The 123,075-nt window shown below is 36.1% G+C and overlaps 1 protein-coding gene across 2 annotated transcripts; it reads right to left on the bottom strand.

Annotated features, from left to right (window-relative positions):
- Positions 1-23,002: 23,002 nt before the first annotated feature.
- PDX2 (pyridoxine biosynthesis 2) lies at positions 23,003-111,243 on the bottom strand. 2 transcript variants are annotated; one of them, XM_089792527.1, is made up of 7 exons: positions 110,921-111,243; positions 110,688-110,815; positions 41,097-41,184; positions 40,923-40,996; positions 40,535-40,723; positions 23,654-23,748; positions 23,003-23,503 (listed from the first exon to the last, which is right to left on the bottom strand). In XM_089792527.1, the coding sequence occupies exons 1-7, from the start codon at positions 110,970-110,972 to the stop codon at positions 23,377-23,379; spliced, it is 753 nt and encodes a 250-aa protein (XP_089648653.1). In that variant the 5' UTR covers positions 110,973-111,243; the 3' UTR covers positions 23,003-23,376. The 2 variants fall into 2 exon arrangements, with proteins under 2 accessions (XP_089648653.1, XP_089648654.1); XM_089792528.1 differs by lacking the exon at positions 23,654-23,748.
- Positions 111,244-123,075: the final 11,832 nt, after the last annotated feature.

Below are 123,075 nucleotides of genomic sequence, written 5' to 3' on the forward strand. Positions count from 1 at the left end.
GCCGGTGAAGGATTTCATTATTTTGTGAAATAGAGTTTATTTGTTTAAAGTAATATTTGTAGCCGCCTGGTGTATGGTTTATTGGTAAATGTAACTTATGAATGAGCCGACTTGATAGTCTAAATGGTATATATAAGAAGTCAAGTTGCAAATTCTAAGTGTAAGTGATGGATTTGATGTAATGTTAATGAGAAGGAAGACTGATTCTTGTGAAAGCGAATTTTGAAGCATGATCAGCGATCATTGAGGAGCAACAAAGATATATTTGATTGAAAAAGGTCTAATAGTGCATAATAGAGATCTATAATCAGCAAATTCAGTTGCATCTTATACAGATCAATTCGTTGTTACTTTCTAACCATTGTAGCAGTGATTTCAAAATATCTTAAAAGAGTTGGTTTAATAGTTTTGTAAATCCTCTAACAAGGTGACAGTTCAGTTGAATTGTTCTAAAGACCTCTAGCAAGGCCACTCCTAACAGGGTGATTAAATCCTCTAACAGGGTCACACCTAATAGTGTGTATTGTAACCTTTAACAGAGTTGGCTCCTAACAGGGCTCACTTCAGAAGAGTGAAAATTGGTAGCTAGTTACTTGGTGGTTTTTCCCATATTGGGTTTTCACATTAAATCTGGTGTCTCTCGTGTTCATTTTATTTACTTTTGCATGCATGAATACTTGAAGATCAATAACAAGTTAATTTACCAAGTTACAGCATTTTTTTTGTGTTTATCGAGTATTAGCAATAACTAGTTATTTAAGATATCTAAGGGATCTATTGATTTGTTTTGTAGTAACTGACCCCCCCCCCCCCTCTTAGTTACTCCATCTATAATCCCAAAAAAATGATCTTGTACTCTAACACTCTCAAACACATAATGCAAAAAATAAAACAAAAATGATACATTGTAAATAAATTTTATTATTATGGCCAAAAATAGTGATAAAGAGGCCAATCAATGGCTTGAACACCTAGAAAGCATGAGAAGGAAAAAGGTAATTATTATCCAAGTTTTCAATAAGACAACAACCACCTTTTTTGACAATGAAGCTATGTGTTCTACCCTTCATTGGAATCACAAAAAATAAATCTTTCTTTTATGTGGGTACGATCGAGCCAAAGGCAGACCTTCACATAATTACAGAAATCTAGCTTTCCATGTGAGGAGAGGGATGAGTGAGCTTTAACTCCTTCAATAACTAGCCAGTCATCCATAGCATTAATTCCCCTATAACCATGGGAATTATGAGTGCATTCAAAAGTTTTTATAATTTCTCTAGAGGAGGAAATTAAATTGTTAATGGTCGACAAGGATATACTTTTGCCTTTAAGATATCTAATGATGTTGTTAGAGTCTCCCTCAATCCAAACCATTGAGCAATTAAATCTTTTCGCCAAGGTTAGAGTATGGTAAGCTCTCATCACCTCAACAAGGTGGTTAATCTAGATACCTAAGAGAATTGCCACCACTACTAAACATGGACCCTTATCATCTCTTCTAATTCCCCTATACCTAGTACCAAGGTTATCCTTAGTGACCCTATCAAAGTTGATTTTAACTCATCCTATTTTTATGCAAGGACAAAGAATATTGCTCTCCAAAATTACTTAATTAGAGAATAATTTAAATATAATCAATTTTTTTGAACCACAACAGCAAAGGTAAACTTCTGAAGAGGGGGGTGGAGGCAGGGGGGTGAATTAATAGTTTAAACTTGGACCCATAAAAATTTTACCACACATCCATCTCATACATTCAATGAGTAAACTAGAATAACATGTAAAGCATGTACATCTAAAACATGTAAAAATATAAGCAATCACACACATATGACACCAGATATCATTACCTAGAAAGCCTCCAAGTGAGAAGGAAAAATTGGGGTGGGGATGACACCCAGAAATCTTCACTACTGTAGTAATAAAGTGTATCCAATGAAGGTTACAATGTTTTGATTATGAGACATGATCTACCCTGTGAAAGGTCTAACCTGTTAAATGCTTACAAAGACTGTTAGGTCTCACCTTGTTAGAGGATTTCAACACCCTACCTTGCTAAAGGACTTTAACTCACAACTAACTAAGCACCCTATTAAAGGATTTCATATAGCCTATTAGTACTACTCTGTTAAGATTTTTTGACTAAAATCACCTGTTAGAATGTCTCAGCTTTGATCATGCAGTTAGCACTTGATTGCTTGATAACAGATCACCTCTAAACAATGCCTTCTTGATTCTTCTTGATCAAATGTCTCTTTGTTGTATCCTTTTCTTTATCCTTTCTTCTGCTCTAACTAATTCTGCAATGTAGTTTTACTTCATAACTTCTAAGCCACCATGAATGCTCTATTTGTGCATGCAAACTATTCTCTTTGCTCCTTCTACACCTTACACACTCGCTAAAGAGTTTAGGGTCTATCCTCCTTATGAATACTTAGGTGACTTAGGGTTAGGTATGAATCTACGGCTGAGATTCATCCATTTTTTTGCTTAATCCTTACCATTTTCTAATTGGTTGCATGTAATTGCATAGGGAATCCAACTTGAGATTTGTCCTTATCTCCAAAATATTGAAATTCAATCTTAAGTCAGCTCAAAGAAGCTTTAGATAGTTGTTTGTGCCTTTACAAACAAATATGTCAAAATTGTCTTACTCAGCATCTAAAGTCTCTGATGCTTGGCATACACTAATATTTATACTGTGACTCGGCACCTGTATTGCTTGGCATCCACTATTCACTCGGCCCTTGTGTCACTCGGCATATACTATATGCTCGGCTCTTGAGTAACTCAGCACATGAGTGGCTCGGCACCCACTATGACTCGGCATGGTCCAATATATACATGTTGTGCTCGACATGTACTACTTGTTTGACATGAACTAAGTAAATAGCTTAAGTGTGTTGACACTCACTTGTCAAAACCAAACTGAGATCAACACAATTGACTCTTGTATATTGAAAGGGGGAAGAGCAAGTAGCTAATATTTTGACAAAGCCTCTTCTAAATAAATTTAAATTTCATTGTAAAATTTTGAGGTTGCAACCCATTAATGTAATATCCACAAGTAAATTTTATTTAATTTTTTGTGGGGTGGAGGAGGGGTGAGGCTTCCTAGAAAAATAATCTTTCCTTGGTTATCTAATATGGGATATTCTAAAAATCCCTACAACTACTTTGTCATTTTGTCGAAGTATGAGTACATGTCATATTGTTTTCCTCTTATACATGAGTAAATTTTATTTTTGTAATTTCTTTAAATAAGAAATTTAGTTTTTCCAACTTAAGAGGATATTGATACTTTACACACTTATTATGAATGGTGGAATTCATATATTTGTGAGTTACTTTTGTAACTTCTCTCCTAATCTCCATTTAAGAGATGCTCCTCTCTCATTCCTCTACATGTATTGATGTTATTGTAAATCTCTCTCTCTCTCTCTCTCTCTCTCTCTCTCTCTCTCTCTCTCTCTCTCTCTCTCTCTCTCTCTCTCTCCACACACACACACACTTAGGCTTTACCTCATACATAATAATTCACAAGGGTTTTTTAATTTATTTTTGATGTAGTGAGGCTCCGAGGCTACCCATACTAGAGGTAATATAGATCCCTGCTAATAACCACATAGTGGAAACACAAGAACAATGCAAGATCTAATACCAATCTATAAGACTTTATTCAAAAAATAAATGTTTACATGCAATATTCCTAACTATAAGGCCTTTCAGGTTAGGGCCAAATACAATAGCAATTTCAAAACAATTATGCAAGATCCCTCAAAATCCAACTCAACACTAGCTACTCCAAATCCACGCTTTGGTAGAAATCTCCAACGAAGATCTCAACTTGTGTGCGTAAGCCTACTAAAAAATCTCCTTGTTACCTAAGCCTTAGCTTCTATCCCTTCTCAAAATTTTCTCTTTTTTCATATCCTCTTCTCCAAGCTAAATGATAATCTACCTTAAGACTCCACAAGATATCCCTACTTATACCCAACTAAGCCACAAGTCATCCTAGCCCACTAAAAATTAAAATAGACCCTTACATTAAATGTCCATGCAAGCCACAAGTTAGCTACAACACTCATTAACTACTGACAAGCCAAATTAAATGCCAAAAGTTGGCTCATAGACAACTCGGTCAACACAAACACCAATACATGACTGAGTGTTAGAAACCACCACCGAGCATCAGCAACTCTCACAAGCTTAACCAATCCCTTCATCAATAGAGCCAACTCGGGAGACACTACTTCTGAGTTTCCAGTGTAAACTGAGCCATAGTATACACCAAGTTCCTCCTTTGGTGATCAAGTCCCTTCAATCATCAAGCTACTCAATGAACACTGCAACCAACATCACTGAGCTCCCAGTACATGTCGAGTTCCTTTGATAACCGAGTACCTCCTTTTTTTATCGAGTCACACATTTTTATTTGACTGAGTTCCTCAAATCCAAAGCCAGACCACACCATCCTACAGGATTGCTAGGAAGCCTAGGATACTCCTGCATTAGACACCCGAAGTTTGAAAAGATGTTCTTAATAACTGGAAGAACATCTTCAAGGATTCAGTACATAAATCCCAAATTGGTTCTTCACATACATATCCTCCAATTCCTCAACTTCTACACTCTTTCTCTTGATCTTCTTCTTCTTCACATCCATCCTCGGTTTTCCATAGGTTTTCCTTCTACACTGATCTCTAACCATCTTAGAATCCTTCAACTCAACTCGAGTGCTAATACTAAGGTTCCCCTACCAGACTCTTCATTCTAAAAAGGAATCATGGAATGCTTCCTACAACCTTACACAATTGTAAACACATTCTTGACACAATCATGCACATCCCTGCAATCATATTGCCAAGGTCTACCAAGAAAAAAATGACAATTGTTCATGTCCACAATATCACACAATACTTGATCCTTATACTACCCAATCTAGAAATCAACAAGGCACTGCTCCCTCACTTCCAAAGCATGCTCACCTTGCAACCATCCAATCCTATAAGGACAAGGATATCTCATTCTTTTCAAACCAAGTTTTTGAACCATCTCCTCAACAACAAGGTTATATGTACTACCACTATCCACAATCACATTGCAGACTTTACCACCATACTTACAAGAAGTACTGAAAAAACTAATCCTCTGAAAAGATTCGAGTGTCCTCTAACCAATCAGTACTCATCGAACTAAAAAACTCTCTCCTTATTCAGGTTCACTGCTAGGGTCTTCAGCCTCATTCACAATAGCAACTCTTCTATTACCAACGTTAGGACATTCATAAGATTTGTGTCCTACTTCACCACATTTGTAGCAAGTACCCTTAAAATCACCTCCACCTGTCCTTCTCTTCTTATCAACCGGTTTTGGTTCATCTTCAACACTCGGTTTAACTTTTTTTGAGCTATCATGCTTCTCCTTCCCTCTAGAATTACCTTGACTTTTCCTCTTCAACTTATCTTCTTCCTTCATGGCATATTGATAAGCATCCTCAACCAAATCAATCTTTAACATGCCAACCTCATATTGGATACTAAATCACAAACCATTAATGTACCGAGCTACCTTCTTTCACAATTCTCTATCCCTAGACCAAATAGTCAACATGTAGAACTCCTCGATATAATCTTTCACAGTCATATCTTTCTATTTCAAATTCTACAACCTTTTGAACAACTCAAATTCATAATTAGAAGGAATGAACTTAGCCTTCAACTTAGTTACCATCAACCTCCATCTAATGATCTTCATTTCACCTTCCTCCTATGTCTCTTTGCAGTTCTTTCCACCAAGGAGCAACATCTCCTTTTAGCTTAATTTGTATCAACCTTTCTTTGAGTGGATCCTAAATATCCTCAAGCTCAAAGTAGTCTTCCAATTCACCAATCCAATCAATTAGGTCTTCAAGATTCAAAGTACCTGAGAAATTAGAAACCTCCATCTTATGCTTCAACTTCAACTGAGATAAAGGTCTAGCAAATTGACCAGCCCTATTTCCCATAGGCCTCTTCACACGATCAATTATGTCCTCGCCACTTGATCAAACAACTTCAAATTCTTTAGCAACTTCCTCATAACCATCTTCAGTACCCACATGTTGCGGTATACCACCTATAGCACTTATGATCTCAGCTATCATATCACTCTTCATCAATATCATCTTCTCTAAGAGCCTTGCTTCCACAAAATCACAGAGATCATCAATTTCCCTAGGGTCCAATCCACTTGGAGGCATCTTCCAAGATTCTTACTAGCCCAAAGCAATAAATCCACAAATCCAAAAGATCAATCAGCTCCAAAAAAGATCAATCAACTCCACAAGATCAGCCTTCTCTTCCAACCTTCACCCAAGTCCTGGTGCAAACTGCTTTGACCTCGGTACTCCTTCTACACACTCAGAAACAATTGTGCTCTGATACCACCTATTACAAAAATGCAAGATGTGAGATCAATTCACAAGACTTTATTCATAAAATAATTATTTACGTGCAATATGCCCAACTGTAAGGCCTTCTAGGTTAGGGCCAACTACAATAGAAATTTCAAAATAGTTCTACGAGATCCCTCAAGATCCAACTCAATACTAGTTATTCTAGATCCACACTTTCGTAGAAACCTCCAAGGAAGATCTCAACATGTGCTCACAAGCATTGTAAGAAATCTCCTTGTTTCCTAAGCCTCAGTTGCCCCTTCTCAAAATTCTCTCTTCTGCCACATCCTTTTCTCAAGTTGGATGATAATATATCTTAAGACTCCACAAGACACCCCTACTTATACACAACTAAGCCACAAGTCAACATATCCCATTGCAAATTAAAATAAACCCTTACATTAAATTCCCATGCAAGCCACAAGTTGGTTGCAACACTCATTAACTACTTACAACCTAGATTAAATGCCAAAAGTAGGCTTATAGACAACTCGAGCAACACAGACACCAAGACACGACCGAGTGTTAGAAACCACCACCGAGCATCATCAACTCTCATGAGCATAATCAACCCCTTCATCGACCAATCCAACTCAAGAAACACTATTGTTGAGTTTCTGATGTAAATTGAGCCACAGTATACACCAAGTTCCTCCTTTGGTGACTGAGCTCCTTCAATGATCAAGCTACTCAATCAACACTACAATGATCATCATCGAGCTACCACTACATACCAAGTGTCTTCACTAACAAAGTACCTACTCCTTTGACCAAGTCACACATCTTTCTTTGACCAAGTTCCTCAACTCCAAAGCCAAACCACACCATCCTATAGGATTGCCAACAAGCTTAGGATGCTTTTGCATCATTTTTCCCCTTTCAAAATCTCTTGTCTCCTTGTCAATTTGGGTGATTTATTCAAGTTATTTTCAATTCTCTTGGTAATATTTCTTCATCATATAACTTTGTTAGATCTTAGTTATTTTCTTTCTCTTTTTATTTTCCTCTTGCAATCTCCAAATTTTAAAATAGCCTAGTCTCTCAAATCATGTTATTTAATCTTTCCTTCTAAGAAACTTTCTTACCAAACTACAAAGATATTAAATTTGAAATTGTTGTTGTTGATTCTAAGTGTATTTATAATAATTTTTATTTATCTAGAATATTATTCCAACCACGTGTAGGATTTTCTCTTTTCCACATTGACAAATGTGGATGAATTTTAGACTTGATGAATATAATAGTATTGTAACTTAATGTAAACTTGAAATTCCCTAATATTGTATATTACTCATGGAATTATGATATTTTTGGTGTATTACAAGGTATTTTATATTATAAATATCATTCAATTAATGTATGTCAATACATAAATCATTATTCTTCACAGTTTAAATTTATTTAATTCTTATAAATTGCCACTTTATTTCTCAATAAAAAGACATCAATTCTAAGTAATAGTCACTCAATCATGTTAACATAAATGAACAAATTATTAATCATAATGTACAAATTGGTCTTAGGGTTTGTATAGGTTATGTTCCTATAATGTGAATCGTAAAATAAAATTAGCTTTAATATGCAAATAGTATCCTTGCCTCTACATCATGTATTCTCATGAAGATTAATGATGACAATACCAATCATGTAAGAGATCTTTTCCATAATTGATTAGTCTTTCATAAAATGACAAGTTTTAAGGCTAAGCCTATTGTTGACACAAAAGTATACACTCATGCTTGAGGTATGACCCTCAAGCGACCTTGCATAACATGGAAACAATCTCAAAAGAGTGAGACTTTGCAATCAGAGATTGAATCTCCGAAGAAGGCCAACTTCCTCATAATTTGGGGTGCATCTAACTAGGGCTTAGAAGGAATAAGGAGAGAGATTACATAAAGTAAAATTTTGAAGGTAAAGGGGGTGATGAACCAAGATTGAAATGTCGTTACAACTTTACCTAAAATGCAAAAGACGTGAATGCAAAGCCCAAATACACAGATCTCAACTCTATCTATCTCTCAAAACTCACACACAGGTCAGGATTGATGAGATGATACAAGGAAAATGACTTTAACAATGTAGCATCCATGAGAAAGTTGACACAACATGTAAACTAGGAAGACAAAAGGAGAGAATTCAACATAAGGTAAGATATTTGAACATACAAATGAATATGAGGAGGTGAATAGAAACTTCTATTCATGAAAGGAAAAAAAAGATTACAAATAACAAGGTAGAAGGCTACTATCATGAATCAGAGAAGACAAAGAAGAACCCCGATAAACATGTTTGCAAATGCCTTTTAAAGAGTTCAAGCATGACTCTGATCTAACCATGGAGTTCAGATCCCAACCATGTGGAGTTGAGTTGTAGAAGAGAGAAACAATTGAGAATCTTAAAGAAATATGATCATGGAGTGCACTACTATTGAAGTGACAGGAAGAACAAAAAAAAATTGATGCATCCAGCCATAAGAGGTCAAATCCCCAAAGATTTGATTGTTTCATGCATTAAAGAGGCATAGAGTGCAATGGTATTGTGCAAAGAAGGCCCAAGAAGTCGCTTAACCATAAAGAATTGGCCTTGATAGCGTGAAATGGCCGCAAGAAGCTAATTCGTGCTGCAGGCAGAAAAAACTGAGGGAAGGGATAACACAACGTGTTATCCACCCGCAAAATGTAGGGTTGACCGTGGGGGGAATTTGATTTCCTCGAAAATGAATGATGGTTATTGATGTAGATCTTCCCTTTGAAATGGATGGCCCAGATGACGAGGAAATCTCCGCAACAAGAGATTAAGACACCAATGTCGATCTAGATCCTCCCTTCAAAATGGATGTCTAAGATCATGGAAAATGGGACCCTCCACCACATGGCACAATTCGTGGTTCTAGAGCATCAAGGAAACACTGCAGTATGAAGAAACTCTAGAATGGAGATGTCTGGCAGCATCTCACACTTTCAGGAGGATGGATAGATAGCACACAGAAACATGAGTCGTTGATCTAGCAATCTAAGCAAAGAAGGAAGCAGATAGCACGAAATGTGGGACCCCCACCACGCGATGCAATTCTAGGCTCTTGAGCATCAAGGAAACACTACAGCATGAAGAAACGCCAAAATGGAGACGTGTGGCAGCATCTGATGTTTTCACAAGCCTGAGCTGGTACTCCATGAAAACATGGGAGTCATCGATGTGTTTTGCTATTTGATAGAATGGACGATGATCTTTTAATCTTTAGTTGAATCTTTCTTGTCCATTATGCATGTGCATATTGGGTTGACTTAAGTGTTGGAGATGGGACACATGGTGACATCTCGCATCTTCATGAAACCACACTGAGCCAAACACGAAGACACGACAAGTGTTGATCTCGTCTGCAAGGAATCCATCCCACTAAAGATCTCTCAGATCAGATATCAGTGATGAGCTAAATGGAGGTGAAAAAGACAACACCTACTATGCATAAAATTATAAATTCTAACCATGCAATAGTTTCCAACTTTCAAACCCTACTTTGAATTCCTCTAGAAGCACCATGTTGGGACTAGCTAAGCCAACAGTGGAGGCTTAAATTTATCAACTCTAATTTAGTGGCACTAAAACTATTATAATTTATTGATGAAACATTACTTCGACCTCATAAATGACATTGTTGAAAAATGCTCTAAATATTGTAGGACCATGAACCTAAAAGTTTGGGACGTGACAAGCGAATTCCTTAATAGGAACAAATTAAAATAAATTACAAACATGTTTAACTTGTTCCCTAATATTATTTAGAAAGTTAGAACTACAAGTAGTCATAAAAGTCTAAAAATCTATATATATAATTATAAAAAGGTAGATATGATTTAGGTTACACTTTAGGGTGATGAAATGGACTCCCTCTTGACAAATGTTGGGTGATATGCTCTAAATATTACGTGGAAGGAAATTTCAACAAGTGACACAAAGCGTCAAAGTTCCTATTTTTAAGAATTGAGATTGGATTAAATAATTAAAAATTGGAAAAATAGAATATAGGTACAATACTTTTAGATTACAGAATTATAAAATTCTTGTGATATGGCTTTAAATAATAAGTGAAATGCAATGAATAGGTTATAAAAATGTTAATAATGTCAAGGTGCAAAAGAAACCAGAGAGAAAAAATTAATTGTGTTATAAAGATGTAACCACTAAATATTGAAACTACTGGTTGATATATCATTTATTCTAGTAATGAAATGGTTAGCATTAGGAAGCAGTGAAGTAGGAGTGACTTGGCCTATCATAGAAGTGCATTTAAATTCTAGAATATAGTTCAATTAATTCACCCAATCTAGTGTGTTATAAGAAAATACTTCTTATGAAATGTATTAATTGTTATTGTACAAATTAATATGCAGACACCAGAAAACCCTACATTATGTATATTTATAAGTGAAAGCTAAGGTTGGGTTTTTCACCTTTCAACATAATTTCACTTTAGAATATATATGAAAATGGATTGTTATTAAGTATTCTTTATCTTCTCTTTAATATTTATAATATAAGAAAGATCCTTGTCAAATGACCCTTAAAATGACAAATGAAGAAAATCATCTTAAAATGAAATAAAAGAAACACGAAATTTTTTGAAAGATTTATTTGAATTTACTTTATAACAATACCATCTTATAAAAAATATTTTGTCTAATTACTTGTATAAGTTTAGAATATAAGAAAGTTAGAAAGTATTCTTGACATTATAAAATTGAAGAGACATTCTCTAACTATTTATCCAATTTTTAAAATTGAATCGTTATGGGATCCTAGATATTATTTTTTACCTTGAATGATTTTGCCCTGTCAACTTAAGTGAGACTTTTCCATCTCATACATAAAAACTAATAATATATGGCAACTAGCTAGAAATAAGTAATTGTAGTGATATATTTGTTAGAATGAGGGAATACTAAGAGGGGGTTGAATCAATTTTCCACAAACTTTTTCCCAATTATGGATATTATTAACAATCTTTAAGCATGCATAAATGATCATACTGAAATGTAAACATAACCATAATATAATACAACTCATAGAACCATTATTTGTTAACTAAAGAATCTATGGCCAAGGGAAAACTCCAATTATGATGGTACCCACAAAATGATTTACTAATCAAAAGTATCTTGTGAAAGATACTAATCCTATTAGGAGTCTATTACATCTGTATAGTGTATATGTCCTATTAGGCCTTTTAGAAGCCTCAAACCTATTAGGATTTCGTATTATAATACAAAAGTATCAAGTTGAGCCCACTACTCAAACTTGCATATACAATAGTGCAATCTATATACAAAAGGTATAGATACAAAAACCTTTCTAACTGTGTTAATATCATCACTACTTGATATGTCCTTTGTAGCTCTTCACAAAATCGATCATGCATTAGTACAATATTGTACTATCATCAGGTTCGCATCAATACTAATAATACAAAGTGTACATTACAATCCCACACTTCTTTCAAACAAAAAGTTATTCCTTTATACCAAATTCATTCATCCTATCGGCCTTGTTGCTTGATACCTTGCTAAATCTTTTGAATTGACCTTTTCTAAGTGAGGGTTAACATATACAAAGTCATCCTGCAACCTTGTTAAGTCATTGTTTTGGTAACCAAAACAATTCCTTAGCCAAAATGCCTTTACTCTATTATTTTATTTGTTCTACCTGTATAACCTATACCTGTAAAACTTTCCATAACTTTGCTCGTACATCAAATATTATTAAGTGCTCTTAACCATGTGAATATCATATCATTTACTTCCTTCCCTTAATTGCACATATGCTCAACTGCTTCTAGTAAATTTTGCTAAAGAAAACACTTCGACTATTCACTATTTTCTTGATTTAAATTTAGACAATTTTCTAAGTCCAAGTATCCAAAACTTAGTATTGTGGTTTGCCTTCTTCACAGTAGGTGTATGTTTTCATAAATAACAACCCTATATCATCTTTACATATCCTCCTAGCCAAATTTCCAACAATCTCCCTCTTTGGCATTAATGGCAACATGTGGAAAATTGGCTAAGTTGCAAAATTCTTTGAAATTGTGGCCTTGTGAAAATTTCAAAATTTGTGGATCATCTTTAAAAATGTGTACCATCTTATACTCATATTTACTCCCCCTTTTGCTATACTTTATCCTACTTATAACTTCTTACATAACAGTTTTACATTTTTTTGTACAATTTCCTTAGTACTCTCCCCTTTGACATTAATGGCAAAGGTGAGTCAAAACTTATATACATATCAAAATTTTGTTACCTTTTCCTTCATCAAGCTTACTAATTTTTAATGAGTGTCATGCACTCTCCAAAGTTCCCCTTCAAGCTAGTGAATTATTTGTCTCATATATCCTTGACTGCTTATGATATGTCGATTAATGCACATAAGCCATAGGATGCTAACGCAATTGCGATAAGATCATAATAGAAAAATCTAGTAAAGGAGTCTTCTATATCTAGACACTCCTTAAGATGCCTTTGTAGATGATCAATCTTCAAAGCAAGGTGTTCCCTTAAAATTGAAAATTTCTTTATGGTCCTTTCCTTCCTCATCTCAAGTAATCTCATCTCATCATGTATATTGTTGATCCTTGATTCCAGATATGTTATCGGTGCATTTGGATTTGGTAAATCGTCCAAAATTCTCTTCATTTATGCATTCTTTTCCTTGATCTCCTTCTCAATATCTTTTTTCTACTCAAATAACGAAGTGCATTTACCATACAATTATTTACTGTATTGTAGGCATCTTCTAAATAATTTGATGCACGTGTCAAGAAGTGATAATTCACTAGTAATATTGTTGCAAATAGTGCTAAATAAGTAAGCATCATGAGTAGCTTAAGCCTTTTTTATTGCAACTTCTACCAATGTAGAGAATTTCTTATCAAACTATGTCATTGTCTTTTATGCTCTCTTCTCTATATTAGTCTCAACAATTTGTACTTGAGTAATATCCTGCATTTTCTTTATAATTTTGCCAAGTCTGCACAAAGCACTCTTACTCATCTTGCCTAATTCTTTTATAATCTTTCTAAGTGAAAATGTTGTTACTCGCAAATATTTTTTTAATTTCCATGTTAGCATCCAACATTTTGGTAACATATTGTAGAAAACTTGTAATTAGTGCTTCAATTTTTTCTCCAAGAAATGTTATCGACATCATTCTTGTAAAATCATCAAACAAAAGCATAAAGTATCATTTCACCATAGAATGCTTTGGTTCTTGTGGAACCACTCAAATATATATGCACAATCTCCAACTCTACTAATGTAGTAAATATCTTGCTTGGAAATGAAATCTTATTCTATTTTGCCATGACATGTTCCTTACAAACCATGTTAGAAGGTTTCACAATCTTAGGTAAATCTCTTACTACACGTCTAGTACTTATATTCACAATGTTATCAAAGTTAATGTGAAAAAATCTCATAACCAACTATCATCAACTTTTACAACTGAACACATCATCTCAATAGGATTTAATTGAAAACTATCACTTCTAGTTCTTGTACTTGTTCCAATTACTTTACCATTTTTTTTTCTTTGATCACGTAAGTCTTCTCTATGAAATTCAATTGTGACCTTTATCAACAAATTGTCCAACACTATGGGGTCTCTAAGCTCTAGTTTCAAGATCTTTCTCCCAAATTAGTGTCTTGCTTTCCCTTGTGATCATCTAATAATCAAGTCTGATGCATAGAAAATGAGTCTTTATTTTATCCTTCCAACTATCATAGTTCACTCCATCAAATTTCAAACTTTCCTTCTTGAATATAGCCATTGATCTCCTTAAGTTGTTAAACTTTTGCTTCAAGGACCTGATGCTCTAATACCAATTATTAGAAAGTAAAGTCCACCAATATAACTAAGAGGGGGTTGTGAATCAATTATGCAATTCAAATAATCTTTATCAAAACTTAAATAAATAAGCAATAGATACAACAATCAGAAGATGATAGTTGTGCACGATGATACAAGGTATGTTAACTAGGGAACCCTTGATCAGAGGAAAACCCCAATGTCAATGATGCCTAGAAGATGATGCACTAATATAGAAAGTTCTTTGTAAAAGGATAAGACTCTGTTAGGAGTCAATTGAATACAATCAATATGTGTAGTCCACATTAGGAGACTTTGAATCCCTACTAGAAGATTCCAACCTTGTTAGGAGCTAATAAGAAGTCAACTAAACCCATTGTCTAAATTGCTTCAAAATTGATATCACTAAACAATTAAAGATAACATATCCAAGAATGAGCTAACTAATGCAACAACTTATCTTGTCAATACAATTCATTTGAAGCTCTGAATACATCATTAATATCAACCTCTGCTCTAACCTCATCAAGTTTGCATCCAAAGCTTGCATAATACAATGCTCATACACATGATACTATGATCACACTTACAACCAAGGAAAATGCCTTTATTTATACCAAGTCTTAAAACAACTAATTGAGTCATCATTTGGGCTTCCCAGTTGTACAATGAGTAATATAGCACCATCATAAGATATTACAATTAGGTTCCACATGCTATAATATATATTGCATCAATTACATAACATAGTGGGCTTGATAGTGCACATACAACATGTTACACTTCAGAATCCTTTATAGGATGATCAACCATTATGTTACCTTGAACATATAACCACAAACATGTATCTGACCAAAATTCAAGCCCGTTGGACAAGCTTTAACCCCAACGAAAAGATATAATTCAAACATCAGCATACAATTTTATGTACATGGACCTACAACCAGTCTTCTAAAAAACTATTGTAACTAACTCAAATCCTCGTATTTCTTTCTGCACACATATTCAATTGTACTCTTCCAATCCCACTAAACATAACTCAACATCCATTGACCACACTGAACTAAACTCTCTCTACAACTCTAATTGCTCTTTTAGAAAGTCAATATATTGGCATCAATGACAAACCAAGTCATGAATGCAACACATAAGCACTCAATCATCTCTCCAAACATGGTAACAATGTCCCCTTTAAGGATATCATCAGAAGTCATGCTAACAAGCCACACAAATTGTAATGACAATACGCAAGATCATAATACAAATTTATAGAACTCTCGTTAGCAATTTTTAAGAGGAAAGGGTAAAATTAATAGATAATTCAACCCTTCATCTTTTGATGTCCATTTGCACAAGATGTGCAAAGGGGTGGTCTATTCAGAAATGTAAAGATAATGTTGAACTGCTTGCTTGGGATGTGTTTCTCAGACTGAATTGAAGTAAAATGATGTAGAGGATCCTGGGTGTAAGAGCAATCTTGCATCCCCCAAAAATATTTCCTTTTTGTTTCTTAATAACAGTTGTCTCAATGCATATTTGTTGTCTGTGAAGGCTTGCTACTTAGTAAGTCAATCATATGAGCTCAAAATGTACTAATTTCAAAGGTGGATGTCCATCTTGAATATGCCTACTAGTTGAGGCCCAGTGTCAAACAATGGGTATTCATGGATTTATTGCAGATCTTTGGTGTGTAATCTTGGTATAAAAACTTCAGACTCATCATTGAAGACCCTAGAGGCCTCGATGGGCTCCCAAATGGGGTCAACTAGAGCTTGCGCTAGTTAACCCTGTAGATCAAAAGCTAGAGATTTTGAAAAGTGGTTATAATAGCCAATGGAAGCAATGGTTTCGAAGTTATGGCCTTTCAAATTTGGGCCGACCAAAATTTCCAAAATAAGTGTCAAAGGTGTATCGGGCCAACTCTATATGTAATTTTATAGTTCATCAATCTCAAGGGTTAGGGTTTGATGTCTAGAAAAAAATTTGGCAGTGAAAAAATGCTTATTTAAGGACTGTTTGTACATTGTCTAAGACAGCTTTGGGTGATAGTTCACAACTTTGTGTTGCAAATTATAAGGAAGGTGCCCATGTGGGTTTGTATATAGTATTTCAAAATTCTATAATTTCGCATTTGCAGCGATAAAAAGTTCATATTTTGTTTTCACCAATTATTGTTATTTCTTTGTTTATGTTATGTGTTTGTGGCGTTAAGGAGAGCGCCCTAGATCATAAAAGGTCTCATGGAGTAATTAATGATAGTATAGATTATGCAATGGATGTCTATTACACATATGCTTTATGGGCTTCTTTTGTGTTGTAGACTCTATGGGATTGAAATCACCCACTTTCAAGTCAGATAAAAAAAATTGTATAATGGCTTCTAAATTATGGAATGTAAATGAACCACACATGCTAGTGAGATGAAATTTCCTTCTCTTTCCTTGATTATATTTTTTATCAGCTTTCAATCAAGAGTAGAGTCTAAAACAGAGCCATTTTACTAGCTTCACATATGCAAAGGCTAATTATATGGATATTATGATTTTTTGTGAATTCTAAAATTTTAATCAAGATAAATGGAATGAATGATATTTGTGTCTAATTATCTTGGTTTGTGCAACCTTCTCTAGCATCAATTTTAGCTCGCTTAAGAGTGGCAAGGGAAAGATTTCCTAATTACACTAGTTCCCAAATAAAGAAGAGTTTACTAATATTTTAGAATTCTCCCAAATAGCTTTGTAATTCTTCTTGAACACAATATCAAGGGGCGAGGAAACCTCTTTGATGATATGATTGGTTTACTCCTTCAAATGCCCTAGAGATGCTATGGTGAAATAAGGTTCGAGAGAGACCTCAAAGATTTGATGGAGGAGGGACAACACCATTGCCTGAATATATGAACATTTCAATATATTTGTAATACAAAAGAATTATATTTTGTAATTTCTTATATTGCCCCAAGAGTTGATATTTTGGTCTTGTGTAGGAAAAGACACAGTAAATCTACTAGAGGGTAGATGAATAACAAGATGGGATAGTGGTGTCTCAAAGCCTTCAAAGAACCTATTATAAATTGGTGTGAAGCACTCTATGACACGTAAAATCATGCCCTCCTTAGGGTTGATTTAAAGAGATAAGGATGCAGGACTTAAATATGCTAATTGCTAAATGTATCATGAATAATTTATTTTCTTAAATATAAAATAATAAACATAGTAATAAGCGTTTAAAGCTGAAAATTGAGAACCTCATAATTGGGGACATTGCATTGCTTTGCATGCAAGGCTATCAACATATTTTTAGTGTGGGGACTCATCTTAACTAAAGTGGTTATTCTTTTGAAGATTATTAAGAAATAGACTTTTTATAACATATAAACAAGTGCAATTGCTTTCACATGATTTTGAGGTTTAAATGTAGCACCTCAAAATCATAGATCATTAACAAAAGTGACTATTGTTTAATATTATACAAAAACTTATAAAAGTTAATTACACTTACTAAAATTAAGCCACTTCCAATAATTCAACTTTATTTGTCTTTGTACAATTCAAAAACCCTCTATAAATTTTTTCATGTTTCTAAACATGATACCAAATATTGTATGCAACTTCACAATTTAGTGCAAGACAACATCAATCTAGCTACTATCCAAATTCACGATATAAAAGAAAGTGCTACAAAGTTGGTTATGAAGCCAAATCAATACAAATTCATTTTTATCACATCTACTAACTTCATAATAGTTGATCTTCAAGCTAAACTGCTAAAGATTATCTAAATATGTTGGTGAATATCATTTATGACCGGACTTGAACCATTTTAAAATGTGACATCAACATGCATGTTAGATCTCTCTCTCTCTCTCTCTCTCTCTCTCTCTCTCTCTCTCTCTCTCTCTCTCTCTCTCCCCCCCCCCCCCTCCTAACAATCTACCCTATGATAATGAGCATGGACCACTCTATGTACTTGCTCATTTCAACGAGAACACCATTAATAATAATACTCTTGTTGATCTTGTTACTAAATGTTATATAAAAAAATACTTTTTATCAATAAATTTCATAATGATGGTAATGATTGCACTATGATACCATTATTAATCCCACTAGTCTTTTTTCCTTACTATAATTTCCATTACTCTAAAAGTTTAGATTGAATCCAAGTTTAGAGAAACTACATTTATCTTTTATCAAGTAAAAATAGGTTTTGAAGGGGACCTAAAACCCGAAACCCAATACATAGCAGGTTTTAGGAGGGACATGAAACCCACAACATAAGCATTAAGATCCATGATGAGATACAAGGTGAGAGAGGCAAGGAAAGGGGAGCAAGACTGAGAACTCCCCCCTACAATAACAAAGAACAACAATCTAGAAGGAATAGACAAACAAACAACCAACTGCCCAACTATAAACAACTAACCCAAATCAGGATTTCCCTAGATTTGAATATTTCAATGTGAAATCAGGCATTTTGTTGCTAATTTTCATTAGATTAGTTTCTTTTGCACTACACGTCTAAAGTTTCCTCATTATGATAACTATGCATACCATCCAAGGTACTAGCATAAACCACATGTGTCTTATGTGGTTCATTCTCTTGATCATTTATGGCCTACTCTAACACCTCTATAGCCCCACAACTTTTTATTATTCAAAGCATATTCTAAATTTGAAGCGAGTTGGCATCTTCTATTAGCCTTTCTCTTGATTATCTGCGGCCTACTCCTTTAACACCTCTACAACCCAACAAAGATTTGCTTCTTGGTAAGTGTCCAACATATGCTTTCAAGATTTGTGACATGGTCTTATAATCTCTTGTGAGATCCTTAACTCAGATGGTAGCAATTTCCTAGACATGAACATCTTTTGGGAAAAACAATCAACTCAACTCCCTTCAAGTGGTATCAGAGAGGAGTTGTACATTTAAATCCCCTAGGGTAATGTTGAGGGTGAGGTTTTGGTAAGTGTCCAAAATAACCCCTCTAGATTTGTGACATGGTATAACAACCTCCTATGAGATCCTTAAGTGGGATGGTAGTGATTTCTTGGATGGTTGCATCTTTTGAGAGGAATGTAAAGCTCAACTCCCTTCATTACTTTTTATATCAAATTTTATATTTAAAGTGACATGTTCACCATCCTTTTTAAGTCTACTTTGCATCCTTTCTTGTGATCACTTCACTTATAATAACCCAGTTGAAATTGTTTATTCCTACCTCCATGTCTTTCTCTTCAAAGGCTAAAGATAAGCATGCTCCATTGCGTAGACCATCTATTCCCCCAACTAGTTTGTAGCCCTCAATGATGTATGCATTCCTCCTATTGTTTCTACAATAGAAAGAGGAAAAACATCTATATTGTCTTAATCTTTTCCTCATGATGTTCACCCCCTAATAGTTATTATTGCTCCTAAACTTACTCCACTAGTAGGAAAAGAGAAGTGGACTACTAGAGCTTGTCTTTCTATGCACCGTCTATGCATCACCCTTCAATGGAAACTTCTAGTCCTCTAAAAACTCTTAAGAAACAAAAATGAAAGGTACTTGTAACACAAACTAGACCACATTCACCCTATGGTCTCTTGGTCACATTTATGGAACCTATTCTTTGTCCCCACTTCAAAAGTTGAGATGCCTTTGCAAATAGATTAGAGTTTGTTTGTTTTCCACCTCATTTTGTTGTCCCTAAATCTCATAGCTACAAAAATCAACTTGCATGTGAATGCAGCAAAGTAACAAGAATCGGAATCGGATCGAAATCGGCAAGGCCGAATCAAATCGTGAATCGGCCATGAATCGGAATCGAATCGGCCATGAATCGGAAAATTAAAAAAACCCTTGAAATTTAGTGAGTAACTTATTTCATAAACCCTTTATTGCTGATTCAATTCACCGATTCACAAAAAATCGTTTGGCTTGAATTGAATCGTCGAATCGCGTGAATCGCATGAATCGCCGTGATTCTTGGAACTATGGAATGCAGCATAAGCATACATTATCCAATGCATAAGTTTTTTTAGTTTTTTTCTAATCCAATGAGTTACTTTATAGATCCCAAAAAATACCTCTTGACTTAGTTATGGCTAAGTCTCCTCCTCCACCTCTAGTCTTTATTTTCTACACACCGCCTTTAGTTGCTCTTAGTGGTCATGATGAACCTCACCTCAAAAGGGTGCAAGTGTTCCTAGCTCCTTCAATACAACCAACCTCCCCTAGTCTTAGACCTTCCTAGCATTCCACCTTTTCTTGAGCCATCAACTAGGCCAAACACAAGGTTATATCCTGTATTACCTTGGTTATATATCCTCCATTACAATGCACCTAACATCATATCTCTCAAGATGTTCTTTGTCCCACTAACGAATCCCCCTGAGAGAGTTTGCACAAGGTCATGTTCCATCATTCTAAAGTAATAAAGAAAAAAGATGAAAGATAAACCCACCTTCATCATCTCCTTCAAACATTTATGCATCAAATTCTTTTAAAAATAACATCAATTTTCTGATGTTCTTGTCACTATTCCTACTTTGGAGATTAGAAGCTTTTTTTGCCCTTTTAACAACCCCATGTATACTCTATACTTCTCTTCTCAAGAGGGCCAACTTGAATCTTACATAATCTATTTTAGCAATTTATTTTTCAGATTTACAAACACATTCATAAGTTATTATTGTAGTTTAGTTTTACCTTATAATCAACATTCCTCTTCTTTCGGGTCACCACTTTAGTTCTACCTCCCACAATTCTCTATAAATTGAAGCCTTTGGATAGTAGTTTTAAGATGACTTCTTGCAAGTCATAGAGATTTTCTGGATTGACTAGACGATAGTAGTGAAGTGGATTACTGTACATCTCTTCGTTCAAGATTAATAATATATTGCTTCCTTGGGAGGAATTACTTTCCGAAGAGGTCTTGCCAAGTAAATTTGGTCTCTTATTATTTCTATTATGTATTCTGACAGTGATTGTGCAAAGCACAGTCCCATTTTGATTATCTAGTTTTCAGATTTGCAAACAAATTAAAAAGTTATTATAGCAAGGTTGATATCAACTATCCTAGCGTTTGGATTTATATTCATTCTCAAATGCCTCTGCATACCTTGGAAAGTGTTCCAAGAAAAATTTAAGGAACAACATTCAAATTCAGCTATCCATTATTCTGGGCATTAGTTTTTTTTGTTTTGTAATACCCCTTAAGCCACAATTTGCTATAAACTGGAGCCATTAGATAGTACTTAAATGATGGATTCTTGCAGGTAATAGGGTCTTGTCAAAGAGATCAGAGAATTACTTCACATCCCTTTATTAAAAATTAACAACATATTTTCCCTCTTCTTGTGTGGAATTCTCTCTTGAAAGGGTTTATACACGTAAATCTAGTTTCTTATGGTTTTGTTTATGGTGATGATGTGAGATTTATAGACTGATTTCCAGATTTGCAAGCACATAAATTATCATTGTAAGGTTACTGTCACCGTCGTTACATTTGCATTCTTATGGTGCTCTCAGGAGTCTTTGCAATCTATGCAGAGTGTTCTATGGGACACGAGAGATCACACTTCATATTTTTGCTGTCCAAGGCATGGGTTTTGCAACTGGTTCTTGTGTCTTGTTTTGGGTAACCAATATGACTGTACCTCTCACAATTAGCTATAAATTGAGCAACCTTAGTAGTTTTATGATGAGTTCTTGCAAATAGGGTGTTGTCCAATTCGTCTATCCCACCTAGGTTGGGTGGACTCGAGTTGTGGTTGTTTTGGATGCACTAAAATTGTGGTAAGCTATGAGCATCCTTGGGATCACCCAAGTATTGTCAAGGTTCTCTAGACGGAGGCGGCATAGTAAAAGGGACAACCCCGATTTTTTTTTTTGGCACATGAAACTCTCAGCATGAGCCATTTTTGCACTTGATCTCGAGTCCAGCTCTGTCCAAGTTCCATCTACTTCTGTTACAGTTCCCTCTAATTGTATATTTAATTGAGATTTCAAGCCTATATAAGCACCCTAATTTGAATTTCAAAAGTTACTTGATTGTTTACAGGAATCCTCCTAAAACGATTGTGACTTCCTTCTACAGTAGAATAGAAGGTCCATTTAGTTGATTCCAAGCTAAATTCTGAGTTTTCTTTGTAGTGTCCATGCTTTATACAATCTATAGGGTTAAAGTCAAAGCTTCAATGGTTCCATTAGAATAGCATAATTCCTAGCAATCTCTCCTAAAGTACTCATACTGATCCAAATCTAATTAACTGTAACACTAAAGCATGCAACATCTTTAGTCCACTGCAAAACGCATGCACAAGATTCTACATGTCTAGAAATAACCTTAACCTTACTGTATAATAGTATTTAAAATTTGAAAATTTAAATTTAAGCTAAAAACAGTTTTCCTTATATCCAGATCTGCGAAAAAGTATCCAATTTGTTTCTAAAACTAGGAACATTTTTCAATTTGAGAAAACAAAGAGCGATAACATTTTCCTACATTAAGACTACATACAACGTAGCTTACATGACCAATAATAAGAAATAATAAATTATCTTAGGCATGTGAACAGAACCATACCACGATAGAGGATGATAAGTAATCCAAGGAAGTGCCGGATGAGGCATAAATACCACTCCCACAGTTCACTTCAGTAGCAGGACTTTCAAAGGGAGCACACTAAACACCGTAATTCATACAAATGAGAGATATATCATTTTAAAATAGTTGAAATTATATATATGCAAGGTTTCAAGATATGCTGACACCGTGATTCATACAAATGACTTGCAAATAATGGCGATGCTCTCTTAGAATGCAACACATCATACCATGTATAGTATGCTCTCTTAGAATGTAACACATCATACCATGTATAATATGCAGGAGCATAATGCAATATCGTAAGTGATAACAACTACAAATTTCAACTGATCTAGATTAAAATACGTCTTTCCAACTTTTAAGAGAATGGAATATAACAGTTTGAAACAAATTGAAATAATTGTTAGAAACAAACAAGAACACCTGACATAAAAAAGAAAGCAATATTGATTCATTTTCACAGCTCAAAACTTTAATCCGTCTCTATTGGAAGATTGGGAGATCTCTCTGTTGAGGTAAAAATTGCAAGTTTTCTGGATCTTCCTTTGATCCTATGCATGCAGAAGTTTGATGTTCGCTATCACATACCATCTTTAGGAAATAACTGTGCCTGCAAAGTAAGGTATCAAAGATGATCTCAGAAAATACCATTATTTGGCCAAAAACAATATAACCAGGTAATGAAATAATTTCATGATTTGCAACCTCTGCTGCTATTTTTGCATTCAATATTTTTCATCTCATCAATTGAACCACATACCAACGAGTGTCTGATGTCAACTCTGGATGAAAAGCTGTTGCTAAAAGGTGCCCCTGCTTCACAGCTATAATGACTTTTTCTACTTGACTTTTGCACTGTCAAAATGTGCCCCAACAAGGATTACCTTTAGAAACATATTATAGACTAGAATATTTCCTTTTTTCGCTAGACTCCTGTTTAAAACTGGCAGAAATTTAAAGTGTCTTTTTATTTCCTGTATGAACTGCAAACCGTGTGCAGACATATAACTGATCGACCTGATAGATTTTAATTGTATATCTTAAGGAATGTGCTTTTGGAAAAAACAGGGTTGGCAAATTGCCCCCCTCATGAAGCAATTTTTGAATAAGAAGACACAATAAAGAAGTATCTATTCTATCAAATACTGTGAAGACTTGCACCTACCCTTGTCCATCAAGGTGTGCTGCACTTGGAATTGGATGTGATGTATTACTTATATTTACAGAAAAAATAGCATGGCATCCAGCTTTTGAACCTTGGGCTCCACCATTAAAGCCTCGTTTTGCTTTACTAGCTCATTTCATTGACTAATGGACTGCAGGTTTGAAGAAGGAAAGATATCTTAGGCCTTCAAAAGAGAACTGTGAAGATACAGAAAAGCTTTTGATTATAAATGCCTATCAGTTATATTGGAAAACCCTCTCTCATGATGCGAATCAAGGTAATGCATGTAACCTCAGTAAAACTACAGACTCCTGGATTGAGAAAGAATCACAAAACTAATTCGCTGTGGAACATTGACAAAGTTTTTGCATCATGTTTCCAATCAAAATGGTTCAATCTGTCAAAGTTGAAATGCATGAGCACTAATTATTTGTGCATGCAAGAACTCAAAATGGTAATCAAATGGTGTTAAGACTTTTATGCTTCCTCTCAGTCTTGGCCAAGGAGGTAGACCTTCCATGACTGGAAGGAGTCAAATTAACATGCAGATAAGGTCTTGCTTCAAGGGTCATGGCGCTACAGAAACAGTCATGTCACCAGACAGAATGAATTCTTATTTCTCTCCGTAAAATCCTGCCCATACAAACTAGTCTGGCTTCAGGTTGACAAATTACCTGATACAAAGGTATGTTTTTCCCATTATGCCCTGGTTCAGATATTCCAGTGTGAATTTGGCCACCTGACGAGTTTTGCACCAAAAAGATGCTGACAATCATTGGTTTTTCCTTTTCAGGAGATTAAGTTGCATACTCTAATCAGGAAAACTCACTAAATCATAGGGGCATTATTCAAAATAGATTTGCACAATAGGGATCTCATGGATCATATTTGTCTTGTTAATAGTGGTGAACTTTATGCAACAAACTGAGGCTGGCAAGAAGTCTCATTCAGGGGTTCCCATTGTTGAAGATAATACCTTCAGTCAGATTAATGATAATCAATACCCTGATCTATATATAAATATATTTATGGCTACACACGCACGCGCACACATAAGTATATGACTTAGAATAATATTGATCTCATTGAAATTGATCATTATAACACCTCTCGAATCCAAGTATATTATTGATCTGCACTTGCAGATTCTATCTCTGAAATTGTTATTTTATGTTCTTCACATTCTGATCAAGCAATGATCAAATGTTTGACTGAAAGTAATCAGATCGAAGTCTGATTACTCTTCATTTGGATCGGCGATATGGCATATATATTATATATATTGGTTAAGTGCAAACTCATGTTAATCCTGATTAGTGATCAGATTCTGTTTGGTAAACAAAAAGTTGTAAATGAAGAGGCATGTCATGAGTGGACATGCCTCCACTTTGTGGAGACACGTCCACTCATTGACATGACGCTCCATCAAATATATATACTCAAACTGATCGGGCACAAAGAGCATCGAACTCAACTAATGCACTGTCCTTTGGAGTTCAGTGGTTATACATACCAGACTCAGAATTGCAAATCTATCTTCAGTATTTATCAATATTAAAATATTGTTTGCAAACATGTTTCACAAAGACCTGTTGAGAATGTTAGCATTCTGTGTTGAAACACCTGCTGTTTTATAAGTGTTGATAGAATACTTATATATTTCACCTGTCAGTCTGATTGCAGGTTCGTCAATCTTCAGATTGAATAGAATAAGTTCAATGCCTCTCGTAAATCCCGATTGTATCGGGTGCATTTAATACATGTTATTAACACTGATGAGTATCGGGTTTCTGATATATATATATACACCCATCACCGTTTATGAAGGGATCTTCATTATTACTTCCGCCGATTGAATAATTGGGAATTTCCTTAAACAACCACCATTATCATTAATGAGATTACCATCGGGTGGATTAGTATATGTTAGAGATTACTTATGAACAGTTACAATTAATATTGTATATATTGAAGCATGATCACGTTGGGTCATGCCTCAACTTGATCATGATTCAATATATATATATATATATATATCTGGTTCAAATTCTCATCTGCAGATAAATATCAATTACAGTGGCATATCAATCTCAGACTGGAAATTTAAACAAGTATCAGATAACATCAAATTCAGAAATCAAGACTTCATTCTACATCCTTCAGGTCTGTCATACAAAGGAAATCAATCAGATATAAATTATTGAGTCTCCACCAAAGAAGATCTATTAAAACTTACATGGTATCAGAGCCTAATTAGTAGAGAGACTATTAAATCAAACATGTCAAATACCATAAGAGTAGAAAACAGACTTGAAGGTGTTGTAAACTTCTTTTCATGGAAAATTCGGATTACTACAATTCTTGAAGAACTAGAACTAGAATCTTTTATTGAATCTGATATTCAAATTCCTGAAGATGAAACTGAAAAAGCCACTTGGAAAAGGCATAACAATAAAGCCAAGAAAATCATAGTAGACTCTGTAAAAGATCACATTCTCCTTTCCATATCAGATCTGAAGAAAGCCTTTGAAGTATTCACCACAATAAAAAATGCATTTGAAATCAACAAGTCGAGCAATTTGATTACTCTGAAGAATCAACTGATCAATACTAAGATGAATAAGGGAGAAACAATCTCTTCGTATTTTGGAAGGATCTCTGAAATTAGAAATCATTTAAATTCTATTGGGAACAGGGTAGAAGTCCAAGAACTCTCAATATTAGCATTTAGAGGATTACCATTATCATGGGAAGCATTCATTCAAATCATTAGTAGACCCTCAATTCCATCATTTGATCAACTAAAGACTGATTGTATATCAGAAGAGTCAAGATAAATCTCTAGAGGTATTGTATCAAATCAAGAGGGAGAAAATCAAGCACTTTTCTCTGCTCCTAATCATTAAGGTAAGAAGAGGAAATTTAAAGGAAAGAAACATGACAATAAGAAAAAATAAAATAAATTTGACAAGACTGATTTCTCCAAAGTTAAATGTTATAAGTGTGAGAAATTTGGACATATCTTCAGTAAATGTCCTGAAAGGGAAAAACTCTTAGCCTCTTTAGCCGAAAGTAAGAAAGATGAAAATATGTTATTCTACTCTGCTTTATCAAGTGAAATAAACTCTAATGAAAGTGTGTGGAAAATAGATAGTGGTGCTTCTAGACATATAACTGGATTCAAAGAAAAATTTGAAACACTTGAAAATTACAAATCTGAAGTTGTTACTATTGGAGACAATTCCACTCATCCAATCAAAGGTATTGGGACCTGTTCCATTCAACTAAGGGCTGGAGCTACATCAAAACTGAAAGAGGTTCTATTTGTACCTGGAATAAAAAGAAATCTCATTTCAATCTCTGGATTAGCTGATGAAGGATTTCAAGTTACATTTAACGAAGACAGTTTTGTACTGGCCTCAAAACTCAAATCTAAAAAATGCTATCACCATAGGAACCAAAGATGAGACCTTATACAAACTATGCAACATTCAAAACAAAGCTCTTAACCATGAAATAACAAATTCAAATGAAATTTGGCATAGGAGACTTGGGTATATTGGTTTTAGTTCACTACCTAAGATAGAAAACATCGCCTTTGGTATACCAAATCTAAATTCTAAACACATGAGTATATGTAAAGGATGTGCTCTAAGAAAGAACATTAAAAGATGTGCTCTAGGAAAGAACATAAAAAAACCTTTCCCTCCGAGTGAACACAAGTCCAAATCAATTTTGGAACTAATTTACTCTGATCTATGGACCCATGCCAACTCTTTCTCTAGGAGGTTACTCATATTACATAACTTTCACCAATGATTACTCGAGAAAGACCTGGATTTATTTCCTAAAAGTAAAAGAATCAAATGAGCTGTTATCAAAATTCAAAGAATTGGTAGAAAGACAAGTGTCAAAGAAAATTAGAACTCTAAGATCTGACAATGGGGGAGAATACACTTCTGAACTTTTTAAAGTTTTTTGTGCATCCGTTGGGATTAAGAGGGAATATATTGTAACTTATAATCCTCAACAGAATGGGGCCGCAGGGAGGAAAAATAGAACTATTGTTGAAGCAGCAAAAGCTATGCTCCATGATCAAAACCTACACTACTCATTTTTGGCGAAAGCCACAAATACTGTTGTATACATACAAAACAGATGTCCTTACTCCATTTTAGAGAATACAACACTTGAAGAAGTCTTTACAAGAAATAAACCTGACTTAAGCCATCTCAAGATTTTTGGTTGTCCAATGCATATACATATAACTAAAGAAAGAAGAACTATATTAGAACCATCAAGAAATAAAGGAATATTTGTTGGGTATAGGGAAAACTCAAAAGGATACAAAGTTTATATTCCTGGACAAAAATCAGTGGAAGTTAGCAAAAATGTCATATTCGAGGAGAACACTACCTTAAAACTATCTACAAGTACAAATGATGAGCCTAATATAGACTTAGATGGAAGTCCTCCATCTGAAATTCAGAGGGAGAGTATATCAAAAGAAACTAGAACTGTACAAGATACAGAAAATAGTAACTTTCCTAATGTCAAGAAAAGACCTTTGTGGGCAAGAAAAATGCTCGAGGAAAATGACACTGAACTAGATGAAATTACTAAGGAAGTCAAGAAAACTAAAACCAAATCATGTTATATTGCACTAGTAACTGAGCTTACTAAATCTGAACCTACATCTGTTGAAGAAGCTCTAACTTGTCAAGCATGGAAAGATGTTATAGTTGAAGAATATCAATCAATACTACAAAATGATGTTTGGGATATCGTACCTAGACCTAAAGCCAAATCTGTTGTCTCTTCTAAATGGCTCTATAAAATCAAATATGTAGCAGATGGAAGCATTGAGAAACATAAAGTAAGGTTTGTTGCTTGAGGTTTTTCATAGAATGCAGGCATTGATTATGAAGAAACTTTTGCCCCAATTGCTCGTTTCACTTCAGTCAAAGCAATTCTTGCATTAGCAGCAGTGAAAGGATGGAAAGTGCATCAAATGGATGTGAAAACAGCATTCTTGAATGGGGTCAATAATGAAGAAGTTTATATTAAACAGCCTGAAGGTTTTGTAATAAAAAATGAAAAAAAAATTGTACGCAAACTAAAGAAAGCTTTGTATGGCCTTAAACAAGCACCTCAAGCGTGGTATGAAAGAATTGGCAGCTATCTCACCAAACTAGGATACTCTAAAAATGAAGCCAATCCTAACATTTATTTTGAACTTTCTAATGGAGATGTGATTATATTGGTTATTTATGTTGATGATCTCTTAATAACAAGTGAAGATCATCTTATTGTTAAATGTAAACAAGATCTTGCTGCTGAATTTGACATGAAAGACCTAGGGTTATTGCATTACTTTTTGGGGTCTAGAAGTATGTCAAAAGGAAGATTTCATATTCTTAAATCAAGTTAAATACACTTAGGATATTTTGAATAGATTTGGGATGATGGACAGTAAGTCACTTGCTATACCAATGGAAACTAATCTACACAAGCTAAAAGAGGACGCCGCACATTCAGAATCTATTGATCCTACCCTTTATAGGCAAATTATTGGGTCTCTTATGTTTTTGGTAAACACTAGGCCCGATATCCGTTATTCCACAAATGTACTATGTCACTTTATGGGTGAACCTAATAAAATACACCTATTGGCTGCAAAACATGTTTTGAGATATCTACATGGCACCATTGGTCTTGAACTAAAATACAGAAATGTTGAAATCAAACTTAAAGGCTACACTGATTCTGATTGGGCTGGTTGTTCCTTAAATCGTAAAAGTACCTCCGGATGTTGTTTCAGTCTCGGATCAGCAATGATATCACGTTTCAGTAGAAAACAACCTACAGTTGCCTTGAGTTCCACTAAAGCTGAATATATGGCAGCCTCCATGGGAGCATGTGAAGCAGTTTGGTTAAGGAAGTTGTTATTTGGATTGTTTGGAAAGAAGTTAGAGTGTACTATGATCCATTGTGACAATCAGAGTTGCATCAAACTTTCTACAAATCCAGTGTTCCACAATTGATCAAAGCACATTGAAAATACTTATCACTATATCAGAGACATGGTTGACAAGGATGTGATCAAGTTGATCTATGTCAACACGAATGCTCAAAATGCTGATATTTTCACTAAACCTCTTGCAAGAGTGAAAATAGAGTATTTTAGAACTAAACTTGGTATGACAAATTTGTAATTACATTTTTTTGTAAATTTATTCATGAATATTATATTAAATTATATGGTTTGCAAACTTGTTAAATGAAAGGTGACGATCTTTCATATATGTTTAAGGTCTCTATTGTGCGGTGACGATCTTATCAATAGATGACCAACCTTCTAATACCAAAAGTATTGAAGGTTATTGGTGTCATTGTTATTAGGCCGAATTCTACCAGACACATTGATATCCATCATGGCTGTTAGGTTGGATTTTGCTGGACATCATGAAAATTATTGGTGTCATTGTTATTAGGCCAGATTTTGACACATTGATATCCATAATAATCTTGCCGGACATCATGAAAATTACTGGAGTCATTGTTACTAGGCCGGATTTTGCTGGACACATTGATATCCATCATGGTTATTAGGCAGGATTTTTGCCGGACACCATGAAAATCTATTGTTATGGTTCTTTAGGTATATTTTGCCAGATGCCATATTCTTTCAGTTATAATTAAGTCATACTTAATTTTATGAAGAAGTTTCAAACACTCATTGTTAAAAAGGGAGTGTTAAGAATGTTAGCATTCTATGTTGAAACACCTACTGTTTCATAAGTGTTGATAGAATACTTTATATATATATATATATATATCACATGTCAGTCTGATTGCAGGTTCGTCAATCTTCAGATTGAATAGAATAAGTTCAATGCCTCTCGTAAATCCTGATTGTATCGGGTGCATTTAATACATGTTATTAACACCAATGAGTATTGGGTTTCTGATATATATATCCATCGCTGATTATGAAGGGAACTTCATTATTACTTCCACCGATTGAATAATCGGGAGTTTCCTTAAACAACCGCCCTTATCATCAATGAGATTACCATTGGGTGGATTAGTATATGTTAGAGATTAGTTATGAACAGTTACAATTAATATTGTATATATTGAAGCATGATCGCGTTGGGTCACGCCTCAACCTGATCATGTTTCAATTTATATATATATATATATATATATATATATATATATATATATATATATATATATCCAGTTCAAATTCTCATCTGCAGATAAATATCAATTACAGTGGCATATCAATCTCAAACTGGAAATTTAAACAAGGATCAAATAACATCAAATTCAGAAATCAAGACTTCATTCTACATCCTTCAGGTCTGTCATACGAAGGAAATCAATCAGATATAAATTACTGAATCTCCACCAAACAAGATCTATTAAAACTTACAAGACCAAGTTCTGATTACACTTTACAAAACAGAATTCAGAGATTAACAAACCATATTCTGAAAATTGAAAAGGTATCGATAGATCAAATCTGAAAGAAATTTAATCATGTTTAACATGGTATCAGAGCTGTACGGTCTTCTGGGCCAGTTTGCTGAAAACATGAGTCCTATTTTTCTCACACTCAATGGGAGTATAGTAATTTGGTTGTGTATGAATAGCATTTTACTTTTGATATATGTACCTAAATTGGCAGAGCGTAGCATTTGGACAGAAGAGTTCCTAACTCAAGTTGGGAGATGCAACTATCAGACTCTGTCATATTTCTGAAATCTCACTGATTAATGAATGGAAACAATGTACAAATGCAGAATTTGCACAAGTATCTATCATCACTGAGTTTTTACAATTTATTAATACTCACGCTGTAGATATCAAAGGCATTATAGCATGTGGAGCTCTGTAACCCATATTGGGACACAGATATTCTGTGATTATATTATCGAACAGAAAACTGACAAAGCCCAACTATCAGTATCGTGGGTCAATATGCAAGAAAAATGATAGAAGGCTGGAGTGATGTGTGCACAGAGCCGTTTGGTATAAAGAAGGCTTCATGGAGAATACCATATTGAATCATACGAGGACACTACATCTGACAAAAGACTTAGAAGTTGGCAGAAACTTATACAGGAAACCATCAGTGTTTTGTAAGAATCAATAGCAGTCATCGAGCATTGAAATTTATATATCAGAGCAGATTGAAACTCGATGGTAACTACAGGCACGAGCTTGGGATTGATCCACAGTGTCTGCAGTGCGAAGGCATACAACCACCATTAAGATGCGGCCACCAAAGGAGCACAATAGGGTTGAGTAGGAGAATTGCTAGCTCTGGATAAATAATATGCAGATAGAATTAAATCTGGATTGATATAGTTGCTAATCCATTGAAGATGAGAACTCTCAGTTTGACCGGCTTTGCTCAAGTGCAAACCTATGGATCTACAAATTGAGAAGTGATCCACTAGTGATTGGAGAAATTCAAAGGTTGAGTTCATTCTGTCAGGAGAAAACAGCAGAGTCATAATCATCTACGATAAACATTTTTGTATCTCTGTGTTTCATCTTCTCCAAGTTTGAAATTTGATATTAAGGATGGGTGTGCTAGTCTTTATATTTGACACCCTTATTGAGCTCCCTGGCTGGGTACACCAATTGCATTAAGAAGGAAAAAATGGTCTATATATGCTACATTTCCAATATATGGAGAATATTTGTTTTGAAGGTTTCAGTAACTGTAATGTTTTCCATTCAAAACTATAAAATACGACAATTAAATATTTATAGATGCCTCCATTGTGAGCAATCAAGGACCGTTTCCTTTGTCTTCATTAATCATGGGGCTATATGTTCGGGTGTGATTGGACTTCTGAGGAATAGCCGATTGAAGAAAGGAGATCTGGGTGTCATTAAAATCAAGGCATTTAAGCTGCAATAATATGAATGTTTGACTCATTGTTCACTATTGTTCTTTAATAATCGATTCTGAAAGATTATGGTTTGAGTCAAATGTTTCATAATAAGCAGTAGCCTTATTGCCGTGAAGCTTCTAAGTGACAACGAAGTATAGCAGTTGATATTCAAATCGATACTTTGGAAAGGTATATATAGTTTAGGTTAACTATTTAAAAGTGTTTCTATTGGGAAAGTTACCCCGCAAAGAGAAAGGGCATTTCCAAAGTGGTTATATTAAAGGATTTATTATTAATTTAAACATTGAAAGTGAAGACCATATGGCCATAGTAAATGAAGCTTTAGTCTTGATGGCACTGTGACATTTCTATAATACTGATATTGTGGATTTAAATTGTGTTGAGATCAAGTAATCCACTATGCAGAATTGGTATAATGGAAATGAGCATCAGAATAATGGAATTTTCAGTTATCGTAACCGAGAAGGGGTTTATGTAATATAAGCAAGTCTAAGATATCCTGAACCTAAGTAAAGATAGGGTCTACAATCACTTGGAAGTATTCCAGTGAGATTTCGAAAGGAAATAATAGAATTGGAGAATTCTATCATGTAAGCAAGCCATGCTTTCATGATAGAGGGAGCAACTAGAAGACCTGCTTCAATCCTTCCGAGGAACTTGGTAATATTGGTTTAGAGGGAGTGGACCATGATGCTACCACCTAAGTCATAATAGATGGATACTCTCTGAGCTTGGGATACCTCTTATCAGGGAGCAACTAGAATATCTGCTTTAATTGACTATCAAGGATTGATACAGAAGCAGAAGATCATGTCTAGATGACTTCTCTATTGACAAGGAAACTATAGCAAGCAAGAAGTAATAATACAATACATGGTTGTGATATTCTTGGTGCTTTGCTTGGAACCAGCAAGATAAAAAAAAAATGAATCTTATTACAGTCTTGTGACCCAGCTCTAGACTAGCTCTGTGATGTGCCAACATAAGAGATAAGTATTTCATACCCTTGAATAATGTTCATAAGTTCATGCTAGGTTACAAGTTACAACAACAAAACCATAGCTCTGATACCACTTGTAAGGAAACTTGCAACCAAAAATCTCATCATTTCCACATAGCCCATTATAGATCTGATATAAATAAGCACTTTGAATCCACATGCAAGAGATTCTACAACATAGCCATAAAATGTGACACAAGATATACCCTACGAAACCCTCATTTAGGGAAAAACCCAAACCTCCAAAAGCACCCATCACCATGCATTATTCAGCAAAACGCCATTGCAATACAACCATGGATGCCTTCAAAACCATAGCCCCAACCAAGCAATCCATGTGAACAAGCATGAATCCACACATCCCATGCCATGCTTCCAAACTCCATAAATTAATTTTCCCTACTATTTAATAATTACATAAAATATTATCACAATGTTACAATACAACTGATAAATAATATCCTATGGAAATCTCTCCATGTTGCACATCCATCTAGGTGCAACATATACATAATAAAATAAAATAATACAATATAAACAATATTATGCAATGTTGTACAACACATAATCTCAACAACACCCCTAATGGTGTGCTCTAACCTTGCCTTCATTGTTATTTCTATCCTTCTTCAGTGTCTCTCCTCTCTTTACATTATTTGACTTAGTCTTCTGTCCTCTTTGTTTGGGCTAGCCATTGCTCCTCTCTATGTCAATTTGCTCGTTCATCTCTCTTAGCATTCTTGTCTCCTTTGGCCTTGGGTTTTTTTTATTCGATGTTGCATTAATTCTTTATTATTTCCCATGGTACTTATCTAATAACCTTGCTTTATAGTTACATCTTTTCATAGATCTCTTATGAACATTTCCACATTTTTGTTCCCCATTCCCTTGGTGTCTAATCCCCCCATCATAGAGTAGACGTCAAGAGGACAAATTTGTGGTTTATCATATCTATTTCATCGTCTTATTTTGTTCCTTGATCTGGTATGAGATTTAAATTTGAAAAAATTTCCCTATAAACCTCAACAGTACCTAACCAAGATCCCAGCAACAAACAATGTTAGCAAGAGATCTAAGGAATACAGACCAAAGTTCTATACCCTAAGGATTTTGGGTCTTGCAACTTTCTTACCCCAAACTCAATCCCATTGAGGCAAACAAGGAACTATATCTGGATCTAAGATTAGCTATAAATCGGAATAATAAATCATAGACTACCTAACTAATTAGAATTTAGAAGTATTTTTTGTTCATTGTATTCAATCATATATTGCATTTCTTGTATCTCCTTTACAAATTCATCTTATCCTGATCACTATTATATTCAATATATCATACTACACATTCAATCCTCCTCTTTATCCATATACCAGTGAATGGATCTCATTATCTACTTATATTTACAATATGGGACATGGCCCTTGTATGGTATCCCTAAAGTAAAACCTGTGTTTTGGATCTTATATTTTGAAGTCGTCCTATGGTGAGATGTGGCACCTTCTCAGTTCTACCTCTGAATATGAAGATTCAAAACACAACCCACAAAAATCTAACATTGAGATATCCAAAAAGGGGTCTAAAGGAGGTAGACCAAGGCTTGACAAAGAGGCAGTTCTCTCCCACATCTATAGCCAATTGTCAAGCACCAAATCCCTATCCTTTGAAGAGACAGACAATGCAACAAAGAAGCCCCTACCACAAGGGAAAAAGATAATCTTACCCTTAGAGACCTAGTTATGTAAACTAAGAATATAATGCCAAAAATTTGTTTAATCTACAAACCAAGTACCTCCATCGATAAAAATCTTAATTCTCAGGCATATTTTGCTATCAAACCACCATATGGGAAGATTGTGCAAAGGGATGAGACCATTATCTATACCATAAAAATGATGAGGCACCCAAAACCCACAATGGTTGTGTAGGAATACTAATGCTTTGCACCTGAAGTTGTAAATTGTCATGTCCCCTTATTGGCTAAGCAAGGGTAAGATTTATCTTGTTAAAATGTGTTTTAAAACACTAATAATAATTAGTATTATTACTTCTTTTCTTTATATAATAAATTAAATTTTGCAACCAACTCAATTTTTGGACTAAGTTGCCAGTTCTAATTCAGGCTCAAGTTTAGTCAAAATGTTTTTGGGGGTTAGGTTCATTTGCTTTGTTTGTGCAAAAACATATAAAAATAAAAAATGTGCATATATTCAGCAATAATTAAGCTCAAAATACACCACTATGCTAATGGTTAAATAACATAGCAAACTACACCACCATATTATAGTCAAAACTTGCCTATTTATGACATATATTAAAGTTTTAGCTCAAATTGAAATAATATAGCAAATACACCACCATATTAATGTTTTAGTTCAAAGTTCGAACTGATAACGTCAGGTGCCCAACAATCACACATACTTGAGCAATCTCATATGGGTCATAAATAAATATAATCATCCTCTATATATTGTGGTAAATTAGAACCACAAATAGTGCCATTGGCACTAGCAGTGGCAGTGGTACTTGCATTCTCAGACTAATGAACACTAGGTGGCTCATGGTAGTCATCAACTCCATGGGTAGCACGGGAAACTAAATCATCCAACTCAGCATGCTTTGCATTAATATCTTGTTGATTTGTTGACGAATAAAACAGGTCTCAACAACCTATTTCAAAATAAAAATGATCAAAAATAAAATCATAATGTTTATTGAAGTAAAACATGTTTATTACTTAACTTGCCTTCAATATTTCTAATCATGAGAACTGTCCAAATATGCCTTGTGACATATGTTGGTTGGTGACAAGCATTTATATCTCCTCAACATCAACATACACCTATTTGATCCATTCAACTTTGTTCCCAATATTTTGCAGTATTAGATTGAGTGGGTGGGTAGAACAAGATGTCCAAAAATGTGTGAATAGTGCTCCTCAAGAAAAACCCAGCACTCCTACAATTTTTGGCATTTTCTATTACAACTTAAACAACATTTTGAGTGCCAACTTCCTCAACGGCTTGCCAAAGAATGTTAGCAATAAATGGACCATTCTTCACCTACCCTTCATAATCCATTACTCTCAAAAACAATGCCCCTTCAAAAGACACCACAACAACATTGATGAATGGGTGATTTCTCACATCTTTCCATCCATCAAATATGATGGACACCCATGTTTCCTTGATGGACTTCAAGAAGTTCTCTACATGTTTCACCTCTCTATCCAATATGTATGTACCTTATAATAAGTCGGGCCCTTGAACCCCTTGTAGCCTCATTAATTAAGCTCACTATTTTTTGCCAATAAGGTGAGCAAACAACATTAAATGTCAATCTATTGGCATAGATACATCTAGCTATGTCTTGCTGGGAAATCTCACAATCCTCATGATGAAAAGTCATTTCCAAGGGTCCATTTGCTCCCTTATGTATCACAAGTTGTTTTTGTAGCATAAACAAAAATGGATTCCCGTTTGAAAGTTCAAGATTGGAAGGAGATGGAGAGGTTGTTTTCCTCGCTTCATCATTTAGATTTTTTTTCTCTTCAAAATATGCCAATACTTGTTCCTCTTGAAGAAGACCTTTACCTTTTGGCATCACAAGGCAAAATTCAGTGTCTTAATGAGGAATAAAACAAAAAAGTGCTTTTACTTGACTATGAATTGTTATATCGTGCTTTGTAATATAAAACAAATCCAAGTGAAACCTCCTCCTCTTGGAAGCTGTACCATTTCCACATATGTCCAAAGGGGAAAGTGTGGGTCTGTTTCAAACCAAACTTGGCTCCCAGAGGCAGAAGCAGTTGCCATTTTGATACCTAACACAAGTAATTCTATAAACAACACGGATAGGCACAACAAAACAAACTAAAAATGAAAAAAACAAAACAATACTAGAGAGAGTTCATTTCAATTTGTAAGCAAATTGCAAGGAAAAATTTTTTTTAAAACTACCTCTTTGTTAATATCTTCCTCTACAATGTCTTTGAGAACAAATCAACACTAGGAACCACATAGAAATAGCACAATCAATCTTGAGCTCTGTTTTAAGCAATAGGAAAAAAAAAATTTTAAAAACTACCTCTTTGTTAATATCTTCCTCTACAATGTCTTTGAGAACAAATCAACACTTGGAACCACATAGAAATAGCACAATCAATCTTGAGCTCTGTTTAAGCAATGGCAAGCTAATAAGAAAGTTCAGCAATGGAGCAAAATGGTTTCTTTTTCATTCTACAGAGCATAAATGAAATAGTTTTTGACTTTTTGTTGTTTTCATGGTAAAATTAGGGTTGGGGGTTGAAATTGCTCTTTTGGCAAAAACAACACTTGAAAGAGTTTAAAAAGGCAAAATTGCCTCAAATTTGTCAGTGGAAGTATTTAACTATGTAAATTCTCGTCAGGCCCACCCAGCTTCGGCAGGACCAAACTCTCTGTCTCTGGGGCAGACCCTGCCTAGACCCACAACAAAATGCATCTGAACCTGGTCCTAGTTTGACTGGGACCAAGAATTGACTGTAATGCCCAGTAACATGGGATTTAACTTTTAAGTTATGGCTGACTCTATTTTGAATTTTTGGGACTATAATTTGGGTTCCAGCACCCAAATTGAACTGGTATAAATTAGGCCTTAGAAGACTCAGTGCATCATTTGATTATAGTTGCATAAGAAATTTCAAAGAGGAAATCACCATTTGCAATCTGACCACTGCTTGAGATGAAACACTCAACACAATGATTTGGTGCAACTACTAGTTGAAAGTGGAGTTTGGGATTCATCAGACATAGTAGCCCTTATAATCACTGATGAATATCACAGGTTTGGCTGGGCAGCCGATCAGCACCCTCCAAAGAAGCTGCCATCACCTATAGGTCTAAACCAACAGCAAAAAGTATAGAGGAAAGGACAGATCTGGACTAATTCCACCAAGCGGACCTACAAATTAGTCCTCGATATCTTGATGAGAATGGTCTGGATATCCCAATCACTTGAAGGGGCGAATATCCAAGGGCTGAAACACTGTCACCATTTCTTGGTGGCATTGACTGTCCCCCGGACAGCTGGGGAGTTGTCCTCTCACCATCCCAGGGACGAATTGGAGTTTCCTGTTTATAACAATGTGCAATTTTTTTAGAATTCTGCAGACCCCGCATAATGCAACCCTAATAGTGCTATATTAAAATATATTATAAGGCATAAACTTTTTTTTAAATTAACTTTAAAAACACTGAAATCTCTTGCCGTCTACATGTGCCATTGCACACTATGTTTGCAGCTGAGAAATCACAGGAGAGAAATAGGAGTTTGAAGCTACGTTTGCAGAGAAACCACAGAAGTTTGAAGCTACTTTTGCCCCTTTGTTGTTGCATTTGGAAGGAGAGAAGTTGTGGTTGCACAACTCGCATGAGAGACTTTGCATGTGCAGAGAAGTAAGAAATTTCTCAGCCTGTTTTCACTTTCAGGCTTCAGCAGTCATTGTCAGATGTGAAAATTTTAAAATATCTATCAATTAATGATTCCATGTTTTTGTAAACTATTGATCATCAACTTGTCAGTGATACTAAATGGTTAACAAAACCATTGAATCATTAATCAGTGGTTTTAAGATCACAGTTTACTGTTTTAATCACTCCGTCAGTTTAAATTATATCAATGAATGTAAGAAATTTAAATTTCGTTTGAAATTGAGTTTTGAACTCTCGTTACATTCATTTGATGTCATCCTATATTCCCATTCTATGATGATTTGATTTGATGCTATGTTCTCTGATGATTTGATGAATGACATTGAAAATTATGTTGCTATGATGAATGTTACAATGCTATGTAATTCTGAAATTCATGAATATATTTGAATATTAAGATATATATATATATCTCCGTTCCCTTCCATGCCCTGCTCCAGGAAAAAATGCATCCTGAAAACCTGTTTCCCTATTACTACCATCACAGAAACTTGGGGTAACATAACATAAAACCCAAACCAGGAGTCAGTGTCGGACAGATAAGGGAGTCCCTGATCACCAGCAGCAACTACATCAGTAAACACGGGTGGATAAGACATATGAACAGCTGGATGTTAGGGATTTGAGGTGTGCCCACCTACAACCCTAAGAACCTAAGCTCTCAGTCTTTAAAAGTCACCCATTCAAAGTGAGAGCTGGGTTTGTGCACACCAGAAAGTTGAAAGGGTCACAGTCCAGGGATACTAAATAGTACAAGGTCGCAAGACCTAATAAGTTGCCTTTACCTATAATTGCAAATATTTAGAGGCAAAAACAAAATATGATGGAATGCCTTCTTTATAAAAAAATTAGTCAGTCCTTTCCTGGAAGTAGACCTCTTTTCTTGGTCAGTGAAAACCCATATTGAGATGTCAAATGCCAAATAAAAGTCCCATTTATGTCTCATCATTTTAAGTTATACCAGTGCAATGCAGCATATCAAGAAACCTGCTAAATGTTTTTCTCAACAGCCAAATATTACTTAAGTACTTTAATTACTGGAGGAATTATTTGGAAAGAATAGAGGGCAAACCTCATTTTCACTATCAGCACACATATTTTTTGACTCCTTCGATGGAAGATCGTACTCAGCTAGAATTTCAACAGATGGCCCTGCCTCAATAATGGCGGGAGCACGAATAAATATAGCACGGAAAGTTTTGGGTCCACCTTCCATTGCAACAAGTTCAGGAACTGGAAGTTCTGTTTCAAAACTGTTTAGCTGCACTCAATGGCAAAATAGAACTCATTAAGTGGAGCTATTTATGTGGCTGCCTTTTATTGGTCATAAGCATAATTATAACAATCACATTTAATTACAAAAAAATTAAATACCCTACGACAAGAGACTAATACATTGTGTTATATAATGGATAACGAATTCCCGTAAGATTATCAGTTTAACAGCTTGTCCCAGGTACCTGGCTGCCAAAAAAGTTACGATGGACAGTGCAATCCAATCCTCCAATAAGTTCCTGGCCCCCTTCTTTCTGCCCTGTAGAGCGTACCTATCTTGCTTCTAAGCTACTCCTTGAAATCATTTAAGATTATAGTTATGAATTCTTGAAAAAGGAAAATATAATACATCTACTCACCAACAGCTTTGTTAGCCAAGAAAATAAGTCCGGCACATGTGCCCCATATAGACTTTCCTTTGTTGCTGAACTCCCGCAATGCTTGAATCTGCATTTGAGATATATATGGCTCAAACATTAAACAAGCATTGACCTTTATCAAAGCTAACTGCAATATGTGTAGCTTTTACTTGGACGAAAGCTTTTTACTGTGGCTTTGTAATAATATGTCAAATTTCCAAGGTGATAAAAACCCAATCAGCTGCCACTAGATGAAGTATGTCCAATGCTTACATTCATGCTTTATATATGGGAACAATTTAAAGAGATTATAAAAAAATTAGACATAACAAAGCCTTGTATACTATAAAGAGCATATACAAGTATATGTTAATAGAATTATTTACAAATAGATGCACAAGATTTCACAAAGGGAGCAATAAATTGGTCATAAATTAGTAAAGGCCAAAATCTCCACCTAAGAAGGTGGCAAATTTGGTGAAATCAACTCAAATGAAGAAAAAGAGAAGTTAGGGGTGGGATTTAGTGTCCAAAATGCTTGATCCAAAACTCAAAATCCTATTACAAAAGATGGATTATAAGTGAAGCTTAATATGAGTTAACAAACAAAAGATGTATATCTGAATTGGCCTTTAACAAGGTCTCCACAAGGATTTATTTTCTCCTATCCTTTACAAAGGACTCCATGCATGTTGGCTAAGTTGCTGCTACGGATATAGGCTTACTGGTGCAGCAATTAGTTTTCTAGATACAATATGGCTGTGTACAGCTGTGCTATACATATATACCATAATTTGCAATACACACACAGAATTGAAAACATAGTTGACATTGATAAAGATAATCATTCAATGTCAAATATCAAATCAATACAAATGATACTCTTCGTCTGGCTTTTGATCAAGAGCATTAAAGTCATCACTTCGTTCAATTAAAGAAGCAACCACAGCACCATTCACACTATTGCACTTGGATGCTACCCCTGGGTGAACGCACCCGGTAACTAAGATTATTGTGTTTGTGTGTGTGTGTGTTTATAATTCTGATTGCACTTCTATTATGATTTATATATATGGATTATGATTTCACTTCTATAGTGGTGTATGTGTGTGTGTGTGGCTTATGATTTCATTTCTATAATGGTGTATATGTATGTGTATGTGTATGTGTATTATGATTTCACTTCAATAATGGTATTAATTCTACCTTAATTCTATTAATTTCCTGTTCTTAGTATTTACTGCCGTACAACACATCATCTCAAGTAATCGCTGTTATACTGTTTATCAGAAAAAGTTCTTAATGAAATTGCTTCTTTATTAAGTACACGTTCACTACTTTTATTATTATTAAACTCCTTAATCCAGTTGTTTGTTTAGGTATTCTTCATGTCAGGGACATGACATAGTAGCTCGTAAATCTAACCATGGTATCTATTGTAGACTCCACCAGAGCTCTTGTAGAGAAATTGTGGATGAGAATCAGACACTGCTTGGTGGCTCAAGATAATTAGCAAAGGCCTCAATGTTGACAAGGCCCATCCTTGTTTTCTGACTATACTCTATAGAAACCTGATGCTATTATATGTCTTCATGGACAATAGCCACACCATACTCCAACTCCATTCATACACTTGCAATTCTCCTTTTCTAGTAACACACTCTAACAAAGGCTCACAACTTCTAGATTTTTAATGCATACCTCTTCATGTATGCACATGGAAATATCATGCCTACAGGGGAGACAAACTCCACTAAACAATCATCTTCGCCATATAATTATAACCCTTCTCAAGACTTTGAAAAAAATTCTCAACCTCTTGCATTAGACTCTCCATCTCCAAGGAAGATACCAATTGTAAAACTTGAGGAGACTACAATTCTTTGCCCTTATAAAAATATTATTAAAGCAATCCTTTGAATGGAAAAGAAAAAGTTTCTTGACTTGTCATCTTCCCATTGCAATCGAGATCTTCCAACAAGGTAGTGAGAATTGGAACACACCATCGATCTTCAAATGTTTCTACACCCTTATCTATTCAATTCAATTTGCTTCCATATCAGTTGTGTTACACAATACATTTTATGACCGAAATTGTGTTAGTCTACATGGATATTTCTTCATTGAAACCTCCATCCATGACCATGTCAAGTTGGTAACAGAGCAAGTTGTGAGCTGCTCAAGGGAGAAATGTGAAGTGAAAATAGCTGCCATCCCTGAGGTGTTGGGTAGAAGGTATCCAAAGGTCTCTAGATTTTGGCCAAGTGCCAAAAGTGGAGCAGTTGACAATGTGGAAGCTGATCTAAGTCAAGATGCCTCTACAGAGAGCTGAGAGAAGAAGCCAAGTTTTTGCAAACATTATAAAAAAGGCAGGTAAGAGAGCCTAAATTCATTGATCGATTGAAAGAGATGGGGGAATATCTTGAATGTTGAGAGATCTCACATCCACAAACAGTGAAGATTACAAGAACTAAATTGAAAGGTCATATTACTTTGTGGTATAGGACATTCAATTAGAAAGAAAACGAGGAAATTTCTAATGGTTGAGTTGGAAGGACCGCAAGGAAAAGAAGTTATCTGGAAAAATGGTTGAAGTCAAAGAACCAATCAACAAAGTACTCAACATTGTGGAAAATAGATGAGGTGAACAATTCTGGATTTCTTTTGGCTGGGAGCTCTAAATGTAAGTCAGAATGCCCATTTTTCAATATTACAAGTTTTCTGATTCAAAAGCGTCCTAGGCCTATAAGCAATCTTACATCAACAAGGTGTTTGACACAAAATCATCCTACGCCTATAAGAAAACTTGTGTTTATCAAAATATTTACTTTATGATTTTTGTCTTGTACAAGTTTTTGCTTTCTTGCCCCAATAATCTTGTAATTGCCACAAGCACCAAATAATTTCACTTCCAAACAATATTTTTTCTATTAATCCGTACCAACATCTCATATCATTTTCAAGCCACTAGTTGTTTTCATGTCACATCACATTACGTAAATCATCATTTGTCATGCTGTTGGAGAGAGTTTAAGAGAGCTTACAAGTTGTGTTGTTGAATTGGACTATGTACCAATGATTAAAAGCATTACTCATCCAAGGAGGCTCGCGGCTAAGGTCACACCAAATTTGGAAGCTTAAATCTTGCCACACATTGGAATCTTCCCATAAATGTTCATATAATAGAATTAATTACAATACATCCAATTCCAACTGCTCTAGGAAAGGGTTTCAAAGACATGCAGGACAATTCTATAGTGGATCTAACAAGCCTAGATGGTCGTTTAACAGGCGTAAAGACTCCAAGCAAGGTTATCAAAGGCAAGAATATGACAGGAGGCAAGAGGATAGCAGGTATAAAGATTGGAGAAAGTGGATGATGGGTATGGGAGTTCTAGAAATGGGCCCCAAAAAGTTTTGTTTACATCAATGAAGTTAGGAGATCCAGTGGATTTTTCCAGTCTAGTAAGGAAGCTCTAGAAACCAAAAGTTGTTAAGGAGTAGGGAGAAATAGAAAAGGTAAGCTCAACTTAAACTCACTGTAATGTGGTTTCTCTACTAATAAATGGGAAAGAATAGATGAAGTCTATTAGCTATCTGAAAAGCCACGCCCTTTTTTAAAATGGGGAGGAGAATGGCTTTTGTCCCTCAAAGAAATTCAAGAGTTTTCCATAAGGATTGGCTTGCAAAATCTTCCGCAGGTATATTGGAATGATGAGTCTTTGAGGCAAATAGGAAATAAGTCGAGATCTTATATAAGACATATGAAAACGATGGATAAGGAGACTTTTCAAATGTTCCCCCAAAATTGTGTCATATGGCAACCTTGTCATCCACAACAAGAGACGGTGGAAGAAATAACTGATAATAGGACCTAGAGGCGACCGTTATCGGTTGAAGAAGAATTGAAGATCTGTTCGCATTGTCATGGTGAAGATCATGAAGCTGAAATGTCTCCAGAGCAGGGGAAGGGCAAAGGTCTAATGCAAAATGGTTTGGCAGAGAAATTGATACATATATTAGAAATGAGGAACCAAGATTTGTGAATGGAGCGATTGAAGGGTGTAGAATCAGTGGCGAGAGAAAAGTGGCCTTGGTAACAAATGAGGAAGTGTCCCGAGAAAGCTGGTTGCATCAGAAAGGAGCTATCGATTCTTTATTTGAAAAAGAAAATTAACACTGCAGCGAAGTAATGACAGAGAAACTATCCTATGAAAAGATTTTGGCTGACGGAGGGATAGAAGATCTGAATATCTCTACTTATATGGAGCATTCAAGGGGTTTCCTAAATGATAAAACAAAGGTGAGCTTAGAATCTTCCAAAAGGGAAGATCAGAGGATTGCAGACTCAATCCACAAGAATAATTTTTTTGTGAAGGCAATCAAATGAGCCTACACAAAAAAGGGAAGTAAACAAGGTAAGGGTGGAGGAAATCGCATGGGCTAATAGAATAGTGAAACCGGGTAAGAGGTATAGGGAACTTGTGTTGGGGCCAGAGAGTAATGCTATGGGATCAAAAGAGACCATTCTGAATCAGATGGAGGATAGGGTTAAAGACATTCAAATTACGTTGATCCATAAGATAGATAGCTCCTTTGAAGGAGTGAGGGACTCTAGTGGACAAATGGAAGACTTTGGCCCAGACCATGATTCAAATAAGAACTTGGATAAGGACTTTTTGAGCCTGGGGGATTGTTTAGGACTGCTGGCAAAAAAATTGCTGGATCAATCAAATGCAGAAAACAACTCAATGAAAGTGGGGGAGAAGAAGAAGAGGGGTAGGAAGTCAAATCGGGATTTTTTGGCAATCGCAAGAAATACTCTGGGTCAAAGCAAACTGAGTTTGGGAATCCTAGCGGCCATGAGGTTACTATCTTGGAATGTCAGGTGCTGCAATGCCCTTGACAAGAATCGTTTGATTAAGCGGTGTTTTTGGTCAAGTGAGACCTGATCTGGTTTTGTACAACAAACAAAAATTAAACAAGACTTTGACTGGTTTGGAAGAGTTTTTGGAAGATAGAAGAGCCTTTTGGTAGGTACCCAAGGGGCTTCAGGGTGTCTAGGAGTTTTGTGGAAAGAGGAGATTGTTGATGTTGTGATGGTCAGTCAGGAAAAATCATGGCAGTGGATGAGAGTACCTCTGAAACAATTGGGTGTTAATTTTTCAGTCATAATGTTTATGCCCTGAATAGTAGTGCTCAAAAAAGGTTTTGTGGGTGGAGTTATCAGATCTTCTCAGACTTCTAGATGGGGAAGTGTGCATTCTAAGGGAAGATTTCAATGCACTCCTGAGTCCTTTTGATAAGTCAAAGAAGGACGTGTAGGACGGATGGGTCAAAGCCAAAGGGATTTTAACAATTTTGTAATGACAAATGGGTTTCTTGACCTTCCCTTTAAAAGGGGAATTTCACTTGGACAAACAGAAGGGTTAGTTTACTAAACATTGCAGAAAAGTTAGATTGTTTCTTGCTAGCAAGAAACTGGGGTAATGCACAATGGACTTGCGATCCAAAAATATTGCCAATTCATGGTTCAGACCACTTTCCAATTGGATTGTGCATTCAAGAGGAATCTACCTAGATAGGTGCCCTTTCAAATTTGAAGCGATGTGGTTAAGAAAAGGCTTCAAGGAGATTGTTGTGAGGTTCTCCAAAATTTTGGGGACCCCCATTTTCGACCTCTGCCTTGGCAATTTTTCGCGTGATGTTGATTTTTTTTGGTCGCCTTGACAATTTTAGCCTTGCCCGGATTCAGTAAAATGGCAATTCGCCATTAGGCCCCTTAGGCATTTTCGTTTTGTTTTCACCCAATGTCAACTTAATTTTGATTTTCATGGACTGGCAGTTTCTTCCATATAGGCCAAACAAATTCCAAACTACAAATTTTTTTTAATGATATTTTGGCAGGATGAAATTGTGAATTTTGGGACTTAACGAATTTTGAAAATTTGGTAAAATTGAAAAACTTAAAACGTTTTCAAAATTAAATTTGGATATCACTGTTTTGAAAATCTTGAAAATTTTGGTGAAAACAATTTTTTTTGGATGAAATGGATTTCGATTTTAATTTTTTAATTGCCTATATGAATTTATTTTTGTGAAATTTTGATTGAAATTGCAAGTAAAAAAAATTGGATTTGATGAAAAAAATTCATTTGGAATGATTTAAAATTGTCTAACATGACTAGTGAAATTTTTTAGAGGGCAATTGAGTTGAAATTGAAATGTGGTTTTACGCTTCTAAATTTTGTTCCAAAGGAATTTTAATTGCAAAATTCATCAAGGGGAGAATTTCAATTCTTAATGGCTAATTATTTCAATTTCCCTTTGCAATTTACAATTTTAGGCAATTTAATTTCCATTTCTTTCAATAAGTTAATCCACTAATAGAACAAGTAATTACAATTTAGGCTTAAATGGTCCATTTAATGAGTGTTTAAACCCCATTTAATATCATGCAGGAGGTCGGCTCTTTGGTGAGAGGCAAAAAGTTCCTATAAAGGAGAACCGCCCGCCCCCCCCCCCCCCCTCCTCTCATAATTGCACTCCAAAGTTGGCGAACTTCTTCAAGGCAGCACTTGCGATTTTTGGCAGCATTTCTACATTGGCAATTTTGCATGCAAACTAGGGTTTCAAGGCAACTTTCTTGGCATCCATACCTGCAATTTTTTATCAGCTTTCCATGATGGTGATTTTTCATGCATGTTAGGGTTTTATTCGCGGTAACTTCTAGGGCATTTTAAACAAAATTTGGATAGTATTGTGAAGGTCTGATTTCCTCTAAGGGAAGCAATTTTTGCCTTTGAAGTTGGGTGATTTTATTTGTGAGGAAGGTATTTGGTCCAAGACCCGATTGGTGGCAAGTGCATGGGCGATCTCAAGAAGACAAAATTCTGATTTCTTGCTAGGGCATCATTTTTTGCAAAAGGCTTGATTTTTTTAAGGTCTGATCCGAACTTCAAAGAGGACCCAGCTATTAGTAAAGGTAAGTTCAATTCATTTTTAGAGCTGAAGGTGGTTCTTAAGCGGATTTCACTCCTTGTTCTTGCTTGGTTTTGTTTCACTTATGTTCTTCTTACATTCATCATCCACCACTTCATCATCTCATCTATAGGTTGAAGGTTGGAGAGATAAGTGTAGATTCCATGATAGGACATTTGGCGAGGCAGAAATAAGCTAGACCACCCTAGGAATGAAGTTGGGAGATATAAGTGTAGTCCATCCTAAGGTAACGAAGAGGCAGAAATAAGTGGTAGTCTCACCCCTAAGTTGAAGATTGGAGATTGATAAGTGTAGTGATAGGAATTGGCGAGGCAGAAATAAGTTAGAATCCATCGATAGAAAGAAGGTTGGAGATCAATAAGGGTAGTCCATATCACTTAGAACGAAAGGGCGGAAATAAATGTTTAGGATGGTAAGATGTTAGTGCAAGCAAGAACCCTAAGGGAATGAATACTAAGAAAGACAATGAGGGCATGATGCCCAAGACCACCTTCTCAAAAGTGAGGTGGATAACTGATACCAATATCGGTACAGTAAACATGATACAGCTAAAAGACAGACTAAAGGAAGAACAATCCCCCATGGAAAAGAAGGTTTACAAAAGTGGAATTGTACACGCAGTGGCCTTCCCTCCTACCTTGCCTTGTCCAGAATTGGTTATGGAATGTGCATCCAGGTTTAATTTGGTTAGCAAATCCATCATTTTTTATGAAGGGAAAAGAGTGTTGGCCAACATGCCGACAGGTGATCGAAAAAGCATTTAACATTCCCCAATACAAGAGCATGACAGTGGTAATGATGGATCAGAGAGCCAAGTCATTTCAGGATAACCAAGAGGCTTATTTCATGCATCTAAAGCAGGATTGGCTACACGAAGGAAAGAAGGGAATCACCAAATCATCTAGGCTTACCGTGTCAGACTTCAAGTTAGAATATGGCGATCTCATTGTGCTCCTCAGCCAAATCATGGGCCTAGCTCAAGGTATGCAATTCAAAAACTGGATGTACTTCTTTATTTATGAAATTGAAAAAGGGAAAAGAAGATTTGATTGGGCTAGGATCATAAGCGAAAATCTAGAATTGCAACTAAGGACTGTGCAAAATCAAAAGCAATTCTATATGGCATCCTATCTGTTCTACTTGATTGCGAGATTGCATGAAAATCTGGGACTTTAGGAGTAATTGGTAATGGGTCGGGACAATGTTTGGTGCATGAGTGCTATCCACAACTTCATTTGCACAACAACAAAGACTATAAAATATTTTGTGATGCCTTTGCCGTGAAGACAATAAGAGTACTACAAGGGACACCTGCTAAGAGGCTTTCATCGGAAGCAGAAGCAAAGTTTAAGACATATGGAAGTTGGTTCATCCAATTTCTGCAATTCACCCATATTAGAGTAGCAAGAAGCATAGTATGTCCCAAGAGACTTCCAAGGTACCCACCCGACAAGGTAGTTTTGATGGAGTTGGCTAAGCAACTTGAGCATTATGACAAAATAATGAAACTCAAGGGTGAGACGGGGATTACCTTCTCATTTGGAATTGGCAATGATAGTTGCCCCAATCCTGTCGCTTTTGCAACTACGGACAAAGAATTGGAATGGTATCATCTAAGATGGTACAGAGCAAGGCAAGGATTCGATCCTAATGGTCTTATCAAGGCATCTCACGGAAATGCATTTAAACATGTCCCTACTATAGAAGATTTTTGAGCCAATGCACAAGATGACTTTCATGTGAGAAAGCTAGCTTTCTCAAGGTTGTCAGTGAACATGATGAGGGCAATCAGATGGAGAGGCCTTGATATTCCCGATCAACTGAAAGATGATGAAAATGTGTTGAAAGAAGATTATAATACAATGAAGGGAACAAAATTGAATCCAATGGATTGGAATGATCACCAGGATCCTTCCTTGGAGGCAGTTACAAGAGCAGTTGATTTGTGCACTAAATCATGGTACAATGGGAAGTTGAGTAAATTGCAAAGTCAAAGGGTACACCCTACTTATGAGAAGATGAAGCCAAAGGAAGGTCCAGTGGAATCAGTTGGACAGAAGGGTGAAGGAAGTAGCCGGTAGCAAGAAACAGTTAGAAGCAAGAAGAGAGCTTTGGAGGTTGAGAAAAGTAAAGAACATCCGGAACCTCCAGCAAAGAGACAGAATGCAGTGCCATCAAGGGAAAGTATAATTGAAGCTAGAGGTCAAGAAGATAACACAAGTGAACAAGGGACCGCAATAGAGGTGAGCTTTAATTCAAAATCAAGTGGTTACAGTGATAGCACCGAGTACTCTCCTCTCTCAGAGAATCAACGTGGAGATGACATGGCAATTACTAGTGGAGACAATGGGCCAATTGATATTGAGGAAGTAAGCCAAGCGCCCAAGGCCGTTGGTGATGATCGGCTAATTGAACCAAATCAAGATTTGGCGAGATGCACCGCACCACTATGGTTAAGGCAAATGCTTATGCCAAGAGGTGAGGTAATAGTAACCCGAAAAGTTGAAGACATCCAAGGATTAATGGAAAAGGGTGATAGCAAGAACCAGAAGCAAATGGCAAAAACAATGGTAAAGGTGATTAGGAGCGACAACGATGGTCATCGAAAGGTTCAGATTGCTATACCAATAGTTAACAAGGCATTGGATGAGATTGCATCTCAAGAATACGAAATAGTGGAGCATAACTTGGGAAGAAACACGGATGACATGGAATGTGAGGAGATCCAGGAGGGTATAGTTTCAATCAAAGAAAGGTTGAGGAAGGAATATGAAAGGATCATAAAGTTGGAGGCCGAAAACAAATATTGGAGAGATTGCTAGCCTATCCAACAGTTGCACCAAGCAGCACTTCCTCAAGACAGCGAGAGCAACATAGAAGAGATATCGGCTCAGCTGCATGAAGTCAAGGATTGGATCCATGATACAATCCAAGACGGGCAAAATTTCTTGCTTTCCTTTATCTTGACATTCCGGTCATTAGTGACTGTTAGAGACAAATTCAAAATATTTGAAGTACAGTAAAAGGATTTCCTTCCAGTCAAGGACTTAGTCATTCCTAGGCTACAGACATTCATTGGGCTACTAGAAAAATATTTGGAAAGGGCCAAGTTGGTTAATGTAGGAGGATTGAGTACGGTTGAGTCTTGGTTTGTTGCATTGACTATCAAATTGAAAATACTCAAAGAGGTACAGAGCAAAATTGCACAACACCGCCCAAGCGTTGACACTTCCATTTCAACCATGAGTGACGTTGGGGCAGCACTTGATTTTGAAGATATCAAAGAGGAGAGCATCAATGAGACAGAGTTGGGATCAAGATTGGATGAGTTAGGGAAGGTTGTTATTAAGAAGAAACATTTGGGCACCCTTGCCTCCCTCAATGCCTTTATTGGATATGCAAAAGAGTATAAGAAGGACCATGAGAAGACACTGCAAGCAGCATGATGAATTCAGCTCAGCTCAAGATAAAACACACACCTTGTCCTCCCATGAAGGATGTCAACGACAAGCTAGCTGAGTTCATTACTTTGGTTAAAAAGATGAAAGGGAAGGGTAGAACTATATTAGAAGATCACTTGAGGTAAGCCCAAGTGGCAATTTCTCTTTCTTCTAGGATGGGGTAGGTGTCTGATTCTGATTGGCCACCATTTTGGTGCCTTCTCATTGGTTGCCAATTTTCCTTTATTTTCATCGGTCCATTGATGAGGTGGCATCTCCTCACTGGCCGATGGGGTGGCAACCCCAATTAGGGTTTCTAGGATCCAATCCGGATCGTCAGTTTTGCCTCTTTATCTCTGTTGGTGTGATTTTTCATAATATAGAAAATTTCTAATATTTGGGTGAAAAATCAGTTATGCTTTTGTTTTGTGGCGCCCTCGTTTTCAAATTTTTAAAAAAGGTATTTTCTTCAAGAATTTTGGCAGGGTTGTTTATCCTAATGTTTTTTTTTAGTCAAAATGCCTTTGGTAAACCTTTCATGTACCTTTAATTGTGATTTCCCGTTTGAAAGGACGCCAAGTTAAAGTGTTTTTCAATCACCGTTGATCTATCAAAGATCAAGGGTCAGCACATCCCCGCATTATAGAGTTGTAGGTCTTTAAGCAATGCGGGGAAGCGCATTTGTGACACGTAGCCCCTAATGTTTTATGAGATCCAGTACGTCGCAAAAGCTCTTGTATGTCAGCTTTGTCAGTACTTTTGCACACGTTTTGTTTTTCCGCGATATCATTGGTGGATTCATTGGCAGAGCTATGAAGATTACTTACCAAGCAGTATCACCGTTGATCCTGTCTTGATCAACGGTTGACGCATCCCCGCATAATAAAGATGCAGGTTTTTAAGTAATGCGGGGAAGCGCAGTGGTGACGCGTGGCAAAGTGGGGTCAGGTATTTGTATTTCAATATGCTACACTGCAAATGACTGAAGACGTGTAATGCTAGGTATGCACAGAAGGGTTTTTGGTTGCTTAATAAATGAGAAGCAATATCACCGTTGATCCTGTCTTGATCAACGGTTGACGCATCCCCGCATAATAAAGATGCAGGTATTTAAGTAATGCGGGGAAGCGCATTTGTGACACATGTCCGTGATGACGTCAAACACTTGCTTGCTCAGAAGAAGATACGGTATCCGCTGGCGTGAAGTGTTGTCAGACAGTATGAGCTAATATGGCAGTTTCCTATTGGTCAGTATAGCTAGCTGGTCGTTAATACGAAATGGATTATTTCGATCGTCGATCTTGTCTTGATCGACGGTTGACGCATCCCTGCATAATAAAGATGCAGGTTTTTAAGTAATGCGAGGAAGCGCAATAGTGACACGTAGCATTTTTCAAAAAAAAGACTGTAAAGCCTTGTTATTTTTAAATCAGGACCGTGCGATCTAATAAAATCTACGGATGGGATTCAAATTTGAGTGCAAATTGCAGGCAACGGTTACTGAGAGTAAATGTGATCCAGACCTAGTGCGTGCGGTTTTAATTCATAAAAAGAACCCACAATTTCACCATTAATGAATCACCAAAGCACAGAAAGAAAAGGGCATTCAAGATTTCAGAGCTAAGGCACGGAATTTCTCGGTTAATACTCCAATAAAATTGTAGAAGACATCATATAGTGCAGAAGTGCGATTTCTGGCGGGTAAGTGCTCTGTGACTTTCTGAGTAAAATTTGAAGCATCTGCTGTTGTGAATTTTCGAAAGTTTCATTAAAAATGCCGCCCCGAAAAGAGTTTACTGGACAAAAAGATTATCTAAAACATTCAGTGCATGATGATTTTCTCGAACAATTCCCCTTATCAATGCATGAAATAACTAAGGGAAGGGAACTCATTCCAAAAAACCCTAGATTGGTTGTGGCAGAAGGATTTTATGACAAAGCTAATTGGATAAGGGATGCCCAGGTTTCCATGGGAGGTTTGGAGTTGTTTAAGAAATGGTTTTCAAAGCGAAAACTGGACACTCCTATGAGCAATGTATGGGAATTTGACATTGGAAAATTAGTAGTCCCCAGTGTCTTCTTTGATAGTGATTTATTGATGGACCTGGCAAAGAGGTATGATCCTATCACAGGGTGGGTAAAAAATCATTTAGGAGTCAACCTTTTTAGGGTTTGTCCTGAACTGTTCAATGAGGTTTTCAACCTAAACCCTAACCACGTTGTGGATGAAATCATTGATCTGGATGATTTGCAAGCTAGATATGATGCACAACGAGTGTACTTGAGAACAGGGCCACTGCAGGAGCATGCTGCTAGGGTTGGTAATTTGCCTGTGATCACAGCCAGTACTCCAGAGCCATTGTTAAGAAGACATTTCAATTTGAGAGCTCAAGCACTATATTTTTCTCTTTGCAAGATCTTGGGGATAGATGAGGGTGATCAAATTCCAGGTTCTGTGGTCCTTATAATTGCTCAAACCCTTCAATTTGGAATGAGTACCATTCTGGATTTTGCCACTTTCCTAGCAAAAGAGATTCACAACGATCTGGTTGGAATAGCAAAGGGGAAAGTAAACAAACCATTCTGTAGGTATTCATTGATGATGCATGTATGTTTATACAAAGGATATACTTTCTTCTCCAAAGGTATGGAGTTAGAAACCACAAAAGATGGAGAAAGGAATCCAGTGCAATTATGGAGTGTGGATATGACTTCAGAGGCCACTGATGCTAGTTATGTAAGATTTGACAAGTATTTTGCATCGAAGCTTAGACTACTTTTAAGAGGAGATAGCCCTAGAATCCCACAAGCATTATTAGAATTGGTCAGACCCAAGGACCATGCTAAAGGGCTACTTGTCAGTCACAACTTGGGGGATATAATTCCCTACAATGTTTCAACAGTAATAAGAGTTTATGGTTTCTTAGGAAAACCTCATGTGTTACCTTTTCATGTACCTTTGAAGATAGGGATAGCCGAGCTCTTATGGCAGATAGGTACTATAGATGAGAAGGAATTGGTCAAGAAGGGCACTTTCTTTCCAATGGTTACTGTAGTGCATGATTTTGTTTTTGTTAAAAAGGGGTGGAAGCATTTAAATTTGTTTTTGAATAAATATAACATGGCAGAATCTCATGCCAGATTCATTGACCCTGAAGGATTCTATGATCTATTAAGAGAAAGGGTGAGAGCTTCCCATATGGTACATCGGGTTTACAATCCGGAAGATATAATCAGAAATATTTTCACACTGCAGGAGCATGAATTAAGGAAAGAGAAATGGATAGTTTTCAGTAAAAACCTGGAATTCATTAATGCTTTTGACCCCCAGTACGACCCATTGAAAGATAAGAAATACTGGGGAGATAAAATACAGGCATTAATGAATAATTTTGCTATAATAATTCAAACTATGAATGAAAAGAAAGATATATTTATTAAGGCACACCCAGACAAGGCAGCAGAAATACAAAGAAGAATGAGTGGTAGAAATGTAGTAACTCCTGGCCAATATACATTGCAGAAAAGGGCAGGTTATGTCATGGTTCAGAGTGTGCAACAGGTACCCACTCATGAGAAGCCAAGGCCAAGAAGTCCATCTGCAGCCAGCTCTCCAAAAAGACGAAAATTGGAGCAGGGATCTTCTTCTTCTCAAAAAGAACAATACTCCCCAAGCCAGTCTCCAATCCAGATAGATGATGAGGCATCTCTAAAGGAACAGATTAGACAAATGGGAGGAGAAGGGGATGTGATTGTCACTTCTACAGACCTGGATGTTGGAGAGCCACAAGAACCTCCTACACCTTCCTTGGACCTGACCATTGCTGATTACCAAGGTAAGGAAATTGACCCAATTGTTGCCCAGGCTTCTAAAAGATTTATTAATGATGAAAATTTTGTAAGATCTAGGGCTTTTGCTCAGTTTTTATGGAGATTAAATATAAAGAATTTTGAGAAAGCCTGTGAGAAAATCAAGGCTGAGCAACCAAATAAATCTGACCCGGTTATCAAGGAAGAGGTAAAATCAAAGTTTTTGAGTGATTTTTCCCGGTTCACTCCTGAAGCTGGAAGGCAAATAGTTAGACAATCAGGAGTCCTCCTTCTGCCAGAATGGGATATAGCAAATGCTATTGTTTTTGATTCAGTAAGGAAGCAGAAGGATGTTCAACTGACAACTGCTGAAGAAGTATTACAGGCTCATAGAGGGGTCAAATTTAGTGATGACCACCAAGCCCTTGTTTTGTGGTCCATAGATAAGAGAGAAAGTACCAGGATGCATGAGTTTCCCACTGCAGAACATATTGGTACATTGACAGTATACAGAGTTGGTGAGGTAAGTAGTAAACAAGTAATGGGAATGGCTTCAGAAATGCTAAAATTGGGTGGTGTTGTATCTGGACAAGAAGAAGATAAGTTTGCCCAACTCAATGCTAGGTTTGAAGAAGTTTTGAAGGCATATGAGGAAAGGGGTATACAAATACAATCATTGGAAAACAAAATGTCTCAAATGGAGAGGATACTGGGGAAAAGAAAAATGGGAGAATCCAGTGCACCTACAATTGCATACCCTTCACAGCCATTGGTTGGATCTGGATCAACCCCTATTATTGAAATACCTGACACCCCTGAAAGGCCCCAATTCTATACTGCAGAGGAATTTGAAGAAGAAAAAACAAAATTGCATGAGTTGCAAGTAGAATTGAGAAATCAATATGAAGAAAAATTAAAGCAGGGTGTAATATAGCTGAAGGATAAAATACAATGGTCAACTTTTTTTGATCAGTTGACAAGAATTGCAGCCCTCATGGATGAGTTGAACAGAGATAAGGATAAACTGACTCTTCTTGCACAGAAATGGAGGGAGAGAAATAATGATAAAAAAATCATATGTATATCTGCAGTCCAAATGCCTTATCATCAAGTTGAGAAGATTTTTGATTTATTAAATAAGCTAGAGAATTTTGATGATGAAAGAGATTCTTTACAAAGAAGATTAACACTCTGTTTTTCCCAATATATTGCTGAAAAATTCACCCTATTTCCTTGTGCTTTAGAATCTGTTGATACAATAAAAGAAAAAGAAAAGTGGAAAAGGGAGATGGATGAGTTATTCAATGAAAGAATAATAAACATCATGAGTGAAACTAGCCACTGGTTCTGGGCAAAGACAAATGAAGAGCTAGTAAAAATACAGTTATTTTATACTGCTATGAGGAAAGAATTTGATGATTTAGAAGAAAATGCAAATTCTTTAATAATGATACAAAGAGAAGCTCTAAGTTTTGACTGGCTAGATGATGATGCTTTTAATAAATGGAAAAAATTCAGTTTCTAGAACAAATGTCAGAAGATGATGAGGAGGAAAATGTAAAAGTAAAGTTCACCCTCTTAGTTAATAATGAGGACATGGAAAATCCCCAGGTTGAAGTAAATTTACAGGTAACTAAAGATGATACATCACTTTCAAACCTCATGGCTATTTACTCTGAGGATGAAGAATAATTGAAGAATCAGATCTTATTTTCTTGTTTCAACAACTGAGAAGCATAACAGAAAGGGACCCACCAAGGATTGTTCGATGTATTAGCTTCTCTGATATTTGTTTTTGTCTTTTATGACAGACATTTGTCAGTATTTTTTAGAAGACACTTGTCACTTTCTTTAGCCCGAAGCTTGTTGCATCTCACACTATTTAAGTGAGATCCCAAGGCTAAAGAATGGTCCGAATTCTATTTCTTCTAAGTATTGTGCTTAGTTTGGTTTTTGGTCCAAATTTTGAAAGTAAGTTTGTAATGTATTTTTGTCAAATTCTTTGAGAATATATGAATATAGAATGAGCTGTGTTTCTTTCTGAAGGCCATTCTGAGTCTATTGTAAAGGATATACTATTTTCAAAAGAAATGAATACAAACTATGAACTGTCCCCATATCAGTTCTTTCTGAATTTTGTCTCCTTTTAAATACTTAGCTACCTTGATGTTGTATGAGTAAAAGCTTGTGCAATTGAATGCAATCTAGTTAGGTTGTATATCCATTTATCATTGCTGTTAATTCAATAGATTAAATAAAGGCTTTGATGAATGTGATAAGATTCCTTAAGTATTGAAAAGGATTTTTGAATGATAAGTTCTAATAAGAATTGCTGATAGAATTTGTTGTAAGGCAACAAATTAGATCTAAGAATTTGCTATAGACTCTGAACCCCAATGGATTAGGCACTGATCAAGTTATTTCAGCTGAAGGAGAAATATCTTCCAAATGATTTTTCAAATGCATCATCAAATCAAATTTTACTTTTACTTCCTGTAGATCTTCAAAGTTGGCCAGCACCTCTCTGCATGGAATGTTTTAGCTTCAGTTAGCCATTGTTGTTGAAAACATCTGCAGATCTATAGAAGAATTCTTGGCCATATCTGTTTATGGGATGTGTTTATCAAGTTAGTAAGAATTATGTATATGTTTGAGGATCTTGAAATGAGAATCAGAATGAAACTAAGAATAATCCTCATACATTTGTTTCACTTTTGAACCATCCCTGGGTACACCCACCCTGGTTTTGCAGAGCCAAAAGAGTAGAAAACGATCTGTGGTTTTGTTGAAGTTGGGTCCAAATACCTTACATATGCAATTGTTAATAAGAATAGGCTAGTCTTTAGATTGTGTATGTACTGTCATTTTGGTATTAAGCATTTTGTCGCTTAGTAGTTTTAGCACTTTTTAAAACACCAACAATCTCTACTGTCGGTTGTAAATTTTGGCCTCTATATAAGGCCATTTGCTCTCATTTGTAAAGGGTCGAACAAAATTGTTGCTAAGATAATGCCAAAATTGCTTTTCTTTCTCATTGTTGTGACTTGCATGGTGATTAAGAACTTTTGGTGTTGTTGCATGGTTTCTACTTCCAATAGTTAGAATTAGATTTCCTTTGAAGTTGTCAAAGTAGATTTCATTTCAAGAAGTTGTTAAGTAAGAGTAAAGTAGATGGATAGTTGCATGGTAGTATTAGTGGATGTTTGATAGGGATCCATAACTAGACTACTAGCATCCTAGTGGCTTGTTGGGAAGCCTTGCGTGGTAAACTAATTCTTTTCCCTTGAATCATTGCATCTATGGAGGTAGAGCCACTGGTTAGCTTTCATCAAATTCAATACCTATCCATTTGCTAATCTTTCCATTCGTAGGAGTAGGAGTAGAGTAGTAAGTATTTGATTAGTCGGATCTCATTCAAGAAAGTTAGGAAGGCATAAGTCATTTGAATACACCCTCCACCATCACCGCCATCATCAACATCATCTGGACTCATACAAAACATCGTCACCATCATCCCACCAAAAGTCCAAGTTGTCCTCAAACAAATAGTGTAAGGCCACCTATGTGATTACCAGAAAATCGCATCGATACACTAAATTAGTATCCACAGGTGTAAGGAACATTGGAGTTTTTCTTATGTCTTCATGAATATTAACTTTTCAAGAGAGGAATTGAGCATTTGATATTCTATATTAGGTGTTCAATTGCTATATGTTATGTAGTGGTACAAAACTGACATCAACAAAGTTGATAGTGGATTGGTGGTTGAATGCATCGGGGTTTGAAGGTAACATAGCTTGTCTTCTTCAAAAAGCTCCAATTTCTAAAAGAAAAGTTAAAAGTGTTGGAATGGAAAGCATTTTAGAAACATTTTTGTAGATAAATTAAACATGGAATAGACCCTTGGTTTACTAAATGGCAAGGTGATTGAGAATGGAATAAGGAGGAAGATTATGTTTTAGAAAAGCAATTGATTAAGGATTATGAAGAGATTTTGACAATTTGACCAGAGAGGAGATTTTCTAGCAATAAAACTGACGTGAAACCTCATTGAATGATGGTGGTCATATTACAAAGATTTTCCAGAACTCGGTGAAAAAACGAAGAGCTCATAATAATAATAAAAATGTAATAGATGATAATGGCAAACTTTTAAATGAAAGGGAGCAAATTAATAGGGAAGTGGTAGATTTCTTTCTAAGGAGGGAAACAAGAATGATTAGGTGAGAAGCTCAAATGGAGCTGGTTCTATCGGTGATTCCTACATGTGCGACTGAAGCTAAACAGCGGATGCTCACTAATACTATGTCACTGGAAGAGGTAAAGAAAGCTCATTTTGGTTCTGTAATAAGCTTTCCTAATTATCACCCCACTGAGTTCTAATCTGTAACTAGGGTATTTCGTCAAACAGTTATCAAACAATCTCTATTCCTTCAGTAGATATGTGTTCAGAGCAATCTATACCATTGTTTATTGATTCAAATACTAGAAGTTGATAAGATTAACCAGTAATATTTCAAAATCCACCCAGAAGGATCAGACTGAAGTTAGAATTTATTATTCATAACACATTGATAACAGTAAGGCAAAAATCCTCCACTATATTCAGCAATGTAAATTAACAGTATTATAGCCTGGACAGTTTCAATAATGTGCAGAAAACAAAGGAAATGATAGACCCGACTTATTTGTGTGACGTTGGAGAGTATTTGACTGCAGTACTACAACCTGTCACCAATGTTGGAGCTTCCACCAGCTACCATCTGCTATGTTCTCGATTGCCGCTTGACTGATGGAGGGACTCAGCTAACCCATGAAGGATGGAAATGGTCAATGTCGTGACCAATCTGCTATTGTCGTGAGAAACTGTCAATGAAGGAAGTTCAACCTGTCGTGACCTCCTTGCCAGACGTGAAGTTCAGATGCCTATTGCTGGTGAAGTCTGCTTCCTGTGATCTCTGTAGTAACCCGTGGCTTCCAAAATAAGGAAAGTTACTGACCTGAGGTGATATCCTTTCTACTGGTGTTTCAACACTGATGAAAATGTAACAGCATGCCGATGGAAGCAGACGCTAATAGTTCAGTTGGTGATTGGAATGTCGTGTCTCTTCCTACCCGTAAAACGTCCTCCAAATGCTATGATGGGTTTTACATGCTAAGAGGAAAATCTCATTTACTTCCCTCACCCAACACTCTTCTTTTACAGCCAGAATAACTATTCTTCAAAATGGAAATCAGATAATGTATTCAACCTTACACTGCTAGGTATTTCGACTGTACTTACCTCCAATTGATCCAACTATGATCACATTCATCTTTGCCAATTTCTGCCTAGATTGTGCATTAGCTTCAAAGAGGAAAATTTGGGGTGACGTCCAACTTCCTTGGAAAACTTAACTCGAGGGATTTCATCCTCAAAGTTTCTAACCAATCACATTAAAGCAACCAGAACATGTCAAAGCGTTGATTTCATAAATTCTTGTGTGTTCAAATCCGAAGGCTAAGACTCTTATTTATAACCTCGAAGTGAGGGAAAAGCGTTGGAATAAGAGATGTGGGATAGAACAACAATTTCGTCCTGTAGTCACTTAAGTCACTTTATAAAGTAAATGACTTAATAAACATAAAGTAACTTTATCAAAGAACTTTTAATTTAATAAATGATGCACTTAAGATAAATCTCCTATGTGACTGGTAAGCATCTTGACTGTTGATGCCATTAATCTATCCGGATGTGGAGATAGATTAACCCGGCGCCATAACACTAGTGTGGAGAAGGGGACATGACAGTTTGGCTCGTGATAAGGCTCCAAGCTTGAATGGTTTTTCAGCTTTGTTCTTTCGAAAGTTTTGGGATCTCTTTGCAAATAACCTTTGAGAGGTTGTTGAGGAGTCTAGGCAGGGGGGTTTTATCCTAAAGGATCCAAATGATACTTTCATTGCTTTGGACCCAAAGAAAGCAGAAATCTTTTCATTGGAGGATTTTAGGCCAATTGCCTTATGGAAAACAAATTATAAGGTCATATCCAACATAATGGCTAATAGATTGAAAATGTCTTGGATTCAATTATATCTACAAAGCAATGTGGTTTCTCTCCAGGCAAATCTATTTATGAGGGTGTAATAGTTGCCAATGAGATGATTCGCACAATAAAGATGTCTAAGGTTGAGAAGATGATTGTTAAATTAGATATAAAGAAGGCATGTGATGAGGTTGACAGGAGTTTCCAACTATTGGTTCTAGAGAGGTTTGGGTTTGATAGATTATGGATAGAGTGGGTTAAAAGATGTATTGAGTCCCCTCACTTCTCAGTTGTAATAACCCTAGCTGGCTATAGCTCGGACACACACCAATTTTCTATGCTAGCTAGTTGTTTGACATTTTGTCAAACACTTTGCAAGCAAGCATTTGATTTCACTGAAAGAACCCAATAGGGCTCTTCTTAGAATTTGTTGAATACTAGTTATTTTTCCTCATGATTTTCAATAAGATGCCCAACCAAAGGTAGTGCTGAATTATACAAAAGGCTGTTGACCGGTTTACAATTTAAAGTTGTAACCCTTCATTAAATTCAAATTCACATGCACAATCCAACTGAGCTCAATATCAACATGGTGATTAATTGCAATTGATGTTTCTGATTACAATCTAATAAATCTAACAATAACAATTGAATTGCAAAACCTAACAAAAGTATTGACATTGCCGCAATTAAGAATGCCAAATTTGTAGGGAATTATAAAGGCGCCCAGATAGATAACACGCCCCTGTGAATTGCTTACTAACCGCCATGCAATGTCGCCAATAAACCTGCCCACATGCCACAGGTTCTAACTCCAACAGCAGTAGTCATCTGATAGTAAAGTGCAGATGTAAACTCCCAGCTCCAGACGTTAAGCAAGCAGATCAAAAACTGGATCCAATCAATTGATAATAACTGGTAAATCAAATGCCCAAATTCTGATACAAGCAGTAGATAAATTGCAGACTTGAATCGCCCAGGGTTTGCAGGCAGGAGGTATGTCAAAACACAGATTGTTGGACACCTGGGATCAATGATGATTGATGCCAAATAGTTGTAGTACCTCCCACACTAGCAGCAATTACAATGAGCCGCCTGTATGCAGACCGCAAGAACACCTAGCAGCAGATGTATATGGCATTCTATATAGATATTACAAGTCGAAGAAACCCTCACACAAATCGTCCCCTTAGCAACAGCAGGTACAGGAAAGGAGACACCACAAATTTTCCCAAATGCAAGAGTGATCTCTATACACAGAGGAGATGATTGTAAACAATTTCCCAATTATGCAAATTAAATTGCAATAACACTCACAGCACAAATATTGACTTCTTAGTAACCGCATGAACAGACAGAAATCACAATAATTCTCAGTTCAGTCAATTCTCTCAGCCACAGGGAACACAGTACGGGAGTTACAACAAATATCCAGAATATAACGAAATCACTATACCTCAGTAATGATTCGAATGAACTCTTCAAACTTCAAACCCTTATACCTCGGCAAGGGCACAAAACTTCAGACTCAGAAATGTCACAAAGACAACAAGAGCAAAATAAGATAATCAAATACTCGGATGCCTTTTTCCAATGAAATGAGCTCGTATTTATAATCTTCTATTTCCAAAAGTTTCCCAAAAGAACTCAGCTCTAGAAACTGCATAGCTTCCCAAAAGAACTAAGCTCTTGAAACTTTCCAACACAACTCACTTTATAACATTTAATACTTGGCTTAGGCACATAATTTATTAAATAAATGGCCCCCTCCAATGATGACCCAACCCTTAAGTGAAGTTATAAAGTTAAATTATAACTTTATATTATATAATAAGCTATTTAATAATTTAATAATAATTTGGCCACTAAAAATACTCATCATTAAATATGTCATCTAAAATAGGAGTCACACCTATTATTTCTCCATGTGACCAAATGCACTTTCCAAAAATAGAAAGGGTCCGTCTCAATCAACACCTAACTTACCACAAATAGTAAGTACATAAATCTAAGCCAAAACAAAGTCCAATCTAAACCAAACAAAGACCAACTTGTAACTTACTAAATTGTGGAGAAGACAAGACCCTCCCAAGCCAAGCCATTGCCTCGAAATACCCTCTATTCACAATAATTAGCCTATGAGGATCACAATAATAAGCTAATACCTCAAATTCCGATGTTGTCAAAAACGGGGACATTACAGTCCCCCCCCCCCCCCTCAAGATTGCTTGTCGTCAAGCAATCTGGCAACACACTGAAGTCCAACCTCCACCTGGATCCCAAATGAAGAAGTACGTGACACCCCTGTCAACATTGAACCAACTGCATACTACTAACATCATCATAACCAACACCATAACCTACAATAGAGCACTTAGAACTTGTGTTGATGATGTAGGAGTTAGGAATATCACCAAAAGACAACTCCAAAGGAAATCTCTTCTTCCTAATCACCACCCAAATAATATATAGTAGACTGGAATCCTAATCATCAACAACAATCCCTGGAAAAGACGTAACTACTGGAGAACCATATGCATTCATGCCAACTGTATCAACAATAGATGTGACCACGTCAAAATTTGTGGACACAGGAACATTAGCAACTGCCGCAACAAAAAACTGAACCGAATCTGCAAATGGTGAAAACTAAGTCCAACTCCACTCAGGTGAGTGATCAACGTCAACCTCAAATAGCGGATAATCAAAAGACAACGTTGTATCCATGCCGAACTTAGGATTCTCTAGGAAGTAAACATCAACACTATGTTGATCCGTAGTATAACATACCTCACTCACCTCATCATCAATAACATGTGTACTATCATCATAGCACACATCTACAACCGCATGCACACTGCTAAACTCCTAGGTAGATGGCTCAACCGATACAGAAGTGGTTGTTGATATGACAGTATCCTCACATGCTCTTATTTCCATTATCATTGCATGGCCATCAAATGCACAATCCTGGGGGCCCATGTCAACAAGTTTATCATCTGACTCAACCTGACATTAACTCCCATCATACAACACATCCATCATGTCCATCTCATGCAGCGTTTCATTAGAAATGTCTCGCATGTCTATAGCCACCATTGTATCATCAAATTTCAATCTTCGAATAATCAATATCACATTTTGCTCAAATCTTGGACTTGAAATCAGTTGGGTCATCCGTTTGTGATTTTGATTCAACTCATTCACTGGCACATTCAACTATTTCACATTACCCTGTATCTCAGATTCTCCGTCCCTTAGTGGAGAAGTATGCCCTCTGCGAGTATAATATTTACCCGGAATGAATCTACTGTCACTGTCCATGTCATTGAATACCAATCATTGAATCAAATGCTAACAATCACATAATTAAGCACTAATCAGAATAATAACAGAGCCCAATTCCTGCAGGCTGGTAGGAAACCACTTGATACCACTGTAATAACCCTAGCTGACCATAGGTCAGAGACACACCAATTTTCTATGCTAGGTAGTTATTTGACATTTTGTCAAACACTTTGCAAGAAAGCATTTGATTTCAGTGAAAGAACCCAATCGGACTCTTCTTAGAACTTGTTAAATACTAGTTATTTTTTCTTGTGATTTTCAATAAGATGCCCAACCAAAGGTACTGCTGAAATATGCAAATGGTTGTTGACTGACTTACATTTTAAAGTTGTCATCCTTCATTCAATTCAAACTCACATAAACAATCCAACTGAGCTCAATATCAAAATGGTGATTAATTGCTGATGTTTCTGATTACAATCTAATCAATTAACAATAACAATTGAATTGCAAAACCTGAGAAATGTACTGATGTTGCAGCAATTGGGAATGCCAAATTTGTAGGGATTTATAAAGGTGCTCAGGCAGATTACACACCCCTGTGAATTGCTTACTAACCACAACGCAATATCACCAATAAACCTGCCCACGTGCCACAGGTTCTAACTCCAATAGCAGTAGTTATCTGACAGTAAAATGCAGATGTAAACTCCCAGCTCCAGACATTAAGCAAGCAGATCAAAAACTGGACCCAATCACTTGATGATAACTGCTAAATCAAATGCCCAAATTCTGATACAAGCAGTAGATAAATTGCAGGCTTGAATCGCCCAGGGTTTGAAGGCAAGAGGTATGTCAAAACACAAATTGTTGGACACCTAGGATCAATGATGATTGATGCCAACTAGTAGGATTACCTCCCACACCAGCAGCAATTAGAATGAGCCGCCTGTATGCAAACCACAAGAACGCCTAGAAGCAGATGTCTATGGCATTCTATACAGATATTATAAGTCCAAAAAAACCCTCACACAAATCGTCCCCTTAGCAACAGCAGGTACAAAAAAGAGACACCACAAATTTTCCCAAATGCAAGAGTGATCTCTATACACGTAGGAGATGATTGTAAACAATTTCCTAATTATGCAAATTAAATTGCAATAACACTCACAGCACAAAAATTGACTTCTTAGTAACAGTACGAACAGAAAGGAGTCACAATAATTCTCAGTTCAGACAATTCTCCCAGCCACAAGAAACACAGTACTGGAGTTGCAACAAATATCCAGAATATAATGAAATCACTATACCTCAGCAGTGATTCAAATGAACTCCTCAAACTTCAAACCCTTATACCTCAGCAAGGGCACAAAACTTCAGACTCAGAAATGTTACAAAGATAACAAGAGCAAAATAAGATAACCTAATAATCGGATGCCTTTTCCAATGAAATGAGCTCATATTTATAATCATTTATTGTCAAAAGTTTCCCAAAAGGACTCAACTCCAGAAACTGCAGAGTTTCCCAAAAGAACTCAGCTCTTGAAACTTTCCAACACAACTCAATAGGATTTAATACTTGGCTTGCACATATAATTAATTACATAAATGCCCCCCTCCAGTGATGACCCAACCCTCAACTTAAGCGAAGTCATAAAGTGATAACTTTATAATAAGCCTTTGAATAATTTAATAATAATTTGGCCACTAAAATTATAATATCTCCCAAAATACTCATCATATAAAATGTCGTCTAAAATAGGAGTCACACCTATTATTTCTCCATGTGACCAAATGCACTTTTCAAAAATCGAAAGGGTCCATCTCAATCAACACCCGACTTACCACAAATAGTAAGTACACAAATCTAAGCCCAAACAAAATTCAATTTGAACCAAACAAAGACCAACCTGTAACTTATCAAATTGTGGAGAAGACAAGACCCTCCCAAGCCAAGCCACTACCTCGGAAGAAACTCTATTCACAATAATTAGGCTACAAGGATCACAATAATGGGTTAATCCCTCAAACTCCAATGCTGGCAAAAATGGGGAACTTACATCAGTGTTGATGAATGGCAGTCTACAAGGTTACTTTGAATTGGATAAGGGTAACCATCAAGGAGACCCCTTGTCTCTCTTTTCGTTCATAATTATGGGAGAGGTTCTAGGGAGACTAATTGTTAGGAAGAGAATGGCAAAACAGTGGAAAGGTGTGAAGGTAGTATAAGGCACAGACCCAGTTACTCATTGACAATTTGTAGATGACACTTTTTTAGCAAGAGAGGCCTCTTTGAAAGAGGCAAGGATTATGAAAGAAGAGTTGGAATTATACAGCAAGGTGTCAAGACAGTATACAAATTGGGATAAATCGCAAATTTCTTTTTCAATTCCCCTAAGCAAAAACACAAAGAGATCTACAAAAATTTAAATATGAGAGTTGGTTCTCTACCTAGCAAGCACTTGGGAATTCCTTTGTTTCAAGGGGCAAATAAGGCAGATGTGTGGAAGGATCTTGTTAAGACTGCATAAGAAGAATGAAAGGCTGGAGGGCAGATGATTGACTTCAGCAGGGAGAATTCTCATATTAAAGGCCATGGTTTCAGTAATCCCTATTTTCTCTATGAGGTGTTTGAAAATCCCAAAGAAGGTTTTGAAGGCAATAGGTCAAAGGATGCGTAAATTATTTTGAAATGGAGCAAATGATGATAATAAGATCCCCTTAATGGCATAGGAGAAAATTTGTAAAACAAAGGATCAAGGTAGTGTTGGGTTAACGGATTAGCAAATGATGAACGAAGCCTTAGGTGCAAAACTTGTTTGGAATTTGTATATTTGCCTTGAGAAGATATGAATGAAGATTTTAAAGACAAAATACTTGGCTTCAAATGTTGATAAGAATTTCTTCACAATAAGGAATCCTCCAAAAGGATCATGGATTTGTAATTTCATTCTTTCATGCAGGCACCTCATTCCGGAACATATCTCATGGAAGGGGGTAATGGGTTTGATGGACCCCAAATTTTCGGTCTCCATTTGTGATATTGAAAACTCTAAAAGAGTGGGGTGCTTGAAAATTTGAGCTCCACTTTCCGTCAACTTTCACCGAGGAAAGATCAGAGTCATAAGTTCTGTGGTGATACACTATTGAATAGTAAAATGTCAGTTCATGTTGCAGATGCAGGGGAGACAGCTGTTGTTATTTCAATGCTTGAAGGTGAAAAGGATGGCTCAGAATTGGATACTCGGTAAAATTCTGAAGATGTTGCACTTATGGAAGAAGTAGAGGTTACTAATGAAGTCTTCGTGCCATTATGTGCTGATGTGAACATGAATTTAATAGGAAGAGAACAACATTTACCATTCCCAAAAAATATACTCAATGCTGAAGGCCATAAAGGTTTCACAGCATTTCCACCCATGAATGATTCAAAACAAGTGTTGGTTGAAGGCTCTAGTCTGAGACCCACAACTATGCCAACTTGTAAGGAAACCAACCAAGTGAATACAGTATCTAGAGGTGAAGTTTCTGATTCTGCTACAAAATCAAGGGATAGAGATATGCCTACTTCCTTGGTTGGGAACTCTTAAGCTTGTATGTTCATAACTGATTGCCTGAACATAGTAAAACCTTCTGTGGGCAAAAATAAAAAGGAGAAAGGAGATGTGTTGCAAAATTTCTTCCTCAAATTGCTAAAAGCTTGGACAAATCACATGCTAAAATAGGAGAGAAGCATTCTGGTAGTCATCTTGTTGACATATCTCTCAGTCAAGTTCCAACTAATGGCTCAAGATTATCAGCTGGTAAGGACACAGTAAAGAGGGTCAGTGCAGAAGTTGGTATTATAGATGGAGAATCATCCCAAAGAAGCAAAAGGAAAGACCCAGATTCAAAGGATTCACAATGCTGAGATGCAGTTGATACATGGGATTCTATGTTGTTCAACCAAAGGCATGGAAAGAATGCAAAACAAACAGAGGCAGGCAGATTCCTTCTTCGACTTACTTGTCAGAAGCTGAACCATTCCTTGAGCAATATGCTCGCCAGAGTCTTCAAAATCAGAGATAAATTGGATCTGTAGGAAATTCGATTAAAACTAAGATTTTTTGGTTGGTGATGTGGGTGGTTTGTGTTAGAAAGGTTAATCTTTCCTTGGATGTATTAACTGGGATATTCCAAGGATCCCTAAATGTAGTTTGTCCTATTGTACACATGTGGAGGACATGTCATTGTTTGTCCTTTATTCCACATGTAAGGACAACTCTTTTTTATTCCTTTATTTAGTTTATCCTCCTTAAGAGGATTGTGACACTTTGCACACACCTATTATGAATGTGGCATTCATAGAAATGGGAGTTACAAATGCAACTCCTTTCTCATCTCTATATAAGAGATGCTCCTCCTTCTTTCTTCTTCACTCTTATCACTTTGATGTTATTGTATTGAGCTATTTTGCTCCAACACTCTCTCTCTCTCTCTTGGCATTTGCCTTCATTCATAATACTCACAAGGGGTTTTCTTTGCTTTCCCCTTATAAATCTTTGTCTCCATTGTTGAACCATCTTGGTGTATGCTCTTGGATTTTGCTGGTAACATTGTTTCACACTTAACTTACTTGGATTGTTTCTCGTTCCTTGCTCAATCTTATCATTTCTTACAGTTTGACTGGGGAAGATGACTTGGTCATTGGAGATGAACAGCTACCTAAGACACCTCCTACAATGGATAATATATCCAAGGGCCAGGGAATGATAGTCTTCTTTCCTGAAATGCCAGGCTGTGGAAAATCTGCAGTCTGCAAAGAGACTGTTAATGCTCCCGGTGGCCTTGGAGATGACTGACCATTGCGTAGTCATATGGGTGATCTTGTCAAGGGAAAGTACTAGTAGAAAGTGACTGAAGAGCGGAAAAGAGGGCCATATGAAATAACTCTTGCTGATAAAAATGCTCTAAGCGAAGAAGTATGGAGACAAATTGAAGACATGAGCAGGACCCTCTTGCAACGATATTCGTAGGATGGATACTCTTCATCCCGTGCTCGCGAATCACCATCAAAATGAAAAGTTGTATTATGCAATATACGAAATAGAGAAAGCAAAGGATTTGTGACTGCCTGCGACGCTAACAATCTTCAGATTAATCCAGATGCGTAGCGGTAAACTGGAGGCGGAAGTATGTGAATGTATCCCTGAATTGAGACGTGTTGGAAGGAAATTCTGAGAATCAATCTGCCTACCCGGATAACGGATTAAAAAACAAAAGGATATTATAAGAACATGAGTTTTGAATGCCGAATGGTGACCTTCGAAGGAGATTGTGGTGTCTTCATGTGATTCTTTTTATGCTTTGCATTCTGCAATCATAAGAGGCTTTGCCGCCCGTTTCTATAGAAGGAAGAGGATTATTGCATATTGATGGACTAATATCTAATGCTTCTCTGTATTCGTTGCAAGTTTAATGCACCAGAGCGGAGGAGGAGAAACCTGAGCATAGCATTGTTTATACGCACTGAGGAATGAAGTTGAAGCATTTGGACGAACGCAGGAGATACTATAATTAACCCTTAGCAATATTTTTCAAACACCAGGAGGGGATAACTATGAAAATCCAAATATTGTCCTTTTAGAAATGGTTATCATTAAGTTTATTATATTAACCAATATTCTAGGAATTATCGGGTGGTTTTATTGATTAGGTGCCCGAGTGATTGTGTTTTTTCACTCGCACCTTTTCATGGTCTATAAGTACACGGTCAATTCATTCTTACAAAACAATCTTTTTCGGAGAGACAATTCATATTAATTTTTAAAATCTTATAATTTATAAGCAATTGATATATTATATTCTTCTATTGGTAAAGAATGAATTTTTGAACTAAGACTATGGATGGTGAATTATGGAATAAATTCATGTGCAATTCTGGAGTTGAATTATATTGGATGGATCACCTGTAGGGAATGTCTCTAATACGATTTTATTTCCGGATCAATAAGAAGTATTTATTTAATTCATTTGCATCAGAGTTTTAATTTTTTATTTAGTTGTGTCCTTTATAAACGTTTCTTATTATTTTCTATAAATATTTCAATATAAGGATAAGAGGACTGGGTCGTTATTGCATTTTAAATTAGATAATGTTAAATATTGTGAAATACTTTATTGTTTCCATATTTAGGTCTAATTTGTCTCCGCAAAAGTTAAAGTGCATTTTAGACTAATTTAAATTGCATTCATATAATTGATCCGTCGCGTCTGAATTATTAAATTTATTTATAGTTTAATATATTAAACTTTATAAAGTTGTACGTTTCAACTAATAATGTTGACTCTTGCCCATTTAATTAGGCACTGGTCTTTTACTCCTGATTCATAATCCATATGCTGGCAAATGTTTCATTTCTTTCCATTGAAGAAATAATATATTCATCTGTTGCGTTAATCTATACTTATTCATTATTTAAACATTACTTCAATCATTTACTTTTGTTCTCAGTTAAGTAATTCGCAATCTTAAAGCTTTCTATAATTCTTGCCATTTTGGAAGCCTTCATAACATTCGTGTTCTAATTAATCTGCGTTAAGCATCTTGGATCTAAGTGTTTCATCCAGGATTAGGTACACCCACCTCGATTTTGCAGAGCCGGAAGTGTAGGGAACTCGTACCTTGTTGTTCAGTTCCGTCAAGTTGGCCTTAACCAGTTGAATATCCCAGCATCGAGCAGGCAAGGCTCGTAGGATTCCAATCTGCAGTTTTGGGAACCAACAGGGTCAACTACAAGTTTTTGGGATGATTCATGGAATGGATACCCTGCTCTCTTTGAAAATCAAGATCTATGGGAGCTAAGATAGATCTTTATGGAAAAATGTGGGAAGAATGTAGCAGATTATGTGCAAGAAATCCATAGTGTCTCAAGAAGGGAATGGGTTTGGAAGGACTGTGATGTTGGGGGTTAAACCCAAAAGAAGAAGGAGAAAATGAAGGCCATCTTTAACCAACGGAAGGTTTTTTCTCAGAGGAGGAGGATAGAGTAGTGTGGTGTGCAGCGTCCTCGGGGCAAAACTCGGTCAAGGTGGGATATAGGATTTTGGATCTCCAAGATGTAGGTAGTTTTAAAGCTCAACATTTGTGTTGGCATAGAGACCATCTTCCAACAACGGGGACTTTTGCATGGCTGGTTGTAAAGGGCAACATTTTGACGGGGGAAAGGAGAAAGCAATTGAGCTTTGCAGGGTCAACGAAATGTTCCACGTGTGGAGAGCATGAGGAGATATTTGATCACTAGTTGGTTAGCTATGATATGGCTAGGCAGTGTTGGGTGGAACTTCAAAGGAAGTTAGTGTGGCATGGTCCACTCCAAAATGCTATTAAAGAATTGTTTTGAGTATGGCCGAGGTTAAATTGGAAGTCAACACTATCGTACATCTGGAAGGCCAGTCCTTCTATAGTGGTATGGGAGATTTGGAAGGTCAATCCTTCAGAAGAAAAAACAATCAACAAGCAGGCTGCAATTCAGGATTGACCATTTTATAGAGGAAATTATGAGTGCAGCAGCATTTAATGTTAAAATTATTAGCATCATATGAAATTTTATGTATATATGTTTATTGTGCGATTGCTAATATGAAGTATTTATACTAACACCTTATTGGACAAGGATTTTGCTTTTTCAGTTTGCAGTACTACTTCAGTTCTCTATAGGTGTCGAATTATATATCATTGGAGAAAAGTCTTTCCCAACGATGCTAGGCCTTTTAATTACAATCAGGCCCCAGGAAAGTTTTATTTGGTAACCGTGTAGAGCTGGAGGATTTTTAAAGAGCAACCGTTTATGTTTTCCAATGGGATATAATGTAACGACATCCATTCCACCAACGATTTTATTGTTGACTTGTCTTATGTTTGGGTTCCCTCCATAAGCTACGACGAGTTATTACTCCATCTTGAATAGTGATTGTGTGAATGTAATAACTTTGGTAATTGTTATCCAAGACGTCACCTCAGATCCATCGTCTTCCTTGGATCATCGCATCTCATCCTTGAGTATCGATCGAGCTATAATATATTTGATGTATCTTTTGTTATATAGATCTCTCTCTGAACATTCAGTGTGTAGCAAAACTTCTGGAAATCATAATTAGATGTTTAATGCTTTCTTGAGTACCTGTATACAATTTTTTGTATGATCGATCAAGACTTAGAGATTGAAAGCTTATGATTTTTTATTATTATCAATTGAGCACTATTCTCAATTAATAACTATCTTTTTCTATCATTATCAGTGATATTCATATCACTTGGATTCAGTAATTGCAAAACTTTTGATTTCTTCAATAAAGTTCTGTTTTGTTGGGGTTGGGTTGTTTCCCCTTGTGAAGGGAGTTTTTCCTAGGGTAATTCCTTGTGCAAAGCTTATCGTCTATATTTCTAGTTATGGTTTTAAAATGGTATCAAAGCCAGGTTGGTGATTTCAAGGTTGAACCAGTTTACTTCTTCTGTTCTTGTTTTTGTTTAATCTCCATCACGGTGCCTAGTCTAAAGGTAGAAGATAGATTGGAAGGAGCATCAAATTTCATATCCTGGAAATACATAATTTTATTGATTCTTGAGGAGAATGATCTTCTTCCATATGTGGAATCCGAAGTTCAAGAACCTACTGACACTGCTGAGAAAACAACCTGGAAGAATAAAATCCTCGCTAAAAGGATAATCATTGACTCCATGAAAGATCATTTGGTTCCTTGCATCTCTTAGCCGAAGTATGCCAAGGGGATGTTTAATTCCCTTCATAGTGTATATGAGATAAATAACACGAGCAGAGCTCTGGCGCTTCATTTGCAACTTCTTCACAACAAGATGAGTAAAGGAGACTCTATTGTCTCATTCTTCTTGAAAATTTCTAAGTTAAAGGATCAATTAGGTGCCATTGTTGAGATTGTCAATTACAAAGAACTCGTCATGCTTTCCATGAATGGTCTACCACACTCTTGGGAATCATTCATTCAAGGCATTAGTACCAGAAGTGATTTTCCAACCTTTGTGAAGTTTAGATTAGATTGCATCCAAGAAGAATGTCAACTGGAGACTAGAAAGAGTTCTCGCAAATCTCACAATGTGGAGGATCAAGTGTTTACTTCTCACACTTCAAGTAAAAGAGGGAGAAGCAGAAAAAAATTTAAAGGTTTGAAGATAAAAATCCTTCCTCGTCTTCTGATTTTAAAAGAAAAAAAGATTTCTCCAAAATTAAATGCTTTAGGTGTGAAAAACTTGGTCATTTTGCTAAACATTGCACTGTGAAACTTAATCTTCATGAAGTAACTATTTCTGATGTGAAAGATTCATCTCCCTCCAGGATTCTTGAGATCATTTAGAAGATTTTGTACTTATCTCAGCCTTGTCTAGTCATGTTCAAGCTGATTGCAACACTTGGTTGATAGACAGTGGCACTTCTCGTCACATCTCAAGATATAAGCAACATCTTTCAAATCTGATTGGAAAGGATTCTCATCTTCAAGGGATCATTAGTGATTATGCATCTTATACTGTTAAAGGGGCTGGCAACACTTCTTTCAAATTAAAATCCAGTATCCTCTTCATCTCAGTAATGTTTTATTTGTGCCTAGAATCAAGAGGAATTTAATTTCAATTTCAGCCTTAGAGGATATAGGTTTTAATGTTGCTTTCACTAATGGAAGTGTGGTTGCTTGGAAGAAAGATTCTGATTTTAGTTCTGCTCAAATTATTGGAGATCATCATGGAAGTCTCTATAAGCTTTCAGCCAATCAAGTTCAAGTTCTAAATCATGTTGCTTCCAATAATAATTTGCTTTAGCGTGAAAGATTTGGTCATCTAAACTTCAAAACACTTTCTTCCATGGGTAATCTGGTTGTAGGTCTTCCAAATCTCAGCTCTATTCATAATAGTACTTGCAACGGTTGTGCCCTGGGAAAGTTTTCTTTTCATTCAAGTGAAAGTAGGGCTAAGCATGTGTTAGAACTGATTCATTCAGATTTATGTGGGGCTATGTCATCAGCTTCTTTGAGTGGTTTTTGGTATTATGTCATCTTTATTGCTGATTTTTCTTGCAAGACATGGATTTACTTTCTTATTTCCAAAGAATCTAATGAAGTTCTATCCAAGTTTCAGGAATTTAAAGCCTTAGTTGAAAACCTTACAGAAAAGAAAATTAAGACTCTTAGATCTGATAATGGAGGTGAATTTTATTTCAGGTTCTTTTCAATCTTTTTGTATTGAAGCAGGAATTAAGAGGGAGTTTTGTGTTCCTTACAACCCTCAGTAGAATGGAGTTGCTGAAAGGAAAAACAGGGCTATAGTTGAGGCTGCAAAAGCCATGCTTCATGATCAAATTTGCAGATTTTTCTTTGGGCACAGTCCTGCAAGACAGCACTATATGTTCAAAAAAGGAGTCCTCACCAAAGTCTAAATAATATGACTCCAAAAGAAGCATTCTCTAGTTCCAAACCTGATGTAAGTCATCTCAAAGTTTTTGGTTCCTCAGTTTATGTGCATATTCCTAAAAATAAAAGATCTAAATTAGATCCTTCAAGTAAGAAGGGAATCTTTGTTGGTTATAATGAATCTTCAAAAGCTTATAGGTGTTAAAGTTTGTAGCTGTGATAGAGATCTTTTATCTCTCGAAATCTGGATGTTATTACCGTTATTGTCATCTTCAACTAAAAAGGACACTTAAGTTTAATTTGTAATATTAAATGTAAATGACATGTGTCATTCACATACATTGAGGCCTGGATATTCGAAGAGTTATAATTAATTATAGGAGTTATGAGAATCTCAAGAGACCTTCGGTTATAATGTGAAGAGTCTCTCCTATTGTTATATATTCGCATCAAGCAAAGGATATTGTACACCGAACTTTTATGATCAATAAAATAATATTTTTGTTGTGTGGCTGGGTTTTTCCCTTCATTCTAGAAGGGTCTTCACAAGACATTTCTGGTGTTTATTAGTTCAGTTTTGGCTCCTTCTTACTGCTGTTTATCACCATTGATTTCTGGGCTCTAAACTTAACATGGTATCAAAGCCAGGTTAAGATATCGGCATTAAGAGTGTTATGCTTTAGAGATCTGATATTTTGTGATTTAAGTATCATTCTGCTGGAAGCTATGTGTTTGTTTCCTATGGTTCGATGTTCTCCTTCATTCTATGTGTTGCTTCCATCATTTTTTTTAATGCTTATATTGTTGTTGGTTTAAGGTGGAAGCTCATCAGTCTTCGTATTGCATCATTGGTTCATTTACTTGCAATAATACTCTTATAGATGATTTCTATTTTGAGTATTTGTGTGAAGGGACGTATTTCTGTGTTATTCTTTTTTTTGCAGATCATTGTGATGCAGTCAGAGCATCATGTTCGATGTTGGCATCTGATTTGTCTTAGATAAGTTTTCTTCATATATTGTGATGTAAAGATATGCTTCGAGAATCGGGAACTTTTTAGAATCCTCTCTTATTAGTCTTCTCTTATTTTTGGCATTAAATCAATTTTATCTTATGTCCATTTGAAGGCATCAAATTTCATGTCAGCAAACTTTCTTCTTGTTTTCTCTGTGGCTTTATTTTAGCTCCAGCATTGGTTACGCTTGTCTCCATCTATTTTTATGATGGCACTTGTCAAGGATCATTTGTTTTTTAATATATTCCTTTCAAGGCTCTTGTATAACTGTCACCGGTTCCACGTCATAGTTCAACCTCCTTACTATATCGACGGTGGAAACCTTTCACTTTCATGGGTCACAATATTCTTTTCGAGTATGTCTCGCCACTTGTAGGGGTTCGCTATTTCTTCTTTTCAGTTATGTGCGATGCATGTCCGAGCTTTTATTTTTTGATCTTTCCTGGCATCAACTTTATCTTTATTATTATTTTTTGAACCAATCATAGCTTCATTTTTTATCATATTTGGTAACGTCGATGTTGGTTTGAGTTAACCGTGTCATTTGTAATATGTTCAAATGATATCAGTCACATTCGTTGTCAAATTCTTTTTAGCACTGGTCATATGCTTTGTCGGTTTGGAATGCCCGCGCATGTCTATTGTTCAATCTAAACGTGCTCATCCTTCATCGTTCTTCAGTGATCGTCATGGCGGTTCATGTTTTCTTTATGTGAAATATGATTTGACAACACTGATATATGAATGCAACTCTTTTAGAAATGGAGCATCTGTTGTCAAGAGCTGTTCAATAGCAAATAAGTCGTAATTGTCAAGTCTCCTTCAGATATTCACATACAGGAAGCTATGTTCCATCTCTGTCTTGTTCTCTTGTATCTATCGTATGCTTATTGTGGTATTAATTTTATTTTATTTTAATACTCGTACTCGTTTGGCTTCTCGGACTTGAGCTCTTTGAAACAGTTATAGATTGATGGAGCTCTTTGAAACTGTGAAGTTGGTCTTGTAGGACAATTGCAGATTAGGTAAAATGCAGTGATAAGTCGATGAAATCAACTCGTGAGGCACTGGCATCTTTGGGTCAAGTTGGGCACTTACGGCAGGTAACACCATTGACACATGTAGCAGATGCAACCCAGACATAAGCGTGACCACCAAGGTACGGGTTATTGAAGTGATGCAATATCAATAAGGAGAGCGGCCTTGCATGGGTCAGGTTTTTCAGACTTAATCAGTATTGGCGTGCAGATTTATAGTCAAGCCAATACTGCCACAGCTCAGAGATTTTGTTAGCATAAGTAATAGGCTCTTGTTTATTATTTTCTTTTTGTCACTCTTAACATTTCTCTAACCCTTTTTCTTGTTACCTCTGGAATTTTTCAGCGAGAGGTGTCATTTGTCTTCGGTATTGATGATTCTTTTGTGTCATCTTTGAATTCATCAGTCTGATTTTATCAAATATTAACAATGTTTTGTCTTCACAATTTAGAAGTTGTTATGATAAAGAAAAGTGTTGATGATGGATTATCATCGAAGAATCGAAGGGCAAACATGGAGAGATTATGGTCTCAGCCCATGTGTAATATATAAGTATTCTATAGTGTTTATTTTCAGAATTTTATTTCTATATATCTCATTATGATAGATCAATTTAATCTCTATTGGTTGTAGGATGCAACAAGAATCATGAGATGGAGATGTGACTTGCTAAATTGAATTAGAGATACATTATTTTATTCAAATATGAAGTTCAGAAGGAGCTTTTGCTTCAGAGGGAGGCTTCATAATTAAGAGGGAGTGCATATGGAATCCCCTTCATTTTCATATATGCTTTTAATGCTTGCAATATTTGTAGAATTTGAGATTTGTAGAATTTGAGACTTAAATGGAACTAAGTCTTGTTTTGTTATGTCTATTTCTATTAATGCGAAATCAACAATAAGATTGTAAGAATCAGCTATGATAACTCTTTCACTATGCGATAGTGAACATCATGTTGAGAGAGTCCATGATGTCATCATGTTGAGAGATTTCGTAATGGGAGTTGGATATCACATTGAGAGATTCTGTGTTGAATATTTTAGCTTTATATGTAATTTTTGTATATTAAATGATTATTTAATATTATATTGATGCAATATTTATATAGAAGAATTTGTTTATGTTTTAACAGGATTTGCAAAGGATTCTTATTTCATGACAAATTTCATGTCATTCTGGGTCCCGCATGTCTTTATTGAATCGGGCATCCTCCTGCCGGTTACGTTTTGCATTGATATCTATTGTCTAAGATTATATTCTTGTGAGCGGTGATTAAAGACTTCTATCGACATTCTTCTTCCTTACTCCTAAGTGTCGGTGATTATTATGTTTTTCAAGACGTCAACTGTCGGCTTCATGAAAATGATTCTTATTTTGCGTCTCTTGGTTTTCTTTATTGGTCTCTTCTATTCCAACGGTAGTAGATGATGTTCTTTTCGGCGAAGTTTGGATATATATATATTCGACAGAGTATTGATACACGTTCTCTTGAAAAACAATTTCAAGTTGTTTTTCTGAGTGTCGGTTGTCTTCAATATACGTTTAGCTTCAGTATTTCTTTTCAAGGGATGATTGACATATTTTGTCAACATTATGTGTTGATTCTTGCGATTGAAGTGAAGTATGTTTATATATTTATATCTCTGATTTTATTCAAATATACTGGAGATATATATTTTGTTTGTAATCAGACAGTATTAATTCTGAACTCTGTATTTTGAATTTTTTATATCAATAAAGATATCACTTTGAAGGTTGGGTTATTTCCCTCTGAGTAGAGGGTTTTTCCCAGGATATATGATTGTTTTAAAATGATTTTTCTAGCCTAGTTTCAACATAGTATCAGAGTAAGGTTTATAATTTCTAAGACTAGTCTAGATTTCTTTTCATTTTTTTAATCATGGTGTCTGGATTGAAGGTAGAAGATCGTCTAAAAGGAGCCTCAAATTTCATCTCATGGAATTCCAAAAATTTTCTAGTTCTGGAAGAAAATGATCTTCTTACTTTTGTGGAGTCTGAAGTTTCAGAACCCTCTGATCCTAAAGAAAAGGCAGCTTGGAAGAAGAACATGATTTTGGCCAAAAGAATTATTGTTGACTCCATGAAGGATCATTTAGTTCCTATTGTTTCCAAGCTGAAATCTGCCAATGAAATGTTTGATTCACTGCATAGTGTGTATGAGATAAACAATACCAGCAGAACTCTGGCTCTTTGCATGCAGCTTCTTCACATCAAGATGTGCAAAGGTGACTCTATTGTCTCTTTCTTCTTGAAGATTTTCGAACTTAAGGATCAATTAAGCTCTATTGGAGAATCTATCAATGACAAAGAACTTGTTATGCTTGCAATGAATGGCCTCCCTTATTCTTGGGAATCTTCTATTCAAGGTATTAGTAGCAGAAGTGATTTCCCAACCTTTGAAAGGTTGAGAACTGATTGTATTCAAGAGGAATGTCATCTAGAGTCTAGAGGGAGTTCTCGTAAATCTATTCAAGTAGAAGATCAAGTGCTTACTTCTCAAACTTCTAAGAAAAGAGGAAGGAAGAAATTTTTCAAAAGGTTTGAAGATAAAAAAAATTCCTCATCTTCTGAATTTAAAAGAAAGAAAGATTTCTCCAAGATTAAATGCTTTAGGTGTGAAAAACTTGGTCATTTTGCTAAGCATTACACTGTGAAACTTAATTTTCATGATGTGACTATATCTGATTCAAAAGTTTATTGTCCCTCAAAGGATTCTTATGATCATTCAGAAGGTATTGTTCTTATATCAACCTTGTCCAGTCATGTGCAAGCTGATCATAATACTTGGTTAATAGATAGTGGTGCATCTTGTCACATCTCCAGGTTTAAGCATCATATCTCAAATATGATTGAATCAGATCCTCATCTTCAAAGTGATTATTGGTGATGATGCATCCTATTCAGTTAAAGGGGCAGGTAACACATTATTAAAATTAAAATCCGGTATTCCTCTTCATCTAAGTAATGTTTTATTTGTTCCTGGTATCAAGAGGAATTTAATTTCCATATCAGCTTTGGAAGATAAAGGTCTTAATATTGCTTTTTCTAATGGAAATGTAATGGCTTGGAAGAAGGATTCTGATTTTAATTCTGCTCATATTATTGGTGAACGTCATGGGAGTCTTTATAAGCTTGCAGCCAATCAAGTTCATGTTTCAAATCATTCCACCTCCAATATCAATTTATTATGGCACAAGAGATTTGGTCACCTTAATTTCAAATCTCTTTCTTTTTTAGGGAAGTTTGTCGTAGGTCTTCCTTCTCTCAGCTCGTCTTTTGATAGCATTTGCAAAGGTTGCTCTTTGGAAAAAATTTCGAAAAGTCCTTTTCATTCAAGCGAAAATAAATCTAAGCATGTTTTAGAGCTGATCCATTCAAATTTATGTGGACCAGTGACATCAACTTCTTTAAGTGGTTTTTGGTACTATGTTATTTTCATTGATGATTGTTCTCGTAAAACATGGATCTATTTTCTTAAATCCAAAGAATCTGATGAAGTTTTATCCAAGTTCAAGGAATTTAAAGCCTCAGTTGAGAATTTATCTGAAAGGAAAATCAAGGCTCTCAAATCTGATAATGGTGGTGAATTTATTTCAAGTTCTTTTCAGTCTTTTTGTGTTGAAGCAGGAATCAAGAGGGATTTTTGTGTCCCCTATAATCCTCAGCAAAATGCAGTTGCTGAAAGGAAAAACAAATCTACTGTTGAGGCTGCTAAAGCTATGATTCATGACAAAAATTTGCAGATTTTTCTTTGGGCAAAGGCCTGCAAGACAGCAATTTATGTTCAAAATAGAAGTCCTCATCGTATACTTAATAATATGACTCCAGAAGAAGCTTTCACCGGCACTAAACCTGATGTAAGTCATTTGAAAGTTTTTGGTTCATCAGTTTATGTTCATATTCCCAAAGATAAGATATCAAAGTTAGATCCTTCAAGTAAAAAAAGATTTTTTGTTGGTTATAGTGAATCAGCAAAAGTTTATAGAATTTACATTCTAGGGCAAAAACCTATTGAGCTTAGTAGAGATGTTTCTTTTGAAGAAAATTTTGATTGCTCCAAATCTGTTGATTCCTCTATTGATATTGATTTGGATGTTCCTCTGATTCCTGAAAATTCTTCTTTTGATCCTTCTAATTCGGATATCTTCTCTAAGAGGGAGGATTCTCCTTCTTCTCCTAAAATTCAAGATTTGTCTGAAGCTGAACCTAATGGTAATTTGAATGAGAAGAAGAGACCTTTGTGGGCAAGGAATATTATGCAAGAAGCTGAAAAATTTTCAACTCCTAAAGGAACTTTTAGGGAAAGTAAACGACCTCAAATTTTTGATAATTATTCTGCTTTAATGTGTAATCTCATTGATTCTGAACCTTCGTGTGTTGAATCAGCATTAAGTCAGCAGGTTTGGAAGGATGTCATGTTAGAAGAATATGAGTCTATTCTAAAAAATAAAGTTTGGGAGGTTGCTCCTCGTCCTAAGGATAAATCAGTCATTTCCTCTAAATGGTTTTTCAAAACAAAACATGCTGCAAATGGGAGTGTGGACAAATTCAAAGCCAGATTTGTTGCCAAAGGTTTCAGTAAAAAAGAAGGTATAGATTATGATGACATTTTTGCTCCTGTAGCAAGGTACACTTCTATCAGAACCATCATTGCTATTGCTGAAAGTAAAAAATGAAAAATTCACCATATGGATGTAAAAACGGTTTTTCTAAATGGTCTTATTAATGAAGAAGTTTATGTAGAAAAACCTAATGGATTTATTATGTATAACAAAGAATCTCATGTATGCAAACTTCATAAGGTATTGTATGGTCTTAAGCAAGCTCCCCGAGCCTCGTATGAGTGCATTGATGGTTATCTTTCAAGATTGGACTTTTCAAAGAATGATGCTGATCCAAAAATCTATCTCAAAAGGTATAAAGATCTCATGTTGATTCTTGTTCTTTATGTTGATGATCTATTTATCACAGGAGATGATGAAATGATAGTCAAATGCGAAAAGGATTTATCTTCTGAATTTGAAATGAAAGATCTGGATTTAATGCATTACTTTCTTGGTCTAGATATTTGGCAACAATCTAATGAAATCATTATCGGTCAAGGCAAATATGCTCTTGATATTGTTAAGAGATTTGGTATGCTTGACTGCAAGCCAAATATGACGCCTATAGAATCTAATTTGAAGAGAATTCAAGTAAATGCAGCTGATTCAGAATTTATTGATTGTACCATTTATAGACAACTAATTGGTTCTCTCATGTATCTCGTCAATACAAGGCTTGATATTTGTTTTGATGTTAATACTTTGAGTCAATTTATGAGTGAACCTCGAAAATATCATTTCACGGCAGCTAAGCATATCCTGAGATATGTCAAAGGGACTTTACAATATGGAGTGAGTTTCTCTTGTTCTAATGACCTGCAACTTCATGGGTTCTCAGATTCTGATTGGGCTGGTTGCATTGTGGATAGAAAAAGTACTTCAGGTTTTTTGTTTCAGTCTTGGTTCAGGCATGATTGCTTGGTGTAGAAAGAAGCAAAAATGTGTAGCTCAAAGTACTGCTGAAGCTGAATATGTGGCAGCCTGCTCAGCAGCTCGTGAAGCTATTTGGCTTCGAAAACTCATTAGTGGATTATTTGAAAAATCCTCTGAACCTACTACAATTTTCTATGATAACCAGAACTGCATAAAAATCTCTATAAATCTAGTTTTTCATGACAAGTCAAAGCATATAGAGATTAAGTATCATTACTTAAGGGACATGGTTCTTCGGAAAGCTGTGGAGCTGAAGTATATCAACACTAAAGATCAAACTGCTGACATTTTTACCAAGCCTCTGCCTAAGGTGAAATTTCATTTTTCTAGAGATAAACTAGGAATGGTAAATCTTAAGACTTAAATGGAACTAAGTCTAGTTTATTTAGATTTATCTATTATTATTATTTTTGGTGTGTGAACTGATAAATATTGTAAGATCAGCTATTACAACTCTTTCACTATGCGATAGTGAATATCATGTAGAGAGAATCCATTATATTATCATGTTGAGTAATTCCATGATAAGAGTTGTAAGTTATGTTAAGAGATTCGATAACTATTCACATTAAGAGAGTCTGTGAATGAAGGTTTCGCTGTGAGTCTTACAAATTTGTCATGTTGATCAAATTCAATTATGAATAAATGGTTTTGGTTTTATATGAGATATTCAATGACTTTAATCTAATTGGATCTCTATGCTATTTTCACAAATTCCATATAAGCTAAGAGGGAGTGTTGAATATTTTAACTATATGTAATTTTTGTATATTCAATGATTATTTAGTATTATATTGATGCAATATTTGTATAGAAGAATTTGTTTATGTTTTAACAGGATTTGCGAAGGATTCTTATTTCATGTCATTCTAGGTCCCACATGTCTTTATTGAATCAGGCATCCTGCTACCGGTTACGTTTTGCATTGATATCCATTGTCTAAGATTATTCTTATGTGCAGTGATTAAAGACTTCTATCGACATTCTTCTTCCTTACTCCTAAGTGTCGGTATTATTATGTTTTTCAAGACGTCAACCGTCAGCGTCATGAAAACGATTCTTATTCTGCGTCTCTCAGTTTTCTTTATTGGTCTCTTCTATTCCAACGGCAGTAGATGATGTTCTTTTCGGCAAAGTTTGGATATATATATATTTTTATTATTTTTATTTTTTGACAGAGTCTTGATACACACGTTCTCCTGAAAAACGATTTCAAGTTATTTTTCTGAGTATCAACTGTCTTCAATATACATTTAGCTTCAGTATTTCTTTTCAGGGGATGATTGACAGATATTTGTCAATATTATGTGTTGATTCTTGCGATTGAAGTGAAATATGTTTATATATTTATATCTCTGATTTTATTCAGATATACTGGAGATATATATTTTGTTTGTAATCAGACAATATTAATTCTGAACTCTGTATTTTGAATTTTTTATATCAATAAAGATATCACTTTGAAGGCTGGGTTGTTTCCCTCAGAGTATAGGGTTTTTCCCAAGATATATGATTGTTTTAAAATGATTTTTCTAGCCTAGTTTCAACACTGTGATGGGAGTTGGATGTCATGTTGAGAGATTCCATGACAGTTCACGTTGAGAGAGTCCATGATTAAAGGCTTAGCTGTAAGTCTTACAAATCTTTTCATGTTGAGTGATTCCATGAATATGAATAATTGTTGCAGGTTTTCATGTTGAGTGATTCCATGAATATGAATAATTGTTGCAGGTTTTCATATTGAGTGATTCCATGAATATGAATAATTGCTACAGGTTTTCATGTTGAGTGATTCCATGAATATGAGTAATTGCTACAGGTTTTCATGTTGAGTGATTCCATGAATATGAATAATTGTTACAGATTTTCATGTTGAGTAACTCCATGTTTTGAGTTCGTATGATCAAAATTTATCATTGGCATTTTTTGGTTGCAGCTTTGTGTGACTGTTCAGCTAAAGATCTCTCTCTTGCTAAGAGGGAGTGTTAAAGTTTGTAGCTGCAATAGAGATCTTTTATCTCTAGAAATCTAGACGTTATTACCGTTATTGTCATCTTCAGCTGAAAAGGACACTTAAGTTTAATTTGTAATATTAAATGTAGATGACATGTGTCATTCACATACATTGAGGCATGGATATTTGAAGAGTTATAATTAATTATAGGAGTTATGAGAATCTCAAGAGACCTTCGATTATAATGTGAAGAGTCTCTCCTGTTGTTATATATTCGCATCAGGCAAAGGATATTGTACACTGAACTTTTATGATCAATAAAATAATATTTGTGTTGTGTGTCTGGGTTTTTCCTTTCGTTCTAGAAGGGTTTTCCCAAGATATTTTTGGTATTTATTGGTTCGGTTTTGGCTCCTTCTTACTATTGTTTATCACCAATGATTTTTGGGCTCTAAACTTAACAATAGGATCTATATTCCAGGTCAAAAGATGATTGAGCTAAGTAGAGATGTCTCTTTTGAAGAAAATATTGATTGTTGCAAATCTGTTGATCCTCCTCTAGATTTTGATTTGGATGTTCCTACCTTTTCTCAAGATCCTTCTGTTGCTGCTCCTTCTCCCAGTCTCTTTGAGAGGGAGGATTCTCCTCCTTTTTGCCCTCCCTCTTCTAAGAATCAAGTTATTTCAGAAGCTGGTCCTAGTGTTCAAATGAATGTAAAGAAGAGACCCTTGTGGGAAAGGAACATCATACAAGAAGCCGAAAATTATTCAGCCCCTAAAGGAAGTTTTCATGAAAGTAAAAGGTCTCAAACTTTTGATAGTTATATTGCATTAATGTGTAATATCATTGACTCTAAACCCTCTTGTTTTTAATCAGCATTTAGTCAATAGGTTTGGAAGGATGCTATGCTGGAAGAATATGATTATATTCTAAAAATCATTTTTGAATCAGTCATCTCTTCTAGGTGGCTTTTCAAGATTAAACATGTTGCTGCTAGGACTGTGGACAAATTCAAAGCTAGATTTGTAACCAAAGGCTTCAGTCAAAAGGAAGGCATAGATTATGATGAGACTTTCACTCCTGTAGCAAGGTACACCTCAATTAGAATTATTATTGCTATAGCTGCTGCTAAAAGGTGGAAGTTACATCATATGGATGCCAAAACAGCATTTCTCAATGGTGAAATTAATGAAGAGGCTTATGTAGAGCAGCCTGATGGATATATCGTTCATGACAAAGAAACTTGTGTATGTAAGCTGAAAAAGGCTTTGTATGGCCTCAATCAAGCCCCACGATCATGGTATGAGCGCATTGATGGCTATCTCTTGAGTTTGGGTTAATATAAAATGAAGCTGATTCAAATATTTATTTCAAAAGGTATAAGGATCTTACGCTAATTCTAGTCCTTTATGTTGATGATCTCTTTATTACTGGAGATGATGAAATGATTAGCAAATGTAAGAAAGATTTAACTTTCGAATTTGAGATGAAAGATCTTGGTTTAATGCATTACTTTCTTGGATTAGAAATTTGGTAAAAATCTAACGAGATCTTTATTAGTCAAGGTAAATATGTCCTGGATATTCTTGAGAAGTTTGGAATGCTTGATTGTAAGTCAAATGTGACTCCTGTGGAATCTAATATGAAGAAATTTCAAGAAGTTGCTGCTGATTCAAAATTAATTGATTGCGCTCCTTATAGTCAATTTATTGGTTCTCTCATGTATCTTGTCAATACAAGGCCTGATATATGCTATGTTGTTAATACTCTGAGTCAGTTTATGAGTGAGCCAAGAAATTTTCACTATATTGCAGCTAAACATATTTTGAGATATGTCAGGGGATCTTTATAGTTCGGGCTGAGGTTCTCTTGTTCTAATGATCTGCAACTTCATGGATTCTCAGATTCTTATTGGGATGGTTGCATTATGGACAGGAAAAATACCTCAAGCTTTTGTTTCAGTCTTGGGTCAGCTATGATTTCTTGGTGCAGTAGAAAGCAAAAATGTATGGCTCAAAGTACAGCTGAAGTTGAATATGTGGCAGCATGTTCAGCAGCCCGAGAAGTTGTCTGGCTTCGAAAAACTCTCACTGGATTATTTGGAATATCTTGCAAATCTACTACAATCTTTTGCGATAATCAAAGTTGCATGAAGCTTTCTAAAAATCCAGTTTTTCATGACAGGTCTAAACATATTGAAATTAAGTATCACTATTTAAGGAACATGGTACTTCCAAAGGCTGTAGAACTGAAATATATCACCATTGATGGACAGACTGCTGATATTCTCACCAAGCCTCTTTCAAAGGTGAAATTTTCTTATTTTAGAGATAAGCTAGGTATGGTCAATTTTGAGACTTAAATGGAACTAAGTATTGTTTTTTTTTTTGTAAGTTTTATTATGATCGTGTTTGTGTGTGATATAATAATTTTGTAAGATCAGCTGTAATAACTCCTTCACTATGCAATAGTGAGCATCATGTTGAGAGAGTCCATGATGTCATCATGTTGAGAGATTCCATGATAAGAGTTGGATGTCATATTGAGAGATTCCATGAAAGATCACGTTGAGAGAGTCTGTAATCATAGGCTTAGCTGTGAGTCTTACAAATGTTCATGTTGAGTGATTCCATGATTTCTGGTTGTGAATAAATTATTTTTCATATGAAGTGATTTCATTGGGCTATTGTGTTAAACATGTGAATGATTACATGTCTTGACACACAATTTCATATTTGCTAAAGGAGTGTTAAAGGTATTAGCATCATATGAAATTTTATGTGTATATGTTTATTGTGTGATTGCTAATCCGAAGTATTTATACTAACACCTTATTGGACAAGGATTCTGCTTTTTCAGTTTGCAGCACTACTTTAGTTCTCTACAGGTGATGAATTATATATCACTGGAGAAAAGTCTTTCCTAACGATGCTGGGCCTTTTGATTTCAATAGGGCCCCAAGAAAGTTCCATTTGGTAACCAATGTATTGAGCTGGAGAATTTTTAAAGAGCAACTGTTTATGTTTTCCAATCGGATATCATGTAACGGCATCCATTCTGGCAGCGGTTTTATTGTCGACTTGTCTTGTGTTCGGGATCCCTCCATAAGCTACAACGAGTTATTATTCCAGCTTGAATGGTGATCACTTAAATATAATAGCTTTGGTAATCATTATTCAAGACATCGCTTCAGATCTGTCGTCTTCCTTGGATCCATTCTTGAGTATCGATCGAGATATAATATATCTGATGTTTCTTTTGTTATATAGATCTCTCTCTGAACATTCAGCGTGTGGCAGAACTTCTGGAAATCATAATTAGATGTTTAATGCTTTCTTGAGTACCTGTATACAATTTTTTGTATGATCGATCAGGACTTAGAGATTGAAAGCTAATGATTTCTGATTGCTATTGATTGAGGACTGTTATCAATTGATAACTATCTTTTTCTATTATTATCAGTGACATCCATATCACTTGGATTCTGTAATTATAAAACTTCTGATTTCTTCAATAAAGTTCAGTTTTGTTGGGGCTGGGTTGTTTCCCTCTGTGAAGGGGGTTTTTCCCAGGGTAATTCCTTGTGCAGTGCTTATTGTCTGTATTTCTGGTTCTAGTTCTAACATTTAAAAGGCTTAATCAAAATGTTCCTTTCACAAATATGGACAACAAGATACAAAGGATGTGGTCGGGTATTAGAATCAGAACGGGTCAGCAAGGGATGGCTCAAAAGGACTGTAGCAGGGAGAGAAAGGAAGAGAGGTGGATGAAACCAGATAAGGGCTGGGCGAACATAAATTTTGATGGTGTTGCAAAAAGTAATCTGGGGCCCTCTCGTGTAGGAGCAATTGCTCGAGATGACAAAGATAATGTGATAGCTATTCTAGCAAAGAGACTTGAGGAAGGGACAAATAATGTCGCTGAAACAAAAGCAGCGTCAATAGTTGTAGGGTTCGCAAGGAATTGTCAAAAATCTTCATTTGGAAGGTGATTCTTTGATCATATTACAAGCAATCCAGAATATGGCTATTAAAGCATGGCATTTACAAAACTATATATGGTTGATCCATTAGGAGATGGAGCAAATAAAGAACTATAAAATTAGTCTTTTTAAAGGGAGGATAATAAGGATGCTAATGTTTTGTTGAAATGGGCAGTAGGGTTTGGAGAGGTAGGAGAATTTAAATTTGAATCTTATAACCATTGAGACCCATTGTCAATTGAATTGTGTAAAATAATATAAAATAAAAAAGATGACAACGGGTAGACGGAAATGAAAATGTCCTTTGAATAAATAATTGAAACGGTGTAATTAGAGGAGTTAGAGTTAGAAGCTTTTTAAGTGGCTGGAAGATCTCTATATGACTCGATTTTTGTAAGTCATAATGACAGATGACAGAAGAAAGAGAAGGGCAATGGTGGGTTTCTTGGTAATAAATATCATATCTTGAAAGGGATGCATATTTGTCAAAAAAAGGCCTTTTTGAAATGATGAACAAAGGTGGGATGACTGGCATGGATAAAAAAAATTTTAAGGAATGTTGGCGGTAAGCTTTTTATGGTCTAGGCTTTATGACAAATTTAGTGTGCAGAGTTTTGTGCAGCTTTCTTGAATAGGGAAAATCGGAGGCAACCTTCACCTTTCGAATGAAGAAACAACAAATGGTCCTTGTTGGACCAATAGTGGATCACGTGCTAAAATTGCTCTTAAAATGCATGTCCCGGGGGCTGGTTAAAGTTGTGCAGCGAGCTTTGGGAAGCTTGTTTCAGGAAGCAAAGCATTGATGGAAGATAAGTGCATAAATAGTTGCACAAAATAATGAGTTGGGGCTTGGATATTGGTGAAGAAACCTCAGTGGTGCCCTGGGTGATGACTTTCTCTTTCTTCAAGATTTAATTGTGGGTTTGGATTATTTGCTTGAATGGGCACATCCAAGTGTCGAGGATGAGAAGGAAGGCTTGGAGGTGGGTCATTTTCCATGTCTGCATTGGCCATAAAGGGTTAGCCAGGAAGCCTACAAGAGGAAAATTGCAAATGAATGAATGAATGGAACAAGCTTAAAGGAGGAAAAAAGGGAATTTCAGATTGTTGGTGGGAGAGTGCAGTTTGTGTTTCCACTGAGAGTTTTGGGGGATCAAAAAAAGGAATAACAAAGGTGTGGAAGAGTAAAGGTGTGTGTGCTATCAAGCGTGATGGCGATGATTTCCACAGTTCAAAAATTTTGAAATGAAAAGATAAAAAGCTAGGGGCCAGGTGAATACTTACGTTTGAAAGTAGGAGGAATAATTTTTGAAATGATAACATTTTTTTGATATGAATGATACGAAAAAAGACTAGCAAAAAGGGCCTCTAATATGTGTGATGTTGCCTAGGGCTTGCGGATGAACTTATGTTTTGTTAAAGAATACGGAAGAAAGATGGATTAGGTTATTAATCATGTTTATACATATATATGTAACTGATATAGATGGATGTCTGGATCTGTGTAGTGGTTAGGAGTGTCTATGGTAAAGTTTGAAGTCAAAGCCTTGAGATTTTGGCCTCCTTTGTAAAGCTTTGTAAACTTTTACATATATCGATTATTAATAAATATTATTAGTGACCAAAAAAAGGGAGGATTTACATTTCCGACCTCCTCCTTTGTTGACATCCCCTCATCCACTATCTAGTACATCTATGTCTTCTCCTAACTTTTCAACACAACAAGAGTTTATTTTGTTTGACCTTCTGCAACCCAACTTGATTATTCTCCCCTGGCCCAAACAAAGGATAAAACATAAGCAAAATCATTTTGTTTGTGTATATCATCAAATGCATGGTCATTCCACTAATGAATGTCAATTTTGGAGCATAAAATTCAATAATTCGTTGATTTTGGCATCGTTCAAATGACAAGTTACAATAAATGGCACCTTGATCTATCCCTTCTCAGTAACACTTATGTCTTATTATGTTACTCCTCACTATGTCACATTATTAGCTAACCTTTTGTGGGCTTGTTGACATTTATGGTAGTACAATGTCGTGCAACCATTCTTGTTTAGCAACATAGCAGCCTTCTTATTCTTGTTTCCATGTTGGGGAGCAAGAATAGTTCTCAACCATCCCTCACTCCTAAGGATCCACCTCCCCTTATTAAGTTGCATCTTTTGTGTTGGTTTTCCTTTCTTGTGTGGAATACGCTGTGAGGAGTCCGAGTCATCAAACACGACAGCAGTAAAAGACAAGAGACACAGAAGAATCATGCTAGCCACGTGATTAGGACAAGTTCAAAATTTGATAAATGGTCAACACTACATATAAAACGAAGATTGTTGGTTATTTACCCGACAGAGCATTAGACATCAATGAAGTCGCCAAAAATATTAAAAGACATGTCAACTCAATACAAAGAAAGAATCTTGAAGACATTAAAATGCGGGTGCATAAATACAAAACTCTGATAAATTTACATGAGGAAGAGTCGAACATGTTTGAACTTATTAAAAACAAAAAGTATAAGCAGCAATGTTACAAGCAAACTGGTCAATGATACAACAGTGTCTTCGATAGCAACATCAAGTGATTATCTCATTCATTGATGCTGTTTTGAATAACAGTCTAACCACATCATCATTGGGAATCACCACAGTAGGAGATTCTGATGGAGAAGACCACAAACGCATAGACAAAAACAACCACCAGCAGCAATGGTGACAATACATGGATTAAACAGAGTGGAGCTTGTGTTCAAGTGATGTCTATGCCATCAGCAATCATCAAACAAGTAAAATAAATATTAATCAACCTTCAAAAGCCCGCTAAAGTATGAAGAAAGATACGAATGGAAGCATTAAAAATATTTTGACAAACCAAAATTATCTTTTTCAAATTATCATGATAAACTAAGTTTATATCTAAGAGAAAAGGTGCAATTAAAAGAAATTAATTAGAATGAAAAGGTGTGAAATTTATAAGAGGTGCTTCCTTTGGTCAAAAGACACACTATTTACAAAGATATAAAAGGAAGATATATTATTTGCTAAATGAGAAAGTCAGTGAGAAGAAGTGAATAAGAAGAGTTAAAAGAAAGAATATAATCAGATTGAATAACTAATATATATATATATATATATATATATATATATATATATATATATATATATGTTGGTTGATTAAAGAGAATATTTTTAGAGGCTGAATTGTGGTAGAAATAAAATGAGAGAGAAGGATGTATGTGTGCTGAAATTAAAGAATTTGTGCAGATATAAATATCAGATTGAAGAGGCACATTAATGGGCTTGGTAGGGTTAATCCTATTCTGAAAAGGAAAAAGGTATGTTGGATACCACCAGAGGAAGGATGGGTTAAAATAAACTTTGATGGGGCTGCCAAGGGAAACCCGAGGGTCTCGGGTTGTGGTTGTGTAGCAAGAGATTATAAGGGCAGCACTCTTGCCTTCATGGCCAATACTCTGAATGATGGTACAAATAATGTGACAGAATGTTGTGTGGCAAAAAAGGCTCTAGTTTTAGGAGCTAAATTGGGCACTTGAAGAGTCCATCTTGAAGGGGACTCAGAGATAACCATTAATGGAATAAAGAAAGGGAAGTTGGATGCTTGCCAACTTGATAAATACATTCAGCAAATTAAAGGACTGTTAATAGAATTTGAAAATTTAAGGTTTCCCATACCTATCGAGAAACAAATAGGGTGGCGGACAAGCTGGCTAATATGGACGCAAATGCAGCTTTGGGGATTCAGAATGAAATATCTCACCTTAGACTTCTTGTTTTAGATTAAAGAAAGAAAGTTATTATTAAATGGCCAAAAATAAAAATAAAATTACATCCTTGCTTATCATTTGGGGAATGCAACTATAATCATGACTCAATCCCCCAATGGCATGTTTATGGCATAGGTTAATTAAGAATTGCACACAGATAATGAACACGAACTTGAACAGCAGAACACTTCTCTTTATTATTCGCATATGCCAGAACATTACATTATGCTTCCCTAATAATATCTGATGATAAGATGAATACAATGCTTCCCGAAGGGGTTATAAATACTTTCCGAAGAACTTTCCCGAAGGAGTCCGTCGGCCAGATACATTATGTCTGCTACATAACAAAAACCTTTCCGAAGGGACCCATCGGCTGATACACAATTTCTACTGACGACATCATCCCCCCCAAAAAAGAAAAGTCGTCTCTTGACGACTATTACAAAATCTCTGAGACAAATCAACAACCAAAATACACTGACTGACTAACTGGTCTTCAACATCGTCACCTTAGCCAATCTAACATCTGACCCTGATAGCCACCTATGCCGCTTTCTGCCTTCCAATTCCGAGTACACTGAACCAAGTGTCGCTGCACTGCCTCCAACTGGATGATCAGCTCCTCCCGAGCTCTCTACGCATCCACCAAGACAACCTCACGGCCAACACCTACTCTCAGTGCCTCTGATACACAGACACTCCATGCCTGCCGCAGCTCCAAGTCTTTTCAACTGGTCAGACTCCCACGACTGATATCCGCAACGACTGGGGGTCCAGGGGGCAACGCCCCCGGCGGGGTCGAGGGGCAGCGCGCCGCCAAGACCAAATTAGCACTTCGCAACCCACACAGAAATGCACGGAACACACCATTTCTCTCATTATCTGCCGATTCTGCACTCTTTTTGGCAACCATGGATGCGTCCCCTTCCCTTTGGCATCATCTGTCACTCATTCTGAACAACTTGATTCTGTTGTCATTTTTTTTTTCTTTTTAGAAAACCTCCTGTCACCCTTCTATGATGAAATCCGTACGGCTTCAATCTTGACACTGTCTGCTGATTGCATATGGATGCCTCCTTCCTGCACACGGGTTTTGATGAAACAAATCTGAAGGCGTCTTCACTATTTCAATCTTCTGGAAAAGCCGTATTGCAATATCCTCCGAAGTCTTCAAAATCCGTACAATGCAAAGTAAAATTTGGCTCCAAATTCCGTACGTTATCCTTCTCAGGCTCTTTAAAAAACCGTACACTACCACAAAACCGTACTACCATCTTGAAAACCATACCACAGTTTGGATTGTCTGAAACCCGTACACCATCCTTCAAATATCAAAAACCGTACAGTAGTCTTCTTCCTAGATATCAAAGACCATACGGTATTCTCCTTCCTTCAGGTGTTAAGGACCGTACGATACTCACCTTCCCTCAAAAAGCTGTACAGTACTTGCCCCTTAAAAATAGTACAGACTCTTTCTTCTAAAAACCGTACGGTACATTCCATCATGTGAGAAATCCGTACGGCGCTCCTTCACTGTGAAATCCATACGGTGCTTGGGGAAGCCGTACGGTGCTCATATTTTACCGTGAAATCCGTACGGTGCTAAACCGTACGGTACCGTATGGTACTTTCTTTTTTTTTCTTTTTTCTTTTTTTTGAATAATAATGAATAGCAAAGTCAGTTTTCCCTTCGACCGTTGTCACCGTCGGTCTGCAATGACGAAGGGGTCTCCCGAAGGCCATTCTGTGACGCAGAAGTCTTCCGGCCGTGGTATACCTTCAGCTTCGAGCCATTCACCGCCTGAGGCACTTCCTATCCATCCAAAATCCATAATTTTATTGCTCCATTGTCCCCTACTTCCCAGATTTGATACGGCCCGACCCACTTAACTTTGAACTTGCCTGGTTTGATCTCATTCCGGTCATCGTACTTCAACACCCACTGTCTGAGTTGAAATCTGCTACGCCTGTTCTGTGTCATCTCCATCTCGCCCAGTTTGTTCCCGAAGCTCGCTACCATGGACTCCGTCAACTACCCCTTCTGTCCGTCAATAACACATTCACTCTGTACTACTACAACTTTTATTGAACCCTTGCTGGTACCTTTCTGCTATATTTGTGGTTCGACATAATACTTTCTTTCGGCGCAGTCGTACAGTAGAATCTTTACTTCTTTTGGGTTCGTACTGTATGTTCTGTCCTTCAGCTTCAGTCATATCCGCGTTTTCTTCTTCGGCTTCTCTGTGTTGCTTCGAAAATTCATTTCTTCCTTCGGCTTCTCCATGTTCCTTCAAACATTCATTTCCTTTGTCGGCTTCTCTGTGTTCCTTCAGACATTCATTTCCTCCTTCGGCTTCTCTGTGTTCCTTCGGACATTCATTTCCTCCTTCGGCTTCTCTGTGTTCCTTCGGACATTCATTTCCTTCTTCTTTCTTACCTTCGTCGATCCTTAGCATATTACAACTTGGAAAGAGCTCGTAATCCTCTATCTGCCAGTGGTAAAGACCATTTACTGAATCCAGATCGTCATCTCCTTCCAATCGTAGGACTCCCTCCTAATCGGGTTCCATACTCTGCCTCCTCTCATCATCTTCTCCTTCGGAATCCGACGATAGAGCTTCTTCTCCAACCATCTGAGTGTGTAGATCGATGACATACTTTCGGCGTTTGCTTTCAAGTGATAAAGTATTTTTCTTCCAATCGTGTTTTGCCTTGGCTTGTATCAACCACCCCAGGCCCAGAATGGCATCATATCCTCTCCGCTTCAGTGGGATCACGACAAAGTCCAACAGGAACGGTTGTGTTCCAATCGTCACTGGCTGCGCTATGAGTACTCCCAATGGCTTGATTCCATGTTGATCGGCTGTTAACAATTGGAAGGTAGGTGGCCACAATGTCGGCTGTCCCAACTTTTTCCAAGTGTCTTCAGGCAACACATTGACACCGGACCCTCCGTCCACAATTGTTTCCGTCAATACAGTCCCGAGAATTCCCATTTCGACGACTGTCGGATGGCGTCCGGATGAGAGGGCTAACAACATCGGATCTTCTGCACTTGCGCCACTCTCCTTCTCCTTTTTGTCCGCTGTACTTGCTCCACTTTCTTGCTCCCTTCCATGTTCTCCTTGTAGTTTAGCAGGGGGAACGATGTTTGTGAGTGCCGATCGGAGCTGAGGCATAGTGAGCAACAGATCACTTATCCTGACGGGTATCTTGGCTTGCAAAATTTGCCGTACAATGTTCTGTTCTGCGCAGTTTCGTACGAAAGTACTCGGCGTGTCCATTTCTGCCTGTGTTGCTTTCTGGATCTCTACCCGTGCCTCCTCCAGTCTCTTCTTTTCTTCCGCCGGTCGGGGTACACTTTCGCTTGCTGCCGCATGATGGCCAAAACCTCTTCTTCGTCCATCCCGACGGTGATCAAGTTTACTCCCGACTTCGGACACCTAGCATCTTCATGATCACCAGGTCCACACCATCTGCATAACAACTTCGGTGTGTTCGCCGTTGTACACTCTCAGGCGAAGTGACCCCACAGATTGCATGCGCGGCATTGAACAATCGGTCGACCATTCGCATCATACTGAATTCGACTCCTTCCGCCTATATTGTTGTTGCTGCTATTGTTGTTATTTTGACCATGCCGGTTGTTTCTGTATCCGCCCGATGTGGCTCCTTCCGTACTGGTGTTCCGGTTCGCTCCTGACGGGGATGCCTCCTGTGTCAAGAACACTTGTTGCAGTGTCCTTGTTTTTAAATTGAAAGGGCATTCCTTTACCGAGTGTCCCAGGATCTGGCAGATTTCACAAAATTGATCTTTTGGGCAGGATCCCTTCGTATGGCCTTCTTTCTTACACTCCATGCACCATAGGTCATTACCCTTAGTCTCCTTGTTCATGTTTTTGAATTCCTTCATCATCCGCATCATATCCTTCTGGAGGGCACGAACCTTCCTGTTGCTTCCCTCGTCATCGCTGCTATCCTCTCCTGGAGATGCATCGTCATCTGAATCGGACGAGTTGTTCTTCTTCTTCTTCTTTGTCTTCTGGTCACTTTCGAGGTTCATTGCCCGATTGTACACTTCATCGTATGTCGATGGTGGCACGATCTTCATCTTTTTCCGCAACTTCAGGTGAAGGCCTTCAATGAACCATCTTTTCTGGAGCCCATCTACTGGCTTATTCTCCATTTTACTGATTAAGTCCTTCAACCTCCTAGCGAAGACCCATACTGTTTCATTCTTCTTTTGCTTGGTATTGAATATCTCCGCTACAATTTCATTATCGTCACGTAGAAGTTGAAATTCTGCGATGAACTCCTTCTTAATGTTGTCCCAACTGTTTAACTTCTGTGGATCAATATCAGTAAACCAATCAATCGCAACACCCCGTAGGGTAGCGGGAAATTATCGGATCCATTCGTTTGCATCTGTTATACCATTTGCCCTCCATATTGTTTCACATGTTTTACAATGTCGAATGGGATCAGCTGCTTCATCACCATCAAATTTAGGCAATTTTTCCTTCAGACCTGCCATTATCACTGTATGTTGAGGGTTTTGTTGTGTACCTGCGCTGTTTTGCACTCCCGCGCTGTTTTGAGCACCTGCGCTGTTTTGAGCTCCCGCACTGTTTTGAACACCCGCACTGTTCTGCACACCCGTGCTGTTCCGCACACCCGTGCTATTTTCTACACCTACGCTGTTTTCAGCTTCCACGCTGTTTTCGGCTTCCGCGCTGTTTTCCGCTTCCGCGTTGTTTTTGGCTTCCGCGTTGTTTCCAACACCCGCGCTGTTTTGTGAAGAGGGTTCGTTAACCGAAGCTGTTCGTTCCGGAAGTATATCTCGGACGAAGAGGTCACTCCACGCTCGTGCTCCTTCGGCACTCCGAGCCATGCAAGTCAATCTCCTTCCGTCAGGATTCTCTTCCCGTGGCGTATGCAAGTTCAAAAACTCCTCCCTCGCTTCTTCCACCAAATCAAGCCATTGTCGAGTCTCCTTCAACAATCCTTCCGCGCTCTTGTTTCCATCGGCAATCTTCTGAAATCTCCTTCGACGCTCTATCTGCTGAGCCAAAATTAAATTTTTCTGCGCAATGCGCATGTCATCTTTTTCCTTCAGCTTACTCTTATCTTTGTTCAACTGATTCGGCATTTAATTCATATCCGCCTGCCTGCGTACCAGGTCCATCGAGCAACGGCGCCAAATGTTTACGGCATAGGTTAATTAAGAATTGCACACAGATAATGAACACGAACTTGAACAGCAGAACACTTCTCTTTATTATTGGCATATGCCAGAACATTACATTATGCTTCCCTGATAATATCTGATGATAAGATGAATATAATGCTTCCCGAAGAGGTTATAAATACTTTCCGAAGAACTTTCCCGAAGGAGTCCGTCGGCCAGATACATTATGTCTGCTACATAACAAAAACCTTTCCGAAGGGACCCATCGGCTGATACACAATTTCTACCGACGACATGGCATTTATCATATTATAGTATCCAAAGATCACAATCTTCAGCACATGTCCAATTGTGATATCATTTCTCGGCACCCCGGTGTATGCTTGTTTCCAGAGTGTTCAAAGCAAGTTAAATTAAGAAGGAAGACAAGGCAAAACACAGAATTTTAAACAAGGGCAAAAGAAAAGAAGGCAAATTTTGCGTTAGGCTCAAGAACCAAACACAAACTTACGAAGGAAAGATTACAGTCGGCATTTGAAGAACATATTCATGTTCGATGAACCGGATTTCTTGGAAGGCATACAGCAGATGTATAGTCTAGAGTACTTAGATGATTACTGGAAGTAGCATTCAAACTTGGACGTGGCCTCATTGTTTTTGGCACTGGCACTAATGGTGGCCGAAACAAAGGAGGAAGTATGTCGGGTCGTAGTAGCTTGTGTTGACTCACAATGGCTGCTAGGGTTGGAAGAGATAGTGGAACGTGTTGTTTTGGGTGTGGGCATAGAGATGGAAGAAGAGCCATGGAGATTGATTGGTGGCGGGGATTCTTTTATACAACCCCTAGTAGTCTGGTCTTCTACAAGTCCAAAAGGGGTGCATGTCCCAAAGGCAAAGCAAGGCTGGAGGAAGATAGTGGACTTTCTGCAAGGGAGGATTTGGGTGTCGGCTGAGAACAAGCATGGTTTCATGAAGGAAACACCATGCAAGAGCGTGTTAGCTCCACGACAGCCCTTGCGTCATTAGATTGTGAAGAAGAATCAAAAGGAGGGGGGAGAATCCTTGGCGAAGGGCATGTGGGTGGATGTTTCACTGATAGAAGAGGCGGGAGAAAGCAGCAATAAGCATTGCCGAGTTTTGCAGGGGATACCAAGGCCGAGGTCTGTGTAGAACGATCGATCCACTCCAACATTCACACAAGAGGTTGCAGCTCACTAGTTTAAGGAGTAGTCAAAGGAAGATGGTGGAGGTCATCAGTGTTAGCCCTTTGTGCACCTTTTTGTTTTTTCTCTGGGTGATTTAGTAGGTTTGGGTGGATAGTGCTTGTGGCAGGGTGTTAATACTCTGTATATTTTGTAAAAACAAATATGTATGGCCTTGGGGATGGGTAGATATAAGTTAGTAAGGTATTTGGCTAAACTTTGCAAATGGCATTGTTGTAACTTCTCTCTTTAATATCAATACAAAAATCATAATGTTACCTATCAAAAAAAAAATCAGATTGAAGAATGAAAATTGTGCAATTGAAGTATCCATCATTAATTGCATAAGCAATAGTATCAAGATGGAAAAGCAGTTTGTGTGCAGTGGGTTGGTGCTCATGAAGACAACTATGGGAGTTAATGCGTCCAGTAGGTCGGTGCCTGTGAAGTGTAGCCTCTAGTAGGTTGCTGCCAACTAATCATTGTAAAGGAACAAGTTAATATAAAAAGCAATTATTTGTCATGGTTTTCTCCCACATTGGGTTTCCACATAAACATGGTGTCATTGTATTTATGTGCATAATTGTTTATTTCAGTTAATAAAGCTTGTTTGGATAAAAGTTTTAAATTGAAAAGTTGTTATTATACTGATTCACACCCCCCCCCAACTCAATATAATCATGTGCTCTTCATGGTTATGTATTGAATCTAAGGTGGTACATGCCTAGGCCTGCTAGAGTCACACCGATATAGGATGATGAGTGAAGGGAGGTTTCTTCAAGTGCATTGATAGGATGTATGATGCTGCAATCACTAACAAGATTCAAACTGAGTGGATGAAAGTTGCTACTCTTGGGCATTATAAAGTTGTAGCAAAGGCGGACATAAAAACTATGTCACAGGAGGATCTCATTTTGTGGTGGACTTGTCATGGACCAAAATAAGTGACTACCACACTAGCCATTCATTTGTTATCTCAAGTTTCTAGTTCTTCAGCTTATAAGAGGAACTAGTCTACTTATACCTTCATTCACTCTCTTAAGACTTATAGCTTCATCCACTCTCTTAAGAGGTATACACTTACCTCTAAGAGAGTAGAGAAGCTAGTGGTTGCACATAGTACCTTGTGTATCACTAACCAAAGGACACGTGTACCAGGAGAGCCCAACTACACGATGGGATATAGAGCCTAAGAAGCCATCAAGGATTGATGAGGATGAGGATGCTTCAGATGTAGGGTTGGTTGGTGTTCCTTTGACGGATCTTGACCTTGGGGAGTCTAATAGTTCCAATGATCAAGAGTTTGTCCTCTCAAGGGATGATTAGAGGCCTCCTTCACTACATTTTGTCATTTTGACATTTTGATTTTGTACTTGTTTTGATATCATGCTACTAATTGTATTCATCTTTATGGTCATATATTTTTTATATCATATAATAGAAATCTTCTATTATAACCCGAGTTTCCAGGATGGGGAGACAAAAGGGGACAGGAAAATGGGTTTTTGGGATAGATTTATTTTTCCCTGAGTAAAGTAGGGGACAACAAGGGATGACAGTGGGGACAGCTATATAAAATTAAGGAAAATTTTAAATATATAGGGAAATTTTAGAATTTTTTACGAAAAAAGTGAATAAAGCATGCTTATATACATTATAAAATGTTAACATATAAGGTTGATGTTAAATAATTTAAACTGAAAATGCACATGAGCATGAAAGTCGGCCAGGAGACAGCCAGGGGACAGGGTTCCAAAATTCAAACATTAAATTTATGGGACAGCCAAGGGGCAAGTTTCCAAATGTTTCCAAGGTTCCATGATGGGTCAAATTATGCTGGAAACGCATCCTCAAGTAACATTGGAAATCTTCCATTTGCCGATTTGACAATTTAAAATTCTATAGTATTGAGTAATCTGATTTCAAATTAGTAATTTGATATTGAAAACTTCAATGTTCATTGCTCGATGTTCAATGTCCAAGAATTTACCATTTAGTGTTTGGCATTTGCACTTTTGCTACTTTACTTCTTAATAGTCTTATACATCTTTTCATAACTAGCACTTTAAGTAATAGATGTATTGTACATATTGCATATACACCCCACCCCACCCCCACCGTCGTCCCCAACTTGAGGCCCTTTCGTTTCCCCCTCCCAGAAGCTCATCCACTTATCCCCAACGGTGGTGTAACTATGATATAAGAAGGGGATTTCTTACCTGGGTTTACAATGAAGGGTAACAAGCCACTTTATTGATTGCCAAATTAAAAAGAATAAACTAATATAGCATAAAAAATATCCTAAAATTTGAATGACTCTATTAAAAAGCCTATTACTAAAAGCTAATTAACCATTACTAAAGACAAAAAATTCCGAGTAAACGTAGTGTTCATGTTTTTGTAGCTTCAATCAAATAAATCTTATAAAACCAAAACTATTGAATATATATACTTCAGATATATATGTGTGTGTGTGTGCGTGGAGAGCTAAGTTACCGGATTCAAACCCTGGAGCTCGGGTCCGGGTCCGTATTTGAGCTCTAGTCCGCTATGGGTCCGGGCAGGGTCCGTACTTGGGCCTGTGGATCTGCCTGGGTCTGCACTTGTATGGACCCGGGCATACCCACAGGCCCAAGTATGGACCCTGCTCGCACCCGCCGTGGACCCGGTCAAATCCAGGAGGACCAGCAGCATGTGAGGCCAAAAAGTGGCCATAAAAACATTTAAAAATGAGTTTTTTTATTTTTATTTTTTTTTGCAAACCCTAAAGTAAGGCATATTAGATGCTTTTCATTCATCTAATCTCTCATTCGCTTTCTCATTTTGCTCTCTCATTTTCGTGTAGCCATTTTGCAAGTTTGAATAGAAGGTTGTAGAAATTGTTTGTGGAGTCTCAAATCCTTCAAATAATCAGTGTTGAGTGTTCCAAGTATGCATTTGATCCTTCCTTTTGCTTCTTTCATAGTTTGTTTTTAGTTTTTTTAATATTTATTGTTCTAATTATTTATCAAGTTTTGTATAAGTTATGAAATTTTTTTTTTAATTTTTTTTTATAGATTGCAAGAACCATAGAATGAGTAGTCAAGGTTCAATGGGTGGGGTGGGATCCCAAAGATTTAAAATTGATAAAAGCTCTCCTTTGTGGAAATATACAACAAGAATTGAGCAATGTGTTGGAGGGGGAGGGTATATATGGAAATGCAATTTTTGCCAAAACCAATATAGATGCTCATATTACCGAGTTAAACATCATTTGATAGGCCCACCAGGTCAAGGGATTACCATGTGTGAGGGGCCTCTAGAGGGAGGTAAAAAGGGGTTGTCGGCTCCTCAAATAGCAGGCATGTTAAAAGAACAACAAGAGGCTGATAGGTTAGTGTCAAAGGCAAAAAAAGATCAATCAAAGCAAAAACCACCAACACCACCCTCTCAAACAACCACTAGACGACATCCCTTCCTACCTACCTCATCTGTGGATGAAGATGAAATAGAAATACCCCCATCCCACAAGAGAGGCCCATTAGATAAGGCATTTGAAAATGAAAAGAGAGAAATTGCTGACATAAAGATTGGGCGTTGCCTCATTACAAATGGTGTTTCATTCAATCTAGTAAGATCACCTTATTGAAGAGAGATGGTGCAAGCAATAAATGAAGCACCTCGTGGTCACTGAGCCCCTGGATATGAAAACTTGAGAACAACCATATTGCATAATGAGAGAAAAAATGTAAAAAACCTCCTCAAACCAATAAGAGATTCTTGGATCCAAACGGGGTTGAGCATTGTCTTTGATGGATGGAAAGATTGCAAAAACCGTCCATTAATAAATGTGATTGTTGTCTGCCCCTAGGGGGCGATGTTTTTGAGGGCGGTTGATTGTGAAGGGCAAGTAAAGGATGCAAATTTTATTGCCGAACTTCTCATTGAATCCAAAGAGTTCGTGGGAGTTGACAATGTTGTCCAAGTAATAACGGACAACACTAAAGTTTGGAATGCTGCAAGTGCTTTGGTAGAAGCACAATATGAGCATATCTTTTGGACACCATGCACTGTCCACTCCTTGAACTTGGTGATGAAAGCAATTGGCACCCAAATTGAATGGATGAAAAAAGTGTACGAGGGTGAGCAGATCCAAATGTTTGTGACAAACCACATATGTCACAAGCAATTTTCAAAACTTTCTCCCACTTGGAATTATTGAAGGTAAATTTTAAACTTTATTTAGCTTCATTTATCATTTTAATTTTTGTGTCATACTTTACATAATTTAATACATACTTTTAAACTTTTGTGTTATTATATTAACTTACAATTTGAATTAACATGGTAATAGGTTGCTGAAACAAGGTTTGCTTCACACACAATCGTCCTTAGACGACTTGTCAGGGTGAAAGAAGCATTGTGTAAAATGGTTATTAACAACAAATGAGATGGATGGAAGCAAGTTGATACAGAAAAGGCTAAAACTGTAAAGGATTTGATCTTAAGTGATGATTTTTGGAATAGGGCGGAATATGCATTAGAACTCACCGAGCCCATCATGTCTATGCTTCGGTATGCCAACACTGATAAGCCTTGTTTGGGGGACATATATGATGCCATGGACTCCATGCTAGAAAGAATGAAATCAGAAAGTTTAAATTTTTATACAATACTTTATCCTTGTTTATTGAGAGATTTTGATTTTTTATTTTAATTAAGTTATTAACACTACATCAAGATAACTTGCATGTACATCATTTGACATCCCAGTAGTCGGAGGAGAGAGCAGGATCCTGAGGATACCTTGTACAATAAGGTGAAGAAAATTGTTCTACATCACTGGTACAAGATGACTACACCTTTACAACTCCTGACATATGCACTTTCTCCCAGATATAATAGCAGTGAGATACTTTCTATTCCTGGTAGAGTGGCACCATATAGAGATCCTGAAGTTGCTACTAGGTATAAGAGGGCATTTAGCAGGCTCTTTAGTGATCCTGATGTGGCATCGAATGTTAGGAGAGAGTTTGTAGGTATTGTCTTAGGCAAAAATGCAAACCCTGATGCATTCAATGACCAAAGTAGAATGGATGCCATTGGATGGTGATACTTACATGGGCAAAGTTACATGTACCTCCAACCTCTTGCCATTAAGATCTTGTCACAAGTATGTATTTAAGTTATTTTTCCTTTTCTTATGACCACTTAGCTTGTCGAATTAGCACTCTTAAATTCCTATTGTATTGTAAAATTACAATTTCTAATTTTTTTAAATTGAGTTGGTTGTCTCTCTAGGTTGCGAGCTCTTCTACTGCTGAGCAGAATTGGAGTACATACTCCTTTATCCACTCAATGAAGCATAACCGGTTGGGTTCGAAAAAAGCAGGGGACTTGGTATTTATTCACAACTGGCGCCTCCTATCACACAAGGATCCAGGATATAAGAAGGGACTAGAGAAGTTGTGGGATGTACTACCCGAGACTTCTAACTTGGATATGACAGTCCAAGACATATCTAGAATTGCCTTGCTAGATGTTGAGGAGGACGAGGAGGAGGGTGTGGTTGCATCTGGGGCTAGTGGAACCAGTTTGGGTTCCAATGATGAGGAAAATGATATAGATGAGGATGAAGCCATTGATCCCTCATATTTTGATGACCCATTTGACCCTTGAAGAGCATTTGCATCTTTGATAAACTATGTTTAAACATTTGTCATTGACTCATTTTATGATTTATCACCATGTTTCAAACTTTATTAAATTATAATTTATTATCTATCAATCTAATGAAGTAGTCTATGTTTTGAAATTCCATTTTGCATTTTAGTAATTCAATGTATGATTTTATTTTAAACATTAACATAGATTAATGAGTGAGTATTTAATGTTTATCTTTGACATTTGGCATTGATTGATAATCAAGTAACATTGATATATTCATACTATGAAATGACTTAGTAAGTTAGTTTTACAACTATGCAAGTTTTTTTAGTTTTTTTTGCATATATATATATATATATATATACTCACGAACCCACCCACGAACCCAAATGGGGGAAAAAATTTGCCCGAACCCACAAACCCTAACCCCGAACCGAAATCCATCCCCAAACCCGAATCGGCAACTTAGGTGGAGAGATTAATATAATAATGATTCAAGAGATATTACGTATACATAGAGAGAGATGAATAATTGTTATTATATTAAACTCATAAAAAATAGTGTGTTAATGAATAGACATGTCCCTTCATTGCATGAAGCGACATGTCCCTCCTTGGCCCATTCTTTATATAAATGCAAGAGATCGCTGACCTTTGGAAAACACATAAAATAAAGGCGGTGCTAGTACATTTGCAGCGATCCTAAAATCAACATGGTATCAAAGCCAGGTTGCAAATGTAGAAAAGGAGATGAAAATGACAGAGATTATAATTTTCTAGACAGCTTTAAGAAAAATATTGAGAGAATTTGAATTTATTCCCTGAAAAAAAACTACAAAACCTATAACGCACCCCAAATTAGGACCCCTTTAAAAGTCAAAAACTGGAAAGCAAAAATCTCTGAATTTTTTTCCCAACAATCATATATTATGTCATGTGTGTGTCGGTTTATCTATCTGTGTGTCTGTGGCTGTGTGTGTGTGTGTCTATGTGTTGAGAAAGTTGAATGAAATGTTATAGCTCGGTCATATTGTATTTATTAATCCGGTACCACAGAAGGCAGCACTCCTTGTCATTGGGGACCATCTCTCCACTTGCAACTTGCATATGGTGCGGTGCAGATTCGAATGGAGGTGCTTTTTGTTCCATCGGCGTGGGTGCGAACATGCGCGAGCGCACATGTGGAGAAAGTTGAAAGTTGAATCAAATGTGATAACTCAATCAGATTGTATTTATTAATTTAATACCAAAGAAGGCAGCACTCCTGGTGCAGGGGCACCTCGTCAAAACCTTCATTTTTGGTTTCTAGTTGGTTTGGTTTTTGGGCATGTACAAACTCTAGCCAAGTTAGGGGTGTGAGTGAGCTTGGACCTTGTAAAGGTCATCTTTTTGGGTTGCAGAAGTTAATAGGTAGATGCTTTTGGTGTGTGTTTGTGAGTGTAGCTTGTGTTAGGGGGCATAGTTCTAGGACCATAGAAAGTATGAAGAAGGTGTGATTTTAACCCACCTTGTCCTGTATGAAGTGGTTTAATCCTCTTGCATGGATTAGAACTCCTAACATGTCATTTGGGAGTTAGAAAGAGAGAAGATGTCAATAGATGTCAATTGGGCAACAATTGGGAAATGTTGTCAAGAAGGCAAAAATGGCCTAATTCATGCATATTGATGTCCTAGGGGCTAAATCATGCCTAGACATCATTTATGAATCAAATTAGACAGGTTTGGAAGTTCCCAAGTGAAGGAGAGGAAAGTTGCTCAAAGATGCCAAAAGTTGTCAAGATTGTGCAACTTTTTGAAAAGTTGCTTAACAACTTTTTCGCAGAAAAGTTGCAAAAACACAAGGAGGAGTTTGGTGGTTATTCCAACTGCCTGCAACCTCTTTGGAAACTTATAAAACCATCAATTAAAAACATCCCAAGGGTTGGGAGTTTTACTTCGCAATCTTGTAAAATTGGATTCACGTTTCCCAGTTCAGTTTTAAAATGCTTTTTAGAGTTTTGATTGCATGTATGGACAAATGGATTAAATCATTCAATCTAGTGTTGGATTTGTGTTGCTTGTGTTCGTACAGTACTTTTCTATTCAAGTTGCAAGTTCATAGGTGCTCATCTAAGTAGGTTTTGAAATTCATTTCTAAGTATCCTGTGTGTTGTTCCAATTTTGTCCCTCTGAGCAAAAAAGGCTCCCCCATGAGTTCCTACCGTGAGTTCTTCATAGCTTTAGGGGTCATGGAAGTAGAGCCAATGTACATACTATATATAAGTTTTGGGGCCCTGGAAAACATGGCAAGCTTTTTAAAAGTGATGCCCTAGGCAAGTCTGCTATACTTGGTTAGGTGATCACAGCATTGAGAGAGAGTTTTTGGGGTTTGAATGTATTGAGGATTTCAAACCAAGTGTTGCAGAATGAGGAGGGTTGAGTAATGATAATAGCTGCCAAAGGAAAAGGCTTCATGACAAGTTTTGCAATGGGAAAGACCATGCCCTAATCAGACCTGTCATCCTTATTGTGAAACCCTTAAATATAGGCTTAAAAGTTGCTTTTGGGTGTACAAACATCATAGAGACTTGAGACCCACAAAATCTTGAAGATTTTCCAAAAGGATAATTGAATCTAAAGTTTGTTTGCCACTTTATTCGGGGAAAATCAAGATTACAGTCCAAAAACTCAACTTGGAGGGCTAATCCTAGTAGCCTTGTTTTTGGCAGTTTTGGTGTAGGAGTAAGGAACTTGGGGGTAACTTGTAAAACTAATGTTGAGAGGTCTAGGGGAAGCCTTATAGCACTTGTAGGAGACCCTTCCTCTACAAGGGTGAGAGATATGGTCAAGGAAGACTAAAGAAGTAGGCCAACAAGTGGGCTTGAAAAGGTATGTGGGGAAGAAGGAACCAAAACCATTGGTGTAACTAGGTAGAGAGTGGATAGTGGATGGTGTAGAGGTCCTCTAGGGATTAGGGCATCAAAATGAACCCTAATATGCTAAGAGAAAGCCTGAGTCAGTCCTTGGAAGGATAAGGACTAAAAGAGCAAGATAACCTAGCATTACATCAACTCCTTGTCAGTATCAAATGTGATAACTCAGTCATATTGTATTTATTAATCCAGTACCAAAGAAGGCAGCACTCCTTGTCCGTGCGTGTGCACGCACGTGTGTGGAGAAAGTTGAAAGTTGAATCAAATGTGATAACTCAGTCATATTGTATTTATTAATCTAGTACCAAAGAAGGCAGCAGTCCTTGTCAGTATCAAATGTGATAACTCAGTCATATTGTATTTATTAATCCAGTGCCAAAGAAGGCAGCACTCCTTGTGCATGTGTGCGCACACGTGCGTGGAGAAGGTTAAAAGTTAAAGTGCACAAAGATCTTCTATTGATAATTATAAACCAACACAAGTAAAAATTATAACTAGGGACTTAGTTGTGAAAAGATGAAAAATGATATGCAATAATATACATGAAATGTAAAGTAGATTAGATTTTAGAAATGAAATGAAATGAAAGATTTTAATGTCCACGAGGCCAAGGCAGCCTGTGGGACCCACACATAGCACCCACCCCCAAAATAGGGGAAAGATTAATCTAGCTGTAAACTTTTGGTTAACTTGTCTCTCCGTCGATGAATTTTGATAATCAAGGTCGTTGTTCTCCTCAACTGATTCTCCTCAAATAAGTAGTACAAGTCTCTTTTCTCTAAGATCTCTGCATACCCAGATTTGAGGTCACTATATGTTGGGCACTCCATGACAAAGTGATGCTCCGTCTCCACCACCCCCATATTACAGAATAAACATGTTCTGTCTGCCCACTCTTCTTTTTGGAACCTGCCATCTACCAATTTCACATCTCAGCTAGTGAGAACTAGTTTTGAGTTGAGCTATAAGCATTTTTGCTCTCCATTTAATAGTTGCCCTTATATCGGCCTTTTCATCATGACTAGAAGTGGATTTTCCGCCCCTTGTGTCTTGTCCAAATGATATTACAAATTTTTTCCATAACAAATTTCTTTATTTCTTTATTACTAACCGGGCAAGTATGGATGTTAATATCCCATTTTCACATCCACTTATCATTTTGCTTCATCCATGTGCCTTTTCGCCTGTCAAGCTTTTCATCAGTGACTAGCCTAGGCCAATGATGTTTTTTCAAACCTGGAGTTTTCTTCAAATAACTTAGCATCCAAACCAATGCGACAGCTTCTAACGGAAAAGAGCCAACCTCAACCAATAAGATCTCATAGGACACCGTGGTCTTGGTTTTGAGATTGCAAGTAATGAAGTGCTTTTGAATTCTTTCTACCTGTCGCCATTTCTGTTCGGACATACTACTGCCCCAAACTTCACACACGTACAGAATCACCGGAGTGACCAGCAGACCAAAAAGGGTTTTCATGATCATCCAATCCCATAATTCTGTATTCCTACACCTGTTTGGTAGAGAATATAATGCCTTCCAGCCCCCTTGTATCCTCTTTGATCTGCATGTATCCCAATTGAGTTTGTTTTGAAAATCTATACCCAGGTATTTGTACTCGTTCACAATCTCAAGAGAGCTACCCTCAAACAGAAACTCGTCCGGGCCACCCCTATTCCTTTTCAACAAGAAGATCACAACTTTGGTTTTGCTTGTGTTCACTTGCATTCCCACCTCATGGCAAAAACTTTCCAGTGCTTTCTAGTGTTCTTTCAAACCCTTAGCCGTCTTGGCAAGTATGATGAGGTCATCTGCATATAGGAGCAGTCTTATCACAAAGTTAGCCAGCTGCACCCCTCACCGTTGGTCTTGTTTAGCCATTCTTCCAACTTGTCAATGCAAAGCCCAAATAAGGTTGGAGATAGCAGACGCCCCTATTTAATCCTCATATTGCTGCCAAAACCTTCGAATAGCTCTTTTGCAGTTCTAATTTTAGCTTTGACCTATTCATATAATCTATGAACAGCAGTACTAAGTTCCTTAAGAACTTCCAACTCTTCCATTCTATCCCAAAGTTTGTTATGTGGCATTGTGTCAAATGTTTTTTTAAAGTCAACGAAGCAGCAGAGAGCCTCGGCCCCCTGAGTGTCCCAAATGTTCTCTACCAAATATCTGAGAGTGACCCCGTGATCTATAACGGAGTGTTTTGGTCTAAAACCCGCTTGCCCCTTTGCTCTTTTACCTTCTGTTTCAGCCCATTTACTGATCTTCCATTCTACCATGCTGCTAAATAACTTTCCAAAGAGGGGATTGATCATGATAAAAATGGAGGTTCCCTAAAGGCTGCTAAAAATGAATTTGGTGATCTTCACAAAATCTGATTTTCAGTGTGATGAATGGGATTTTATCATATCAAGTTAATCATTTTCAACTTCACGATATGTATTTTTCCTCCTCCATATTTTGTGATGTTATGGTTTAAATGGTTTACTGTGAACGAGCAATCACCTGCATGTCTCAAGACCAAGTAAGAACTTTGTGGTTTGAAATGATTTTAATTGTTCCCATGTGCAAATCATACACCCATTTATATTGCCATTAGTGAGGAAGAGCTTTAAATTTCTCATATTTTCATTTTTGGTAGGTTGCCCAGGTGCCGCTCTGTATATCTATTTCACCTAGGGTTTTTCCCTCTCTTTTTATCTGTCCTTTTAACTTTTCTATTTTTTTTGTGCTTGCTGGTAAAAAGTACAGAAACCCCAACAAGGAAGACTGAAGGAAGTCGCCCCGTGATGATTTGCCCATCTTCTATTACAGAATTCTTTACTATACATTTGGCGGTTCACTTCTTTGCAAGCCACAAATTAAAGATTTACAACCTAAAAAAAGCACTTTTAATAATTTTATATGCAGTACAGAATCTAGGACATCATTTGGCAAAACCTAAATTGGAGAAACAGATAACGAAAACACGAAGCAGCCATTCACCCGATAGATTTTGACCAAAAGGGTAATGAATAATGTTGCATTGGGAATACTATCATACCATAGCTCGTATCAATTATCTACAAGAAAGAAAAATCAATTCCAATTTACAATCTTAAGCACTCAAAAAATAAGTGGCAATGCCATCAGCAGGTGCAGAAACGTGGCGTAGTGATAGTGAACTTGGGAATTATAGACTGCATTTTACTTTGCACCGTAATGGGTATTTTTATCAGAATAAATTCAACCAAATTCTTAAGAAAATACTCCCGCTTTCCATCATTATTTGAAAAATTTAACATGAATTATAATGGAATTGTAAAAGGGAGAAAAGGGGACCTACAAAATTGTGATACTCTGCAAGCCTCGCAATCGTAGTACTCTCCCCGCCCGGAATTATTAGTCCTGAAATCCCTTCCAGCTGCTCTGGCTTTCTTACTAAAACCCCCTTCACCCCAAGTTTTCCAAGAGCTGCCATCCAAATACTAGTCAATTCCATATTTTCAATACAAAATTATTGGTTTCCAAAAGTAGAGATTTTTTTTCAGACCCAAAAAATTTTCGAGAAAATGTCACCTGCCAAGTGCTCGTGGAAAGAGCCTTGCAGAGCTAGCACCCCAATCGACATTTTACCTCTTCTTTGTCCCCTCACTAATCAAATGTGCATCTATTCAACAAATGACAGAAGTTGACAGTCTATATGTAAGCTCTAGGTCATTCAATTAGGGCGCTGTGACTGATTGACAAACGAAGAGAGTTAAAAACCACAGTTTTCTTGGGAAATACATTACGTCTCTATATCAGAGACGTGGAATTTTCCCATGCATAAAGAAGTTGAGCCGTACGCGCATCTTGGTTCTTCAAACCATGGACTAGAGAATGTGTGTCCACAACAATTTGGCGGTCGTCGAATTATTTAAATGCTTTATACATGCAGATATTCAGCATTCAACAAGGGCCGTTTGTCTCCGAGAATTGCCTAATGCGGCATTCGTCTACGCTGAATAAGCTCTTTTCTATATTCGTGTATTCTAAAAATAAGTTTTGGAATATCATTAGAAGAGTTGAAATATGCATATTCTATGTTTGGTTGCAACAATTGAAATAAGGATTGGAATAAGTTTTGTTTTAAAATTTTAATAAAAAAAAATTTGATATGGTAATATTTTAAATAAACAAGATTTTTTATTTATAAAAAAAATTTTAAAATTTTTTTTTAAATCTAAGTATTTTAATTAGCTTTTATTTTATTTTTTAAATTGTTTTTTAAGTGAATGATATACCACAACTTTTGAAATTCATCGAAATTCAAATGACATTATATTATATATTATAAATTTTAATTCTAAATTAAATTAAATTATTTTAATGAGTATAAGATCAAAGCAAAAATCATCTTATTTTTAAATATATTAAAAAAAATAAAAAATACAAAATAAGTCGAGATCATTTTTTGATATTTAAAAGATTTATCAACATAGTTTTAATTATAAGACTAAACACAAGATTTATTTATAAAGATAATTTTATGAAAATTTAGAAAAGATATCAAATCTGATATTAGTTTTTTTTGTCATTTAAAAAAAACACATATTAAACGTTAAATAATTTTGACCTAGTTTATATCTTATGATGAACGAACAAAATAGTCAAAAAATGCATTTGAGTGACAAAATACAATCAAACGACAAAATCACAGACCCGACAACCCATCAAATTGGATTTATTAAAAACTAGAATAAGAAGAAGCTATTCTTATTCCATCTTTTTTTAGGAATTCTGCTATGCTCATTTTGGAGTCAAATTAGGATAAGCGAATTCAAATTCCAATTTTGTGTTTTGCAAACAAACGTCAAATTGGCAAATGCAGGTATTTAGATTTTCCTATTCCCTTCCAATTCCCACAACCAAACGGGGCCTAAGTTCTTCTGAATTGATTTTCTACTAATTATAAGCTTCAATTTATTGTCAGTTCCTATTTTCTACTAATTCTAAGCTTCTATTTATTATTAGTTCCTGCCTTTGGCTCGTTGGCAAATCATTCAATTTAATTTTTCAATTTAATTAACTCATAAGATTTAAAAGATTAAAAGAAACTTCAAATGTTTATATCTTTTTCTAATTTTTCATTATTTTATAAATTATATTTTTCATTCATTTTATTGGACCATACTATTTTTGGTAGGGAATTTTCTCCAACAAAAATACAAATATTTTCTAACAACTCCATCATGCATTAATGAATTCATTAATTACAATTTTATTTTTTTTCACATTTGTGACAAGTAGATTAACTTTTCAAAAAAAAATCATTTTTATCTTCCGCCTCACAAATGAATGTTCAATCAATATTAATTATCACTATCTATTTTTCTAAATATAGAGTTAAGTATTTTATATTTCTTATTTTAAATATATTGATTAGTTTTACATTGATGTTTATTTTTTTTATTTGTAAAATGTTATTTCTTTAAGTTTACGCTATATTTTACTGGCTACTATTTTATAATCTTATTCTAATTTTTTAAATACCATTTTACAAATTGTAAAACTAATACCACCCCTCAAACTAATTAGATATTTTACCAGAGTTGAATTAAGTAACCAACAATTTTTTTTTTAAATCAAATATTTCAACTGAATTGGTAGAAATGACTAGTTCATTCATATAATATAATTTCTATTGTTATTTATATATTTCTTAAAATAATAGAATCATTAATTTTTTAAAATTCCCTTCAACCCTCTTTATCATTCTACCTTTAATTATCCATATAATAACATATCATTCTCTTTCTTAGCTCTCTCTTCATATCCTTCCTTTCTACCTATAAATCTTCATTTTCCTTCTTTTCCAATTATTGGCAGGAACTTTAACGCATTGCGTCTCTTGTTTAATATTTTTAAAAATTGTTATTAAGTTAATATGTTAGACCTTTAACTTTATAAAATTTAGAAATTATCTTTGAGACTAAATAGAGAAGTTAGCTATAATATTGTTTTTTTCTTCAACTCTGTGAAAGCCAGACGCTAGGGCAATTCTATTTCTGGATTGGTAAATGACAGGGGAGACCATCTTTCTTCCTTCCCAAAAATCTCTAATGAGGCAGTGCAGTACTTTGAGTCTCTCTTCTAAGAGCATTTGCCAGGGGGGTCTACTGAGGAAGTGCAAATTATTTCTTATATCCCTTCTAGTGTTTCTAAAGATATGAATCAACTCCTCGTGAGAGATATCTCGCTGGAAGAGCTTAAAGGGATTGTGTTTAATATGAAGAAGGGGAAGGCAGCAAGTCTGGATGGTTTCCCGATTGAGTTTTTTCAAGAATTCTGGGACATCATCAAATTTGATCTCTTGGTGGTGGTTCATGAGTCTCAACACAATAATCAAATGTTAAGGGCTCTAAATGCTACTTTTCTTGCTCTTATCCCCAAAATGGAGGGGGCTAATAGGTTGAGCCAATTTCAGCCCATCTCTTTATGCAATGTTATCTATAAAATTATCTCTAAACTTATAGTTGATAAGTTGAAGAGGGGGCTTGTGGATTTGATCTCCGAAGAGCAAAGTGGTTTTGTTGTTGGTAGGCAAATTCTAGATGGGATTGTCATTGCAATTGAGGTCATCCATTCTATGGCCAGATTAAAAGAAAAAGTGATGTTTATCAAACTGGCTATGGCTAAGGCTTATGATAGATTTAGGTGGCCCTTCCTTTGGCAGGTTCTTAGTGCTTTTGGTTTTCTGGAAGATTGGATTCAATGGATTTGGAGTTGTGTTACTTCAATTTCTTTCTCAGTGCTTATCAATGGGAGTCATTATGAGCGTTTTGGGGCTTCGAGGGGGCTTCGTCAGGGAGACCCTGTCTCCCCTTATTTATTCATTCTTTTGGTTGAAGGCTTGGGGAGATGGATTAAACAAAATGTGGAATCTAGTCTTATTCAGAGTTGGAAGTGGGGTGGTGCCTTACCTCTGCAAACTCACTTGCAATGTGTAGATGACACTGCTTTGATGGGGGTGGCTACTATGAGGGAGGCCTCTAATCTATGAAGGGTCTTGGATGTGTACTTGATTGCTTCCGGTCAGCAAATTAATAAAGGAAAATATTCTATCTTCTTCTTCAACACTCCGGGCCCTATTCAGCAAAGGATTGCTCAAACTTTGAGAATTCAGATCAAGAGTCTTCCATTGACATATCTAGGTATTCCCATCTCAGTGAGTAGACTTCCCAAAGAGTCTTGGCAGATTATTTTGGATAAATTTTGGGTGAAAGTTAATCACTGGACTCATCGTTGGCTATCTTTTGTTGGTCGTGTCCAGTTGATTAAGTCAGTTGTGCAAGCTCTACCCATTTATAGATGCATGCTCCAGGTTGCTCCTATGGGCTTTCTTAATGATCTTAATTCTGTGGTGCACCAATTTTTATGGGTTGGTTCTTGGAGTCCTTCAAATGGAGTTTGGTTAGATGGAAAGTGGTGTGTAGTTTGAAAATAAATGGTGGATTAAGCTTGAGGCAGTCAGCTTTGACTGGGGAAGCTTTGGCTGCAAAACTTTACTGAGGGTGGTGTAATGAGCAGGATAAGAGCTGGGACAAGATTCTTTCTCAAAAGTATCTCCCGGGGATCCCTCCTCTCGATATCTTTAGGTACCCCCTTGTGGGGAAGGGATCTATGATTTGGGACACCCTTAAGAAAGGGGTTATGCTTATTAAGGATGGATTATTTTGGATCTGCAAGAGAGGGGAGGAGGCCTAGTTCTAGTCAGATTCTTGGGATGGTTATCCTCCCATCACTTCTCAATTTCCCAATCTAGGAATTCTTTGTCAGCAGTTTCAGGAGGCTGGTTGGTCATGGATGAGGGACTTTAAGTCCTTCTTCTTCTGTGGTCAGATGGAGATGGCTAAATGGAAGCCCCTAGATGAATGGTCGGTTGTTGGGTTATAGGAGGAATGTGATGTGCTACAAAATAATCTCTCTAGTCAAAGATGTTGCTCTCTTCGGGAAGATGACATGCTTGTCTGGTCTCCCAATCCTAAGGGGATCTATATAGTAGCCTCTGGTCATAGCAAGTTGTTGTCTCATAAGTTAGTTGGGCCTAAAATGTAGTGGTTGAAAAAGGTTTTGAACAAGCTTTCTTGGCCAAAATGTAATTGTTTTGTTTGGATGTTGGCTTGGAATAAGTGTTTGACTTGGGATAGTATTCGAAAGAGAGGATTTCTTGGTCCTTCTATGTGTGTTATGTGTGGGGCTAATGAGGAGGATTCAACCCACTTTTTCTTTCAGTGCTCTTTTGCCCTATAGCTTTGGCACTTTTGGTGGGGTGTTTGGACAACTCCTTGTGTGCATGCTTCTTCCTTGATTGAGTTTTGGCAGGGGATGGGTCGACCCCCTTCTGTGGCTCTCTTTTTGCAGGAGATGTGGTTTGTGGGGCCTATCTTCTTATTGTGGTAGATTTGGTTGGAGCACAATCGAAGGATATTTCGTGGGGAACAGAGACTAGTGCAACAAATTTGGCAAAGGATTTTGGGCATGGTTCAAGAGACAGTAGAGGTTAAGAGTGAAGTGAAATTCCCTTTGGGGAAGAGAGATACAAAGTTGGTTGAAAGATTAGGGTTTTTGGGGTCTTCTATGGCCTTGACCAGGGCTAAGAGATGACATCGTGAGAAGCAAAATATTGATAGGGTTGGCAAATGGCAGGCACCTTTCTTAGGAGTTTTGAAGATCAATACTGATGGATCTTCAAGGGGCAATCCAGGTCCAACCAGTATTGGTGGGATTGGTAGAGACTCTCTCGGCTCAGTGATCTTTATTTTTTCAATCTATGAAGGGGTACAAACCATCAACTTGGTGGAAGGCCTGGCCATTCTTGTTGCTCTTGAGAGAGCTCATGCTTTAGGGTGGAGAAGGATAGTTTGTGAATCTGACTCCTAGGTTTTGATCAATCTGCTTATTGAACAGAAAGTGGCTAATGTTAGCTAACAGTTGGCTAGGATTATGCAACAAATTTTATGGATTAACTCTTTGATGGAAATGGTGACTTTTGTCCATATTCCAAGGGAGTGGAATAGGGCAGCTAATTGTTTGGCGAAATGGGCTTCTGAGCATGTGGAGGGATGGAGAATTGGGGAGTGGGAGTTGGTCCCTCAGGAGATCTGTCTTAATTTAATGAATATTCTAGGTGTGGATAGGGTTGGGAATGGTGACAGATGATAGTGAGGGTTGTTTTTTCTCTCTGTGAGGTGGTGCTTTGGTTTTCTCGGGACGTTAGGTCCTTGCTTTCTTTGTAATAGTGCTTTCTGATATTCAATAAAGTTTTTACCCCCTTTTTTTCAAAAAAGAGAGATGTTAGCTATAACATCATTGGAGCTTGGAATTAAGTGGATTGCATCCTTTTATTTTTTTTAAATTATGATACTAGTTTTTTTCATATTGTTTGTAATGTACAAGTGATGTAAACCCCTTTCTTTTGGGTAGTTGGGATTGTATCTTAGATGGTATCCTTAGGTTCACAACTTTCTTCAATTTGACCTTTGAACTTGTGTAATTATGTTATGTTGATTGTACTTTCAGTTTCATTCTCTATCTTAATAGGAAAAAAAATTAAATTATTTATTTTAAATCTGATTGGTTAAAAATGTTTGGATATTATAAGAAGGTAAAATTATTTAACATGTTTGAAGGTATTTTTTAGGTGCTAACTTTTTCCTACAATGCTTAATTGTTTGAGATATATTTTTGTTGTTGTTATGTCAGTTTGTTTATATATACAACATCATCAAATGATTATCTTAAAGCTACATGAATTTTGTGGATTCTTCTTGACTTCAAAGGCTACATAATTTGATCAACATTCTAGAATAGAGAAAATCATGTATAATACAATGAACCTTGGACTCCTCAACTTCTTTGGCATTCAAAGAGTGCCCAAAATTCTACTCAGTATATTTATGAATGGAATCCCAACTCATGTCCAAATGCTTTCCTCACCTAGTTTAGATGCATGTGTTTCTCTAAATCATTTTTTTGCAAGGCTTGCATGTTATGTGTATCTCCTCTACCAAGAGCAAGTAAAAGGTATAAGGTATACCTTATTTGACATCGGGCCAATCCAACAAAAATGCACTAAGTGGAGACAAAATTTAGATTCTATTTGTTGACACAATCGTGATCAAGTAACAAAGCATGTAGTGTTTGAGTAACTAATTTGTGGCATAAGAAGGTTAATATTAATTGAGGGCCTATAAACATCATTTACAAGGTTTTTTGGAAGGTAGGCATCAAGGTTGATAGTGTGAATCTTATAATCTTCTACCAAGGTTGGGTAGAATTCTAGTTATTTCAAGTTTCTTTCTAGAAAATATTTTGATATAATAAAGAGGCATTCCTCTTAAAATTATTAATTATGGATCTATTAATATAAATATAGTGTGCACTAGGTGTGCAAGAACCTAGACCTAAATATCAAATGATACAAACTCGTGTTGGTGAGGAAAATCGATCAAAGCTCATTGTGAATGGTTGGCATGCTTGCATGTTGACAATTCACAATAAAAGTGTTAAAACTCTCCCAACAAATTATATTGACCCTAATATAAAATGTTGTAGATTGAAAACAACATAGAAGCAACATGTCAAATGATGAAAGAGGTGCAAAAGTGAAACAAGCTATCTCAAAATGATAATAAACTTCATTAAGCATTCTTTTAGCTAAGGTAGTGCACAAGTTCCAATTGATAACAAACTTCATTGAGCATTCTTTCACCTAAGGGAGTGCACAAGTTTTGAGCTTATCTTATCTGAAACTAAGCAAAAAAAAAAACCATGGGAAGATATATTTTCCTTCTATTAAATGAATTTTTTCGAGTGCTTTGAAATCTGGTAGCAATTTTATATTCAAGTTATAGGTTCATGGATAATGGTATGGATTTTACACCTAAACCTCAATAGTTGACATGGAAATTATTTTGTTGTATTGCCAGAGAGCTACTTAAATGTGTTATATCCATGAAATCAAGAACTTAGCTAGTCTTGCACACTTTTTGCCACTAATCATTCGCTATCATCTTATAGTACATAAATTTAAATTTACTACGATATCTAAATTATAAATGTAATATTCAAGTTTACAATTTTTTTATTGTTAGTTATTAAATCAAAAACATAAAACCATTATAATCACATGACAATAGATGTTAAATGCAAGAAGTTGAGTCCTCGTTGAAGGGAAGTTTCAACCTTCAAAAAATGTCGATGGATATCAATACCCATTTTGTAAATTACGAGGAACCTCGAGACTAAAATTAAAGTGGGTACTCATTTCCCTTCACAATCCTAGTGGGAACAAGTAGCCTTTATCTACAAATAGGTGCCTATTATTGAAGAGTGTTTTTTTAAAGTTATGCAAGTTCATTTTTAGCATAGGAATTGACAAGGACAGTGTCATAATTTAATAGGGCCTATTTTTTTCATTTCACCTCCTCCTACAACTTTGTCAATTGATTATATATCTAAGTGCACTTAACTGCCATACTTAATGTGTATTTTTGCTTCAAATAAATTTAGGTTTGATATTAAGCTGTGCAAGTTTTTACTCCAATTTTAGGGTTGTTCGTTTTACATAATCACATTTTAAAATATTCAATTATATCCACTATAATTATCTCCTAATCATTCTAAGTAATGAAAACCTTTATTTGACACAACAACAAACATATAACATTTAGTTGTTTTTTCAAGTCTTAAACTCTATTCAACTTTATATTGTTGGACTTGTAAGGGGAAAGAGACTCTGATATGTTTCCATATTATAAAGATTACTTTTTATAAAATAGGAAGGCAATTAATGGGTTATACACTATGATTAGGAATGACAACTTATGTCTTAATTTTTAGAGTTTTGGCATTTGGCAAGTTATGGCATGTAAGAAAACATCACCATTAGTGACAAAATTAGAAGTCACAATAATAACAATATGAATATTAATCTTTTACAAGTTGTGCAACTCTCATATACAACTCTATAGAAAGAGTGAAGATTGATTATCTTATCTTACTAACATCTATTTTGCATATTGGATACTTGGATTCAAATTGATTAGGTTTATTAGGTTCTTTAATAGAATCCAAATAAGAGTTTAACAATAATAATAAAGTCTCTATCTCACCAAACCCTATGCCAAGAGTATGCCAATGCAACATGTGTATAAAATGATAGCGATATTTTGAATATATGTATCAAAATTTAAAATGAAAAGATAAAATGTGAAGAAATTGTGTCATGTAGGATTAGATTAATTCGCTAAAAAATAAGGATTAATAAATTCCCTAGCTTTTTTATATATAGATTAAGTAATTAAAGATTGGATACACAAATAAAATAAACTAGATAATAAATTTTAGGGTCATATGTCTAGATATATTATATGGTAGAGGAATATACAAAATTCAAATGAGCAATTAATTTAGATATATCTATGATGTATATGAGTAAGTGTATTGTTGAAATAGAATATTTCTAATTGAGTATTATAAACAATCAACAAGATATGGTGTATTTTGAGTCATTACTATGCAAAGAAAAGACACATATATAATCTTATGAAATCCCAAATTAAGAATATGTCAATGTAGCATGTGTATGAAAGGATAATGATATTTTTTATTAAAAAATGAAAAATATAAATATAAAAACATAAAATTCAAATGAGAAAATACCAATTAATTATGTCATATCAAATTGGATTGATTCACAAAAAATGTAAGCGAAAATAACTTCCCTAAGTCTTTATATATATTAATTCATAAAAAAACTCAACAAACACATGAATTAAACTAAATAATAAAGTTGAGGGCCAAATATCTAAATATAGTTATATCATATGGTAAGGAAATATATATAATTCAAATAAGGAATCAACTTAAATGTAGAATGATGTAGATGAGTAAGTATATTATTGCAATGGAATCTCCCTATCTAAGTACAATAAGCAATTGACAAAATATGGTATCTTTTGAATTATCAATGGGTGAATAAAAGACATGTATATGAAATCTCACTAAACCCTACATTAAGATTATTTTGATGAAACACATGTATGAAAGGAGACAAATATTTTGAAAGAGGATTTTTAAAAATAAGAAAATACCAAAAATCAAATCTTTAAAATTAAAAGAAGAAATGCCAAGATATGGTGCTCTAGTTGACTTAGCAATAGGTAAAGAAAAGACATGTCTATGTAATCTCATTGAAGTCTACATTAAGAATATGCAAATACAATGCATGTATGAAAGGATAACATGGTGTTTTGAAAGAAGGTCAAAAAAAAAGAAAATTTTAACGTTTAAATATTAAAATAAAAAGAAAAATAATCCATAACTTATGTTAAGTAGGATTGGACTAATTCACAAAAAAAGTAAGGAAAAATAATTTCTATATTTTGTTATAGAGATTAATTAATTAAAAAACTCAATAAATGCACAAAAAAGATTATATATTGAAGTTAAGGGTTGGATATATATAACTCAAATAAGGATTTGACTTGGATATAGGAATAATATTGATGAGTAATCTTATTACAATGCTAGAATGTTGCTTCCTAAGTACTATAAGTTAATTGAAAAAATCACTTATAGGCTATTGAAGAGGAATTTGGGACATTGTTGTCATTGTTGGAAAATCATGACATCGGGCAAACCATGAGGACAATCATGAAGAGGTAAAAGATTACTAGTAAGAAGTTAAGTCTATAGGTAACTGAGACAAGCCAATAGGTAAACATAGAAGTGTTATCGAAAGATAAAAGGAACTATCAATAAAAGACAATAAGAAGGCACGACTAATGAACTAAACATCTAACACTATCAAAACAAAGGAGTACTATCGATAAGCTAACATTATCGATGAACATGATAAATAGATAATTCAAATGCTTGATCATCATGGAGAGAGATTCATTGAATCTAGAAAATAGATGAAATGTGGTACATTAGAAAAAGAATCAAAGAAAATGGTTTATAGAGAAATGTGAAAAGATTTATAGGTTGAAATTAGGAAAGGTTAACGAAAGGAAATAAAGTTAGTTTTATCAAAAAATGACATAACTAGATTGGATGGAGCCGACCTATGGTCAAAATGTATTATGGAAGATTTGAGAGGAAGTTTTATGGAACCCTAATTAGGTTTAGGTGAACATGAAAGACAAAGGACAAGTCAAAATAAAGAGGAGATCAAGAAAAGAGAGAGATGTGGAGAAAAAAGGAAATAGAATATCAACAGTTACAAAATCATGGAGCAATCTTAGAGCAGAGAAATTACATAAAAGAGAAAGAGAAAAAAGGATCTAGTGAGATTTTGGAGAAATCAATCACAGGTCAAAAATCTTGTTGATTTATTCCTAAAGTTTAGCAATTAGATTGTGAAATCCTTTAATCGGGTAGTTCTTAACTGGACTGAAAGTCTCTTGACTGTTTGTAAATCCTCTAATAAGGTGAACATTTTATAAGTGGGATAAAATTTCTTAGCAAAGTATTATTTAACATGCATGTAGATACTTATAGCAGGGTATCAATCACTTCTATCAAGGTGAAGTCATTCAGGAGATGACATTATTATAAGCTCCTAACTGAGCAACCTTATTACTGCAGTGATGAGTTGTGGGTACCATCCTCACTACATCTTTGACCTCTGACCAAGGATTTTCTGTGAGAACAAACAATATGTTATGTGTAATTTGTGTAAGTGTTCACGTTATGAGTTTATTGCTTTATATTTCAACAAAGGTAACAAGGTATTGCACAATAGTAGTTTTTTGGCAAATAAATGAGCACATCACTAAAATTCTTAGCTGTGCGAATAAACATTTTAGTCGTGTGACTAAAAAAAATCAAATAATGCTTTTTTTTGTTAATTCAAAAGTATCAATGACTAAATAAATAACCAATTTAGTCATCACATAGAATCAGAACTAAAAAATTAGTCACAAAAATTATAAAATACTAAACAATGATTATTATTTTTATCGGTAAAAGGTCAAAGCCTTATATTTATATTTAAAATAAATTACAAAATGTTCTTTGTTCAAATAGGCACTGGTAGGAAAGAACAAAGAAAAAAACCTCCAATCTTGATTGAGACCGAGGTCCTGTTATTATTACATAAATGAAAGGGGCATACCCTAGTTTACAAATCTCATTACTCAATCTAGATAAGTCTAATACATTTTATTGTTTTAATTGGCTCCCTTACTAGAGTGTATTATTATAGTTTGCATTTGACAACATATCTAAAGGAAGTCACTAAGTGAAGGTCCCTCATTTGTTACAAATGATGATTCAATAGAAAAGGTTGGAGAGGTTCTTAGATATCCTTGTTTCCCTTTATCAATCTATAAATTCATAAGCATACACTACTAGAAAAAAAAGGGCTAGCATTAGTTAAACAATAAAGTTAATTTATCATCCTTTCCATAAAATTTTTATTTTCCTTAGCTGGTAAAGCAAATATTTTCTTATGATATGAAGTCTTAAACTAGATTTGATGTTTCATATATAGACAATGTTGGAGTGTCTAAAATGGATGCTTCATATATAAACAAAATTATTTTAAAGGAGAGCAGTCAGATGTATAAAGTTGAAGCTTTTAATTCATATGATTACCCTTGAAAACAAATGGTAAATCCTTAACTTGTTATTTTATCTGTGATGTTCTTACAATATTTTGTGGTAACATTGTAATTCTAATA

This window comes from Cupressus sempervirens, chromosome 7, assembly GCF_028749045.1.
Source record: "Cupressus sempervirens isolate cs-2001-9-10 chromosome 7, ASM2874904v1, whole genome shotgun sequence".
Taxonomy (NCBI): Eukaryota; Viridiplantae; Streptophyta; class Pinopsida; order Cupressales; family Cupressaceae; genus Cupressus; species Cupressus sempervirens.

Bases quoted from the DNA above. Each gene is read 5' to 3' on its own strand.
- PDX2 (XM_089792527.1), bottom strand. From the start codon at position 110,972: ATGTCGATTGGGGTGCTAGCTCTGCAAGGCTCTTTCCACGAGCACTTG. The intron at 41,185-110,687 runs GTAGGTCCCCTT...TCTCAAATGCAG, and splicing joins TTGCAGAGTATCACAATTTT to ATTCAAGCATTGCGGGAGTT. The intron at 23,504-23,653 runs GTATGTGGTTCA...CTTACTTTGCAG, and splicing joins TTGACATCAGACACTCGTTG to GCACAGTTATTTCCTAAAGA.